We start from the raw sequence: 144,179 nt of genomic DNA, 5'->3' as shown, positions 1-144,179 counted from the left end.
CTGATGAGAGTCAGAAGATTGCTAAGCAGAGTCCCAGAGTTCTTTTTTTCACCTGGAGCAACCAATTGTAATCATCCTTTGTGAGCAGTCACTTACAGTTTCAAACCCCTCTCTCTAGGTCTCCCTTTAAAAATCTCTTGGCTTGTAAGCAAGGGAGGAGAGTTCAGGCTTTTTCAGCACTGGCTGCCTGATCTCTAATTACTTGGCCCTGTAATTAAATGTCTAATTTTCTCACTGCCACGCTGTGTCAGTGTTTTGGGGGGCTTGGCTACAAGGATGAGAGGACCTAAGGTTTGGTTCTGCAGCACTACCAACACCAGTGAGGAGGATGAATTGGAGGCAGGACAGAGAATCTATAGGCCAGAAGGAGAGTTACAAAGATGTTGCAGTAACTCAGGTATAAAACGGCAAGTGCCTGAAGCCTGAACTAAGCTAGTGATAATAGGAATGGAAAGCCACAAGCTTTAAAATTTTATAGATCAACTCAATAAGACTTAATTGGATGAAATAAAAGAGATAAGTCCCAAAGTTCTGACTTCAGCTAGTTCACATCATAGGGATTTTGTTGACAGAGAACACAGATGAAATTTGTAAGAGAAAATTGCTGCAATTTTTGAATACAGGAGTGTAGGGAAAATGAAAATAAGCTCCTTTGAGGGTTCAGAGTCTTGCCCAGCATTTGATGTAAATATGCATGTGCACCCAAAGTGTTCCTTGGTTATTGTCTAACATAATTGCTCATGTGCACCCAGGTGTCCTGGGTTGTCTGACTCACACTCAGGTGTCCTGGTTTATCAGACTTAAGTATAAAGGACTAACGGCTCTGACCCACAGTTTCCCCACCTGGGATGCAGGGTGGGGTGGGGTGGGGTGGGGCGGAGCACCCACAGGGAGGCCACTACTGCTGCTGGAGGCTGTTGCTGCCAGGGCCCCAGGACCCTCTGGGAGGCCACTGCCACTGTTGCTGGAGGCTGCTGTAAGCTGCTGAGGACCAAGCTCATGTCATCTGCCAGCAGCTCCCAGGATCTTTCCGAATTACTTAGCTTGTGGACCTGTGTGTGAGGGGTCTGGTGACCCAGCCAGGCATGTGACGGGTCTGTGATCCAGACTATACAATGGGTTTGAAAGGTATTTGGACCCTAACTTTAGCCCTAACCTGACGATACATTGAGTTAGAGGAAATAATGAAAATTAAAGAGGGACTATATACTACATAGTTGGATACACAGGTTTAGGAGAGATTCCAACACAAGAAATCTAGATTTCTTTATCATCTTTCTATTGAACCCTCACAACAACTTCATGAGATCAGTATTATCATCCAAACTCTACAAATGAGGAACCAATCAGTAAATTACAAAACAAAATGAAAATGCAGGGTCATAGAACTCTCTCACCACCCTGGTTCATGGATGATACGCTCAAGAAAAAAAAAACTACTTGTATTAGTCCATTTTCTCTTGCTTACAATAAAATACCTGAAACTGGATAATTTATAAAGAAATTAAATTTATCTCTTACAGTTTTGGAGGCTGAGAAGTCCAATGTCCAGGGAATGAGGGGCTTCTCAGTGGGGGCTCTCTACAGAGTCCTGTGGTGATACAGGGTATCACATAACAAGAGCAGGATGAGAGCATGTGTTAACGTGCTCACTTCCTTTCCTTATAAAGCCAACAGTCTACATCCATGATAACCCATTAAACCATTCACCCATTACTCTGTGAATGGAATAATTTACTCATGAAAGCATAATCCCCACACTCCAATCACCTCTCAAAGGCCCCACTTTTCAACACTGCCAAGTTGGGAATCAAGCTCCCAAATGAGCTTTGGAGGGGTCAGACATTCAGACCATAGCATTCCTAATGGAGGTGGTACCTAAGTGTATACAGAAGGAAACGACAAGAGAAAAGAACAGCAGCCAAAAAAAAAAAAAAAAAAAACACACACACACATGAACTCAAGGGCTTATATGTCAATAGCAGTAACACTAATGTATAGTTACATGTGTACATAAAATGTCTGCAAAGTACTTTTGCATGTATTATTTCATTTGATATTTACAAAAATCCCAGGTATTATCATTTCTACCTTACAGCATTAGGAAAGTTTGATGGTACACTAGTAAGTCATATTGCAATAAATCCTAGAGTCACAATGCCAGCAATTTATTTTTGATACCTATTTTGGTGTTCTTTCTACTGAAATATGCTTCCTCTCCTTAATACTGTACGGAATAAGCACCATTAAAATCTTTTAAATCAACTCAAAATTTTGACACAAGGAACTAGATGACTCCTATTAGTTAGATCATTGAGATATTACAGAATAAGACTCATGATGGGATACAATAATTATTTTCAAAACTCAGATAAGAGCTGAAATAGCTCTGCAGTGAGTCAGGCAAAATACATAACCCATATCGGATGTGGACTCATTTCTGCTGATTACTGTGAGAAACAACATAGTCAGAACGTAATGGAATTTAACTTGAGCGACCTTGAAGCCCTACTTAGGAAACTTGGAGGGTTTGGGGGCACAGGTGGTGCCTCTCCTTCTGCCTCTGTTGAAGATTATGATTTTGGAAACAAAAACTCAATAGTGGCTGCATAGATGTCACACAAGAATAGGACTTATTGATTCATAAGCCCTACTGTGCCAGATAAGACAAAAAGAAAGCAGAATGATGTCATTACAGATTCCCACAGAGAAGACAAAATGAAATTTCCCTAACACAGGTGACAAATTCAGCACAAAGGCAAGAGATAGTAGTGATGATGAGTTTCAATTATCTGAATATCTACAATGTCAAATGCTGCTTTAAAAAACGAAAAAGAAAACCAACTCTGCTTCAGATAAATTTTAGTCTCTCTCCCTTTTTTTTTTTTTTTTTTTTTTTTTTGGTCTTTCTTCCTTTTTTGATAATATCCTCATGCACAAAACTGAAGGAACATGTTTAACTGCTATTTTAACATACTATTTTGAATTAGTTTATAAGGTAAACATGGTAGAAATTTAGGTAGAAAATGACCTCTTCATTTTGGAACAAATAATAGCAGAGGAAATACTGAACATAGTAAAACATCAGACTTAAAATATACTGAGAATAAAAAGAAAAATATATAATGACTACAAATGTTTGAACATGAGCATTACAGAAATAACATAAAGCCTTAAAATAGTTGTAGAAAGGCTTAAGCCCAGAATGTGCTGAAATTGTGAGAAACCTAAAAACATGTGGGATGTTTTTATTTAATTCAAGGAAACAATAAACAAGGAAAGTCTATTTTCCTGCTAAAGGTAGATAATGGAATGTTAACGAATGATAAAGTAAAGGCAGAATGATTCATTAAGCAATTTCACTTTTATTTTTGCCAAGAAGTAGAATCTTTATGAATATGTTACCCCTAAGGCTTGCCGGAGCTGTTTGGATACCAATTGCAAATTCTAAACAATCCTGGAGGGCAATGGAGCAGCACTACTCTCCAATGGGGAGAAAATACCAGATATGCCATTTTGCCCATAAATATTTCAGTATATACATCTAAAAGATAAGGATTATTTTCTAATATTATCAAATGCCTAGTCAATATTCAAATGTCTTCAACTGTTTCATTAATGTTTTATTTAGAGTTGGTTTTCTCAATCAGGGACCAAGCTAGGTCTGTAAATTGTATTTGGTTAACAAGTTTCTTAAATCTCTTTTAATTTATACATTTCCTCTCCCTTTTCTTCCTTACAAATTTTCAATTGAAGAAACAAAATTGTTATTCCTGTGCAGTTTTCCACACATTCTGGACTTTGCTAATCATATCCCAATGGTGTTGTTAGCATATTATTCTGTCTCCTGAATTTCCTATAAAAAGCTTAATCAGATCCACGTTGATATTTTGGCATAAATACCTTACAGTCATTGTTGTGTACTTCTACTAAGAAGTTTAATGTCTGGTTGTCTCTCTTTTTGTGAGTTTGGGTGTTTCTTAGCCTAATATTTCCATTAAAATGTTTTTAGTAATTATTATTGATTTTTGCCTGCATCTATTCTCTGATTAATGATTAGAAAATGTTAATATTCTAATTATATGATTCCCTGTTTATTTAAAATATCTCCATATCATCTATATGGCTACCCTGAGGGCCTTCATACAGGAAAGACAGGATAAATTCTTGATACTTTCCCTCTACTTACTAGGATTCAGAATAATAAGTTAGTTTTATAACATTTTTCAAAGGTAATCAATGAGTTTTTTTACCTAAGCATCATTATGAAGTCATGAAGTTTAACACATTTGATGTGTTTTAATTTATTGCAGTTATTATTCTTTGTCTCAGGAAGACTCTTTAATTTGGTTCCTGTGTCCTTTTTGTCATAACCCATAGTAGTACTTGGTAATGTCCTTTTTTTTTTGGTAAGATAAGATCGTTCAGGCTCCTCTTGTACATTTTTTGCTCTAAACCTGGAAACATTCATTTCTGCAAGTAGCTCTGGTTCCTTTTCATAAGAAAAAAAATATTGAGAGACCACAGCTCAGGTAGTACACGGAATTCTCAGGACTTTATCGGCAGAAAGAACTAGGAAACACTTGTTGTAGGAGAAATATACCATGAGATCATGTTAATATTTCCAACCCAAATTTAGAATAAATTGTTTTCACTTAATTTTTTGTTGTATATGTCTCTTCTCTTATGCTGAAAATACTGGTTTCTAACAGTATTAACACAATTACTTATTTGCTTTAGTTTTTGAACAATAATATCAATACTATTACTAGCAACACTGATTACTGAAGGAAATTTAATATTTTTTGGCCATTCTTTTTCTCCTTAGGTTATATTCACTAGGTAGGTATAGTCGAATTATGTTTTAAAGTCATTTGAAATATCTACTCTCTGTGTCATTAACCCACCAACTCAATAAGTTTCATTTTGCTCTCATTTTTTAGGAACTGCTTTTTATTTTGGATTAATGTATTATATAACACACTTACTTGGTTCCAAGATCAAATCTACGAAAAAGATAAATTCCAAAAAGTCCAGCTTCCTTTTCTGCCTTTCCACTGTATGCCTACCACCTTCTATACAAGTTTTCAAATGGGGACAATACTACCCCCTAGAGGACACTTTGCAATGCCTGGTTGTCACAACAGATGCTACTGCATCTATATGTAGAGGTCACAGATGCTGCTAACCATGCTACAATACGTAAGACAGTCCTGTAACAAAGAATTATCCAGTCCAAAACATTAATGTGCAGTAGTTGAGAAACCCTACTCCTTAAGTAACATTTCCTTTTAGTTTTGGGTTACCCTTTCATTTTCTTAATACAAGCCCCCAAAATTACTCTCATATAAACATTAAGCATAATATACACAGTTTTTCTCCTTAACTTTTTTACCTAATGATCTGTCCTGGAGAACATTTCAAAGCTGTATATAGCGATATTATATATTCCATCTTACATGGGCACAGTACCTCATAATGTGGATGGATCATAGTTTATTCAGCTATACCTATTTATGGATATTTGGCCTTTTAGAGTCTTTTTCTATTGAAGATAGTTCTGCAATGAATAGCACTGTGTATACCTTCTTTTGTACTTTTGCAATGTACGTATATCTGAGATGAATTTTTGGAAGTGGAGTTGCTGGATCAAAGAGAAAATAAAAATGTAACTTTGCTAGATATTACCAATTTCTCTCCATAGAAGTTGTAACTTTCTGCATTCCCACCCACCAACAGTGTGCATTATCAAATTTTTGGATTATTGTGATTCTGATGGATGAGAAAATGGATGTCAGTGTATTTTTAATTTGCATTTCCTTTATACGTGAGATTGAACACCTTTTTATTTTATTCAGGGCAATTAGCATTTTATTACTACTTTTATTTGTTAACTTCCTCCCAATTTTCTGTAGTGCTATTGGTCTCTTTCTACTGTGTTTTCAGAAGTTCTTTGTATATTAGTGATCTTGACTTTTTGTGATGTAATTTGCAAATACTTTATGCAGTTTATATTTTTTATTTTAATTTTCTAACAGTTTTTTTTTCCATTAAAAATTTGTTTTTTACTTTTGTGCAAATTTATCTATTAGCTCACCACTACCAGACTCCATCCCCAGCCAGGCCAAGTGCGCACCAACCAGAGAGCTCCCCCCCCAGAAAGCCCCGAGACCCATGGCAACCATGGTGCCATCACGTGACCAAGCAGGCACTGAGGTAGCCATGCCAAATTGGCAGCCCCGGCAGGATCCTAGCCAGACAACACTGTCGAACCAGTGGGCCATGAAATCCCTTGCCACAATGACTAAGCATCAAAGAAAAGATACCAGAAATATGAAAAATCAAGAAAGTACACCACCAAAGGATAATAACTCTCAAGCTCCAGATCCGACAGAACAAGAAGCCCTTGAAATGTCTGACAAGGAATTTTGAGTGATAATTGTAAGGAAACTAAATGAGATACAAGAAACTCAAGTAGACAACATGATGAAACAAGGAGAAGTATACAGGACCTGAAAGAAGAAATGTACAAGGAAATCAATGCCTGAAAAAGAATGTAGCAGAGCTTGCCAAGCTGAAGAATTCATTCAATGAAATAAAAAACACAACAGAGAATTTAACCAGCATGCTTGCAGAAGCAGAAGAGAGAACTTCTGACCTTGAAGATGGGCTGTTTGAAATAACACAGACAGACAAAAAAAAAAAAGAAAAAAGAATCAAAAACATTGAAGAAAATCTAAGAGAGATATCAGACAACCTTAAGCCCTCAAATATCCAAGTCATGAGTATTCCAGAAGGGGAGGAAAAAGGAGATTGCATTGAAAACATATTCAACAAAATAGTGGCAGAAAACTTCCCAGGTATAGGAAAAGACACAGTTCTTCAGATTCAGCAAGCTCAAAGATTCCCAAATGTATTCAACCCAAAAAGATCTTCTCCAAGACTTGTTAGAGTCAAATTGGCAAAACTCAAAGACAAACAGAGAATCTTAACAGCCACAAGAGAGAAGCATCAAGTCACCTATAAGGAAGCCCCAATAAGACTAACATCAGACTTTTCATCACAAACCCTAAAAGCCAGAAAGGAATGGGATGATATATTCAAAATACTAAAAGACAGAGATTGCCAGCCAACAATACTTTACCCCGCAAGGCTATCCTTCCAAAACAAAGGGCAGATAGTATATTTCTCAGACAAACAAAAACTGCAGGAGTTCACTACCACACAACCACCCTTACAAGAAATTCTCAAGGGAGTACTGGGTTTGGTACCTGAAAAATAACTACCGCTGCCATAAAGACTCAAGAAAATCAAAACCGACTAGTAAAATAAAAATGGCAACAATGAAGAAAAAAAAAGTTTATCTACAACCCAAGAATCCAACAAATACAGAAGACAAACAGTAAATCAGAAAGAAAGGAACAAAAGACACTTAAGACATCCAAACAAAAATCAACGAGTAAATCAACACTTTTCAATAACAACTCTTAATGCAAAAGGATTAAATTCCCCAATTAAAAGACACAGACTGACTGGATTAAAAAAGAGGACCCAACTATATGCTGCCTTCAAGAGACCCACCTCACCTACAAAGACTCACATAGACTAAGAGTGAAATGATGGAAAAAGATTTACCATGCAAACAAAATGAAAAATGAGCTGCAGTAGCTATTCTTATATCTGATAAAATAGACTTTAAACTAAAAACCATAAAAAGAGATAATGAGGGCCACTACTTAATGATAAAAGGCTTGATCCATCAAGAAGACATAACAATCACAAATACATATGCACCCAATGTCAGAGTAGCCAAATTAATAAACCAAACTCTATTAGACCTAAAGAAGGAAATAGACACTAATACCATAATAGCAGGGGATATGAACATCCCACTATCAGTATTGGACAGATCATCTAGGCAAAGAATCAGCAGAGAAACACAAGATCTAAACAACACTCTAGACCAATTGGACTTGGCAGATATCTACAGAACATTCCATCTAAAAACCTCAGAATATTCATTCTTCTCATCAGCACATGGATCATTCTCCAGGACAGAACACATGTTAGGTCACAAATCAAGTCTCAACAAATTCAAAAAAATTGTAATTATCACATGTATTTTTTCAGATCACAATTATTTAAAATTAGAAATCAATAACAAGTGAAACTCTGGAAACTATACAAACACATAGAAATTAAATAGCATTCTACTTAATGACATCTGGGTCCAAGAAGAAATCAAACAGGAAATCAAAATACATCATACCAAAACCTGTGGGATACTGCAAAAGCAGTACTAAGGGGGAAATTTATTGCATTAAATGCTTACTTCAGAAGAATGGAAAGATGTCAACTGAACAACCTAATACTTCACCTTAAAGAACTAGAAAAACAAGAACGATCCAAACCCAAAGTTAGCAGACAGAAAGAAATCATTAAGATCAGAGCAGAACTTGATGAAATTGAAACCCAATAAATGATACAAAAGATCAATGAATCAAAAAGTTGGTTTTTTGAAAAGATAAATAAAACTGACAAACCAATGGCATGGCCAACTAAAAAAAGAAGAGAGAAGACCCAAATAACAAAAATTAGAAATGAAAAAGGTGATATTACAACTGATACCTCTGAAATACAAGAAATTATTAGTGACTACTATAAACAACTATATGCCAACAAATTTGAAAATCTGGAGGAAATGGGTAAATTTCTGTACACACACAAACTACCAAAACTGAGCCAAGATGATATAGAAAATCTGAACAGACCAATAAAAATATAGGAGATTGAAGCTGTTATCAGAAGGCTCCCAACAAAGAAAAGCCCAGGACCAGATGGGTTCACAGCAGAATTCTACCAAACATTCAAAGAGGAATTGACACCAATCTCTACAAACTATTCCAAAATATTGAAACAAGGCAATTCTCCCAAACTCATTCTATGAAGCAAACATCACCCTGATAACAAAACCAGGTAAAGATACAACAAAAAAAAGAAAACTGGGGGGGGGGATCCTTGATGAATATAGATGCAAAAATCCTCAATAAAATACTACCTAACAGAATACAGCAACACATGCAAAATTATACACCATGATCAAGTGGGATTCATCCCAGGGATGCAAGGTTGGTTCAACATATGCAAATCAATAAATGTGATACAAAAGATCAATAAAATATCAATAAAATCAAGCACAAAGACCATATGATCATCACAATAGATGCTGGAAAAGCATTTGATAAAATTCAACACTCGTTCACAATAAAAGCTCTATTCAAGTTAGGTATAGATGGAAAGTATCTGAACATAATTAAAGCCATATATGATAAACCCACTGCCAATATCATCCTGAATGGGGAAAAGCTGAAAGCTTTTCCTTTAAGAACAGGAACCAGACAAGGATGCCCACTCTCACCACTCCTATTCAACATAGTGTTGGAAGTACTAGCCAGAGCAATCAGAGAAGAGAAGGAAATAAAGGGCATCCAGATTGGAAAAGATGAAGTCAAACTGTCCCTGTTTGCAGATGACATGATCCTATATATTGAACAGCCTAAAGCCTCTACAAAAATCTCTTGGAGTTGATCAATGATTTCAGCAAAGTTGCAGGATACAAAAATCAACTCACAAAAATCGGTAGCATTTCTATTCTCCAATGCAGAAAGAGAAATCAAGAAAGCCTGCCCATTTACAATAGCCACCAAAAAAAAAAAATACTTAGGAATAAAGCTGACCAAGGATGTGAAAAATCTCTACAATGAGAACTACAAACCACTGTTGAGAGAAATTAAAGAGGACACAAGTAGATGGAAAGATATCCCATGCTCTTAGATTGGAACAATCAACATTGTGAAAATGTCCATACTACCTAAAGTGATATACAAATTCAATGCAATCCCCATCAAATTTCCAATGACAGTTTTCTCAGAAATGTAAAAAACTATCCAGACATTTATATGGAATAACAAAAGACCATGCATAGCCAAAACAATTCTGAGCAAAAAAAAATAAAGCTGAAGGCATAACACTTCCTGACTTTAAACTACAAAGCTATGATAACCAAAACATCATGGTACTGGCATAAAAACAGACACACTGATCAATGGAACAGAATAGAGAATGCAGAAATCAACCCACACACCTACAGCCATCTGATCTTTGACAAAGGCACCAAGCCTATACACTGGGGAACAGACTGCCTCTTCAGCAAATGGTGCTGGGATAACTGGATATCCATATGCAGGAGAATAAAACTAGACCCATACCTCTCACCATATACTAAAGTCAATTGAAAATGGATTAAAGAATTAAATATACGCCCTGATACAATAAAACTTCTTAAGGAAAACATAGGAGAAACACTTCAGGAAGTAGGACTGGGCACTGACTTCATGAATACGACCCCAAAAGTACAGGCAACCAAAGGAAAACTAAACAAATGGGATTATATCAAACTAAAAAGCTTATGCACAGCAAAAGAAACAATTAACAGAGTTAAAAGACCACCAACAGAGTGGGAGAAAATATTTGCAAAATATACATCTGACAAAGGACTAATATCCAGAATATACAAGAAACTGAAACAATTTTACAACAAAAAAACAAGTATCCCAATTTTAAAATGGGCAAAAGAGCTAAATAGGCATTTCTCAAAGGAAGATATATGAATGGCCAACAGACACATGAAAAAATGCTCAACATCACTCAACATTTGGGAAATGCAAATCAAAACCACACTGAGATACCATCTCACCCCAGTTAGGATGGCTAATATCCAAAAGACTATGAATGATAAATGTTGGCGAACTTGTGGAGAAAAAGGAACTCTCATACATTGTTGGTGGGACTGCAAAATGGTCCAGCCTCTATGGAAAATGGTATGGAGGTTCCTCAAACAATTGCAGATAGATCTACCATATGCAGCTATCCCACTGCTGGGAATATACCCAGAGGTATGGAAATCATCAAGTCAAAGGTATACCTGTTCTCCAATGTTCATTGCAGCACTATTTATAATAGGTAAGAGCTGGAACCAGCCCAAATGTCCATCATCAGATGAGTGGATACAGAAAATTTTGTATATCTACACAGTAGAATACTACTCTGCTATAAAAAAAGAATGAAATACTGCCATTTGCAACAACATGGATGGACCTAGAGAGAATTATATTAAGTGAAACGAGTCAGGCACAGAAAGAGAAATATCACATGTTCTTACTTATTTGTGGGAGCTAAAAATAATTAAATAAATACACAAATAAACTGCAGGGGAGGGAGGAAGACACAACAATCACAATTCCTTGAAGTTGATACGACAAGTAAACAGATATGAGGTTGTTGGGAGGGAGGGGGAGGTGGAGGAGGGAGGGAGGTTTCAGTAATGGGCCACAATAATCAACCACATTGTATATTGACAAAATAAAATAAAAATTTTTTTTAAAAAGAAAAAGAAAAAAAATTTATCTGTTATTTCTCTGTTTCTTCTAGATTTTTAATCTTCATCAGGAAAGTCTTCCTCATTCACAAATTATAAAGGAATTTCATATTTTTTTCAACTAGTAGCATGATTTCATTTATTAAACTCTAAATCTCTGATTCATTTGGAATAATATCTATGAAGACCAGCATCCCAATAATTTCTCTTCCTTTATAGGGTTTTCCTGGCTATTCTTGCTTAGTGTTTTTCCAAATAAAAATTTTATTCAACTGGTATATCTCAAGAAGAAAATCCATCCTATTTTGATTTGATAGCAGTAAATTTATGAATTAATTTATGAAGTGTTGTCATCTGTGTCATATTCAGTCTTTCTAGCCAAGAATATGGTGTGTCTTTCCATTTGTTTCAGCATAATTTTGTGCATTTTGGAGGAGTTTCATAGTTTTCCTCATACAGATTTTGAGCACTTCTGGTTAAATTCATCCTTAGATATTCTATTTCCATTTGTTCCATTTTTCTATCATAAACAGGGTCTTCTATTCCCTTTATGTCTTTTAATTGTTTGTGTGTGTAAATATGCATTCTATTGATTTTGTCTATGGATTATATAATCTACTATTTTACTAAATATCAGGTGAATTTGAAACAAACTAGCATTCCTTTATAATGGCTGGAAAAGGTCCAGAGAAACACTGCTTTATTAGGTTTGGGAGTTCCTATTTTTAGTTTAGGTTGATGTGGCCTAGGGAAAGATAATTATCATGAATCAAAAGAGTAAAACAAGTGTCATTAAGAAGAAATTGAAGCTCAGTCAGAGAAGGAGATAGTTAAAGAATACCTAGGGGAGGCAGTTTTCTGGGGTAATAGAAATACTCTGTCAATAGATTTATGTTTATTTTAGTGACATGCAGTCGTCAAAAATCATGGAATTGTGCACTTAAGATTTTTGTGTGTCTCTGCATATAAATTTTAACCCGTAACAAAACAGTGTGCCTGGGCACCTTATTTTTTATTTTAAATAAATATATATGCACTATTATTTATACCATTATTTATTCTAAATAAATAATTACCCACTGAAAAACATCAAATCAACAGATATAGTCAGTTAAAATTTTGCACCCCCTCCCCCACAAGCCTACTCTTCAGAGGTAATCATTATCAAATTCAATGCCAATCCTCTCAGACTTTCTATAATATATAAATTTATTCTCTCTCTCTCCAGAAGCCAAGAGCCCACACAATACAGACTCAGGGTAGATACTCTTAAAAGAACAAAATCCAGCAATCAAAAGCTAATATGAAGTTCTTTTGTTCCTGAAACACAGTGAATGGGATACACAGTTCACAGCAACACTTCATACAATTTCCCCTTTCTCTTCCATCAGTTTCTAATACAAATACAGGGGATCATCCAACTTCTGGGAAAGCTCCTTTGGAAGACCTCTTCTCCAATTCCTAGACTGCACTTTCTCTTTTACCTCATCCCCTCTCCCACTCACAACACTGACACAAGGAGCATCTATCTGACTCCTTACACCCCTGTTGGGGTATTAGGGAGAAGAAAAACTGTGACAAAAGCAGAAGCCATCAAGTTGTGAGGAAAAAGCTGAGAACAATATTTTCTGTAATAGAATTATATGTGCATATATATACATATATATATATATATACACATATACAAATTATAATCCTTATACAAATACCTGCAATATGACTTTCAACTTACTTAACCATAAATTTAAAGTATTTAACTGCATTATAGACAGAAACTTTAATTATTTCAAGTCACTAGACAGGTCAAAATTCTAAAATAGAATGGCAGACATTATCATGCAATGACTGTTGATGCTAGGCATAGGAGATAGACAAGTACCTCAATATTTTTAAAATGGCTTCTGAGGATTGTTAACAAAGTATAATATACATGGATGGTAAGTCTTTAGAATGTGTTAGTAAACAGCTAATTTTGGAGCATTTAGAAAAGAAAATACCAATAATGTAAAGTTAAATAATTATAATTCATATCTATTGCTTACTAGATAACTAAATCAGGAAAGTGGGAGTGCATATTGATTTTGAAAAGGGACTTGAGAAATTCTTAGTAGTCTGTATGTTATTCCGAGGTGTGAATTGGATAAAATAACAAGGTATGGTTATTGATTATTGAAAATAATAACTAGATTGCTGATTAATAAGTATCACTCTGCAGAGTATTCTCCAGCAATTTGCTACAGAACGCTATCCTTGACTCTACCCTGTTCAACTTCTGTTGATAGTTTAGATAAAGTCATAAAGGTCATGCTTCTCAAAATTGTGTTTGACACAAGTGTGAGATTACTAACATAATAGGTGACACAGGATTCAAACTATTCTTCGTAAGTTGAAATAAGCTAAAAATCAACAAGACAAAATTTAAACGTAAAATAATGAGTTTGAAACATAGAAACAAACTGAATAACAAAAGTACAAAACGAAAAAGATACAAACTAACAATGATTCCAATAAAAGCAACCAAATAAATTTTACACGACAAAAAGTGCAGCATTAAGTAATAATAACTCAAGATATCTAAAGTACCTAATACATTTCTTTATTTGCATTAAAAGAAGTTAACATCCAGATCAAAGAGGGCTATATAGTACCCAATACCCCCTACTGTGACCTGACAATGACCAACCATATTAATTGGTTTAGTTCTGGGTGCCAGACCTTAAGAAGGACATTGATGAGCAACGGTGTTTTGAGAAGAGGACAAGGCTAATAACGAAGTACGTGGAAACTATTTTACATGAGGTGTTCATGTAACTAAATAACTAAAGTGATTTACCTGTAGAAACCATAATTAAATATGTGAAGGGCTGACATGTGAAAGAGAGGGCAAATACAATATGTATCATCCAGAAAGGAGGAACAAGATCAACCTACTGAAGTTAGTTAAAAGGTGTGCTTATTAGAAATGGTCCTACACAACCTTTCACTATGCCACTCTTGTATATAAAAGAGAAAATATAGGACACTATACTTTAATTTTAGGGATAACACACATTTTATTTAATGTGTCTTTTTTCCTTGTTCACCTAAAGGTGAAAGAAACATTTCATATCTTTATGTGTTATTTCCAAGATGTCTATTGTTGCAAACTCTATTTGTGTACAAGCCGTCTATCCAACAAACAACCTGGCTAAAGGTCCAGTGTGAGTAAGGCTGGTGACATAGAAGAATCGTATTTTTTAAACAAGGGTTTCAGACCCTACCCTTAAGAGGCATTTGGAAAAGTGTAAAGACATTTGGGATGTCACAATAGCTGGGGGATACTGTTGTCATTTAATGAGTGGTTCCAGGGATGATAAACACCTGCAAAGCATGTGAGGCTACTCATACAAAAAGAAATTACCCGGTCCAATGTCGCAATAGTAACCACGTTGAGAAACACTGATGATTTAGACCATGATTGTGTTCATGGCATACTTTGCACAATGGAATTTTGGCTGCACATTCAAAAGAATGCAATTGTAGCCACATATTCCTACAGTATACCCTTGAATGACCTTCAGCAGTGTCTTACTGTTTGAGTAGAAGTGTTTACTGCCTTGACTTCAATCCCATAATCTCACCAGGCCGAATCCTCACTTGTTTCAGTAAACACAAGCCTCTCCTTGGTAGTATATGCTACCTCTCACATGCTCCTTGAAGCAAGTTGTGCCCCACTCTTAATCACATTTTTTTTGCCAGTGTTATTGAAGTAGGGTTGACTTCACCACATCTTATGACACTTGCGGCTATGGGTTCAGTCTGCCAGACATTGTTAAAATAGTTTTTCATTCTCAGTTGTAGCCAAAACTCAATGAGCAAAATCTGTTACCTTACTTGTGGGGGATAGATAGCACACATGCCCCAGGAAATGAACTGAGAATCAATGACATTATAGACCATCAGACTGGTTTTGCAAACTGACAGGTAACTTTCCCAGCTCTTTCTTTTCATATGCCATGCCTTCCTTTAATATTTTCACCAGAGTGAACATAAAAGTTCTTAAGAAGGATAATATATCAGGAATCTTTACATTACTACTAGTAGGAAGAGTAGTAGTAATAGTATAGCACTGCTAAAGCCTCCATGGTACAAGAGTTTTGTAGGATAAAAATAAGTTCTTAATTTTTTTAAATGGCAATATGTGTACCCACAAAATAAATACATTCTTTATTTGGGGGGACAAAGTTCTATAAGAAACCAAGCTTGTTAACTGTGTTAACTCCTGTGTAGGCTTACTGTTACCGTATTTTTTATTTGTGTGTGAACTTGTCAGTCTTTCCTCAAAATTTTATGAGTGTTTATTTTCTTTTATTCAAGCCTATATTGTCAGAACATATGAATCCATGATTTTTACATCATTTATCACTGTTTCTTTTAAGACCATAGAGGCCTATACATAGTTTTGCCTTAAACTCTATTTTGCTGGATATTAATATTGTCCCACTGTTCTCTATCAGCCATTATTAGCTTGATTATCTTTTCCCACCCTTTATTGTCAATCTTACTGTGTTGTTTTGTTTTAAATCACTTTTTTGTTTGTTTGGGTTTGTTTTGTTTTGTTTTGGGTGGGGGGAGGGTACAGGGATTGAAACCTGAACTTGCTGTTATCAGCATCATGGTCTAACAAACTGAGCTAAATACCAGCCCCTTAAATCAGTCTCTTATAAGCAATATTTAGCTGTCTTTTCTCTGTATCCAAAATGATAATCTCTTTTTATTAATAAATTTTATAGTAAATTTTTATATATCAGGACTTGTTTCCACTCTTATTTGGTATTTTCCCTCATACTTTTTCCTCTTTAGATTTGCTTTCTGTCAGATTGAGACAATTTTCTATACTCCTTCTCTCCCCCAAATACACACATACACACACACATGCACAATATTATTTTCTTTTTGGTTGGGATTAATAGAGTTCCTCTACTGGTTGGAAGCTATAGTCATTAGTAAGATCAGATTGGTAGAAATCCCAGACCATAGACACCACTTGGGTAAATCAGAGTTTACTAATATAAAGAATAGAAAAGGAAGTCAACAAAAATAGCATTCATGGAAAAAAGATCAGTAACATTGATAGCAGATCAAACTTTGAGATCCCAAGAGCTTCACCTGTGGGCACATTGGTATGCATGATAATGTCTGCCTAATTAAGGGGCATATCAGAAATTCGGTTAGCATAAATGTCTCCTTCCAGGTCCAGACACATGTATTCATACCGGTCCAGATATGTGCTAAGAACTACTTCACCTGGATCAGGTGCAGGTGAAGACAATCTGGAGTTATGTAACAAGCATCATGGCAGAGTATGGAACAACACAGTACACTCAGACATGACCACAGCCCTGATTTATTATCACCCTCAGCCTTACCAAAGAAAGCCTCACCCAAGCACATTTCTGAATTCAGGCAATGAAATTAAAACAAGGATATTTAGGAGATTCTAAGTTATCTGTAGAGCCTAACTTGCACATACTTAACTTTAAATTTTTCTATCTAAATCTAAAATTATTTCGGACCTTTAATCTCTTTCCAGGGGCCGGCCCGGTGGCGCACTGCTACAGTGCGCCGCTTGGGAGCGCGGTGGCGCTCCCACAGAAGGTTCGGATCCCACATACAGACCGGCCGCTCACTGGCTGAGCGAGGTGCGGGCACAACACCGAGGGTTGCGATCCCATTGCCGGTCCTGGTCCGGTATGGGCGCGAAACTGAGGGTTGCGATCCGTTGCCGGTCACAAAAAAAGACAAAAAGGAAAAAAAAATAATAATAATCTCTTTCCAAACCAAACAAAAACTTTAACATGATTCAACTATCCTTTAAATACTACGCCTTCCCATCTTCCCTGTTATTTTTTTGCTAGAGTTTTTTTAAATACAACCTAAAAGCCAAGTTATTTTATATTCTTCTTAAGTTAGTTAAATTTATCAATATATTTTGCCACTTCCTGCATTTATCATTTCTTACATTCCACTTCTTTCTCCACGAACAAATGCTTTAGTTAAGTTCTCTTATTATTTCTATGTCTGTGAATGTCTGTCTTTTACCCTCACTCTTTAAATAGGTTAGCTAGATATAAAATTCTATGTGGCAGTTATTTTACTCCAGCACTTTGAAGATAATTACAATATTATCTTCTGTTGTGTACTATTATTGGTGAGAAATCTACTCTCATCTTAATTGTCAAACTCTTATGCAATTTGCTTTTCCTTTCTGGAAAATTAAAATTTTCTCTTTATTCTTGATGTTCCCTAGTTTCACAAATTTGTGACTAGGTATGGAGTTACCTTTAATGACCCTAAATACTCTTTGGAGTATACTTTCAATCTAAAAAATCAAACCGTTCTCCATTTTAAAAATTTCTCAGCAATTTTTGAATACTGTTTGTTTATTCTATTTGCTTCTTCTGGAATTTCTGTTAGATATAAGTATAGCAGTCTCTCTAGATAGTCTCCATTTCTTTTAATTAATCTTTTATATATTTTTTAATTGTTCTGTCTACCCAGGCTGCATTCTGAACACATTTATCTAAAAACACTTTTTGGATTGTGCTTTTATTTTCATTCATCTAGAACAAATTCATCTTCTACTTATTGATTTTGTTGGATGTGTTTCCTAAATTTAATTTTCCACATGTTTTGGATTTTGGGTTTTCATCTCTAGTTGGAAGTTCTTGTTGCTCTCTCTTTTCTCTGTTCACCTCTCTTTTCCCCAGTAGTTTGAAAGCTGAAAACCAAATCTCATGTTGGTTGTACAGAGCTCCCACCTCCTAGTAATACTGGGCATACTGCAAACCAATTTGCCACACCAAAAGGAAGCTTGGCTCAAGACCTAGTCAAAATAAACCTCCACAGACTCAAGCTTTGCTTGAGCCACAGCCCCAGGCAATGATAGTAAACTTATCAGTCTCCTCTGCTAAATAGAGAAGTCCCATTGTAGTCCCTGAATTCAAACCCAAATCTGGCTAGGTTTTTGTTTGGGTGTTTTCGCCCCCATCCTTTACCTCACAGGAGGCGAACTCCCAGCGCAGATCCTTGGCTTCAGCCTTTTCACCACTTTATACTGCTGTATCATTTTTGGTTCATAGAAATTCCTACTTTATTTTAATTTCCTCTCATACTTTATCTATTATTGATAATAAGTTTAGATACAGGAAGTGGGGTGAGGTAAGAAAATGCCCAAAAGTGTTATTAAAGTTAATTTCACCTGTCTGTTTTTAATTTTTAAACATGGCTAACAAGTATCATGGTTCGCATTATATCTCCATTGAACATAGAGTGTTTCAGGAAAGAAGTAATCATGAGTGACTATTGAGAGATAATTCTCAAAGAGTCTCATGTTTCTGTAGGTCTTATAAGCAAAGTACTGAGTGCCCTTTGCTCAAAAATATCTTTTTAAGGATATTTGTATGAAGAACAAATAGCCTTGGATGATAAAGTTAATGTCTCATTGCAGGTCAAAGGGCAGGCATATTTACTGACCATTATAAAAGATTTAGATTTCCTAAACTCAGGTTTCCTCGCTTGTAAATTAATTCACTGGACATCACCTGGTCCTCTTTACACTGACCTGTGGGAATTGGAGTTTGGAAAAACAGCATAAAATGCTGAGTACTTTGGCTACTGCTATCGCTATGAGTAATGAACTTTTTTTCATCCCTAGCCCAGAAGGCTTGGGTCTTCCACCAGGATCCATGAAACTGGCAGGCTAACTTATTAGCTTACAAGAAAGGTAAAACCCCAGCGCATTCACAGTTATTGACAGTGACTGTGTCAGTTATATCTTACAGTATAACAAACAACTACAAAATTTAGTGGCTTAAAACAATAACAATTAAAGGTAGATATATACACCAATGGAATTGAATACTGAATCCAGAAATAGACCCATATAAATAAGATCAAATGATTTTTTTTTTTTACAAAAGTACAAAGACACAAAGGCAATTTAATGAAGTAAAGACAATCTTTTCAACAAATGGTGCTGGAACAAATGACTAACCGTATGCCAGAAAATGAGTGTCAACCCATATCTCACACCTTACTTAAAAATTAACTCAAAATGGACCATAGACTTACTTTAAAATGTAAGCTTATAAAACTTTTAAAAGTAAACATAGGTGAAAATTCTTGTGACCCTGGATTAGGTCAAGAGTTCTTAGATATGCTGCCAAAAGTACAATCCATAAAAGAAAAAAATGATAATATGGGCTTCATAAAAATTACAAATATTTGATGTGTGAAAGACACTGTTAAGACAATCATAAGTTGGAAGCATATATATGCTGGTAAAGGACTTGTTTCTTTGAATCCCAAGACTCAAAAGAAAGAAAACAACCAAATTTTTTAAAGTGAGCAAAATATTTGAACAGATCCTTCACCAAGAAGACATATAAATGACAAATAAGCACATGAAAATATGCTCAACATCATTAATCATTAAAGAAATGCAAATTAAAACCACAAAGAGATACCACTATTCACCTGCTAGAATGGCTAGTTGTGCTTTTTAAAATTGATAATTCCAAGTTTAGGTGAGGACGTGAAAGTAATTGGAACTCATCCTGATGGGAATATAAGGTACAAACCACTTTGTACAACAGTTTGGCAATTTCTTATAAAATTAAATTTTAAGTATTTTAGCCAAGACAAATAAAAATTAATGTTCACAAAAAATCTTGTACAAAAAAATGTTTGCAGTAGGTTTATTCAAAACTGCTAAATGCCTAAAACAAATGTCCCAAATGTCCTCCAACCGATGAATGAATAAGCAAATTGTGATACATCTAAAAACCAGAATCCTACTCAGCAATTAAAAGGTACAAAGTACTGATAGAACAACACAATGAATCTCAAATCCATTATTGTAAGTGAAAGAAATCAGGCTATAAAACTATAAACTGTATGATTCAACTTATGTCATTCTGGAAAAAGCAGAACTAAAGCACACAAGAACAAATCAATGGTTTCCAAACCTTAGGTGCAGGGAGAATTGACTACAAAGGAATTTGGGGGGATAATGAAACTGTTCTGTATCTTGCTTCTGTTGATAGTTACACAATTACATGAATTTGTCAGTCCTCATTAGAACTGTACAACAAAAAGACTGAATTTTATTATTTTTCGCAATTTGGAGGTCAACTGAAATTAGTTGGGTGGTTCTTTGGCGCTGTGCAGTATTAGCCAGGTTAACTTACTAGGCTGCAGCTACTGGCAACTAGGCTACACTGGAAGGTCCAAGAGGCTTCACTTATATGTCTGGCATGCTGGTGCTCCTTCATGTGGCCTCTACCTACGGCTGGTTTGGGCTTGTGACATTAGTCTAATAGAATGTGATTGGAATGATCATGCCAGCTCTAGGCCTAAACTTTAAGAGGCCTGGAAGCTTCCATTTTAATCTGGGAAGCTAGCCATCATGTAAGAAGTCTGACTGTCTGAGACTACTGTGTGGTGAGGAAAGAAGACCAGATTAAAGGGGAGGGGAAATAGAACACACAGTTTGATGATGGAATAGTGGATGTACAACTAGAAGGGAAGGAAATCAAGCAGCCATCTTTGACTACCTACACCCAAACAAAGGCAGTAGAAAATGCCTCAAAGCACTGAAAAATGTCTATTTTATCCAGCAATTTCCTCACTGTGATCTCCATAAGAGAAATTTTATTAACATGATAGGATGCTGAGCCAAATTTTAAATATCTGAAGATTAGAAAACAAGGAAGTGAAGACAGTGAAAATAGATCACTTTGTAGATAAGGAAATGGGAGAAACTTCCAGACATATAGAGGGTAACACATGAGCTAGGAAAGGTTTTCAAATTATGGAAAAGACCTAAAATATTTATAAACTGAGGTGATCAAATCAGCAAAGAAAATTAAAAACTATAAGGAAGAATTAAGTTTATAAATGTAAGAAACAAAATCACAAAGTAAAAAAAAAAAAAAAAAAAAAGTAATATAACATTTTTAGAACTTACAAGTGGGAAGGACTTCCCAAATGGACAAAAGTAAGGAAGACAAAAAGAAACTACGTGCATAAGTAACTTAAAAGAAAAATGAGTGACCAGAAAACAATATTTGCTAGATAAATAATCCATAACACTTAAGGAATTCCAACACATCAGAAAGTAAAGATAAATAATCCACATGAAAAAATGAGGAAAGGAGCAAAGGACTATTAAATCCAAACAGACAATTCAAAAAATAAGATATAAACATTACTAATAAGCAAGGAAGGGATGTTCAATCCTACTAGCAGTTAGGGAATTGCAAACTAGAGCAATAATAAAATATTTTTCCTGTAAAATTGACAAAAATTAGAAATATTGATAACATCCAGTGATGGTGAAGAAATGTGGAAATGGACACTCACATACTCTTGGCTGTAGTATAACTGGTACAAATTATTTGGGAAATAATTTAGTAGTACTTGTTATAATTCAAAACAAGCACAATATTTGAGTCAGTATTTCAATTTCTAGCAATCTAGTCTATGAAAATAAAAGCACAGGGTATAAAAATATATGCAGATGGATTTTTGTATTATAAGCAATATTGAAAAATTGGAAATAATTTTAATATCCATAAGGGAACAATTGAATAAGCTACCATGCCACCATAAAATTGAATATTATGCAACCAATAAAAAAGGCATTCTAAATATCAATTTGTTAGTGTAAAATGCAACTTTTAGATCAATAACTACACAAATGATTCCATTCTTGAAAATATAAAAGTATGCAGTTATTTACTGATACAGATTTCTTGCACACATTCAAAAAAAGGTCTGAAAGAAACTTAATTAACATAGGTCACCTTAGGGAAGATGAAATTTGATGAGTGGGTGATAGAAGGAATGTTCACTTGACAACTTTAGATAATTTTTTTAGAGCAGCAGAATTATGGGTGATTCTTTTTTGTTGTTGTTTTCTATCATTTTTCTGAAATAGAGAGTGAATAAGTTCTGGAGCAAAGTCCTAGAAGAGACTAAACAGGAAGGAACCAAAGATATACATGGAAGGCTTCACCTAAGACATGACAGACAGATCACTCTCTGGAAGTGCATGAAAAGTGGAAAGAATTGGTGGGGATATAGATCCTTTGGAGTGCAGGAGGTAGGTTGGGAGAGCTGGGAGTTGAGACATCTTGCCTGACGGCCCTGGTGTCACTATCCTCTCAGTGATGGAGATGCAAGGATTACTCAGAGCCCAACTTCATGAAAGAAATGAGAGACCCAGAGGGACTACTCCAGGCTAACTCCCACAAGAAAGGAGAGAGTAGGTGCAGCCCTGCGTTTGGGCTTGTCTCATCTTTTATTATAACGTCAAGACCTTGGCTATGTAACAAGCCAAGTATAGTATCAAAATAAGTACAGAAAGGAGTGTGTGAACAAGAAAAAAAATGATCTCAGTGTTCCCTAATATACAACCAAAACATTTTTGCTGTTTTCAGAATGTGCTGCTTTCAGCACATATAGTTCTGATCATGTGCACTTAAGGCTTTTGCCCTTTGTGCACTCCCTGTTCTAATCAGGCCCCTGTGTTCCCACACCCTGGTTTCACAATAAGGATGAGTATGAAAGCTGTGCTTGAGGAGAGTGGTTGAGGTGCAAATAGTCATTCAAAGAAAAAAAGAAGCTCACCAAGGACAAAGGAGGAAAAGTGCACCCATTTAGTTTTTATTATCTAGGCCTAGAAGTGGCACCCTAACTGCAAGACAGGCAAGGAATATAGTTTTGCTTTCTGACCAAAAAGGAGAGAATGGATTTCAGTAGACTGCCATTATCTCTGCCCCATTGTGACTACCTTAGATTTTCTCTGAAACAAAGATCACTTTCCCCACCCCTCACACACTCATATTCAATTTCTTTTTTCATTTTAACATTTACTTGTACATTTTTGTGGGCACAGTGTAGTGGATTGAATTGTGTCCCCCAAAACCCCTGATGCTTGAATTGTGTCCCCCAAGTTTTATGTATTAGAAACTTAGCCCCCACTGTGACTGTTAAGAGGGTGGGAGATCCTATTATGGTAAATGAAAGGTGGAGCCTTGAAGAGTTGATTGGGTTGTAGGACCCTGCAGTAGTGAATGGATTAAAAATGGTGGTCAGTGGTGTGGTTCTGAGGGCTTTAAAAGAAGAGAGTCTGTCTCTCTTGCTCTCTCTGCTTCCACCGTCTTGCAATTTGAGATCCTTGGGTCACTATCACCACCACCAGCTGGGCTTTGGACTTCCCAGTCTCAGAAACTGTAAGCAATAAATTTTGTTTTTCTTTATAAATCACCCAGTTTCAGGCATTTTGTTATAAGCAACATAAATGGACTAATACACACAGTGTGTTGTTTCAATACATGCATATACTGCACAATGAGTCATTTAGGAAAGATAGCATAGCATCCATACACTCATCCATAATCAATTTGGATAAGTTTCTTTTTCAAAATTTTTACTGTTATTTATTTTTTAATTGACAAAAATTGCATAGTTTATGGTATACAGCATGATGTTTTGAAATATGTGCACATCGTGAGTAGCTGAATCAAGCTAATTAACATGCATTTTTATGTGGTAAAGAATTTGGTATTAAAAATATACATCAATTCAAATAATTCACCTGTGCTCACTTACTTTTGTGTGATAAAAACACTTAAAATCTACTCTCTTAGCAATTTGGGTTATTGGGGTTTTTTTTAATGAAGACGTCATAGACTTATCAGAGCTGAAAAGGACATTAGAAATTCTCTCGTCCAATTCCCTCATTTTGCAGATAAGAAAATGGTGACTCACAGAGATAAATGATTTTCCAGTGTGGCAAAGGTTATAAATGTTAGAGTTGAACTGACTCAGATCAGAGCAGTTCCCATGATGCTACACAAATTTTCTGTAATCATGATTAAAAGGAAAGAGTTACTCTATGATCATTACAAGTAAATGGCTCCAAACTAAAGACAAAAATTATGCTTTGGAAATTAAGCATTGTATCCATTAAACAAAAATTACTCCTATCAGAGGTGATGGAATGATTTAAACACATATTGCAATTAATTTTACATATAATGCGTAAAATAAGTGAGCACAGGTGAGTAATTTGAATTGATGTATATTTTTAATACCAAATTCTAAAATTTGCATCATATTTAAATTCTTCAAAACTATCCAAGGCTGTGCTGTGCTTTTGGAAGGAGTACAGTGCCCTCTGCAGCTTCAGCATAAATAACACAGTTTGGGGGGGGAAACAATAATTGAAATATCAACATGGAAATGTGTGCAATAAAAATGCCTCAGAAATTCACGTTCCCTTCTTGAACTGAATGAAAATGTTTACTTAAAGATCACATTTGAAGCAAAGTACACTACAGCTTGTATAACAGGTACCTATTTATGTAAAAAGATATACAGTAAATAAAAATATACATATATGTGCATATCTGTAGATTATTTTGATGAGAACATTTTAGGAAATGGCACAATTGCCTACAGGGAAGCAAACTAGAACCTCAGAGGTCAAATGTGAGAAGAAGATTTATTTTTCACTGTGAATTTTCTTGTACTATTTGAATTTTTTGATCTTATGCACATGTTAAGCTTTTAGGTAAGAAAAAATTTAATCAATAAAAATTTTAGCTACCTATTAGAGAAATGGTATGCATCCAAATTTTAAGCATCTCTTTCCAGATGTTCCATAACTTCAGATAAGTCATTTAATCTTTATACCTTCCCTGACCACTCAATATAAATTAAAACATATTTTCCTTAACTCTGGATTATCTTATTAGATATAGTGTAGCAACTTTGTATTTTAGCCATGGGGAAAAAAAGGGTAGTCTATAATAGCTCACAGCTGGAAAACCAAAAAAATTTTCTGAATGAGTAGACTTTATTTTATATACTTTTTAAAATCTGTTAAATAATTTATTTAAGTTCAGAGAAACTAATTAATATTCACATGGTTAAAATATTAATAATTTTGAAATAGTATACATTGAAAGGTAAATCTGTTTTCCAATTCAGTCTTCCGCCTCCAAAGGAAGGTAGCTATATCCCATGTATCTTTTCAGAAATTATGCCATTAAGTATTTACAAGGTGACTGAATAAGCAGTTTTTTAATTGAATGTTTACTCTATGCCAAGCATCTTTCTAGGTATAGAGGATAAGAGTAAACAAAAACTATGTCACCAACCTCACAGAGTTGACACTCTAGTAGTAGAAATCAGATAATATATACATAAATTAATACATACATATTATGTCTGAAAGTTATAAGTAATATTCAAGAAGAAGAAGAAGAAGAAGAAGAAAAAGAAGGAAACATAAATAACAGATAAGGGAGTTGCTATTTTATACAGAGAGAGCTATGAGAAGGTAACATTTGAGCAGATTGAACGGATACCGGAATCTAAGGGAAGGAGGGAAATGTGGATATCTGGGGTAAGAGCCAACCAGCCAGAAAGAACAGCCAGTGCAAAGGCCTTAAGAGAGAAAAAACAGACCTATAGTTACTAGAGGTGGGAAAGGGGGAGGAGGGAGGAGGTAAGGGAGTAGGGACACAAAGAATAATTACAATTTGTAATGATGAACATGCTAATATTAAATTGATCATCATACACCGTACACAAATACTGATAGTCAACTCTGTACCCGATAACTATGTATAATCAATTATGTTTCAATAAAAATAAATGAATCACTTAATCTTTTTTTTTTAAGAAACAAAGAGGGAGTCTGTCTAGTATTCAAGAAACTTCCAAGAGGCCAGTGTGGCTGGAGTGGAAAGAGCAAAGGGGAGAGTGGCAGGAGGTAAAGCCAGAGGGGTAACAAGGGGCCAGATCATGTGAGGCTTGGGAAACATGTTGCTGCAAATAACAGATTTTCATTCTTTTTATGGCTAGATAGTATTCCATTGTGTATGTATACCATATTTTCAATTGTTGATGTATAGTTAGGTTGACTCCACATCTTGGCTATTGCAAAGTGCTACAATAAACATGAGAGTGCAGATATCTCTTTGACATACCTGATACATTTCTAAAGCGTCACTCAGATTGCTGGGTTGAGAATAGACTAGCAGTGGGGTGGGCAAGGTTAAAAACACAGAGGTGAGTTCCATGAAAGATGATGGTATCTTGGACTGGGTGGATAGAGAAGTTTGACAAATGATCGTGTTCTGGGATATTCTCAAGATAGCCCCAACAGAATTTTCAGGTACAATAAATGTGGACTTTGAGAGAAAAGTTGAGCAGCATGACTCCATAGTTTGTGGCCAGCATAACTAGGAGGATGGACTTGCCATCAACTGAGATGTGGAAAACTGCTCATCATGCAGATTTTGAGGGGAAGATCATGAATTTGGTATTAGACATTTTAAATGTGCAATATCTACTAGATATTCAATAGAGGAGAAATTAGGTCATATGTTTGCTGATGAGACTGGTTTGTCAGAGCAGGACAGAGAGACAGAAAGAGGGGACAGGATCTAGTGCACACATGGAGAGATTTTCAGAGAGGAGAACAGACAGTTCTTCATCTAGTTACAATCTTGGTATGTGAGCACAGGTGCAAGTAGGTGGGCAGAGAGATTGACAGGAGCTAGTGCAAAGTCTTTTCCAGAATCTTCTGCTTCCATAGTGAAATAGTAAAGAAAGCCTTGTTTAAAGGAATTAATGAATTTCTTTTAATTCCTTGCTTAAAATCCTCCATAGGCTTCCACTCACCATGAAAATAAAATCCAAACATTTTATCACAGCCCACAAGGCCCCATAGGACCTGGCCCCACCTACCTCTCTCCACTGGCCAAAATGCTCCAGCCACAGGAGCCTTTCTTCTGGATCTCAGACACATGACAAGCTCGACAAGCCTTGGATTCTTTAACTTACTTGTCCCTCTGTCCAGGCTCTCTCACTTACCCTCCCAAGTCTGGCTAATTCTTATCATACAGGTTTCACCTCAAAGGTCACTTCCCTAGGCCTTTCTTGAACATGCCAACTAAAGTGGCTCCTCTTCCAATCCTAAATTATTTTATTTATTTATTTATTCTGTATTGTCTGTTTCTTCTGACAAGTATTGTGCTTCATAAAAAACTAGCACCCCAACCCTCACCTTATCACTCTCTCTCTCTGTCTCTTCTGATCCAGCTTTATTTTTCTTCTCCGTACCCATCACCAAGTGAACAATACACACACATACACACACACACACACACACACACACACAGGCAGAGGGAAAGAGGGGGGGAATGGGGAGAGAGAGAGAGAGAGAAAGAGAGAGAGAGAGAGATGTGTGCATTATTCCTCTCCTCTAAGAGAGTACTAGCTCTATGAGAGCAGGTGCTTTGTCTATTCTATTCACTGTTGTGCCGCCCGAGCCTATAACCATATCCAGCACATAACATAAGAGGTGCTCAATATGTATTTCTTGATGAACAAATTTGCAATGCTAAATGAAAATAAATGTATATACAGAACATAATAGCCTGGCATATAGAAAATCTTCAGTAAGTGTTACCTGCTACGATGGTGACAACAAAGACAGCCATGGCAACAATAGTAAGCACAACTATAAAAGGCTATTGCCCCCTCTATGCACTGAACAAATCCTTTTTTGTCTCATCAGAGACTTTCAATAATTACATGTCACTTCTTCCTCTTCACAGGCTCCTTCTCTTCATCTAAATATGTGCAATATTTACTCACCATTACAAAAATAAAAATAAACAGTTAAAACACATTGAGTGCGTAAAAACACAAATAGCCAAAGTGCTTTTCCCTATATTCTTACTCAGCAACAACACAGAAGAAAGATTTTTGTGACCAAATGTGTGAGGATTTCTCCCCACCAGCAAGCAAGCAACCAGTTCCCCAGCAGACACCAGCTAAGTACCCTCCAATACAATTCGGACACTATCTTCCTGGAGATAGTGTCAGATCCCACAGGTTGAGGGCTTAGTCCCCAAGACTGTTTCCCCAATTCAGATTCAAGTCACAAGCCCAGGCTTTTTTTATCTGTGCTTCTGAACAACTGGCTATAAAGCAGGGTTCCCATACCCCCTCTTCTTTGAGTTCTATTGATTTGCTGAGCAGCTCACAGAACTCAGGGAAATACCCATTTATTATAAAGGATATGACAAAGGATACAGATGAAGAGATGCATAAGGTGAGGAATGGAGAACGGAGCACAGAGCTTCCATGCCCTCCCCAGGCACACCACCTTCCAGGAACCTCCACAAGTTCAGCTATCCAGAAGCTCTCTGAACCCTGTGCTATTGGGGTTTTACAAAAGCATCATTATGTAGGTATGACTGAAGCATGGACAAGCGTGTAGAAACGTGATTGGACAAAAAGGGTATAATCTAATGCTAATAGACTGAGTGAAGAAACCCACCAAGGCCTGTCTGTTCAGATTCTGTGCTGCATTCCTTTCTCCCAGGTATGGAGCAGGACCCATTTGTGAATGGGGGTCTTAGGACCTACAATCAGATAAGGTAGGTCAGAGAATTTCTTTATGGATAGCTCCAAGACAGAAAGGCAGGGGGAAATTAGAGTCCTGCCTTGGGAAGCTTGAAACCATAGACAAAAACATATATATTACATATATAATATTTATGATATTATATGGTCAAAGGATATGTAATTACAATTAGATAGGAGAAGGAATAATTGCAAGAGATCTATAGCACAGTATGGTGACTGTATAGATGAGGTGTGTGTGTGTGTGTATGTGTGTGTGCACAGTTCCAGGCTTCCCAAGGCAGGAATCTAATTTTCCCCCGTCTTTCTGTCTTGGAGCTGGCCATAAAGAAATTCTCTGACCTACCATATCTGATTGTAGGTCACGTATTTTCATACTAGCTCACAACTGGTTACCCAAAACAAATAGACTCATTTTTATTTACTGTTCTTATCTATTAACCAGTTTCTTTAAATTGAAAGAAAATACTTAACATTTGCACAGTTGTTCCAAATGACAGGATTTCATTTTTTTTTCAATGGCTGAATAGAATTCCATTGTGTACATATAACACATTTTCTTTATCCATTCATTCATTAATGGACATTTAGGTTGATTCCATAACTTGGCTATTGTGAATAGTGTCACAATAAACATGGAAGTTCAGATATCTCTTTAATATACAATTCCATTTCTTTTGAAAATCTACCCAGTAGTGGGATTGCTCCTGGGGGACATTATGTTAAGTGAAAGAAGCCAGGCCCAGAATGACAAATACTGCATGATCTCACTCATATGTGGAATCTGAAAAAGATGATCTCATAGAAGTAGAGAATTGAATGGTGGTTACCAGAGGCTGGGGTTGTTAGAGGGGAGAAGGGACAGGAAGATGTTGGTCATAGGACATATAATTACAATTAGAGAGGAGGAATAAGTGCAAGAGATCTATTGCACAGCATGGTGGTAGTTAAAGACAACCTATTGTATTCTTGAAAAATAGATATTACTGTTCTCATCACAAAAAAATAACTATGTGAGATAATGCATTTGTTAATTAGCTAGCTATAAATGTTCCACAATGTATACATACTTCGAATTATGTTTTATGTGATACATACGTACAGTTGTATCTGTAAAAAAGATAAAAATAAATATTACCATGGTTAAAATATTAATAATTATAAAACAGCATACAGTGTAAGACAGATCTATGATGTCAGTCTTCACTCTGCAAGGAAATTAGGCATATTCTGTGCATCTTTCCAGAAATTATGTATCATATCAAGACATAAATATATCTTTTGAAAATACCAAGCGGAACCATTCTGTGCACACAGTTCTGTACCTTGGGTTTCTTTCAGTTAATGAAACATCTTGGATAGTTTTCTAAAATACACCTAAAAAGCTACTGTATTCTTTTCACTGGCTACATAGTATTCCATTGGATATAGATATGTAATACTATTCATTTAACTAGTCCCCTATTTATTGGCATTTAATGTGGTTCCAGTCATTTGTTCTTGAAAACAATGCTGACATTAATAGCCTTGTACATAATATGTATACATATGCACACTTCTACAAATATATCTAAACTCTTAAAAGTAGAATTGCTGGCATAAAGAGCTTATGTGTCTTCAATTTGATATTGCCAAATTACCTCCCAAAATAATTTTATTAAATCAATAGAGTTTTTGTCTTCTGTAAATAATGAACAATTATTACTAACTGTAGGTCGTGTTTTGGTGATGGGAAATGAATAATTCTTGATGTGCCTTATATCAACGAATAACTGGAACCACTTCCACAGAAAATGTTAGTACATACTCTGATACATATTGAAGACCAAGGAAAAGCACTATTTTGGGGAAAGAATTACTTAGAATCTCTTTCCCTTTCAGCCAATAAAAGTATCAACATATGACTAAATGATTTTTTCCAGTCTTCAGTAATTTTTTTTCCCCTTAATTCAGCCTCTCGGGAACTCAGCCAATGGCAGGGAGCAGGAGTTAAAGAAAAACAAAAAAACCTAAACTCAGAGTTCCTAAGGAGCAAAATAGGCTTCTATCTGGACTGGGCAGTGAGTTTCAATTCTTGTCGTATGAGAGTTTTTTAAAACTGTCAGTGTTTTTTTTAAAGATCGTAATTCTTTTAGATACATCTCTAATAAAAAAAATACATCTCTCTGCCTTGGTTCTTCTACAGATTGCAAACTCTAAGGGTGGGGTGCAGCATGGCGTTCAGTGATTTTTAGGAGATAACAATATTCCGCTGTTACCGGGACAACCCCCTTCCCCCCACTCCCGCGACCGCTCTAGGAGCCGGCATCCCCGACTCTCCACCACAGCCTTGAAATCCCCCTCCAACCCGCTAGCGGTGGACGCGCCGCCTGTCTCGCACCCCCATGCTGTGCCGCAGGTGGAATGGCCCATGACGTCACAAAGCTGCAGCTCAATCAGATGCGACGTTTGGGAAATTTTAAACTTAACGCGGGGCGGCTCGTGCGCCCAGAAGCGCCGGTGGCGGTGGAGGGTCTTGGCGATTTTCTAGGGACCCAAACTGACAGGATGGCGGAAGAAGGAGCCGTGGCCGTCTGCGTGCGAGTCCGGCCTCTCAACAGCAGGTAGGTGGATCAGAGCGTGGCTGGGTCCCCACTGCGGCCTCCGACCGGAGCCTAAGCTGCAGGGCTGAGCCGTTTGGCGTTTCCCAAAGCTGCTGCTTCCCGGCTCCGCTGTTTAGTAACTCAGCCACTTACCCTCTTTGTGCCAAGGTTTCCTTGTCTGTGAAGTGACGGGGAGGGATCGGAGATCTAGAAGATACTTGCCAACTGCGAGATTCACTTCAGTTTACTAATTCAGGCTCGCTGACGATAAAGACTTTCAACCCTGCGGGGCACTGCCTTTCCCGCATCTGCGCCTCCCTACCCCACTCCACGCCCTGGACAAGTCGTATAGGAGAGTGTCTTCCTCGCACTCATCACAGTTAGTCATTTTACACTGAACTGGCTGTCTCTAAACTCCTTGAGGGCAAGGACGTCTTAGTCTTTCTTGTCGCACTGTATTCAGTAGGCACTCAAGATTTCATCCATTCATTCATTCAACAAATACCTATCAATATGGATTTTTTTTTTAGTACAGTGTACTGTGCTAAAGAGGCACTGCCATCGTTGCCCTGTGTGTATTCCATTCTAGTAGTTTAAAACGGAAAATAAAGTAAAATATATAGGATGTTAAGTGGTGATATGTAAATAATAAATGCTATAGAGAGAAAGCAGGAAGGGGAATAAAGTCTATTTCGCTAGCCTTTGTCCCTCACCCAAAATGCTAACACTTTCAGTGTTTGAGAAATTTTTATTGAACACGGTGTTTAATAAATAAGAATATAAAGATAGAGAATTTTCTGCTTTTAAGAAGCCTATTGTTTAATGCATTAGAAGACAGCTACATAAAGAAACCATTACAATACATTATGAGAAGTGTTATGATGGGCAGGTAGAGAATGTTTGCTAGATGAGTCACTAGCCCATCAGAGATGACAGTTTGGGTGGGGTGGGCTGGTGTCAGGAATGTTCTGACACTTTTCATGAGTGAATAAATAAATAACTTACTTAACGGAAAGAAAGATCAGAGCATTCCAGGCACAGAGAGGTTAAATCTGTCATTTGGAGGAGACTTTCAGGTTGGTTAATTTGTATGAAGCTGGGAGAATATATAGGAATTTAGAGGAAGATGAGGTTGAAGAAAGAAATGACAAATCTCATGTGCTATGCTAAGGATTTCATAAGTTTCTAAAAGGTTTTTAATGGTTGTAAGCAAAAGGAGCATAATCAGAGTTGCATTTTGAATCTATCCCTTCAGCTATCAGTACTGGGTGATAGGGTGGGAGTGAAGATCTTCATAAGGAAACTCCCATGAGAGAGCAGGAGGTCACTGAAGCCCAGTTTAAGAGAGTTAAACCCGCAAAGGTGGACTTTCCATGTCTCTTATATGTGACACGTTATTGCCATCTTTTAAAATAGCCTTCAAAAAGTGAAATCTTTAAATTATCTTTCCTATAATGTGACTTCTGTAGCCAGCTGTACTAAAATGCAGTGTTTTTATTCTTTTAGAGAAGAAGCACTTGGAGAAGCTACCCAAATTTCATGGAAAACTGACAATAATGCTATTTATCAAGTTGATGGGAGTAAATCCTTCAATTTTGGTAAGCTTATAATAGCATAAAAGTTAGCTTGTTATCTTTTTATCATTAAGAGTATAAAAGGCTTATCAATAATAATAGATTTGTCACTGAAAATGAGACTAAGCTTTCTGTAAACTGCTTCACTGGAAACAAAAAATTATCCAGCATATGTGATAAGGAAGATAATAAATTGATATTTAAAACACAGCTATAGGACCTTGTGACTGAAACTAACATATTCTCCTCTATTCATTAGTGTATTTGTGGCCTGAAACTTCATAAACCCCAAATCTGAGAGTATTTCAAAAAGTCTGTGGAAAGATAGAATTAAAAAATAATTTGGGGCCGGCCCAGTGGCGCACTGGAGAGTGCGCCACTTGGGAGCGCGGCGGCGCTCCCGCCGAGGGTTCGGATCCCATGTGGAGACCGGTTCCTGTTCACTGGCTGAGCGCGGTGCAGGCGCAACACCGAGGTTGCGATCCCGTTACCGGTCAGTAAAAAAGACAAAAAGGAAAAAAAGAAAAAAGAAAAAGTCTCCTGCTCATGTAATTTGAATCTTTCTGCGAACTTTCAGAGTACCCTTGTATGTTGCTTAATGTCGAGTCATCATTAAGATCTTTCAATTTAGTATACTCTTTACACAATTATTTCCAATAAAACTCTTTAAAGAAAAGGTGGTGAAGATATTCCTTCTTTGCTAGAATACTTCATGGTGGGAAGATAGGCATTAAACTTGTAATGACATAAGTTTTGTGGGAGTTTATAGTGGGGGATCTAACATAGTTTAGGTATCTACAAAGGTATTGCTTACACTGAGGCCTGAAGGATGAGTGAGAGCTAGGTAGGCCAAAAGGACCTGGAGGCCTTAAAGGGGACTAGATTAATTACTGTATTGATTTAACATGTACATAGTACTGACCATGTGCCAGATACTGTACTAAGCATTTCATTTATGTTATTAACTCATTTAATCCTCCTAACAAGTCTATGTGGTAGGTACTATTGCCTTCTTTTTAATAAGGAACTGAACAGAGAGGCCCAGAGTCACACAGCCAGCAAGCGGAAGAATCTGGCTCTGATCTATGTTCTAGCCACACTACCATACTGCTGCTGAAGCAGCACTGAGCAACAGTGAGTTTCTCTCAACAACCTTAGGAACAAAACTGATTAGGTTGTCATCTTAGTGTTAAACTAGAAAGCTAACATAAAAAGTTTTATAGTAGAGATGTGTAGAAGATAAAATGATTTCTGGTAAAGGACTGTTTGATGATATTAACATAATTTTTAAAAAGGCGAAACAATATATGCCAGAGATTATAAAACCAAGAGTAAGGGATGCCCATGCATTCAGATTCAGGCACTACAGGTTTTTGTATATGCCCATAGAGGATTTGGACTCATCCATCTACCTGAGGTGGATGGCACTAAGATTTGAACACTCTAGTCAACTCCCCTTGCTCTGAAATAATGACCCCTGAGCAGCCTTTTGATAATGCTTTGATTTTCCATATAGTTCTGCCAACAGGGCAGACGTGTGGTCATGATACAAGTGGTGTGATCACTGAATTTTTCATTGCAAGTCGGTACATTTTGTTCCTGATTTTTCAAATCCATTTCCTGTGAGCTTTTTAATGTGAGGCTACCCCTGAAAGAATGGTCACTTGTTAGTGTGCTAACAAAAGCAGAGAATCAGATCCTCAACTGTGCAAGTGCTACCTTCAATCCAGAATATAGCAGGAAAGCATTGATCATTCCCTATAACACTTTAATTTTGTTTGATGCTTTTCTTTCAGATGTCTGCATTCCTTGATTTAGTTTGAGCTAGGCCTTCTAGCTGGATATGTAAACATTAAATTTCTCAAAGAATAGTAATAGTTCACATTTCCTACATATTAACCATATGCTCACAATAATTCTATGAGAAAGTTAATATATACTCATTTACAGATTAGGTGCAGAGACAAGAACCACCTTGCTCAAGGTCTCGCAGCTTTTAAGTGACCAAACCAGGATTTGCATCCAGTCAAATTCCAAATCCCCATGTGTTCTACTGCCTCTTGAAATCATATAGGATAGTTGACTTGTGTATTTTTTTATGTGTGAAACCAACACATATTACCTTAGGGAAGGGTATTTTCAGAGGACCAAAAAGCTGAAGAAAATACTGTATCTTAAAAATTTTATTGTACTAGATCCTGACAGTTTTATTTCTTTAGGTAATTACTTCATTTATTCAGAATGAAAACACAGTTGATTTGTTTGGTTTAACTTCTGGGTTGTTGTTGTTTTTTAGATCGTGTCTTTTATAGTGATGAAACTACTAAAAATGTGTATGAAGAAATAGCAGCGCCAATCATCGATTCTGCCATACAAGGCTACAATGGTTTGTATTCACTTAGTACTGCAGAAGCATTTTAGTCTTGGTATCTGTTCAACAGTGTTGACAGTTTTACCCACTGTAGATTCATTTTTAATCTTTGCATGTATGTGTTTTGTTTTTGCAGGCACTATATTTGCCTACGGGCAGACTGCTTCAGGAAAAACTTACACTATGATGGGTTCAGAAGATTCTTTAGGGGTTATACCCAGGGCAATTCATGACATTTTCCAAAAAATTAAGAAGGTAAATAACTTAGCTGAATTTCTAGTGCATACAGGTAAAAGCAGTAATAATTGGATAGAAATCTTAGTGTTTTTCTCTTGTAATGATGAAAGGGAGTAGATTTATGGTTATCTCTTAATTATTCATGGGGAAATAAGAAAGCATAGCATAGATTCACTTGTATCCTCACAAACTTGCTTTATAGAGCTTAAAGTTCTTTTATTTTTTCCCTCAAATCCTACCAACAAAAAGTAGGCATTAAGAAACAGGAAAATCCTGTTAGAATGGTTAATTCCACATTGCCTTTGTTTAGCTACTGGTGATTATTAAGGAACAGTAAAAAGTAGATGTAGGAAAAAGAGAAAGAAAGCAGAAGGTCAGAATAGGCAACCTAGTTGGTTAAGAATTGGTTTTTAATTAGCATTTTAAAAATAAGGACATCTGTTGGTAGGGTTTTATTTTGAGCCTAAAGAGTTGGACTTGGTACTCTCCTCTTAAAGTATAATTTTATACTTTTCATTATTTCTGAAACAATGCTTTTTTATTTTTGAGTTTATTATTGTCGACATAGAACCATGGGTTTTGTTTATTTTGCAAAGATAATTTCCTTCTCTACCTCTTTAATATTAACACATAAGCATTTAATATTAGGTTTTCATAATTGGATGCTTTCTCATGTTTTTACATATTTTTTTTTCCTTTTAGTTTCCTGATAGAGAATTTCTCCTACGTGTGTCTTACATGGAGATATACAATGAAACCCTTACAGATTTACTCTGTGGCACTCAAAAAATGAAACCTTTAATAATTCGAGAAGATGTCAATGTGAGTAGCAGAGTTAAGGTGGCTTTAAAATTAGACTTACTGGAATTATTGTTCTTGAATATTTACCTTTAACTTTTGTATTTTTAAAAGTGTCTTCTGTTTCTATGGTTTTCTTTTTCTTTTTTTTTGTTTTAAGTGTTTATAGAGATCCATCACTTAAGTGATATGTATAGTTTTAAAATACAGCTCTAATATTTTGGTTTAAGTGTCTAAAAATAGGAAGATGGAACTATCAGGTTAGAATTTGGTATGCTTTGATATAGGAAATAAATTATGAGTATTTGTAGATTTGCTTGTTATTTTCCTACAGAATAATGGTTCCATAATCCACTTTTAATTTCCATGAATGAATTCTGTAATAGTTTGCACCTTTTTTTGAAAAGCAAACTTTTATGTGACTTCTGTTTCTCTAATATTTCCACAATTAAATTGGTTTCAGAGGAATGTGTATGTTGCAGATCTCACAGAAGAAGTGGTTTATACATCAGAAATGGCTTTGAAATGGATCACAAAGGGAGAAAGTAAGACTTTATGCTGTATTTCTTTAAAATACTTATAAAAACTGTCTTCAATCAAGTGTCTTTAGGCTTCGAAACAGACTAATTATTAAGCTTAAATATAAATTAATGAAATTAATGAGTTTTTTTGGATTTTAATATATATGCAACTGAACTATAACTCCTTTTTACAGAGAATAGACATTATGGGAAAACAAAAATGAATCAAAGAAGCAGTCGTTCCCATACCATTTTTAGGATGGTAGGTAATTCTCTCTCTGTCTCTCTCTCTTAGATCTTTCCAAGTCAGAATACACTAATTTTTCTACAAGTTGCCTTTTCTGCCTAGATTTTGGAAAGCAGAGAAAAGGGTGAACCTTCTAATTGTGAAGGATCTGTCAAGGTGTCCCATTTGGTAAGTATTGATGAACCATAACAATGTACTGTATGGGCCAAAATAAAATGTAATTCAGCTGCTGAATAAGAACTATTTAATGAGAGCCGTTAACCAAATAGGGGGAAAAATCTATATATTGACAGTTTAGTCTTGTCATTAGCATCAGATTACTAGCCGAGATATCATGGGAAGAATTCATAGGCTCTTTCTTCCTGTTATGTCATAGCTGCCATCTCCTAAAATTTAGATGTAAGGACTATCAGATTTGAGGCTTTTCCTAACCATTAATGAAATAGCATTTTTTTTTTCTATACACATTTGGGAGTTTAAGTAATCTTAGAATTTGGGTTGTTTTTTTTTTTTTTTTTTTTTTTTTAATCTCAGCCAATGTAATTTAGGCTTGTGTGATCAACAAAAATCTAGGTGGGATGGTTAAAAAATAAATCACATTATTTGAGTTTTTTTCTTAAGAAGAATAATAAAATATGTTCTGTATTATAAACACAGTGTTTTTAACTGTAAATACCTTGAAGAGAGAGTGATATTGCATTCATCATTGTAGCCTGAACACATGGTACATAGTGTATGTTCAATACGTATTTGCTGAATAAGTGACTATAAGCATTATGCAAACATTCCTTTTTTCCACATTAGTAAACCTCTCATTTCCTTCTTGCCACACAATATCATTGCTGTCTCTTTCTTGATCCTTTCCTATCCTTTACCATTATTGCTTTATTCTTCATATCCAAAGCCTAAATTCTATAGCTTAATGTGGGATATGATTTAAGATTACCCTGTTTGATTTTTCAGGGAAAAAAATAATCTATAATATGTTTATTCATTTCAGAATTTGTAAAATCAGATTCTTTTTTTTTTTTTTTTCCTTTTTGTCTTTTTTACTGACCGGTAACGGGATCGCAACCTCGGTGTTGCGCCTGCACCGCGCTCAGCCAGTGAGCGGGAACCGGTCTCCACATGGGATCCGAACCCTCGGCGGGAGCGTCGCAGCACTCCCAAGCGGCGCACTCTCCAGTGCGCCACCGGGCCGGCCCAAAATCAGATTCTTAATTACTTAATATGTAACCCTAATTTCACCTTAGTTGTTTTGCTGTAAAAGCGTATAACTTATTTTAACAGACTTTAATCTCGCTTTAATTTAACAACAAAACAAATCAAACCTAACCTCTATTTTGTTTTCCAACCCTGGCCTATGATATTTCACTATAATTTTAACTTAGCTTTAATACTCTTGACGTATTCAGCAATCTATTTAGTGATTTTTTTCATATTTCTTAATGCCCTGTCATCTGTGGTCCTCAGACACCATCTGGTTCAACTCTCCAGTGTACCCACTTACTGTAAGAATCTTCTTGGGAAGAAGTCTTCCCCAAAGAGTCATCTTCTTGTTCTTTAGAAGTGGCCCTTTTCTGATTGTCTCCTGGCCTTGGTAGGATGATAAATATCCATGTTCTCTTAGCACGCTCCTTCTCAGTTCCCTATTTTATCTACAGTTTCCAAGTCCTAATTCATATCTTTCTAAGGATTGTTTTAATTATGTGTCCCACTGTTATTTCCAACTTTAGTATACCTAAGACCAAATTAATTTCTTAGTGAATACTACTTTTTCCCAGCATTATACTGGTCACCAAGGATGGAAACGTAAGTCAGTTTTGACTCATCTTTTTCTGCCTTCCCTATTGTCCAGTTATCCCATTTCTTACTGATTCTATCTTTATACATTCCTGTGGGTGTTTTACTCATTTAGGGTCTCATCTGTCTTGAATTATTACAGCAGTCTCCTGGAACCTGGCCTCCATGACTCTGTCTTCCTTTCTTCCATCATACAGATTTCTAATATTATAAGCACTGCTTTTGTTATGTCACTGGCTTAGGTAAGTCCTGGCCACTCTTGGCCAATCTAACTTGATTTCCTTCTATTCCACATGAGCCTCTCTCTCATAGATTAGACCTCTTAGTGTCTCTGAATACAAATGCTTGTTCCCATTTTTATACTTTCACTCATGCTGCCTTCATCACCATTTTGCCCTTTTATTATGTATCTAAGTCATCTGTAGTGGATACTATGCAAGAAAAATTAGACTTCTTTGAGTATTTTAGATAAAAAGTGTCTGAGATAGAACTGTAAAACAAATACCTAATTACCTGCCTATCCCTGAAAATCTTTACAGAGAAAGAGAACTTAAAGCTCTGACTTTCTTTTAATGCATTCAGGATATTTACATGATTTATCATGGTCTCAGCATAGTGCTGAGCTTTGAGGTTAAAAGAATAAAGAAGACATCCCTTCACTACTTACAGGTAGTTTCCACCGCTACCTCCCTTTCCAAGACTGCCATCATATCTCACCCAGACTTCTGTACCAGCCTCCTAACTGGGCTGTCTGCTGCCACTCTTGCACCTTTCCAATCCATTCCCCTCCCAGGAGCCACAAAGGGTTTTTTGACCCTTTGGAAAAAAGTTGAAGCAGGTTGTATTACTCCCTTGCATAAAACCGCCTAATGGCTTCCCATTGCATCTAGAAAATCCAGAGTTCGTTCTCTTGCTTACAACGTCCTGCATGATCTGGTCCCTCCCTTCTTCTCTTACCCTGTCTTTTTCCATCTTTACTTCACCAACCATGCCACACTGCCTTTTATATTTTTTTGAGCACACTAAGCTCATTACTGCTTTCTGACCAGATGTGCTGGAAATCAGAGAAGTCCATGCTTTTAAAGATGCTACAGCATAGTCAGGGACACAAATGACTAGCCCAATAGATTAAGTGCTATAAAAATAAATCATATCTATAAATAGCTGTGAGTATACAGTTGAAGGAGCAGTTCAAGGAGTAGGAGAGGAAGGATAAAGTTGGCAAAGCTACATTGAGGAGGTGACATTTGCCTTGTTTCTTGAATGAAGAGTAAGCGCAGACTGGAACATTAGAAGTAACTAAGCAAGAAACAGCAAAAAGCTGCTGCTTGGAGGTGTAGAAGTTCATGGGGTGTTTTGGGAACAGTGAGTAGTTCGGCTAGAGGAAAGAGTAAGTGATGGATAGATCTGAAGCTGAGGAAACACAGGTGCCAGATTGTAAAGAATCACATTCACCATGGTAAAGCTTCGGACTTTGTGTAGGAAACAGAACCTATTCTGGCAGCATTATGGAGGCTATATTATAAAGAAAGAAGAAACAAGTTATAGAGAACATTTTGACTCAGAGCAAAAGGGGAATGCCTGAACAGTGTAATGGAAACAAGGATACAGTTGTGCCATGCATTAAAAACATTTCAGTAGCTTGAAGTTTATTATTTCAAATTACCTTTCCTAAACGTTGGTCTTCATCTCTCTTACAGAATTTGGTTGATCTTGCAGGCAGCGAAAGAGCTGCTCAAACAGGAGCTGAAGGTAATGAAAACTCATGAAACACATTAGCCTTAATGTCTTCCTGTTCTTTTATAGGATAAAAAGTGTTACCAGGCATTTTTAGAAACTGATTAGTAATAATAATAACTTTTTGATGAAAGTCTTTAACATAAAAATCAGCATCCATTCCTGGCTAATTATTTACTTTGGGCTACTATAGCATCAATTAAAAAACTAAAATTTTACAATCAATAGGATTGTATGGCTGGAAAACCCATGAGGGTACCACGAAAGCCATCTAAGCTTTCATAATTAGTAAAGAAATTAAGAAATGTAGTGAGATACAAAATTAATATACAGATATTAATAACTCACATAGTATAAACAAAAACCAGTTAGAATATTTAGTGGACAAAAAGACTCCATGTACAATAATAACTTAAACGATGAGATACCTAGGAAGAAACTCAACAAAGATTGCACAAGACTGATGTAAAGAAAACTTTAGACCTGAAGGATACAAACAAATACAGACTTGAAAAACTGGAAAAGCATACTTAGATGGGAAAATTTAAAATCACAAAGATGTTGGGGCCGGCCCGGTGGTGCACTGCTACAGTGCGCCACTTGCAAGCGCAGCGGCGCTCCTGCCGAGGGTTCGGATCCTACATACAGACCGGTTCCCGCTCACTGGCTGAGCGAGGGGCGGGCGCGGCGCCGAGGGTTGCGATCCCGTTGCCGGTCCCGGTCCGGTACGGGCGTGACACTGAGGGTTGCGGTCCATTGCCGGACACGAAAAAAGACAAAAAGGAAAAAATAAATAAATAAAAATAAATAAAATCACAAAGATGTTAAGCCTGTCTATGTTAAATTTCTAGATTTAACACAATCCTAATAAAAATTTCAAGAGTACATTTTTGGATTGTTTAAACTAGACAAGGTGATTTTAAAATTTGTATGGAAAAACAAAAACAGACAAGTTTAGCCAGAGAGATTCTGAAAAAGAACAGTGAGTGGGAATTTAGCCCTATAAGATTATAAAACATATTTTAATGCCATAGTAATTAAAACAGTGTGATACTGATGCGTAAATTGGCAGCCCAATGGAACAGAATAGAAAGTCCAGCAAGAGTGTCAAATACATACTTAGAATACAATAAAGATGGTCCCTCAAATTTGTTAGGAAAAGATAGATAATTCATAAGTTGATAGCCATTTGAAAAAAAATTATTAGACCCGCCCATGATATCATACAAGGAATGCATTATAAATGGCTCAAAGAATTCACTGTAGGGGCCGGCCCGGTGGCGCACTGGATAAGTGCGCCGCTTGGGAAGCACGGCGGCGCTCCCGCCCAAGGGTTCGGATCCCACATACAGACCAGTTCCCGCTCACTGGCTGAGCGAGGCGCGGGAGCAACACCGAGGGTTGCGATACCGTTGCCGGTCCCCGGTCCGGTACGGGGGCAACACTGAGGGTTGCGATCCGTTGCCGGACTTCACTGTAGGGGCCGGCCCGGTGGCGCACTGGATAAGTGCGCCGCTTGGGAAGCACGGCGGCGCTCCCGCCCAAGGGTTCGGATCCCACATACAGACCAGTTCCCGCTCACTGGCTGAGCGAGGCGCGGGAGCAACACCGAGGGTTGCAATCCCGTTGCCGGTCCCCGGTCCGGTACCGGGGCAACACTGAGGGTTGCGATACATTGCCGGACACGGAAAAAGACAAAAGACAAAAAAAAAAAAAAAGAATTCACTGTAAAAAAAGAACCATAAAAATTATTGGAAGTCAACATGCAGTGGGAAAGACCTTTTCTAACAGTGACACAAAGTCCAGAAACCTTAAATGAAAGGCTAATAACCAATAGAAAACTGGGCAAAGGGTATAAATGAATAGTTCATAACTCTTAAATGGTTTAATCATGCTTGCATTTTTGCAATGCCGTGAGAAGAGCTGTTGGTACAAGGAGGATGAAAGATTTGTGCAGGAGACCTGAGCTCATCCCGCAGCTTGACACAGAGCCACTTAGCTGAGCCTGGTCTACATCCACCAAACCAGTTTATCCTCAAACCTGTGAGCAAGAAATAAATGCTTGTTGTTTTAGCTGGTTTATTAAAAAGCCACATTACTGCAATAGCGAACTAATACACTTGTGAAATAAAATCTGTTCAAAATTATTTGTTCCAGTATTTTTTGTATAAGCAGTAGATTGAAAACCTACATGTCCCTCAGCAGGGGGCTGGGTTAACAAATTTAGATACATCCATACAGTGGAATTCTGTGCTATAAAAAAAGAATGGAAAAGATCAATATTTACCGATATGAAAAATTTTCGAAGATAAGCTGCCAAATGCAAAAGAGAAAAGTGCAAAATAGTGTATATAATCTGTTACTATTTGTATGAAAAAAGGAGAAAAACATATGAGAGTACTTCAAAAAGTTCGTGGAAAAATGGAATTAAATGAATCTTTCCATGAACCTTTTGAAGACCCCCTCATACATGTACTTGTATTTTTAAAAATCTCTGGAAGAATAAACAAACTAATGATAGTGGCTTCCTAGCAGAGGGACCGAAACTAGTTAAAGGGAGATAAAAGTGGAAGGGAGCTTTTTTGGAGTGTACTTTTTTTTCTTTTTTTGAACCCTATGAGCATATTAACAATTTAAAAAGTAAGAAATGAGGTGCTAATTTAGATTTAAGTCTATGGTTGCATATACTTGTATTTAGAGGTTGAAAAAATAGATGTGAACTGAGGGTTAGAGAAGCTTTTGGGAAACGGGCTTTTCCTCCCTCATTCTTAGTTATCTTTTTCTTTCTGCTGTTTCTCTCAGGTGATAAGCTTTCTGATTCACTTAATAGGTGGGAGGAATAGGGAGAGCGCTCCTACCACCGATATTAAAAGTGGGCTCAGATCCAATCAAAAGCATAGAATTTACCATCTGACCCTTTAATTTCTAATTTCTTTGCTAAGTTCATCATATAGAAGAGGGGTCAACTTTAGTTTTCATATTTGTTTAATAAATTCAGGTGTGAGGCTCAAGGAAGGCTGTAATATAAATCGAAGCTTATTTATTTTGGGACAAGTGATCAAGAAACTTAGTGATGGACAAGCTGGGTAAGTTTATCCCATTGTACACTTACTTTGATGTTTACATTTTTCATTAGGTTAAATTGTAAGATTTCAGTGACAGTCAAGTAAGTGTACTGATTTCTTTCTTATATTCAAAAGCTTCTGTGATTCTGTGAGCATGTATGGTTTCTTATACATATGACTATAACCTGAATTTGCTTTCAATTTTAGGTATTTTTTAGTTAGTAGTTTTAATCTGCTTCATATAACCTGTAAATTAATTTTAAAACTATGACTGATTTAAATGTTCTGCAGTAAAAACCAATTACTTTGTTATTTAAAATTCTTAATCTTTTTCCTTCTAAACTTATTTCTTGCTAAGTGGTTTCATAAATTATCGAGATAGCAAATTAACACGAATTCTCCAGAATTCCTTGGGAGGAAATGCAAAAACACGTATCATCTGCACAATTACTCCAGTGTCTTTTGATGAAACCCTTACTACTCTTCAGGTGAGTTTGATTTTGACGTCAGCTTAATATGGCAGAAGATCAACTTTAAAAAGAAAAAATTACGTACTGAAATTAGGTGTAGTTTTTTAAATTGATTAACATACCTATTATATTAAAATTCATGTGTTGTATACCAAATAGTATTCCTTAATTTAATTTTCCCAGACTTTAGTACATATGAAATTAGGTTAAAAAGAGAGACTATGTATAATTACTTAAAATTACCTTCTATATTTTCATGTTACCCTGAATTACTCTCCTAATCCTATAATAGCAATCTTATAACATAATCACTTGTTATCCTAGTTTGTTTGTTTTGACCATCATGTTCTCATATTTTATAAAAAATCTTACATGTTAGTTGTCTTTTAAAAAATGAACTAGTTTTTTAAATTGATTAACACACCTATTATAATAAAATTGATGTGTTGTATACCAAATAGTATTTAATTTAATTTTCCTAGACTTTAATCACTTATATCCCACCTCCACAATTTTTGCCAAGTCTAACACTATTTTATTGAAATTGACTAGATATTTTTCTTTAAATAACTAACTTTTTTACTTAATGTATTATAAAAGGAAACTTTATATCACTCTTATCAATGAAAAACTAGTATTACTTGCCACAAATAGAAAGTAACGAAAAAAAATTGTGTGTGTGTATAACAAAATAATTCTTAAATTTCTGCTGTCTAACTTGTCTTTCTTTGCTCTGAACCTAAGGCCTGCATTTTCTGTTTTTTTTTAAAAAGGAAAAGAAAGAAAAAATAAGAAATGTCAATAGACTAGCTTTCTCAATGAAGGATTCAATGTTATTTAATGGTCACCTTCATGTACACACTTAAGTTATTTATGGTACTTATATTCTGAAAAACATTGCTTTAAATAGCTATTGAGCACTGGATTGACATACTGTCATGTATAAAGATAGGAAATACAGTCCCGGGCTTCAGAGAATTTATGAATTCTGTGAGAAGGCAGATAAGACCTGTCTTCCAACATGATTGATTGCCTTGGATTAATAGTTAAGTGGTTAATAAGAGAGAGTTCAAAGGAAGGAGAGATACTTGTTGCTTGAAGCAAGACTTTGGAGTAGAGGAGGCATTCGCACTGAACCTTGAGAGGTAAATGGATTCCAGTAAGCCGGTGTTTGTAAGGTTCTCTATTAGCATATGTCTCCAAGATATTTTTCTTTTTGACTCTCCTGACAGCCAGGGTAAGTTACAGAGTATTGTTATAAGACATAGAATGCTCTCTGTGTCCAAAAGTGTTTAGCCAACTAGGAAGAGTATTAAGTTTCTTTTTAAGAAACTTGATTACAAGAAACCTAAATATTATTAAATTAGAACTTTTTTTAGTGTTTTAACACTTTTGTGTGTTTTTTCCCAGTTTGCCAGCACTGCTAAATATATGAAGAATACTCCTTATGTTAATGAGGTATCAAGCGATGAAGCTCTCCTGAAAAGATACAGAAAAGAAATAATGGATCTTAAAAAACAATTAGAGGAGGTATGTATGAACCATTTATTTCAATAATGATTAGGGACCAATTTAGAATGGAGATCTGCCCAAATACTCAGAGATTCTTAATTCATGAATATATGAGTTGCTATAATTTAAGTTTAAAACAGTGTTTAAAAAGTCTACTCATAGGGGCCGGCCCGGTGGCGCACTGCTACAGTGCGCTGCTTGGGAGCGCGGCAGCGCTCCCACCGAGGGTTCGGATCCCACATACAGACCGGTTCCCACTCACTGGCTGAGCGAGGTGTGGGAGCAACACCGAGGGTTGCGATCCCGTTGCCGGTCCCGGTCCGGTATGGGCGCGACACTGAGGGTTGCGATCCGTTGCCGGTCACGAAAAAAGACAAAAAGGAAAAAAAAAAAGTCTACTCATAAAAATTTTAGTTTAATTTACTATAACATAAGATTTGGCTTTTGAAATTATTTTAGATTTTGTTTTTCATTTACAAAGGGCAAAATTTGAGATATTCAAATGGGCCAAATAGAAGTACTTTAAAAATATTTTCACAAATACATATGGAATTAGGTTAAAAAGAGAGACTATGTATAGTTAATTAAAATTACCTTCTATATTTTCATGTTACCCTGAATTACTCTCCTAATCTTATGATAACAATCTTATAACATAATCACTTGTTATTCTAGTTTGTTTGTTTTGACCATCATGTTCTCATATTTTGTAAAAAATCTTACATGTTAGTTGTCTTTTAAAAAATGAACTAAAATATCAAATGGTAGTCTTTTGAGAACATCTCTGCTTTTATGACTTCTCTGCCTATTACTCATATATTCTTAGGCAGTTAATGGAATTGTTTTACCAGCACTATTATCTTATATATGAGATATAGAATAGTGACATGAGAAGAAATGTATATTTTACTTCATTATAAGTTTGATTATGGTAATTGCATTTTGATGTTCTTTTAGGCTACTTTCAAGGTTTTAAAATGTAGCTACATTTATTATTATTATTAATATTACCAAATATTACATTACATTCTATAGGTTTCTTTAGAGACTCGGGCCCAGGCAATGGAAAAAGACCAATTGGCCCAACTTTTGGAAGAAAAAGATTTGCTTCAAAAAGTACAGAATGAAAAAATTGAAAACTTAACACGGATGCTGGTGACCTCTTCTTCCCTCACATCACAACAGGAATTAAAGGTAAAATTTAAAAGATGACAGCTTAGATAGTATTGATCTGATTATCACATCTTGGGCACGGGTGCTGACGGTAGCTTTATACCCTGTGAATATGCATAGTCAATAAAATAAATAAATAAAATAAAAGATAACAGGGGCCGGCCCGGTGGCGCACTGCAATAGTGCACCGCTTGGGAAGCGCGGCGGCGCTTCCGCCGAGGGTTCGGATCCCACATACAGACCAGTTCCCGTTCACTGGCTGAGCGAGGCGCGGGAGCAACACCGAGGGTTGCGATCCCGTTGCCGGTCCCGGTCCGGTACTGGGGCGACACTGAGGGTTGCGATCCGTTGCCGGACACGGAAAAAGACAAAAAAAAAGAAAAAAGATGACAGGTTAAAATTGGCATATAGAGAATTGGTATTTCTATATGTTTACTATACAGTTATGTACTTCTTATCCTTTGATACAGTATATTCAAGAAACCCAGAATGTTTTGTGTGTTTACCTACCTATCAAGTACACCTAAGAGGTCCATTAAAAATACCTTTAACTGTTACAGTTGGTACACACTTAAAAAAAAATACCAATCCCTGATTCACACATGTAGAGATTCTAATTCAAGAAGTCTGTAATATAATTAATTATCTATTTGCAATATGTTCTTAATAAGTTATAATGAAACTGATTGTGTGATTGGGAACCACAGGTCTCTAGGGTAAGTGGGAATATTGTCTACTTAAAAATATTAATTTCAGGGGGCCGGCCCGGTGGCGCACTGCGCTAGTGCGCCGCTTGGGAAGCGCGGAGGAACTCCCGCCGAGGGTTCGGATCCCACATACAGACCGGTTCCCGCTCACTGGCTGAGCGAGGCGCGGGGGCAACACCGAGGGTTGCGATCCCGTTGCCGGTCCCGGTCTGGTACGGGGGCAACACTGAGGGTTGCGATCCGTTGCCGGACATGGAAAAAGACAAAAATAAAATAAAATAAAATAAAATAAAATAAATATATTAATTTCAGGAAAATTGATCTAGAATATAAATCAATTTAGTGATCAAAATTCGGGCTTCCAGTTTGTGTGCTTTTTGTTTTTACGAGGGTGGGGGTTTATTTATTCAACAGAAATTTTGGGGGTATGATGGTGTCATGGTTAAGAGGATGGCCTCTGAAGCTCGACTGCTTGGATTTGAGTCCTGGTTCTATCAATTTCTAACTCTTAACTTTGGACAACACTTTTCACATAGCAAATTCTCAATAAATGTATGCTATTAATATTATTATGAATAGTCATTATGTACAAGTTACCATGCTAGGTATATAGAAGACACTCAAAACTATTGGTCAACTGAATGATGAGTAGGAGATAGTCCAGTGGATGGCATAGGGAGGAGTGTTTCAGGAAAAGACCTACATGTATAAAAGCTTGAAGCTGTGAAAAACCATGATACATCCCTTGGACTTAAAATGTTTCCTTTTTAAGAGCTGGGAGCTAAAAGGAAGAAAGTAGTGCAACAAGGGAATAGAGGTCCTTGTTAAGCTAAATATTAGCTATAATGGGATTAACTAAATAATGACTTTGAAGGATAGCAACTATGATAGGAGCAGGAGGTCTAGATTTATGAGTTTCAGATAATGACAAGGTCCGGGTGTGGCTTTGGGAGCCCATGGAGTTGAGCTGAAGGTTATTGGAATAAAAGGATTTACATATGACTGGGCTTTTGCAGAGCAGACTATAGAAAGGGCTGGCCATTTCAAGCAAAAGGGGAGCATGCAGAGAGGCATGAGAGCATGCAGTATATTCTGGGTACAATGGATAATCTTGAGAGGCAATATGGTAAAATGGTTGCATGGCTAGGCTCTGAAGTTATAGACGTGGGCTCAGCCACCACTGGCTGTATGACCTTACACAACTTCTACAAATGTGTTCGATACCCAGCTCATCTATATAAAGAATATAGTAATAGACTCTAACTAATAGTGTTAAGAGGATCAAATAAGATGAGACGATACTTGTTCCTGGTAAAGGGACAGGAGAAGGATGGTGGCTGTGAAACCTGAAGCAACATGAACACTTAAGAGGCAGAAGAAGAAAAACTGGCAAAACAGAGTGAGTGGTAAGGATAACTAGCTGGGTAGGATAAGAACCAGGAAACAGTGGGGTCCCTGAATGGAAAGAGTAGATAGATGATGAGGAAGAGGACAAAATAGGAACAAAAAGAATAAGGTAGCTAGAGGGAAGTAAGGAGTCAGGAATTTGATTTAAAAAAAAAAAACGCAAACAGGCTTGAGCATTTGTAAAGCTGAGAGGAGGAATCCAGTGGAGATGACAGATGAACAGATAACTGAAGGAGCAAAGTCCCAACGAAGAAAAGAAGGAATGAGACCAGGAGCGCTAGTAGAGACATTTGCTTTACCAAGCAAACTGGAACAGAGTTGGTATTGTGAAGGACCATGTGAAAGATGTTTTTGCTGAAGAAAATTCAAATGGGCTACTTCTGATATTATTACCTCCTGTCTGTTTCTTCCTTGTTAGAGTGTTGGGACCCAAAGTTATATCTGTGGGTAGCTATGGTGATGTCAGCAGCAGGCATTGCTTCTGTGTAATAACAGATTACTTGAAGGGTTGTAAGTTAACAAATTCCTTTCAGATAAGTCCCAGAGAAGCTTGTAAGTAATGCTTCAAATAAAATAATGAAATTTAAACAGTAACTTTATCAAATTTGTTATGGAGTTAAGCACTGATTTGAAAAGTTTGAGCATGTTTTCTTATCTCAGGATGTCCTTAGACTAGTAAGATATTAAACTAGGCTTAGTGAGAATTCTACCAAGTCGATGGTTTTTAAAAACAGAAACTAGTTCCCTTTTTATTATGTTTGAGCCCAGATCTGTGTAAGGTAATTCTGATTTCTTCTTTTTTAGGTTAAAAAAAAACGAAGGGTTACTTGGTGCCTTGGCAAAATTAACAAAATGAAGGACTCAAACTATGCAAGTGAATTTAATGTGCCAAAGATTATAACAACAAAAACACACAAGGGTGCTGTAACTTTATTAGGAGAAATTGATGAATGTGAGTACTTTTTCAAGTGGAACTACTTTTAATTATAAAAGCATCCCTATAAAGAGAGACTATATCTAAAACTCAGTTAATGTGATAAACATGCTTAAATAAAATGTGTGTATTTTAGATATGATTACAATGGGTGTTATGATAAAAAGCCATTTTAAGAATGTAAACATTCATGAAGTTCTCTATTAATACCAAATCTCTTAAGAATGATGCACTGTAGTTGAAATACATGAGAACAGGTGCTTTTGTTTATTTTTGTGCTAAGCATTATCCAATTACATTAGTATTCATATAACATCTGCCTTAAACTTTACTAATCTTAAAAGAGGGTATTTACATAGGAATCTATTTCAAAATTATGTCTCCAACATTATAATCTATTTTTAGGAGCATTTTAAAATATACTTAGCATGATAAAATCTTAAATTCAAAATTCGTCCTCTTTGCCTATATTGTATTAAGGATCCTATATTTTATCACTAGTTCCAATCAGTGATCTTAGTTCACAGAGTAATATAAATGACCACATCTGTTGTCAATGTATTCTTGGCATTCATACTCTAAGTACATATAAGCTAACTTTAGCTTATTATTACCTCAGATCAGAATTGGGTTTTACTAATCTTTAATTTGACTTCTTGGAAATTTTATAAACATGTTTATGGATAAATTTCTTTTTCCCCTAATTATAGCTCTCTGTTCAGAGTCTGATATTTTCAGTCATACTCTTGATGCATTAACTGAGATAGAGTGGAATCCAGCAACAAAGCTGCTAAGTCAGGTAACAATGTATTTTACAAAATATGATCTTTTTACTCTTTTTTTAAATTCATTTTTTATTGGATTTTGTTGCTGTTGTAGCAAATTACTAGCTCTGATAATTTCTCTAACAGTTTTGGCTCCAGAGGAGGCTTCCCTCACTCTTCATAGTTCTAATTGGTCACTGTGAGACATCTAGAAGAAGGCTAAAAATTTTATCAGGCAGATGTGCTAATAGGCAAATCTTTTCTTACAGTTCTTTACCACCGGCAGATACTGAAGTGTCTGTTTGACTTGGGATGTCCCATGAGGGTACAAAGACTGATTTTTAAAAGTATCAACGTTCTCAGTCATGTAGTAGAAGAATGATATAGGGGTAATTTTGCTAGATGATATTGAATAATAAAAATAAATGTATTACATATAGTCTTATAAAAACTTTAAGAAATAAGGAATACTGTGGTGAATACTTCAGTAAGTTTAGATTCCATGTTTACCTTCTAGATTGCTTATGTGCCAATATATATATAGTGTAGTTGTATAAATTTATTTATTAAAATTTAATTTTAATTTTGGAATACAGTTGCAGTGCTTCTTACTATCATTAGTTAATGCCTATAAAATATCATAGGCAAAGTGCCTTTGTGTCCCTAAGACATACTCTAGAAATTTATTATTTTTTTTAAATCCCTGATGTAATTTTTTTTTTTTCAGCTCATAGTTTATCTCTTTCTCATAATAGTATAGAAAGTAGAAATGGGCCTCTTTGAGTATGGTAAAACATAGCCACCATTAGAATTTTAGAGGCCAATAAATAATGTCTCTGTTTCTCTTCCTGAATTTAGAGCCATCTGAGAAATAAAATAAGAGTCAGACATATAGGGAATTAAATTATCAGCTTTAGTACTGAGGAACTTAAGGATTTGTGGCCGTATGGGCTTTCCAATATTCACACTACCTCCCCAGTTGAACTTTCCCTTTCAGACATAGGCAGATTTATAATTTATTTACATGAATTTTTTTTCTTCTACTCCTTTTAAGTTAGCTAGTTTACCAAAGTATAGGCCATTAGATATTGAGGAAGAGAATGGCCTAAACCGTCAAATGATTCAAAGTTAAATTAATTATTCAACCAATCCAAATTTTTATTAAGAAAGCAAAGAATATATGAATTCCAACTGATTGGAAAATCTTTTTTTTTTTTTTAATAATAGGAAAACATAGAAAGTGAGTTGAACTCACTTCGTGCTAACTATGATAATCTGATATTAGACTATGAACAACTGAAAAGAGAAAATGAAGAAATGGCATTGAAATTAAAAGAAAAGAATGAATTAGATGAATTTGAGACTCTAGAAAGAAAAACTAAAAATGATCAAGAGGTAAGAGAGATAGAAATAAACTAAACTAAAACCACACTTTTATAAGAGGTATTCTCTTTTTTTAATAATGTAAACATATGTCTATGTATTCATTATACTTTATTTTAATTTTTAGGTTGACAGATAATATTATATGTTTTTATTGTGTACCACATGATGGTTTGAAGTATATATACATTGTGGAATATTTAGATCTAGCTAGTTAACAAAATGCATTACCTTACATAGTTATCATTTTTGTGGTAATAGCACATAGATTCAGTCTATTTACGTTTCAAGAATACAATATGTCATCATTAATTATAGTCACCTTGCTCTGCAATAGATTTCTTAAAACTTATTCTTCCTAACTGTAATTATGTATCCTCTGATAAAGATCTCCCTATCACCTCTCCCCCCTGAGCATCCCAGCCTCTGATAACCATAATTATACTCTGCTTCCATGATGTCAACTCTTTTAGATTCCACATATGGATGAGATTGTGAGTATTTGTCTGCCTGTGCCTGGCTTATTTCACTTAACATGGATGAACCTGGAGGACATTATGTTTTCACAAATGGCAGGATTTTGTTCTTTTTTTAAGGCAAATAGTATTTAATGGTGCATATGTACCACATTTTCTCTGTGCATTTATCCATTGATGGACACTTAGGTTGTTGCCATATCTTGGCTGCAGTGGTGCTGCAGTAAACATGGGAGTGTAGATATCTCTTCAGCATAACTGATTTTATTTCCTTTGGATATATACCCAGTAGTGGGATTGCTGGATCATGTGGTAGGTCTTCTTTTGGGAGATATCTATTCAGGTCTTTTGCCCATTTTTTAATCAGGTTATTTGTTTTCTTGCTATTGAGTTGTTTGAGTTCCTTACGTATTTTGGATATTAACCCTTTGTCAGATGAATAGTTTGCAAATATTTTCTCCCATTCTGTAGGTTGTCTCTTCATTCTCTTATTTATTTCCTTTGCTGTGCAGAAGCCTTTTAGTTTAACGTAATCTCATATGTCTATTTTTGCTTTTGTCACCTGTGCTTTTGAGGTCTTCTCCACAAAGTCTTTGCCCAGACCAGTGTCCCGAAGCATTTCCCCTTTTTTTTCTAGTAGTTTCACAGTTTGTGATCTTACGTTTAAGTCTTTAATCCACTTTGAGTTGATTTTTGTATACAGTTAAGATTCCTTTTCATTATCCATTGTAGGTTTTTGCTTTGTAATTACACTGAGGCTTACAAAAAAAATCTTACAGTTATAACAGGCTATTTTAAACTGATAACAACTTAACTTTGATTGCTAAAAAAAAAATTTTTTAACTCCATTCCCCTCCCACATTTTGAATTTTTGATGTCATTGCATTTTTTTATATTACATATCTCTTAACAAATTATGGTCGCTGTTATTATTTTTAACAGCTTAATTTTTATACTAAAGGTATATATGGTTTATCTACCACAGTTGCAGTATTACAGTATTCTGAATTTGACTGTAAACTTACTTTTACCAATGAGTTTTATATCTTCAGGTGTTTTTGTGTTACTCATTAATGTTTTTTTACTTTGTCTTGAATAACTCCATTTAGCATTTCTTATAAGGCAGGTCTGTTGGTGATGAGCTTACTCAGCTTTTGTTTGTCTGGGAAAGTCTTTATCTCTCTTTAATATCATTATTTCCCTCCTGGCCTGTAAGGTTTCCACTGCTGCTAGATGTACTGGCACTATCTTATGTGTTATTTGCTTTTTTTCTCTTGCTACTTTCACAATCCACTCTTTGTCTTTGACCTTTCCCAGTTTATATGATTGATTATAATGTGTCTTGAGAGTAGTCTTATTTGGATTGAATCTGATTGGTAACTTTTGACCTTCCTGTACCTGGATATTATTTCTTTCTCCAGGTTTGGTTTCATTCAAGCAACAAATCAACAAAGAAACACAGGATTTAAACTACACTTTAGACCAATTGGATCTTCAAATAAGCTTTCTACCCCTTTGTCTTACTCTACTCCCTTTTGAACACCAATGACCTGAATCTTTGCTCTTTTGATGCTGTTTGATAAGTCCTGTAAGCTTTCTTCATTCCTTTTCATTCTTTTTTTTCTCCTCTGACTATATTTTCAAATAGCCTGTTTTCAAGCTCAGATATTTTTTTCTTCTGCTTAATGAATTCTACTGTTCATGCTCCCTATTGTATTTTTTATTTTGTCTGTTATATTTCTCAGTTGCAGGATTTCTGTTTGTTTGTTTTTTCAGTGTCTCTTAAATTGTGTCTCTTAAATTTCTCTGATAAATTTCTGAATTGTTTCTTTGTATTTTATTGAGTTCACTGAGCTTTCTTAAGACAGCTATTTTAAATTCTTTGTCAGGAAGATCAGACAACTTTGTCTCTTTAGGGTCAGTCACTGACACCTCATTTCATCTCTTTGGTGACATCACGTTTTCCTGATTGTTCTTTATGCTTGTGGTTATGCACCAGTGTCCACACTTTGAACACTCCAGGAATACTTGAAGAATTAAGTATTCTGCCAGTCTTCACAGTCATTATAGGGCCTTTTCAAAATCCACAATGTGGCATTGTGGCATCAGCCAACAGAGGCATTACTGGATGTGTCTTCCTCCTGATCCCCAGGCAGGCAGAACTGCTCTCATTCTACAGAAGAGAGGAGTCAAGAACGAAGATCCAGGGTCATTTGAGGATCCACTGAGAAACAGTGGTTGGGAAGCTGCCACAGGGTCTTAAATGGCTATGTCTCCCAGCAGGACTCTGGCTGGGTAGAACTGCTCTCAAACTATAGCTGGTTGGTGCTGAAACTGTGTTCTGGGGTTAATTCAGAATCTGTTGTTGTTCTGATGTTGGCAATCCCAAACCAGTGGCACCAGCAGACACAACTCCCATCAGTTCCCTATGCAAGGCGGATTCTTTGCATACTGCAGCTGAGAGGGGCTGGGTTCTGAGGAACTTCTGGAAAGTTCTTTGTGGTTCTTTCAAGATTCAAGGTTCTTTCTGGAACTGTTGTGGGATGAAGACCAGCAAACTGTGTAATTGTGTCTCCCAGGAGTTCCCTGCACAGGTTGGGTAACTTCAGGGCTATGGTAGAGAGGGACTGGAGCCCCTTTAGGATCTGCTGTGGAACACAGGCAGATAAGCCTGTCCCAGTGGTTTAGACGGGTGCATCTCCCAGCAGTTCCTTGCACGGGCAGGATAGTTCCCTGGGTATGGCAGAGATGGACTGAAGCTGAGATAGGACCTCATTAGGATCTGCTGTGGGATGGAGGCTGGCAAGCCTGTCCCAGTGGCTCAGATGGGTGTGTTTCCCAGCAGTTTTCTGCATAGATATAATTACCCCTTGGCTTCGGCAGAGAAGGGCTAGAGCCAAGACAGGGCCCTTTCATAATCTGCTTTGGGACAGAGGCCAGCAAGCCTGCTCCAGCAGTGCATGTAGGCGAGTTTTCCTCTGGGTCCTTGTATAAGCAGTGCTAAGCTGGGACCACAGCTGAGAGAGGCCAGAGCTGAGATTCAGGGTAATTTCAGGTCTGCTACTGAGACTGATGTCGTCAGGCAAAAGAGCCTGTCTGCCAAGGCACTAGTGTGCATGATTCCTCCTAGACCCCTTGACAGATGGTTTTGGTTGCAGGTTCACGGCCATGCAGGGCTGTAGCCAAAGTCTTCAGGGAACAGAGCTATTTCCAGTTTTGAACCTGGTCTGCCATCTGGGTGTGAGTCTGCACTCTCAAAATGGCCCTCCTAGGTCTTGGGCTCCACCAGGGATTCACAACCTCCTACCTAAATCTGAAGGCTCCTACAAAGAGACTTATCTATGGCTGGCATCAGAATTCTTGTTGTGGGAGATATGAGCAAGTGACCTCCTATTTGGCCATCTTGCTAATGTCACTCTTAAGTTTCATTCTCTTAAAGATATTTATTTCTAAGTTTGAGATACTGAGGATCTAACCATTTTTCATATGTACATACAAAAACCCTGTTCAAAAACAGTTTTGTAGTACCCATTCCATATTAAACTAAAAATACGTCTATGTGTATGCAATAAAATATGTTCCAAAACCTACATTTTGGGAAAGTTTAACCAAAACGGAGTAAGAGTCAAATTATAGTCTTAGGATATGTGATCATTTTCCTGGTTTTCCTAAGGATTTTCTCAAACACCACCAAAGCTGCAGATAATTTTAAACTGGGAATATAGTAATATAGGATGATAAAATAGTAAGTTTTAAAGGGAAGAATAAAAAAGGTCAAGAGAACAAAAGAAATCTTAGGAGGAACAAGAGAAATCCTAACGCTCTACCTATTTGAACTTTATTTTTATAGTTGCCATAATTGGCAATTTTTTTCTTAAGTTAAATATTTCATTTCACCTGCTAAAAATTACAGTTAAAATCTGCAATATTTTCTTATGTAGGAGCAAATTAACTGCTGACCAGATTGTGTGTTTAAATTATTTTTGCTTTTTGCACACTTTCTCTTTATGTTCAGCATCTTAAACAACACACAATTCTATTTATGATAAGCAGTATTTAAAATGAAGTGCTATTTCAAATGAGAAGTAGGAGAATTTTTCTTCCTAAATGGTTATTTTCTAAATGTTTTCAAAAGTTAAGATTGATTTTTTGGTTCTTCCTTATTGGTAAATGTAATTTTCTTACACAAAAGTTAGACATAGACAGGGAAGAAAAGGTAAAAGATGGAGCCAATTTAAATTATAACTAATACAAATGCCTAAGACTATGCTGTACAATAGGGTAGTCACTCACCATATGTGGCAATTGAGTGTGTGAAATGGTGTCAGTCTGAATTGACTTAGAAAAAAGAATAAAATATTTCATTTTTTCTTAATATTGATTACATGAAGAAATGATAATATTTTAGATATATTAGATTAAATAAAATATATTATTAAAGTTAATTGTACCTGTTTCTTTTTATATTTTTTAATGCACCTACTAGAAAATTTTAATTATTTGTATTGCTCACATTATGTTTTTGTTGGTGAAAACTGATTTAAAATAGGAATATCAACACTAGCACTAGTCTGAAGTCCCTTGCATTCTATTAGAATTTGCTCTTAAAGTGCTTATCTGAGTATGAAGATCAAATAATTCTAAGGGAAAATATGTTTATATTTGGTAACTTGTGGTTGTTTATTTTCAACACAAAATTTTCTGGTACTGAAATATTTAATGCTACACATATTTTGTTAGAAAGGAAATTTTAATAGAAATACTGTACCTTTATACTTTTAGACAGTTGAACAATATAAAGCAATAGCATCATCTTTCCAGTGTTTCTTGTAGAATAAGTCAACAAGATAATAGTTGATAATCCCATACCTCTGTAGCTCTGGTGAACAGTGATAACATTGTAAAGGCAGTACATTAGATGACCTTAATCCAAACCTAAATTACAAATCACAACTCATTATAAGGTACATCAGTTTAGAGACAGATGGATAATTTATGGGAAGAAAAAAAAAGTCTTACAGGATGAATACACTAATATACTTAACTTACTCAAAACAAAAATGTATGTAAGTGATTTGATCACCACTCACTATCTCCTCCAGGTGTTGTATACTAATTTCCTATGACATTGTTGTAGCTTTATTAACAGATGATATAACTGTTATTGGGATTATGCTGAGATTTTATTTTTGTTTGCTTGTTTTGTGGGTTTTTGGTTTTCTTTGCTTGGTATTTCTTGTATTTTTAAATAATGAGGTGTTCTCTTGGGATAGCTTGAACAATTGATCTTTCAGTTCCTTCTAACTAAGTTGGATGATTCTAAAGCAGTGAATAAATGCTTTTTTTGCTTTTTTTTTTTTTTTTTTGCTTTATTAACTATTGGTTTGCTATGTTGCCTGTTCATATGCTCTTACAGATGCAACTAATTCATGAAATTTCCAACTTAAAGAATTTAGTTAAGCATGCAGAAGTGTATAATCAGGATCTTGAGGTGAGCATTCATGTTGGTATTTATGTTGATAAGTAACTAGAACTATAAAATGTGAAACATATGTAAATTGAACATGATTTCAAAAAATAGAGAAATCATATTTTTAAAATATTAATAATTTTGAATTTTACTATCAATTTAAACTATTATACATAAGTTTTTTTAATCCTTTACAATTCAAATTAAATTATGTTTCACTCTTTTTTGATTATTTTAGAATGAACTAAGTTCAAAAGTAGAGCTTCTTAGAGAAAGGGAAGACCAGATTAAGAAGCTACAGGAATACATAGACTCTCAGAAGTCAGAAAATATAAAAATGGACTTGTCATACTCATCGGTAAAAATCAGGTTTATTTTGTTGTGTAATAGTGTTGGAATTTATAGTATATCATCATCATCATAGCAGATGCTTATATTGGGCCTACCACATGCTGGACATTATTATAACAATTTACATATATTTTATCTGTCAATAACCCAATGACAAAGACTATTAGTATCATTGCCATTTTACAGATAAAGAAACACTCATAGAGAGTTGAGCATGTCATTGTTTGACTAAATGTAAGGAAATTAGAGACCAGCTTCCATTAAAAATCAGTAATTCAAAAAAATTTCAATTTTTTAATTTATTTTATACAAATGCATGCAGATGTGTAGTCAAGATTTTAAGGTGGGCACTTATGCAATTCTGCTTGTCACTCTGAATGAACACTCCAGGAATGTATCAAAGTGCCTTCCTTCCCAGGGCCTCAGAATATTGTGACAAGAAATGAACCCTTTTATAAAGAACTATTTGTCTAGAACAGAAGGCAACAAAACAGTACTAATAGAAGGTAACAAAAACAACTCTGAAACACTCTAATGAAAACAAAAGAACAGAAACTAATTAAAAAATTCTGGCTAGAAACTGTTGCTTTAAAAAAAAAGGTGTTAAAAACTAGAACTAAACTAATACTTTTTAGGAAGAGATTAATGATTTCACCTTGAGATTCAATGTTATTTAATGCCAAGGTCTTATATCAACTAAAATTAGCTAGACCTATACATTTCTGAAAAAATACCAAACTGTTAAAATAATTACTTAAATTATGAGAATGCATTAAAATATAAATGAAATTAAGTGAATGAAATTTATGAAGTCATGCTCAATTACTTATGATATATATTTGTTTTTCCTTATTCATTCAATTCATTTATTCATTCATTCATATATTAATTTTTTGCCAAGGACATATCGTTGAATTCATGTAAGCTAAAGTCATGTTAAAATGCCACTTCTCTAAAAATGAGGTTGCGGATCTCTTCCTGTATTTGTCATTTGCATTCTTTCTTCTATGAGTTGCCTAATTCATATTTTTTTCTGTTTGTCTCTTGGATTGTTTGTCTTTTTCTTTTCAATTTGTGGCTTAATTTTAACTATTAATTACTCATCTGTCATGTGTTAGAGAGTAACTAAAAACTATGTAGGCGACTTCAATAGCCTACCTGAACAACAATTGTGTTAACCTTTTATTAAACAGTAACAAATTTCTTAAAATATGATACTTCCATATATTGCTTGAATAATTTTAGAAAATACAGCCAGAATTTTTTTTTTAATATTTTTATTATGGAAAACATGATTTTTTTCATTTATTTGGAAATTAGCATATTTTTCCCTTCTTCATTAGTTAGGAATAACATCTATATATGTTCTCTATTTTCCAACTCTATGAAAATTAGATGTCACTGAATCCCTTTTGTTATTTGTTTAGGAAAACACTGAAGACCTAAAACAAATGAGACAGACTCTGTTTGATGCTGAAACGGTAGCCCTCGATGCCAAGAGAGAATCAGCCTTTCTTAGAAGTGAAAATCTGGAGCTGAAAGAGAAAATGGTAGGGAATTTTTGTAATATTTATAATAAAGCATTTGTAATGATCAATACGTTTTTGTGAACTTGGAATGTTTCCCTTAATAGAAAGAACTTGCACGTACATACAAGCAAATGGAAAATGATATACAGTTACATCAAAGCCAATTAGAGGCAAAAAAGAAAATGCAAGTTGATCTGGAGAAAGAATTACAGTCTGCTTTTAATGAAATAATGAAACTCACCTCCCTTATAGATGGCAAAGTTCCAAAAGGTATTTTATAATTTTAGACGTCTCTCTGAAAATCTTACTTCCTCTAGAAATGTACCTAAAGTATTTGACAACTATATTTTAATGATTAAAAATCTATTCTCTGATTTTTTAAAATAACTTAATATTGTTTTAATATCATTTGGTATCAGTATTTATAAAGATTGCCATGGGCTTCAAATCAGTAGTGTTAATTATTTTTTAAATAAACTGGACTTGATCATGAAAAAGATGATTCAAAGACTATCAAAAATTAGATTACCTGTTTGCCAACATTGGCTCTTTATTTAATTTACCAAAATTTCCTAGATTTGCTCTGTAATTTGGAATTGGAAAGAAAGGTTACTGATCTCCAGAAAGAACTGAATAAAGAAGTTGAAGAAAACAAAGCTTTGCAGAAAGAAGTTAATTTGCTCTCAAAATTGAAATCTTTACCACCTGAAGTAGAAATGATGAGGAAAGAGGTAAACACATTTTTAAGCAATTAACCCTTATTTTGAAATAAAAACCTTTGCAGTAGTGCCTTAAGTATTTTGATATAGCATATTTTAAAGTAGCAGGCAAGAGACACTGTAAGTCTTTGACTCAACTTGTTAGCAGTAGAAATATGTTTTATCTTCTAATTTGTTCTTATGCTACTGGGTGAAAAAAATATATTTTCAAAGTATATTTAAGGGCCGGCCCATGGCTCACTCGGGAGAGTGTGGTGCTGATAACACCAAAGCCATGGGTTCGGATCACTATATAGGGATGGCCAGTTCGCTCACTGGGTGAGCGTGGTCCTGACAACACCAAGCCAAGGGTTAACATCCCCTTACCGGTCATCTTTAAAAAAAAAAAAGTATATTTAATAGTATACTTAGTAACATACTCTATGTAGCAGTCCTTTCTAGTCCTCAGATGTTGCATTTAAACAGTTCTGTGGCTCACCCTTAGTCTTTACCTTTTTTTTTTTTTTTTTTTTTTTGTACTAGAAAAAAAAAAAGTATATTTAATAGTATACTTAGTAACATACTCTATGTAGCAGTCCTTTCTAGTCCTCAGATGTTGCATTTAAACAGTTCTGTGGCTCACCCTTAGTCTTTACCTTTTTTTTTTTTTTTTTTTTGGTACTAGTTCTATCACTATGTTGAACAAAAGAAAGTAATGAGGTGAAGGAGGAGGTATTGATAAAGTTTTAGAGTCCAGGATAAATCTTGTAGGTTGAGTAATTCTGTAAATCTATGGCCTGCCAGCCTTTCCTTTCTCTTTACCTTTCTAAAAGAAATAAAAATGGCAAGAATTTGAGTACTTTACATATGGCAAACATCATGCTAAAGAACTTTAGAAACATTTTATTTAGTCATCCTATAAACTCTTTAAAAGTAGGTTTCTTTAGCCCAAACAACTAGTTATCAAACCAGTAGCTGAGCCACACAGATCTGCCTCATAGACCCGTGAGTGTAACCACTATTTTTTATTACTTCTCTTTGCTCTGTCTCTCATATAGCACTCCTCTCTTTTTCTCATCTCTCTCTACCCTCTTCTTTCATAGTGATTAGACTATTTATCAAATGGATATGGATTATTTAAATTACTTAGTTATTTACATAATTTAAAGGATGCTTTTTTAATAAAAGTTTAAAGCAATTAAGCATTATTTAACTTATTCATGGATTAAGCATTTGGAAATCTAGCTGCATTTGACGGCTTTAGGAAAAAAAGTAAGTCAAATTCTGAGAAAAACCATAAAATGCCTGCCACATGATAAAATTAGAAAACACTTTAGAATTATAGATAAGGAAATAAAGACATCCTGATAGTGTTTCTACTGACTGTCCTTTTCCATGAAATCCTTGCTAGAAACCAGAGATTAGAAAACAGAACATTGAACGTAAGGTTAAACCTGCTAAGTTAAAGAAATGTGACGATAAGAATATTGCCTTTCCTCAGTCAAATCTCTGCTTAATTTTAAATGACGTTTTTTTTCAGGGAAAGATTTTTTCCCCGAAAATTGCTTCCGTGGATTATACATTGCACATCCCTAAATCTTATTTTTTTCCACAGATACATGATAAATCTGAAGAGCTCTATATAATAACATCAGAAAAAGACAAATTGTCTTCTGAAGTAGTTCACAAAGAGAGTAGAATTCAAGGTTTACTTGAAGAAATTAGGAAAACTAAAGATGACCTAGCAACTGCCCAATCGAGTTTTAAAAGCACTGATCAAGAATTCCAAGATTTCAAAACTCTTCATATGGAATGTGAGCAAAAGTATAAAATGGTCCTTGAAGATAATGAGAGAATGAATCAGGAAATAGGAAATCTCTCTATGGAAGCAGAAAAATTTGGTTTAAGCATGGATGCTTTGAAGACTGAGGTTGGTGCAACATGCTATCTAGAGAAATGATATTTAGTCTTCTGGGGTTTGTTTTATATATATATATAAACACACACACACACACACATATATGTATGCCATAGAATGCTCTGCTTTTACATAGTCACATTTAATTTTTCTTATTTTGAAGCTTTCTCAGAAGACCCAGGAACTTCAGCAGAAAACAACTGAGGGCCAAGAAATGTTAAATGAAATGGAACAACTGAAGGAACAATTAGAAAATAGAGATGCTAGGCTGCAAACTGTAGAAAGGGAGAAAACACTGATTACTGAGAGACTTCAGCAAGCCACAGAAGAAGTAAAAATCCTAACCCACGAAAAAGAAGACCTAAAACAACTCCAAGAGAGCCTGCAAAGTGAAAGGGATCAACTCAAAAATGATATTCAAGATACTGTAAACATGGTAAGGTTTTGATTGATTAACCTTTGAAAAATTGGAGCCTCTTTAAAAGCATTACAGGAGCCATCATTTATTATTTATGATCAAGTAGTAACTATAAAGTTATTTTAATTGTTTCACATTTTTTTTTAATTTTTATTTTATTTTATTTTGTCAGTATACAATGTGGTTGATTATTGTGGCTAATGGAAAGTGTTTTATATTTCTCTGACAAAGAACGTAGACACTCAAGAGCAATTACGAAACGCTCTTGAGTCTTTGAAACAACACCAAGAAATGGTTAATATGCTAAAAATGAGAATTTCTGAGGAAACTTCCAGGAATTTGCATGTAGAGGAACACATAGAAGAAACTGAAGGTGAATTTCAGCAAAAGGTAAAGGATGTTTATTTTCATATACTTTTACATAAGATTTTTCTTTAACCTCAAACACTTAAGTACTATCACCAAGAATAATTTTACAAGCTTAATCCTAATGTCTTTGAAAGAGCTTTGAATATAACTGTAAAAAGGAAAGGACAAAAAAAGTATCAGTTTGCATTTTGAAGAGCTGATATTTTCTGAAACCTGGTGCATTTTAAATATCTTCAAAAACCCCTCTGAATTCTAACAAAGTAAGAAAATTGACTTATTAAATATGGCTAAAATATTTTATGTCAACTCTTCTATACTAAAATTTCTTAGAGTTCACAATTCAATCCACTACAGAGGGGATTACCTATAATTTTATACAAGGGTTTATTTCTTAATCCAGAGTATTTACTACTAGAATTTTAAAACGTTCTTCGATAGGAGACTGGTGAAATCATCTTTCCTACATCCATACCTTGGAATAGTATACAGTCATATATACATATATATATGTATATATATTAAATTTTTGGTAGTCTATATGTACTGTAAAATTTAACATCTTAGCCATTTTTAAGTGTATAGTTCAGTAGTGTTAAGTTTATTCACATTGTTGTACCACCAATCTACAGAACTCTTAACTTTGCATTTCCCCCTCCCCCAGGTCCTAGAAACCACCATTCTTTCTGTCTGTATAAATTTGACTACTCTAGATACTTCATATAAGTGGAATCATGCAATATTTGTCTTTTTGTGATTGGCTTATTTCAGTTAGCATAATGTTTTCATGGTTTGTCCATGTTGTAGCATTGGTATATCTTTCCTTTTTGTGGTTGAATAATATTTCATCATATGTATATACCACATTTTGCTTATCAAAAATTCTTTTGTCGTGGACACCTGTGTTGCTTCTACATTTTGGCTATTGTGAATAATGCTGCTATGAACATTAGAGTTTATATCTCTTTGAGACCCTGCTTTCAATTCTTTTAGATACATATCCAGAAGTGAAATTGCTGGATCATACAGTAACTCTATTTTTAATTTTTTGAGGAAATATCATAATGTTTTTTATAGCAGCTGCACCATTTTACATTCCCACCAACAGTATACAGGAATTCTGATTTCTTCACATCCTTGCCAACACATTATTTTCTGGGATTTTTGTTTGTTTGTTTTGTTTTTTTGATAATAACTATCCTAATGGGTGTGAGGCAGTATCTCATTGTGGTTTTGATTTGCATTTTCCTGATGATTAGTGCTATTGAGCAACTTTTCATATGCTTGCTAGCCATTTGTGTATCTTTGCAGAAATGTCTGTTCAAGTCTTTTGCCCATTTTTAAATTAGGGTGTATGATTTTTGTTGTTGAGTTGTAGGAGTTCTTTATATATTCTGGATATTAACCCTTTATAATTTGCAAGTATTTTCTCCCACTTTCATAGGTTGTCTTTTTATTCTGTTGATTGTGTTTTTTTATACACAGAAGTTTTTAATTTTGATGTAGTCTGTGCTTTGGTGTCATATCCAAGAAATCATTGCCAAGACCCCTGTCATGAAGCTTTTCCACTATGTTTTTTTCTAAGAGTTTTATAGTTTTAGCTCTTACATTTGGTTTTTATTTAGTTTTTAGTTAATTTTTGTACATAGTATAAAGTAAGGTTCCAGCTTCAGTTTTTTGCATGTGGATATCCAGTTTTCCCATCACCATTTGTTGAAAAGACTGTCTTGGCATCCTTATTGAAGATCATTTGACTATGTATGCAAAGGTTTATTTCCAGGCCTTCTATTCTGTTCTAGTACCACACTGTTCTGATGACTATAGCTTTATAATAAATTTGAATCAGGAAGTTGATACCTCCAACTTTGTCTTTTCAAGATTTTTTTTTTTTTTTGGCTATTTGGGGTCCCTTCAGATTCCATATGAATTTTAGGATAGATTTTTCAGTTTCTGCAAAAAATATTGCTGGAAATTTGAAAAGGAGAGCATTAAATCTGTAGATTGCTTTGGGTAGTATTGACATTTATCAAAATTAAGTCTTCCAATCCATGAATATGGGATGTCTTTCCATTTGTGTCTTTAATTTCTTTCAGCAACATTTAAAATTTTCAGTGTACAATTTTTTGTTTGGATTATTCATTGTTAGTATGTAGAAATGCAACTGATTTTTGTAGTTATACATTTTCTAAAAAGTAGACATTATGTACAAACAGAAAAGTCTACAGGATACATTATTAAATAAAAACAAATATATGTTTTAAAATAATTCAAAAAGATTCAATTGATGTAAATAAATCTCTGTGTATATTTGTATACTACTACTCTATGAAATATGTTGCTTTTTTCCCAATTACCCTGGGGCACAGTCCTGCCTTGGAAAAGGAGTTTTCTTTATTTCTTCCTCCCTATGCTTCAGTTCTTCTCTCCTAGAAAAACATTTTCACTTGTTCTATATCTTGCATTCTCACCTTTTCTATAATTTGGATCAGCCATGGGCCAAAGGCACTTGACCTTGATTTGAAATTTATAACTTCCACTTTTATGATGGAAAGTTTTTTTGAGTAGATTTTTGAAAGTAAGATAAAACAATCAATAGCTGCCTCTAAACAAATCCAAAATGCAATTAGAGGACCCCTGAGAAAGGAGTAATAGAGGAGGAGGGAAGTAAAAGGAGTTATACTCATTAGAATCAGATAGATCTTGTGGTGTCAAGTTATGCTGGAATCATTCATTCATACTGATAAAAGGATCTAGCTGGGGATCTCTGAGGCCATACTGTTTATCTCAGGGGTCCTGAAATCTGGGATGGAAGGCTGAGATCAACTTGGTCTTATGGTATGTTCATGCTGGAATTGGCCATGTGAATAAAAGAGTGGGTCTAGGGATTCCCAGGGGTCCACTCTGTTCACCTGGGCACCAGAGGACTGTATTGGGAGGTCTATCATGAATCCCCTTGGAGTGCTTGTTTTCAGTTCTGCTTGTTGTGTCTCTTTCTGGAAATTCAGTTTCTTTAGTTTATCTCAATAGAAATTTTAAACTTTGTGATTAGTAAGCTTATTCCCATATAAAGGACAAAGTTTTTCCTTTTTAAAATAACTAGATCTATTAGATTTTACTTATAACTATGGTAGCTGAAATACTTTCTAGACAGAATTTAGATTTGAAATGTACCTTGGATATCATTACAGAAGACTTTGTCTCAATCTGCTTCGTATTTGCATATACTACTTTTTGGAGTAAAGGTAAGAGATTCTGAATTATAATGTCTAACAGACTACTCCCAAAAGACTGTATTCTCCACCTTAATTTCTCACGTAGTTAGATCTGCACTCATCATTGTCAGAAGTTCATACATATTGCCAACAATAAAAGGGTAGCTAAATAAACTATGGTTTATCCATATCTACTCTAGCGAATCAAGCAGCTACTAAAAGTTATGATTTGAAAATTACATAACAGCATAGGAAAATATATATGATCTAAGTGGAAAAGACAAGCTAAAAAAATCATACATATGTAACAATTATAATAGCTATGTTTAAAAAATCTTTTAATGGAAAAAACTGGAGGGAAATGTACTAAAATTCTAATACTGATTGTATAAAGTTGATGCATTGGGTGACTTTTTTTAATTTTCAATTTTTTTCCTAATGTGATTATAGATTATTATGAAAACTTTTTAAAACATGTGGCCAATATGGAGCTAAATGTGCTTACTGTGTTCTTGTAAGGTTATATAATAATACACTAGTTTTATACCAACAATTGTGATGTCAGTCTTTGTCTCCCTTTACCAATAGGTTCATATATTAGGTTAACTTTGGTTATGGCTTACTTATGGAAAAAAGAATTTATATAACATGCTTCTTAAATAGTATATAATATATATATATTAAGAAAAGATAAGCTATGCTATTATAAGTCTCTACCAAAATTACTTTGCCCTCTACATAAAAATAAAACTCCAGCCCTTTGTGAATAGGCCTGCCTCTGAAAATTATAAAGATTTGCTTGGTGTGGGGAATATGGAATGATTCCCAGCCTTTGAGGGAAAATAGGTAAAGTAATAGTTTTCAATGTTACTTGCTCCTTCTTTAGTAGTAAGAAAACAAAATACTACTAGTGTGAAACTTAGTAAATATTTATGGAAGATGTAGGAAGGAAAGGCAAATATCTTGCATTTATTACGTAATTGGTATGAAGTAAATGAACATACATAAAGTCAGCTCAACCTATCACACATGAAGGTAATTATAAATATTTATAGCTGTCCAGGTAATTCTTACAGTGAACAGGCGTAAGTGCACAAACTCTAAAGCCAGACCACTTGAGTTCAAAACCTGTCTATACTTCTCTCTGAGTGACCTTGGGCAGGTGACTTAACCTCTCTTGAGTTGTTTCTTCATCTGTCAAATGGGGATAATACCCACCTCACAAGGTTATAGTGAAGATTAAATGTGTTAAGATATGAAAGTAGTACCTGGTACATAATATAAGTGTTGGCTATTTTTATTATTGTTAAAGTTATTAACTACTTAAGAAATTCTTCTTTAATGTATTTATATTTTAGATGTCTGGCATAGATAAAAATCAGAATTTGGAAGCCATAAAAACCCAAAACCTGATTGCAGATGTTATGGAGGATGAGGTAATTGAGCAACAGAGGAAGATAATTTCTTTAACACAAGAGAAAAATGAACTCCAACAAATGTTAGAGAGTATTATAGCAGAAAAGGAACAATTGAAGACTGACCTGAAGGAAAATATTGAAATGGTAGGATTTAGCACTGCCAATACGTGGCATTACATTTTTGTCTTTGTTTTAGATTTTTATCAACTTTGTTGAGGTACAATTTACATGCAATAAAAGTATCTGATGGAAGTGTACACTCTGATAACTGTTGACATATCTCGACCTGTGTACTCTCTACCAGAGTCATGATGGAATACATTTCCATCACCCCCAAAATTCCCTTATGTCCTTATAAGCTGATCCTCATCTTCCTCTCTGCCCCAAATTATCTCTTTCCTGATGTGTGCTTTTTACCTTAGATCGTTCTGTCTCTTCTAGAACTACATACAAGTAGAATCACAGAGTACATAGTTTTGTGTATCTGACTTCTTTCTATATTCCTTTTTATTGCCAAGTAGTATTCCATTATACGAATATGCCACAGTTTTTTTTAATCCCTTCTCCTGTAAATGAAAATTTGGGATATTTCCAGTACACTCACGCGTCACTTGGCAATGGGGATACATTTTGGAGAAATCATTAGGCAATTTTGTCATTGTGCAAAAATGTATTATGAAAGGGATCAGCAATGTATTGTTCTATTATCTATACTAGCCAGTAGGTGCATGAGTGTGGGCCCTCTAATTATGTTACTAAATCTCTCTGTGCACCACTTTCTTCATGTGTTAAATGGAGATTAAACTAATACCACCCCCCACAAAGTTATGAAAATTAAATTACAGGTACGGATTGTGCTTGGCACTCAGCAGGCACTCAGTGAGTATTAGTTAACTGTTATTAGCCATGATTTTGCTATGGTGCTGGTTGGAAGCTATTTGAAAATGCAAGAATTCTAAAGCTGACAACAACCCATTCACCAGGGTAAGACCTGATGTATCAAATGCTTGGCTTTCTATCTTACCTTTGGGAGGGTCACCCCAGGGGTAACCTCTCCTCAACATATTTTGCAGTAGGTTTGTTTACACCAACATCACCACAAACTCATGAGTAATGTAATACACTGTAACCTTAAGATGGCTATGTCACTAGGTGATAGCAGTTTTTCAGTTCTGTTAAAATCTTATGGGACCACCATTGTGCATGCAGTTTGTTATTGACTGAAACGTTGTTATGCGGTGCATGACTGTATCTGGCTATTTTGAGTAAAACTGCTGTAAATGTTCTTGTACAATTCTTTATTTACATACGTTGTTTATTTCTCTAAGGAGAATACCTAAATAAAATTGCTAGGTCATAGGGAGGTTTATGTTTAACTTTGCAAGGCTGATTTCCAAAGTAGTTGTATCATTTTACATTCCCATCAGCAAATTCAGAGACTTCTGGCAGCTCCACATCCTCCCTCACCAACACTTTCTATTTAATAGTGATTTTAATTTTACTCATTCTAGTGGATGTGTACCTTGTTGTTTTAATTTGCCTATCTTTTTCTGTAATTTATATCTTTTTCTGTAATTTATCTGTTCTCTCAGTGATGTGTTGTTGATTTTCAGTGTACAGGTCATTTTATGTATTTTGTTAAATTTGTTTCTAAATGTTTCTCTTTTGTTTATGCTGTTGGATTTTTTAATTTCATTTTTAATTGTTATTGGTGTTTGCCAATATTTTCATACCTACTTTAGTTTTCATATCTATGGTTAAGGGCAATATAATGAAATTAATATTTTGAGAAGTTCACTATGAATCACAGTAGAACCTGGCCTTTTGTGGTGTTTTAATTTTCCTTGTTTCTTTGGATTGTCTGCTTAGTCAAAACTGAATATAAGTAAACATACAAATAAAAATTATATTCTCTTCTCATTCTTGGCTTATTATATTTTCGTGGTCTTTAAATATGAGAATGTCACTGTGTGAACTTAATAACCAGTCATGCTAGCAAAGTGTGGCTGCGATTTTGAGCTCGCTGGTGATCAGTGCTCAAAACCAAAGCCATTCCAGCATATGAGAAATCCATAATTTTAGTCTCATTATCAGTGAATGAAATCTTAGAAACAGTCTTTTCTGGCTTAGGGGCAGAAATGTGCTAAGCTTTCATGATAGAATGCTAAATCCAATTCTGATTCTCATTGATAGGAATGTAAATTGAGCAATTAAGGAAAACCAGCATTAAAAACAGATTTCTGGCATCCATATGATTAAATTAAGGACTCTCTTTTTAAATTAGTCTTTTTCTATATAGTTTGCCGTAGTTTTTTAATTTGCAAGCTGAGGTAAACGCTGACCTTTAGTTTATTTTATAAATGTGAGCTAATATTATTTATTTTAACTCAACTCAATTTTTATTTTTTTTTACATTCTAGACCATTGAAAACCAGGAAGAATTAAGAATTCTTCGAGATGAACTTAAAAAGCAGCAAGAGATAGTCATACAAGAAAAGAACCATATAGTAAAGAAAGATGAAGAGCTTTCTAGGACCTGTGAGAAACTGGCAGAAGTTGAAGAAAAGCTGAAGGAAAAGGTTAAGCTTATCTATTTGGCCATTTTTCCTGACCAACCTTTTTTTTAGTAAAAAATTTGGCTTCATGTAGACCTAAATTCAGAAATAGCGCATACCTCCCAAATGAACAGATCTTAATGGTAATATTTTAGACAGTTCAACTCATACTAAGATCTTAACTAACATTCCTTGTAAGGATTGTATTATTCTAAAGTCTTTAGGTAAGAAATGGCCTTGTATCACCTAAACTAATCATATGACAGATTCATTCATCAAATATTTATTGAGTATTACCATGGACCAGGCACTGTTCTGGCCGCATGAGATACCTTAGTCAACAAAACAAAAGAGATATATTAGTCATTCTCTAAAATGTAAGGTTTATCACTATCACCATCTCTCAGATGTTTGCAGTTTCCTGAATCATTTCTTTTATAGAAATAAGATACTGCTGTAATATTTTTGTAAGTGTTAAGACTTCTGTGACAACTGTACTACCCAAATGATTCTAAAGTGCACCCACAGAGATCTCTCTGTATAAGCTAAAGGCAGGGTGTCTCATGCTTTATAGATAATATATTGTGGTTTCTATTGTTCACCTTTGGAGTGTTTTTTTCCTAATATGTGTTTTCATTTTATTCTGATCCCTTTCACTATCCTACCTAATAGAATTTACTAAAACCTTATATCTATTTCATACTCCTTCTAAAGAAGTGAAATCAACCTGTGAAAGTTAATGTCTTAGTGTTTGTTTCAGCCACCCCTTAAGTATCTTATTGGAAATGAAAATAAATTATCCAAAAAGTTTTTAAGAGGATAAGGAATTACAGTTCTTTCGTAGCTGTGTTTGTATATTTAATTAGTCCGATTATTTTTTGTGCTTTTTCTGATTTTCACCTTACCTCCTGACCAACCTATATCAGTTACCTAGAGCTGCCATATCAAATTACCAGAAACTTGGTGGCTTACAACAAAAAAAATTTACTTTGTCACAATTCTAGATCCTAGAAGTCCAAAATCGAAGTGTCATCAGTACCATGTTCTAGGGAAGGTATCCTTTCTAGGGCTTTAGGGAAGAATCCTTCCCTCCTCCTTCCTAGCTTCTGGTATCTTCCAGCTGCCCTTGGCCTTCCTTGGCTTAACTGCATCACTCAGGTCTCTGCTTCTGTCTTCATATGACCTTCTCCTCTGTGTCACTCTTTATCTTTTTCTTATGAATACACTCTTATTGGATTGAGGGCCCACCTTAATCCAGTAGGCTCTCTTCTCAATCCTTACCTAATTACTCTGCAAAGACCCTATTTCCAAATAAATTCACATTTTAAGGTTCTGGATAGACATGAATTTTAGGTGGATTACTATTTAACATGCTACAGATGCTATGCCTGTAAGGTTAGTTTACTCTTACTGCTTCTTGTTTATTTATATTGGGATAGTAGGCAAGGCTGTGTTAATGATTTTACATAAGAATTTTGAGAGAATATATGCAAAATGGTAATTATAAAAATTGTACATCTTAGAGCCAGCAAATCCAAGAAAAACAGCAACAATTTTTTAGTGTACAAGAAGAGATGAATGAAATGCAGGAAAAGATGAATGAAATGGAGAATTTAACAAATGAATTAAAGAACCACCAATTAACATTGGAATGTATGGAAACAGAGAGGCTTGAGTTGGCTCAGAAACTTCATGAAAATTATGAGGAAATGAAATCTATAACAAAAGAAAGAAATGATCTAAAGGAATTACAGGAATCATTTGAAATAGAGAGAGACCAACTTAAAGGATATATAAGAGAAATTGAAGCTACAGTAAGTTATACTCTTTTCCTTCACATGTTAAATGTTTCTTTAAAAACTGGAAAGGGGGAGGCAATGTTGGGATAATGTTATAACTTTTAAATTTCACATGTTAATTAAGGGCCTACAAACAAAAGAAGAACTGAAAATTGCTAGTATGCATTTAAAAGAACACCAAAAAACAATTGATGAACTAAGAAAAAGTGTTTCTGAAAAGACAGCTCAAATAATAAATATTCAAAAGCACTTAGAAAAATCCAGTACCAAATTACAAGAAGAGGTATGTCTTTTCTTCCATCCATCCGTTGTCATCTCATCCTTCCTTTCTCCTTTGAAGGAAAGATTAAGCAATACGTATAGCTAAGTTATGGTTCATTCATTTATTGGGTAAGTATTTCTTTAACATCTAATGTGGCAGGCACAGTCCTGGATTATAGAAATACAGTGAGAACAAGGTAGACAAATTTCCTAAAATCCCTATAACCCATTTATAATGGAAGGAAGGAGGTAGCTGATAAATTAGTAACCAAATGAACAAGATAATGTCAGATAGTGGTAGATACTGTGGAGAAAATGAAACATTGAGATAATTGGACCGGTCTGTGTTAAAAACCTACAGTGTACCAGGAATTAAGGCTGCGGATATGAAGAAAACATTGTTCTTTCCCCACGATATAGGCATATGAAAAAAATCCCTCATTTCTAGCATGATAAATATAGAAATATGATATGCAAAATTACATGATACCACCAGCAGTTATAGAAAGAGGAATTAATCTGTACACAAAAAAATTGAAAAGTAGCATTGTTGCCCATCTGAAAATGGGAACTGTGTATTTATTGGGATATAGTCTATTTGACTATGATTTTTTTTCTTGGTATTTAGAGACTAATAGAGAAATAAGTAGTGTTCAACTGACTGAATTAATAGTTCATTGGTTAAGTGTAAGGATTGGTTCACTTTGGATCTAAGCTGGAAAGCAAAACTATGACAGAATATTTTTACTGGCAGAAAAGTCATGAATAGCTTTAGTGGAAATCAAGGGAAAGTGGTATAAATAGGAGTTGCAGTCCAAGGTAGGCTCTAAGGTTCAAGATCACTTTCATTGATGTGGAAAGTATCCTGATCCTTTCCCTTTTAAAAATTATGGTAATAATCTCCAGATAATAACCTTGGCATTTTATGAATATCATAAGATCCCAGTACTTCATGAGGAACAGGAGCTACCTCCTAATATGAAAGAAGTCAGTGAGACCCAAGAAACAGTGAATGAACCAGAATTATTGAAAGAACAGTCCAAAACCAAGGATTCAGCAATGTCAGCAAGGATGGACATAGAAAGACTCCAGCTGACTGAGAAACTTCAAGAATGTCATGAAGAAATAAAATCTCTAACTAAGGAAAGAGACCACCTTAAAATGATAAAAGAAGCACTTCAAGTTGAATATGACCAGCTGAAAGAAGACATTATAGAAACTTTGGCTAAAGTAAGTTTCATCTTTTCTTCCCATTTAATAAGTATTTTATAAGAATCAAGTTTTTGGAAAGGGGGCATTTGTGTTATAGTTATTATGTTTCTATCGATTTTCTTTAAATGTCTCTTAATCACGAAGAGATTGGAAACAGAGCAATTAAAAATTGCTCATGAATACTAAGGAACTATTGAAACCAAAAGAAAATGTTTCAGAAAAGACAACCATTTTCTTAAATGTTAAAAAATGATTTAGTAACAGCAGCACTAAATTACAGGAAAGGATAAAGCCAAAAGTGAATTCGTTTCTTCTTTAAACCTGTTCCTCCAGTGTCCCGTAAGGCACTGTCGTCTTCCTCGTTGCTTCAGTTGGAAATCTGGCAATCATCCCAGCTAGAGATCTGCTCATTTTATAATCCAATCACTGAATCTTGTTAATTTTTGTGTGTGTATGTATTAAAATCTTCCCACTTTTCTCTCCACACTCTCACCCACCAAATCGTAGCCGCCATCATTTCTTTCCCTGACATTCTGCAATAGCCTCCTAACTGGGTTTCCCATGTTGTTCTTACACTTCTCTACTTCATTCCCCATTCTGAGCCTAAGTAATCTTTTCTTCTTAAATTCCTTTAATATTTTATTGTTACTTTTGAGATAAAAACCAGAATCCTCCACATGGCCTGTGAGGCTCTGGATCCCAGAACTTGCTGGTCTCTAGCCTTATTTCAGCTCACTCTTCCTTCTGCTCATTGTGCTGTAGCAACACTCATCTATTGCTCTTCCTCATCTCATGGCTTTCAGGTGCTCTGGTCTCTCTAACTACAGTACTTCCATATTCCTTTTCGCCTAACTAACGCTCTCATCCTTTAGATCCGAACCAAAGCTTTCTATCCCCTAGGAAACACTTCCTAATTACTCACAACAGATTAGGTTTGATACTCATGCCTTGGGAGAACCCAGCAGCTCTATTTGGTAACACTTGACATAATATCTGTCTTTCCCCCTAAAGTGTAAGTCTCAAAAAGGCAGAAATCACGTAAGTCTCATTTACCATTTTATTGCCAACCTCTAACAGGATGCTGACAACACAATCAGCCCTCAGTAAAAAAGTATTAAATGTCTGAATAATGGAAGAGTGGAAGAGTGGAAAGATTGTTCTGTGAATGAGCTATTAAATCCTGCCTTAATTGTTTTAGAAAGTATTCTGATATTTTTTCCCCTAAAATAAAATATCTCTGGATATCAACTGTATTGTTTTATGACTCTGTGAAGATCCAAGAGGCTCAAGACAAACAAGAACCGTCCTTCAATATGAAAGAAAATGACAAGATTACTAAAATGACGAGTGAGATGGAGCAATTGAAGGAAAAATCCAAAGCTAAAGATTCAGCACTGCTAAGAATAGAACTGGAAAAGCTCGAGTTGACTGAGAGACTTCAAGAAAGTCATAATGAAAAGAAATCTATAGCTACAGGGAGAGAGGACCTACAGAGGCTGCAAGTTCTTCAATCTGAAAGTGACCAACTCAAAGAAAACATAAGAGAAATCATAGCTAAAGTAGGTTTCATCTTTTCACCATATATATTTTTCAAATATTTTGTAAGCAAATATTTTCATAAGAACTAAACCTTTGGAAAAAGGAATTAGCTATAGTGTAATGTTTATAATGTTTCTATAAATTTCTTCTAATTTCCTCTAATAATAAAGCACCTGGAAACCAAAGAGGAACTTAAAGTTGCTTGTTGTTGCCTGAAAGAACAAGAGAAAACTATTGATGAGCTGAGAGTGAATCTTTCAGAGAGGGAAACTGAAATATCAAGCATTCAAAAGGAATTAGAAACAACCAGTGATAAGTTACAGAAAAAGGTAAATTGGGGGGTGAAGGAAGAGTATGGGAGGAAACCTGGCAGAGGAAGCTAACTGGATTATAGACTACTGTTTATGCACTAAATTGTCTTGGAAAACAACCTGGGGTTTTTTTCCCCCTTAAAATAAATAAATCATATATTTGTGTACATATATTTTTGGCTGTAAACTTATTTTATTATATTTTTAAGATCCAAGAGCTTTATGAGAAACAAGAACAACTTGTTGGTATAAAAGAAATTAGTGAAACTCAGGAAAAAATGAGCGAACTGGAACAACTCAAGATGTATCTCAAAGCCAAAGATTCAACACTACAAAATTTAGAAAGTGAAAGTTTCAAGTTGAGTAAGAGACTTCAAGAAAGTCAAGAAGAAGTAAAAATTATAACTAAAGAAAGAGATGAACTGAAAAGGGTGCAGGAGGCCCTTCAAATGGAGAGAGACCAATTGAAAGAAAACATTGAGGAAATTGTAGCTAAAGTAAGTTTCCCTCTTCTAATGTTTCTTGGATACAGATATAGTGTTAAGGTGTTAGTGATGATATTCATTATTAAGTTTTATTAATTTGCCTCTAATCATGAAGAGACTTGAAACAGAAGAGGAACTCAAAACTGCTTATAATCATCTGAGTGAGTACGAAGAAGCTATTAGTAGAAGGAATATTTCAGAGAAGACAGATCAAGTAGCAAATAGTTACTGGGATTTAGGAAATTCGGATGTTGAATTACAGGAAAAATAGGTCTTGCTTTGATAAGATGGAAATCAACATCTGATTATTGTGTTTCTCATATTTCTTATGAAAGAAAACAGTTCATACATTAGACTAAAATGTAGAGATGACTGCCTTAATTTAAGAAAGAGTATTACTTTTGCTAAAAATCTCTGCCTATGCTTTAACTTATTTTATGATTTTCTTAGCTCCAAGAACTTCAGGAAAAAGAATATCCACTTCTTAAGATGAAAGCTGTCAGTGAGACTCAGGAAAAAATGTGTGAAATGGAACACTTGAAGGAGCAATTTGAGGCCCAGAAGTCAACTCTGAAAAATATAGAAATGGACAATGTAAGGTTGACTCAGAGACTCCATGAAAACCTTGAAGAAATGAAATCTGTAACAAAAGAAAGAGATGACCTTAGGAGCATGGAGGAGACTCTCAAAGAAGAGAGAGACCAGCTCAAGGAAAACTTGAGAGAAACTGTAATTATGGTGAATTACCATCTTTCACCCCACTAGTAACTAAGACCTTGTGTCCTAAAACATCATGGGCCATAGGGTTGGTGGGAGTATAAAATCGGTCCAAAATTGGTCCTGGGAGAAGATTGAAGGGGAAGATTTGGTGATAACTTTCAAATCTTTCAATAGTTTTATTCATTGGCCCAAAACATCCAGTTGTAGCTATGTATCCTGCACACGTTTGCACAACTTTGCAAAGATATTTATAGGATATTTGAGCAAGTTGCAATAATGAAATAAAGCAAACAAAAAAGGGGGGGGAGATTCTAACCATCCATCGATAGGGACTGGTTAAATAAATGCAGCACATTTCGATCATGGAATATTGTGCCACAGATAAAGAATATGGTAGAGATATAGTGCTGATATAGAAGTGCTAGGGAAAAGGGAAAGTTGCAGAGTAGTATATCTTACCCTAAACCTTTCAATACTGTTTGAATTGTATTGCTCTCTTTATTATTTTTTTAAGGTATTATTTTTCTTTCTCTAATAATAAAGGAACTGGAAAAACAAAAGGAACTAAAAATTGCTCACATGCATCTGAAAGAGCACCAAGAAACTATTGATAAACTCAGAGAGATGGTTTCAGAGAAAACAAATGAAATGTCAGATATGCAAGTGGACTTAGAAAACTCAAATGCTGCCTTAAAAGCAAAGGTATTTTTTTCTTAAGTTATCATCTGAGTAACTGAGAGTTTGAATTAGGTCTTTTTTGTAATCAAACAGGATATGAATTAACCTCAAATTGAAGAAAAGTAAAGATTTGCCTATGCAATTTTGAAACTATTATTTAGCTTTTAATCTATATCTATCAACATCCTAACTTACTATATAATTATCTCAAGATCCAAGAACTTCAGGAGAAAGAACATCAACTTCTTAAAGTAAAAAATGATCTCAGGGAAGCTATGCATCAAACAGAACAATTGAAGAAGCAATTAGAGTCCCAGAATTCAACTCTGGAAAGTAAAGAAATGGAGAAATTAAGGTTGACTCAGAAACTTCATGAAAACCTTGAAGAAATAAGATTTGTTACTAAGGAAAATGATGGCCTAAGAAGAATAGAGGAAACTCTCAAAACGGAGCGAGACCAACTTAGGGAAAGTCTTAGAGAAACAGAAGCTAAAGTAAGTTACACTCATTCCTCTCCCTAGCAAGTAAATGTGTTGCTTTCTCACAGCAGTGAACCCTTCTTTAAAAGGAATCGTATTGTTGGCAAAAGGGAAATGATAAAACCTTTTGAGTGAATAATTTGGCAGTGTTCTTTAAAAATTTTTAATTCTATAACTAGCATTTTCTTTATGGACTTTATCCTACATATATACTGACTCAGTTGTTAAAATAAATACACATGCATACCCCACAAGGTTGTTCGTTGCTGTAGTTTGTAATGAAAAATAGGAAACACTCCAAATGTTCCTTAGAAGGAAACTGGGTAAATATGAGCAGTATGTCAAAATACTGTGCAACACTTAAAAAAGAAAGAGATTTGAATGTCCTATTTGGAAGCTCAAGATAACTCTCAGGGAAAAACAAGCTGTAGAATGGTATGTGTATACAAGTTCGTTTGCCTCCGGAAAGTGCGTTTGCCTCTGGAGCAGAGTGTGGGGAGATGAGAAAAGGGGAAAGCCTATAACTTTCTAACAACAAAGATACAGAGTAAGAAGTAAAAGTGTTATTATTTTTAATAAGAAAATATATCACTCTATTAAAAAATACTAATTAACATTAAGATATGTTGCTGTTCTTAAAATTTTTCTAATCATAAAGGATCTGAAAAAACAAGAGGAACTAAGTATTGCTCACATGCATCTGAAAGAGCACCAGGAAACTATTGATAAACTCAAAGAGATTGTTTCTGAGAAGACAAATAAAATATCAAATATGCAAATAGATTTAGAAAATTCAAATGCTAAATTACAAGAAAAGGTATTTTTTTGGGGGGGGGGGCTTATTTGATTGGATATCTGATTTATTGTGTCTAAAATTGGGGGGATCTAAAATGTTTCAGCCACATTGGAAAACAGCTTGGCAGTATTTACTAATGCCAAACATAGCCTGCCTTAAGGCCCAGCATTTCCACTACTTGGGGTTATATCTAATAGAAAAGATTGCATACTTCCACAAAAAGACATGTACTAGAATGTTCATAACTGCTTTTATTCAGAACAGTGAAAAACTAAAAACAATTCAAATACCCATCAGCAGGAGTATGGATAAATACATTGTGATATATAAGTTCAAAAGCAGGCAAAACTGTTCTAGGATAATAAAGGTCAGAATACTGGTTTACCTCTAGGAAGGGGCACATAGGAACCTTATGGAGTGCTAGAAATGTTCTCTGTTTTAATCTGGGTTGTAGTTAGGTAGATGTACACGTATGTCAAGAATAATTAAGCCGTACACTATGATCAGTGCCCTTTATGTACATTATCACTCAAAAAAAATAAAATTCTTTGTGGAATTATGCAGGATATTTATAAGGGTAACATGGGAAGACTGTTGTCTTAATCAATTTAGAAACTATTGTTTATCCATTCCTAAAAAACCATCTGTATTCTAACATTTTATGATTATCTTATTTTATGATTATCTTAAGATTCAAGAACTTAAGGCAAATGAGCTTCAACTTTTTAAGTTAAAAGAAGATGTCAGTGAGACACAGAAAAAAATGTCTGAAATTGAGCGACTGAAGAAACAATTGAAGGACCAAAGTTTAACTCTGGATGACAGAGAAATGGAGAACTTAAATTTGGCTCAGAAACTTCATGAGAGCATTGAAGAAATGAAATCTGTAATGAAAGAAAGAGATAATCTCAGGAAAATAGAGGAGACTCTCAAACTGGAGAGAGACCAACTCAAGGAAAACCTGCAGGAAACCATAGCTAGAGTGAGTTGTGCTCTCTCTTCCTATCCAGTAAACATGCTATTTTTAATACATAAAGCTCCCTTCTTTGAAAATCTATACTTGTGGTGAGAAGGTAAATGTTATAACCTTTTAGCAATACTATTTAACAGGATCTTTTAAAAAATGCATTAGCATATATATTTGGTACAGCAATTCCACTTCTAGGAATTTCGCTTCCTAGCATATTCACACATGGAAAAAAATACAATTTTCACTGCAGCATTGTTTGTGGTGACCAAAGTCTAGAAGCAATCCAAGTGTTCACCAATGAGGCACTGGCTAAGTGGGGTTCTTCTGTATAATGGAATACTAAGCGTAAGAATGGGGCACTCTTTATGTGAAATTAATTTAGAAATGTCCAACTGGTATCAAAGGAAAAAAGCTAGTGGCAGAATTCATTGGGGATCAGGACTAAGATGGGAGAGTCTAGGGATAGGAGCTTTTCCTCCATATCCATCTGTACTATTCTACTTTGGGGAATAGTGTAGTGGTTATTTTTCACAGTGAACATGCATTTTTTAAAAATATTTTGTTTAATTATTTGTTAAAAGTAAAGTACCTTTATATCATTTTATTTCTCTATTTCTTCTAATAACAAAGGATCTGAAAACACAACAGGAACTAGAAATTGCTTGTATGCATTTGAAAGAGCACAAAGAAACTATTAATAAATTCAGAGAAAAAGTTTCAGAAAAGGCAACTCAAATTTCAAATATTCAAAAGGATTTAGATAAATCAAAAGATGAATTACAGAAAAAGGTATGTGTTGTCTTATTCTTCTTTTGGAAGTAACTATGTACAAAATTATTTTTTGACTGAGAAAAGATATAGATTTAGATATGTAGATATAGATATATAGATATATACACATAACAAGTAAGCACAATTTTCCTTCCTTGAAGGAATTCTGTGTGCATTCTAACCTGTTTTATAATTATCTCAAGATGCGAGAGCTTCAGAAAAAAGAGCTTCAACTTCTTAAAGTGAAAGAAGATATCAATAAAACTCGTAAAAACTTGAATGAAATGCAACAGTTGAAGAAGGAATTTGAGGCCCAAAATTTATCTGTACAAAGTTTGGAAATGGATAACTTGCACTTGACTAAGAAACTTTATGGAAGCCTTGAAGAAATAAGAATTGTAGCTAAGGAAAGAGATGAGCTAAGAAGGATTAAAGAGTCTCTCAAAATGGAAAGAGACCAATTCAGAGAAACCTTAAGAGAAATGATAGCTAGAGTGAGTTCAGAATCTTCCCCTGTCTAGTAACTATTAATAAGAATTAAGCTTTTTTGAAAAGGTAATAATGTGGGGGGTTTTTTGGAAATTTCTATGAATAGTGAAGGGTAGTGGGGGAAATGTTACTATTATCACACAAATAAGAAACGCAATTTTATTTTTGTTTTGTTTTGTTTTTTAAGTGATTTTTATTTTCTCTATTTTTTTTTATTTTACTTCTCAATATACATTGTAGTTGAATTTCATGCCCCTTTACCCGTTCCTCTCCACCACCTCCCCTTTGTCCCCCCACCCCCCCACACACATCATGTCTGTTCACTTAAATAGTTCAAGGAATTTTTGTGGTTATTCTGTCTTCTTCTCCCCCACCCACCCTTTATTTGTTTGTGTGTTTATTTATTTTTAGCTCCCACAAATAAGTGAGAACATGTGATATTTCTCTTTCTGTGCCTGACTTGTTTCACTTAATAGAATTTTCTCAAAGTCCATCCATGTTGTTGCGATTGGTAGTATTTTGTTCTTTTTTATACCAGAGAAATATTCCATTGTGTAGATATACCAGTTTCCTTATCCACTCATCTGATGATGGATATGTGGGCTGGTTCCAGCTCTTGGCTATTGTAAATAGAGCTGCAATAAACACTGGAGAACAGGTATCCCTTTGGCATGATGATTTCCATTCCTCTGGGTATATTCCCAACAGTGGAATCGCTGGGTTATATGGTAGATCTGTCTGTAATTGTTTGAGTAACCTCCATACCATTTTCCATAAAGGCTGCGCCATTTTGCAGCCCCACCAACAGTGAATGAAAGTTCCTTTTTCTCTGCAACCTCTCCAGCACTTATCATTTTCAGTCTTTGGGATGTTAACCATCCTAACTGGAATGAAGTGGTATCTCAAAGTGGTCTTGATTTGCATTTCCTGGATGCTGAGTGATATTGAGCATTTTCTCATGTGTCTGTTGGCCATTCATATATCTTCCTTTGAGAAATGCCTATTCAGCTCCTTTGCCCATTTTTTAATTGGGTTTTTTTTTGCTGTAAAGTTGTTTGAGTTCCTTATATATTCTGGATATTAATCCTTTGTCAGATGTATATTTTGCAAATATTTTCTCCCACTCTGTTGGTTTTGTTTTTACTCTGTTGATTGTTTCTTTTGCTGTGCATAAGCTTTTTAGTTTGATATAATTCCATTTGTTTATTTTTCCTTTAGTTGCCTGTGCTTTTGGGGTCCTATTCATGAAGTCTGTATTCAGTCCTACTTCCTGGAGTGTTTCCCCTATGTTTTCTTTAAGGAGTTTTGTTGTTTCAGGATGTATATTTAATTCTTTAATCCATTTTGAGTTGCTTTTGGTATATGGTGAAAGGTACAGGTCTAGTTTCATTCTCCTACATGCGAGTATCCAGTTTTCCCAGCACCATTTGTTGAAAAGGCAGTCTCTTCCCCAGTATGTAGATTTGCTGCCTTTGTCAAAGATCAGATGGCTGTAGACATATGGATTGATTTCTGGGTTCTCTATTCTATTTCATGGATCCATGTGTCTGTTTTTATGCCAGTACCATGCTGTTTTGGTTATTATAGCTTTGTAATATAGTTTAAAGTCAAGTAGTCTTATGCCTCAAGCTTTATTTTTTTTTTTTGCTCAGGATTGCTTTGGCTATGCGTGGTCTTTTGTTGTTCCATATAAATGTCTGGATAGCTTTTTCCGTCTCAGAAAAATGTCATTGGAATTTTGATGGGGATTGCATTGAATCTGTAGATCACTTTGGATAATATGGATATTTTCACAATGTTAATTCTTCCAATTCAAGAGCATGGGATATCTTTCCATCTTCTTGTGTCCTCTTTAATTTCTCTCAACAGTAGTTTGTAGTTTTCTTCACAGAGATTTTTCACATCCTTGGTCAGCTTTATTCCTAAGTATTTTATTTTTTTGGTGGCTATTGTAAATGGGCTAGCTTTCTTGATTTCTTTTTCTGCATGTTCACCATTGGAGTATAGAAATGCTACTGATTTTTGTGTTTTGATTTTGTGTCCTACAACTTTGCTGAAATCATTTATCAACTCTAGGAGTTTTTTTTATAGAGGCTTTAGGCTGTTCAAGTTATCTGCAAAAAGGGACAACTTGACTTCATCCTTTCCAATCTGGATGTCCTTTATTTCCTTCTCTCTCTGATTGCTCTGGCTAGTACTTCCAACAATATGTTGAATACGAGTGGTGAGAGAGGGCATCCCTGTCTAATTCCTGTTTTAGGATGATATTGGCAGTGGGCTTATCATATATGGCTTTAATTATGTTGAGATACTTTCCATCTATGCCTAACTTGTAGAGAGTCTTTATCACGAAAGCATGTTGAATTTTGTCAAATGCTTTTTCAGCATCTATAGAGATGATCATATGGTTTATGTCTTTGCTTTTATTGATGGGGTGTATCACATTTATTGATTTACATATGTTGGACCAACCTTGCATCCCTGGGATGAATCCCACTCGATCATGGTGTATAATTTTGTGTATGTGTTGCTGTATTCTGTTAGCTAGTATTTTATTGAGGATTTTTGCATCTATAGTCATCAAGGATATTGGCCTGTGGTTTCCTTTTTTTGATGCATCTTTATCTGGTTTTGGTATCAGGGTGTTTTTTGCCTCATAGAATGAGTTTGGGAGAATAGGCTCTGAGAAACACGGTTTTAAAAGAAGCCAAAGTGTTTTTAAGAAAATAACATTTACTTTTTTATTTTTAAAAAAAGATTTATTAAGTAAAGCAGACTATTTTCCTTAATATGATTTAAAAAAAAATTTTTAAACAAAAAATAACATTCTAAATGGAGGAATATTTGAAGGTTTAGATCTGTAAAAGATTAAATACCCCATTTCTCTACCTCTGTAAGATAAAGTTTTAGAGATGAGCTCTTATTAATGAATTTAGAAGGAAAAAAGACAAGATGGATATAAAAAGAAGTTCTTCTAGTATGACTGTTTATAGGTATTCCAAATCACATTTCTTACAAAACCTAATTGAATCCTCTAAAAAGTAAACAGCAAGTTCAGACAAATGAGTTGTATGAAATAAATCTGTAAAAATCTTTTTTATTCTCATATTTCAGTAATAAAGAATAAAGTAGAAAATATCATTTGCAATCTCAGCAGAAACACTAGACACTTGGAAATCATCTTTATATAGGCCCTAACTAAATTTATAAAGAAATTCGATTCATTTAACAAATATGTATTGAACATTAGTCATTCTTCTAGGTATTATAATGAACAAAATAAACAAGTGGGAGAAATTATTTTGTTTTGTACTTTTATATAAGAAATGCAAAATGTAAGCAGAATACAAATTTTCTGTTCCAAGGTGCTGGGAAGAATATATACGAATAGAGCTTGGAACACCACAGTACAGGTGTTTTTGCTAGTGTATGTAGTTGGCATCAATAATTCTAATGTAGAGATTTGGAAGGGTAGAGCCAGAAATAAATCTAAAACCTAACTTGTAATTATGAAGAACAAATCCTATCTCCAAAATATACGTAGTACTCCAATTGTTTTTTCCCCAGGAGTTGAGGTCACTCACTATAAGACTTACTGGTACAATTATTCATTTTCTGACCATGTTAACATTGTTTTTTGTGTTACAAGTGTAATGTTTCATTCCATCATTGAAACTTGATGTAAAAAATGTCATTTAAAAAAATGTGCTATTAGACATTATATGTGAATGCAGTTATAGCTGAAGCCCTGTTTAATTCTTTGTGCCAAAGCAGGACCGACAGAATTATGAAGAGGTAATAAAATATGAAAAAAAGTTACTAAGTGATGGGCAACAGCACCTTACAGAAAGCCTGAGAGAAAAGTGCTTTAGGATAAAAGTAAGTACCTACTGTTAAAACTACACATGAATATTGGTACCCTTCCAAAGGCTTCCTGAAGCCTAAAATGTAATCATAGGAACCTCTGTGGAGTAGATAGGTAGTGCTCAGTATTTTTATAAACGTTATCATCTAATACAGGTATGTATTTGTGTGTATATGTGCATACATAATACAAACAAAACAGTGGGGGGTTGTAATTTTATGGTCTCACTACAAAGGTGATATTCAAGACAATACCTGAAAGAGGTAAAAGGTTGAGCTGTATAGGTAGGTATCTGGGAGAAGAGCATTGTAGGCAGAGGGAACAGCCAGTACAAAGCTCTTGAGGCAGAAGCCTACCTGGTGGGATCAAGAAACATCAGGAAAGGCTAAAGCTACTAAGAAATGCAGTCAGAGAGAGAATGGGAAAGAGGCAGGCTGTGGGGCCTCAAAAGGACTTGGGGTTTTATTTAGAGTGAAATGGAATCCACTGGAGAGTTTTGGCTGCAACAGAGACATGATCTGACTTACATTGTAAATGGATAACTGATTGTTGTATTGAAAATAGAGCAGAAGTAGAAAGACCATTGGAAAGATGAATTTCAGTAATCCAGGCAGAGATGATAGTGACATGACCCATAGAGGGAGCAGTGAGAAGTGTTTAGATTCTGAATATATATTTAAGGTAAAGCCAACAGGATTTACTGTCACCCCCGTTAGATTGCAAGATCCCTCAGGACTTCTTGTTGTTTATGGATGTATCATTTGGCACATTCCTGGCAGAAGTCAGTATTCAAAATGCTACTCCATGCTGTAATGTGATTCATCCTAAAACAAAAGGCAGGAATATCCCCTCCAACATCCCAGATTAATGAACATGTAGCTTTTCTTCAATTATTAAAAGCAGAGGGATCATTATTGTGAGAATCCCCTTGTTCTATTGTTTAGTACCCTGTGCTTTAGAATAAAAGTAAGTGCACCCCGTTAAAACTACAAATGAATATTGGTACACTTCCAAAGTCTTCCTGAAGTGCTTATTACATGATTGTAGCAAACAACTTGAACATTAACAGGTTTTGCTACCTGTTCTCTGACCAGTGTGTCACCTGCCTGGCCTCTAGTCATTTGAGTTTATGGGCCCAGGTTTATTGCTTGTCTACCATATGCCAGGTACTGTACTAGGAGTTTTGCTTCGTGAGGTAGATTTTATTGCTTCATTTATAAACAAAGAAACTGAAGCTCAGTGACGAAGTTTATCAGTTGCCCAATGTTACACAGCTAATAAATTGGTAGAATCAGAATTTGAACTCAGGTCTGACTATGTTTAAAACTTGGGTATAGAAACATTTTTACAAATATGATTTTATTTCCTTCAAGCTTAATGTATGTATCTGTTTTATAGGTTTTATATGTATACATACACACACATATATGCATACACACATATAAATTTTTTTTTCACTCTATCCCCTTGAAAACTTTGTGTGGCAATTAATCTTCATGTTGTAGTTGATAAAATGGTTCAGTGACTTCCCCAGTCAAGAGGTGGCAGTGCTAGAGTTCTAGCTCTGATAAAGGGTTAGAAAACAGATTCTAGGCAGGTAATAGAAATGTGTGAGTGGCTATACCAAGCTGACTAATAGGCAGTTTTATTCTTAGTCACTTGTTTTACCTGCTGACTCATACTGCCCAGTATACACATAAGCCACCACTCAGCCTTGAGTTACAATACATACTAGAATGAATTCACTCAAATTTCTTGTCAGACTTTATCAATGCTTGTTCAAATTATGGATGTTCAAAAGTCTAAAAGAAAATACATCAAAATGATGGTTGTTTTTGGTTTTCATTGCTGTACAATTGACCCTTGAACAATGCTGGGGCTAGGGGTGCTGACACCCCCCCTCCCCGCCAGTCAAAAATCACATACAACTTTTGACTCCCCAGAAACTTAACTACTTAACTATTATTTAAGTATGTAGAGTCCCAGGAGGAGCCGTGTCATTACTTAAGTAGTGATTAAGTATTTAACTAGTTAACTGCTAACAGCCTACTGTTAGGTAGACTACTTAACTGTCATGCAATTATGACATACCTAACAAAAAATTTTCCAATATATTGAAAAAAATCTGTGTATAAGTGGACCCACATGGTTCAAACCCATGTTGTTCAATGGTTTTCTGTGCAAGGGTACTTCTGAAAGTTCGTGGAAAAACAGAATTAAAAGATAATATGAATCTTTCAATTGACTTTTGGAAGTACCCTCATATTTGCCTAAATTTTTTAAATTTCCACAATAATTATGTATTTTGATAATCCAAAATTGGTAATAATAGTTTCCTTTTGTTTTTTAAACACAAAGGTTTTAATTTATTTGTCTTCTACAGAAAGTTTTAAAACATAAGTTTTGTTACAATTCTAGGGTTGGCATTACTTGTTGTTAAATTAGAATGAATTATTAAATTGAATGAATTCTAATTTCCTTTAGGAGCTTCTGAAGAGATACTCAGAAATGGATAATCATTATGAGGATTTGAATATACTGTCTCTTGACTTGGAGAAGGAAATTGGAGCACAAAAAGAGCTTACAATTAGAATAAAAGCAAACCTCTCACTTCCGTATCAGCAAACCAAACAGATTCAGAAACTTCTTACTGCAAATCAGAGATGTTCTATGGAATTCCATAGAGTCATGAAGAAACTTAAGGTACCACCTTTTTTAGTAATATCCTTTTAAATATTGTTGTAAATTTCAGTTACAGACTTCAGTGTCCTTAAGTTATTTAAGTCCTGCTTTGAGAGTTGGCATATTTGTGTTTTTCTTTTTTTGTGAAATTATTTATAAATCAAAAGTGGAAACAAGCTAAATTCCAAAAAGTGTCAAAATTTGGTGGCACATTTGCTATTTGGTATACTTACTACCAAATTAAAGATTATGTGGTTCTGAGAATAGTTATGTTCGGAATCGTCAATACACCTAGCACCTGTTCATTCAACAAAACCCTAGCTCTGCCTATGGGTCTAGACACTATCAGTGTGCTCAAGATATGAGTAACATTTCAAAGATCTCATAGTCTAGTGTGTAAGACAGACATTTAAACAGGTAATAAGTGCAGTGATAGAAGTATGTAGAGGTTATATGACATACTGGATGAAAAGTCACAGATGAGACTATAGTGGAAGCCACATTCAAGTAACAAAACTTGGACTTCATTCTGTAGATAATGAGGAACCCTCGGACAGTTATTTTAAGTGGTGGCAGTAACAGATTACCATTTAAGTACTTCACTACAGAATAAAGAAGAAATGAGTTTGAGGGAGATAAGCCTGGTAGCAGAGAGAAAAGACAAGAGGCAGTTACAGTGGTCCAGATAAGATATGGTGTGACTGTATTACTAGGGAAGGTTTCATATGGCTGAAGAGGACAAAAGGGATTAAGGAAATATTTAGTAGCTTAAAATGGTAGGTCCACATGATTGGTAGTGGAGGTAAGCAAGAGAAATTTAGATGGAGTTCCAGGATTCAGGCTTAGCCAGGTTTGTGGATGGTGGTACTACTAACTGAGATAAAAAAAGGAAGAACCAAGATGGATGAGGCAGAAGAGATTAGGTGTTTAGTCTGAGATATTTTGAGGTTGATATACCTATGATAGAATATCCAAGAAGGAAAACCAAGTAGTCATTTAGTTGTGAGTCTGAGGTTTGGCATGAGAGAAATTGGGACTAAGATTTGCAATTCATCAGCATGTAGGTAATAGATAATAACATGTGTGAGTAAGATCCAGAAAGCATAATGAAGAATAAGAGCCTTTGGATAAAAAGAGAACTCTGGATAACATAAATGTCCGGGAACTAATGACAGAAAAGGGAGTAACACGTTGCTTCGTGGATAGAAAAATCAGAGACAAGAGAAAACCAAGCAAAAGTGCTATTGTTCAAGTCAGTGGAGAAAAAGGTGTCAAAGATGGAGTAGTCAAGAGTGGCAAATATTTCTGAGAGCCAGAATGTAGACTAAAGATATCCTCTCAATTTGGTGATATAGAGCTCATTCAATGACCATTATCAGAGCAGTTTTAATTGGGTGATGAGAGAAAAGGCCAGATTATAAATGGTGGAAGTTGAGGAATTGGGGAGTGGGTATCTTCCCCATGTAGGTAGATTGCCCCTCAGGTTCTGATAGTTCTTCCACAAATCCTGGCAATCAGAAATCCAGAACTTATAGCATTCAAATTTTTGTCACCTTGAAGTCAAACATCTAAACGTGCTTTACAAGGAAGTCTTGAGGTATGTAATACCGTCTTATTGATTACACGATCAAGGTGGGCAAGAGAGGATGTTAAAAATGAATCTCGGGTATCTAACTAGGAATTCTGGGTAATTGGCAGAATAATTAACCAAAAAGGGAGCAATAGAACAAAGGGTTTATAGGGAAAGGGATCATATTACATTTTAAATATATTGAATTTGAGTTACTTGTAGGACATCCATGAAGTATATCACTAGGAAACCAGAAATATGGAAGTAAAGGTCTGGAGGTTGTTCTCCCAAGATTCTGAAAGGAAAAAATTGAATAGAAAGAAGCTCCTTCCTTCTTCTTTACTTTCTTTACTTTTCAAAGGATATAGATAAACAAGAGATGCCATCTCATCTCATAGTCTCAAGTGATTAAAACTTCCTCTATATGTGATAAAAGTTTCATTTTCCAATTTGTTTAATTTTTTTCTACAAGTATGTGTTAAGCTATATTACAAAGATAAAAGAAGAACAACATGAATCCATCAATAAGTTTGAAATGGCTTTTATTGATGAAGTGGAAAAGCAAAATGAATTACTAATTAAAATACAGTATCTTCAACAAGATGATGGTGTACCATCCAAAGAATTAAGGGACCTCAAATTGAACCAGAAAATGGATCTACATATTGAGGTATAACTTATTTTAAATGTTAGAAAGGTACCTTTTCATGTACTTACGACCATTTTCATTTACCAGGTATTAAATTGATCTGAAAAGTGAAAACTGACCAGACATAAACTGCCAAATAATGGACTAGTCTCCCTTCAGACCTCCACGGATACAGGAAAACAGACTTAACATTAGCGAGTAGAAATTCGTAGAACCCCAGACTTAAGTTTCCAAATGCCTTCCAAAACTTCTTACGTTTGTGAGTAGGAGTCAGAAACCTTTTCATTACGGTAGCTCCACATGGAATGTCTTGCTTTCACCCAGCAATATGAGGCTGGTATACAATTCATAACATGCATGGAAGGCCTGCTGTATATTTACAAAAGTCACATCCAGCAGCGCTTCATGTACTGTAATAATTACTGACCGATTTATCATTTTGACAGTTTTTAATTCTAACAAGTGGAATTTCTAGACATACCTCTCTGTTACATAGCATATATTGCCAAAATGTTATTATGCAAATAACTAGAATAAAGGTTTAAATTAGAATTATATTTCTTAGTTTACTTTAAAATATTAAGAAGAATGAAAGTCTAGTAGGTATTTTCCTCTTTTTATGATATACATATAATATTGGGATAAAAACTTTCCTAATATTGAGGTGAATCAATGCTTATTTTTCACATAGGAAATTATTAAAGATTTCTCAGAAAGTGACTTCCCCAGCATAAAGACTGAATTTCAACAAATCCTAAATAATAGAAAAGAAATGACACAGTTTTTGGAAGAGTGGTTGAATTCTCATTTTGATATAGAAAAGTTTAAAAATGGCATCCAGAAAGAAAACGATAGGATTTGTCAAGTAAATAACTTCTATAATAACAAAATAATTGTAAGTATTAATTTTTATTGTACTACTTTATTCTTCTTGTTTGCTTTAATTTTTCTACCTCATTCTTAAAAGGACTCAGAGCAACTTAATTTTAATTATGTTTTCTTTAATTTATTTGTATATGCTTTATGCAAAAATTGATTTCGTAAAACATGTTCTTCCTCTAAAGTATTATGCTTCCTTAAGATAATAAAATATATTGATTTATACTTACAAAGGTAACAAAATCTTGTGTAATATTCAGTTTCTGTGTGTGAAATCTTTTTTATTTTTTATTAAATTGACACATAATAGTTGTACATATTTATGGGGTATTATGTGACATTCTGATAAATGTATAAAATGTGTAATGGTCAAATCATGTTAATTAACATATCCATCATCTCTTACATTTATTATTTCTTTGTGTTGGAAGCATTCAAAATCTTCTCTTCTAGCTAATTGGAAGTATACAATAAATTGTTAATTATAGTCACCCTACAGTGCTATAAAACACTGGATCTTATTTCTACTATCTAGCTGTACTTTTGAATCTGTTACCAATCTTTCATTATCCCTCTCTCCCCCACCTTTCCCAGCCCCTGGGAATGACTATTCTCTCTACCTCTATGCAGTCAACTTTCTTAGCTTGCACATATGAGTGACAACAATTGTTGTCCCTGGTTTATTTCACCTAACATAATGTTCTCCAAGCTCATGTTGCTGCAAATGACAGGATTTCATTCTTTCTTATGGCTGAGTGGTATTTCATTGTGTTTATATACACGTTTTCTTTATCCATTCATCCATTGATGGATACTTGGGTTGATTCCATATCTTGGATATTGTGAATAGTGCTGCAGTTAACATGGGAGTGGCAGGTATCCCTTTGACATGCTGATTTCCTTTTCTTTGGATATATACTCAGCAGTTGGATTGCTAGATTTAAGTTTTTGTTTTGTTTTTGTTTTTGTTTTTTTTGATCAGTAAGGGGATCGCAACCCTTGGCTTGGTGTCGTCCACACCACGGTCAGCCAATGAGCACACCGGCCATCCCTATATAGGATCCAAACCCGCGGCCTCAGGGCTACCAGCACTGCACTCTCCTGAGTGAGCCACGGGGCCGGCCCTAGATTTAAGTTTTTTGAGAAACCTCCATGCCATTTTCCATAATGGCTGCACTAATTTGCATTCCTACCAACTATGTGTAAGAGTTCCCCTTTCTCCCCATCCTCAGCAGCAATTGTTATTTTTTGTCTTTTTGATAATAGCCATTCTAACTGGGGTGAGACGATAGCTCATTGTGGCTTTGATTTGCATTTCCCTGATGATTAGTTATGATTAGTGAGCATTTTTTTTCATTTACCTGTTGGCCATTTTTAGGTCTCCTAAGAAATGTCTGTTCGGCTCATGTGCCCATTTTTTAATCAGATTATTTCTTTTTTTGATGTTGAGTTGTTTGAGTTCCTCGTATATTCTTGTCAGATGAATAGTCTGCACATACTTTCTCCCATTCTGCAGGTTGTCTCTTCCCTCTGTTGAGTATTTTCTCTGCTTGCAGAAGCTTTTTAGTTTGATATAAACCCATTTGTCTGTTTTTGCTTTTGTTGCCTGTGCTTTTGAGGTCTTCTCCATAAAGTCTTTGCCTAGACCAATGTCCTGAAGCATTTCCGCTATGTTTTCTTCCAATACTTTCATAGTTTCAGATCTTACATTTAAGTCTTTAATTCATTTTGAGTTGATTTTTGAATGTGAGAGATGGTATCTAGTTTTATTCTGCATATAGATTTCCAAATTTCCCAGCACCATTTACTGAAGACACTGTCCTTTCTCCAATGAATATTCTTGGTGCCTTTGTCAAAAATCAGTTGGCTGTAAATACATGGCTTTGTTTCTGGATTCTATATTCTTTCTATTGGTCTGTGTGTCTGTTTTTATGCCAGTACCATGCTGTTCTAATTACTGTATCTTTGTAGTATATTTTGAAGTAAGGTATTATGATGCTTCCAGCTTTGTTCTTTTTGCTCAGAATTGCTTTGGCTATTCAAGGTCTTTTGTGGTTCCATAAGAATTTGGGGATTGTTTTTCTATTTTTGTGAAGAATGTCATTGGTATATTGATAGGGATTGCATTGAATCTGTAGATAACTTTTGGTAGTATGGTCATTTTTGCAGTATTAAATCTTCCAATCCGTAAACATGGGATGTCTTTCCATTTAATCGTGTCCTTTTTAATTTCTTTTATCAGTGTTTTATAGTTTTCTCTGTAGGGATCTTTCACCTCCTTGGTTAAATTTATTCCTAGGTATTTTTGTTGCTATTGTAAATGGGATTGCTTTCTTGATTCCTTTTATAGCTAGCTCATTATTGGTGTACAGAAACACTACTGATTTTTGTATGTGGATTTTATATCCTGCATTGTTACCAAATTCACTTATCATTCATTTATCAGTTCTAAGAGTTTTTGGGTAGAGCTTTTAGGGTCCTCTAAATATATAAGATCATGCCATCTACAAACAGGGACAATTTAATTTCTCCTTTCCAGTTTGGATACCCTTTATTTCTTTCTCTTGCCTAATTGCTCTACCTAAAACTTCATTACTGTGTTGAATAAGAGAGACAAGAGTGGGCATTCTTGTCTTGTTCCAGCTCTTAGAGGAAAAGCTTTCAACTTTTCCCCATTCAGTATGATGCATATTAATTGTGGGTTTGTCATATTTGGCCTTTATTGTGTTAAGGTACATTCCTTCTATCCCTAATTTGTGCGAGTTTTTATCATGAAGAGTGTTGAATTTTATTAAATGCTTTTACACCTATTGAGATCATAATATGGTTTTTGTCCTTCACTCTGTTGATAAGACGTATCATATTTATTGATTTGCATTGAACCAACCTTGCATCTCTGTGATATATCCCACTTGTTCATGGTCAATGACTTTTTCAATGTGCTGCTGGATTCAGTTTGCTCGTATATTGTTGAGGATTTTCGCATCTGTTTTCATCAGGGATATTGGCCTGAAGGGTTTTTTTGTTTTTGTTTTTTTATGTCTTGTCTGGTTTTGGTATCAAGGTAGTGATGGCCTCATAAAATGAGTTTGGAAGAATTCCCTCCTCTTCAATTTTGTGGAAGAGTTTGAGAAGAATTGATGTTAATTCTTCTTGAAATGTTTTATAGAATTCAGTGAAGCCATCAGGTTCTAGACTTTTCTTTGATGGGAAACTTTTTATTACTGACTCAATCTCATTACTCGTAATTGTCCTATTCAGGTTTTCTATTTCTTCTTGGTTCAATCTTGGTAGGTTGTGTGTGTCCAGGAATTTATCCATTTCTTCTAGGTTTTTCAATTTGTTGGAGTAGATTTGTTTATAATAGTCTCAATGATTCGTTGTATTTCTGTGGTAATAAGTTGTAATGTCTCCTTTTTCATTTCTGATTTTATTTGAGTCTTTTTTTTTTTTCTTGGTTAATCTAGCTAATGGTTTGTCAATTTTGTTTATTTTTTCAAATAAAACAGCATTTTGTTTTGTTGATCATATGTGTATGGGGTTTTTTTCAGTCTTAACAGTATTTATTTCTCCTCTGAACTTTTATTATTTCTTTTCTTCTGCTAATTTTGGGTTTGGTCTACTTTTGCTTTTCTAGTTCCTTGAGATGCATCATTGTTTATTTGAAATCTTTTTATTCTTTTGATGTAGACATTTATTGGTTTTTTTAAAAATATATAGATAGAAGTTTCTGACCCATATCATTTTTCTTTCCTCTGAAAAACTTCTTTTTAACATTTCTTGCAAGGCAGGTCTACTGGCAACAAATTTCCTTAATTTTTGTTTGTCTGAGAAAGTTTTTGTCTCCCTCAATTTTGAAGGATAATTTCACAAGGTCTAGAATTCTAGGTTAGTGGGTTGGTTTTTTTGTTTGTTTGTTTGTTTTTCTCTTAACACTTTAATTATTCCACTCCACTCTCTTCTTGCTTGCATGGTTTCTGAGAAGTCAGATGTAATTTTTATCTTTGCTCCTGTATAGGAAAGGTGTTTTTCTCCTCTGGCTTCTTTCAAGATTATTTTTCTTTATCTTTGATTTTTCTGAAGTTTGATTATGATATGCCTAGATGTAGTTTTTTTGGCATTTGTCCTGTTTGGCATTCTCTGAGCTTCCTGGATCTGTGGTTTGGTGTCTAACATTAGTGTAGGGAAATTCTTTGTCATTATTTTTCTGTTTCTTTTTCCTTTCTCCTTGTGATATTCTTATTATATGTATATTATACCTTTTATTGTTGACCCACAGTTCTTGGATATTCCATTCTCTTTTTTTCAATCTTTCTTCTCTTCGCTTTTCAGTTTTGGAAATTTCCATTGACCTATCCTCAAGCTCGGAGTTTCTTTCCTCAGCCAGTCTATTAATGAGCTCATCAAAGGCATTCTTTATTTCTATTAACAGTGTTTTTGATCCTTAGCATTTCTTTTTTATTTTTTCTCAGAATTTTCATTTTTCTGCTTACATTATCCATCTCTTCATGCATAGTGACCATTCTTTCCATTAAAGGACCTAGCATATTAATTATAGTTTCTTTAAAATTCCCGGTCTGATAATTCTAACATCCCTCCCCTTTCCAACTCTGGTTCTGATGCTTGTTCAGTCTCTTTAAACTGTATTTTTTACCTTTTAGAATGCCTTGTAATTTTTTGTTTTGAAAGGTAGGAATGATTCATTGAGTAAGAACAATTTGGGTAAATAGGCCTTTAGTAATGTAGTGGCAAGATATGCAGGGAGGAGAAGCTTTCTACCACCCAATGACTAGGTCTAAGTCTTTTGGTAAACCTGTGTTCCCTGGGTTGTGAATTTTACCAGTGCTTCCCAGTCTTCCCTCCTTAGGTGGAACAAGATAGCTGGAGGGGGCTGAAGTTGTATATTTGTCTACCCCCATGTGGAAGGTTAGATGGAGCTAGAATTGGATATTTCCCTTCCTCTACATGGAAGGTGAGTGCTTGCTAAAATTGGGTATTTCCCTTCTCCCATTTATATTAGGCTCTGATAAAACCCCAGCATATTAGGCTGTGGTAAAATAGTTTCTCCTGAGCGCAGGCCTTAAGAAAAACAGAATACTTTTGTTTTATTTCACAATGGTTCCTTTTCGCTTTCCCTGCTGGAATCAGGAAGGGATTTCTCCACTATTTACTGTGAGGACTGGTAGAGCTCTTGGGGGTAAAACACACAAAAGTGTGGGGGCTCACAAATAATTTGGTTCCCCTATAGTTTTTAACTCTCAGAGTTGTCCATACTGAGCCTCCAGTAGTTCATCAATTACAGTTCAGGTTTTCCTACCCCATGACTGGTTTCTGCAAATATTTCTGCTCAAGAATTTCTGCTCTTTTGCCCTTTGCCCTGTGACCTCATTTTCCTGATGGTCTAAGCAAAGTTGTTGATTTTTTAGTTTGTTCCACTTTATACTTCTTATTAGGATGGACTAGCAACTTCTAAGCTCCTGACATGCTGGACCAAAAACTACAAAATTGTGATTTTTTTTATCATTGTCACCAAGGTGATCAGCCCTAATGTACTGATTCATAGGAACCAACATTGCTTAACATCAGTTTGTTAACTTGTTTGACTTTTCAGTGATTGGTATTTTCATTCTGCATTCTGAAATAATCCCTTCCCCATATAATTGGTAAAAAATGTAGTAATCAAGAGGTTGCTTAGTTATATGAAATTGGAACAAAAGGAGCTAGACTAGTATTGTAGTTTCTAAGATTCATTTTATATTTTATTTGTTTGGGTAGTTCTTTTCTAATACATGAACTTCATCAGGGAACTATATCTAAATCACATTGAAATAAAAGGTAATATATAAGAAAAAAAAAGTTTTCCCATGGGTAGTTCATCCCATTTGTAGAATAGCCAGAGTTAGCAAGTAGTGATTGACAATTTAAAAAAAAAAAAAAATAGTTTTTTCCACAATCAATAGAGAAAGGCACAAAACAATGTTTGGATAAGTTAATCTTTATATAATTTATTGTTTTTCTTTGAGTAATATTGAGTGTTCGGTTGTGATTAGAAAGTAGGGATTTCTACTGTATGAACCAGCATAGATACGTGGCTTTTCTGAATCCCTGAAAGTAGGAATTGATAATATTGTATGGTGTGAAGTCAATAGTCCAGAGCCAAGAAGAGTCTAAGGTGCCAGCAGAAACACAGCTAACTTAAAATCCAAGCCTGGTAGAATGACCAGAAAGCCACAAAGAAGCTATAGATAAGACCAATAAGGCATTTGTGATAAGAGCAAAAGGTACATTCCATAGGAATTAGGAAGTAAAAAAGATGATATGAGTAATTTCAGAGTTCTTTAGCTTTCCATGTAAAAGAGAACATAGATTGACTTACTCCTTGCATAGAAATACAAGATTTCCAGGTTAATTACCAAAAATCAGTGAGTTTTTTTTCCCTATAAACACTGGGATTAATAATGAAGCAGGAAAATGGATATGTACACTTAGGTGTCACTTAAAGATGGGGATACATTCTGAAAAATGTGTCCTTAGGTGATTTCATCATTATTCGAACATCATAGAGTTCATCTAGGTTACATAAACTTAGTACAGGCTACTACACACCTCCAGCTCTATTATAATCTTATGGGACTTCCATTGTATATGAGGTCCATCATTGACCAAAAAGTCATTATGCAGTGCACGACTGTAATTATTACATTTACTAGGTGTGCTCTGCTATTAGATATTAGTTAATGTTTCATTTTCAGCCATAACATTTATACTGATTTTAACCTGTACAATTCTTCAGTTCCTCTTCATATGTTAGTACAAATCTAATAAAGTGAGATTATCATCTTGCAGATCAATATGAATCTCTCCAGTCCTTATTCTTTTTATTCCCATTTTTAACATTCAACATCTGAAATTTCAGAAACTGGTGCAAATCACAAAGAATGTTTACATTTTTTCTTTCTTTCTTTTTTTTTTTTTGGCAGCTGGCTGGTATGGGGATCCAAACACTTGACCTTGGTGTTATAACACCGCACTCTAACCAACTGAGCTAACCTGTTTACGTTCTTTTAAAGCACTGTCCTATGATGTTCTAAAGAATGAATTTCAGCATATACATTGTCCTAATATTTTTCTTTGGTTTTTTTATATGTAAATCATTTTAGAGCTATAATAGTGTTTTAACTGCTCAATAGGCCATAATGAATGAATCAACAGAGTTTGAGGAAAGAAGTGCTACTATATCCAAAGAATGGGAACATGACCTAAAATCATTGAAAGAGAAAAATGGAAAACTACTTAAAAACTACCAAACTTTGAAGATCTCCCTAGCATCTGATACCCAGGTTGATCCTTCTATACAAGACAATAAGAATCCCCATGCTACATTAAGAACTACAGAATTAACCACAAAGGTATGTAATTTTTTATAAGGTATTCTTAAATTTGCAGCTTCATCATAGAGTTCAGAGCAAAATTATAGTATGGAATGTGAACACATTTATTTTGTGTATGATGAGCTTATTTTTTATATATAGTTTTACTGAGGCTCTCACTCAACAAAACTACTTATAAAGATCATATAAGATCTTTCCTTTGGATTATAAAATAAGTAAATCATACCTTCATTCTATTACTAAATTCATACAATATAGCTTGTTATTACCACTTAAGGTTATATTACCATATACTATAAATTTCCTAAGTCCTGTGACTTTCTATTAAACTATAATCTGTGTCCATATGCAGAAGAAACATTAGCTTGGAGAGAAATAGCAATTTAGATTTTCTCTAATTATCATCAGTGTCTTTAATATTGCTTAATATTATAATCACAATAAAAATGTAAGATGCTAAATAATATAACAAAATTGTTATTCAGGTTAACTTGTGTCTAAGAATCAGTACATTATTTGAATAATCCAACTACTTTATTAACTACCCTTACTTGGGAGTCTGTAAACATGAGCAAACCTGCTACTTTATTTTGTTAGCACACAAAATGATTTAGTAGGGAACCCAAAAATAAGTTATAATTTATCATTTTTACCAAAACAAATACTTGTAATAAAACATCAACCACTGGTTTAATAATTAGTTACCAGTGAAATATAGACTATCACTAATATAGTTTTTTGATTTGCTGATCATTATAGAACTCAGTCAGCTAGTAGAAGGTAAAATAGAGGAAAGATAAAACTCATCTACCAAAGCAGTCATTTAAAGAAACAAGAAGAAATTCCATCTTCAGTGACCCAGGAAAATACCCTAACAGAAACAAAATATATGCTACTGTAATTAGACTAGTTTGGTAGTGATGCAAGAATAGACAAGTGGAACAGTAGAACAGAATAGAGTTTAGAAGTCCATTCAATTAATTATGAGAATTTAGTATATGATAATGGTAACATTTAACTCAACGGGAAAAAGATGATTTACTTAATGCATGATTTGAATCAACAGGCTAAGCATATGGAAAAAAATAAGGCTGGATTCCTATCTCATTAAACAAAAATAGAAATGTATGCATGTGAATAATCTTATAAACATGATAAAATTCAGATATTTAGGTTTGTCCTAAGTTAATTTATACTAGAAACTAAAAACTAGAAACAACATCAACATTCATTAGTAGGCTATAGGTTAAATACTTTACTATACCTCCATAAAATGAGATGCTGTGTATCCATAAAAACAAAAAAGCTGAGAGATCTGTGTGTTGATAATGGAAAGATCTGGAAAATAAATACATTGTCAATTTTTTAAAAAGCAGAATATTTAGTATATTATGTGTATGACTGTTTTTATAAACTGTACATTTGCATATACCTAAGTATACAAACAATATTTCTGAAAAGGTACACTTGAGAAAGTTTAGTCATTGCTTCAGGTTCAACCAGGGCTCTGAGGATGGAGAGACTTACTCTTCATTATATGCCTTTGAACTTTTTCCACATATTTGTATTTTTCAATTTAAAAACTAATTAATGAAAATAAAGGGAAAGATACGTTATGTGCATTACCTTAGAGAGTCAGGTAACAAATGTACTTTCTTTCAGTAGTGTTCATTTAAAATGAATGCCTATTTAATATGCTTAGCACTGTGCTAACCAGTAAATAACATAACCTCTGTGCTGTTTTCATCTGCATGGTTTAGGAATTTGCTGACAGATTATACTGTAAAATTTTGGTATTTTTTAAATCCAAAAATCATCATCTTCTAAATGAAAGGAATAATGTGTCTATAGATCATGTGATGTTTGAAATCTCTTCTATCCTTTGTTAATGCAATCTATGATCATCTAAATATGATTGTCTTTGTCTCAGATCTAATACTGTGATTCTTTCTTCTTGATAGACCTTATTAATGTGTGCTTTTTCTAATAGAAAATTCAAGAGCTGGAAACGTCATTACGGGAAGCTAAAGAAAGTGCTATACATAAGGAAGTCAAGATTATACAGATGCAGAAAGAACTTGAGATGACTAATGACATAATAGCAAAACTTGAGGCCAAAGCTAATGAAACAAATAAAGGCCTTGAAGACGCAAAAGAAACTATCCAAGAACTTCAGGTAACTTAAGCTCATTTTATAAATAAAAGTTGTTTTTTTCTTAACCTGTTGAATTGGGAAATAATTTGGTACTCTTCCATTATACCACAACTACCTATTACCTATTTACATCTGAAGTTCAGTACTCAAGCTTAAAAAGAAGGAGCAGTTTAACTTAGAAATGAAATTCAGGAATATATTTTCATGCAAAATATTGATTATTTTTATTATGCAAGAAAAATAATTTTTAGAATACATAAATGGTCTTTATAGTTTAAAATGTATTTTTTTTAGTATTCAAAAAATTGCTTCTCATCTAAATATATAACACTATTAGATAAGTACATTTTTTTAATTTGCTTTTCTCCTATTGGCCCTATTACTGAGTCCCACCTGATGTCCTGCAGGCTGAATCTGACCATTTTTTTAATATAAAAACAGTAGTTTAAATGATTTTGAACTTGAATATCAACAAGATATACAGATGGCAAATAAGCATGTGAAAAAATGGATGTTCCACATCATATGTCATTGGGGAATTGCAAATTAAAACAGTGAGAGACCATTACACACCTACTAAAATAGCCAAAATCCAAAACACTGACAGTACGGGACGCTGGAGAGGATGTGGAGCAACAGAAACTCTCGTTCGTTGCTTATGGTAATGCAGGACGGTACAGCCATTTTGGAACAAAGTTTGGCAGTTTTTTACAAAACTGAACATACTCTTACTATATGATCAAGCAATTGTGCTTCTTGGTATTTACTCAAATGAGTTGAAAGTGTATGTCCAAACAAAAAACCATCACGTGTATGCTTATAGCAGCTGTATTCATAATTGCCAAAACTTAGAAACAACCAAGATGCCTTTTAATAGGTGAATGGATAAACTGTAATATATCCATACAATGGAATAGTTATTCAGCAATTAAAAGAAATGAACTACGGAGCCAGGAAAAGACATGGGAGAAACTTAAATGCATATTGCTAAGTGAAAGAAGCCAATCTGAAAAAGGCTAAATACTGTATGGTTCCAAGTTCATGACATTTTGGGAAAGGCAAAACTGGAGACAGTAAAAAGATTAACAGTTGTTAGGGATTGGGGGAGGAGGGGTGGGGCAAATAGGTAGAGCATAGGGGATTTTTAGGTCAGTGACACTATTCTGTATGATACTGTAATGATGGACACATGTCATTATACATTTGTCAAAACCCACAGAATGTGCAATATGAATAAGAAATCCTAATGTAAACTGTGGACTTTAATTAATAATAATGTACCAATATTAGTTTATAAGTTGTAACAAATGCACCATACATACCAATGCATGATATAAATGACAGGGAGAAGCGGGTAGGGACAGGAGGTATGTAGAAGCTCTACCTTCTTCCAGTCGTTTTTTCTGTAAAGCTAAAACTGCTGTAAAATATAAAGTCTGTTAATTTTTTAAAAATTTATATACACACACAAACACACACATATTTATTCTGTGAGTGGAAAGTACATATATGACTGGATTGAAACCTCAGAACAAAATATTCTCAGTAATGCTTTGTAGCTTGAATTAGTTCTAATTTGACATCTTTTTGTTTCATTTTCTTGATTTACCCACCCATTTCATTATTTTCAACCCTTCTGTTTCATTTTGTAGTTATATCACTTTTTAACTGGAAAAAAATTTTTATTTTAGGAAATCATGTCTCTAATTACATATTCGCTTCATATAACTTCAAATATACTTCACATCAAATATCTTATTATTTAGTTAAAACTATTGCTTTTCCTGTTTTTATATATTTAGAGTTGTTTGCTGTTTTAAAATGTTCTTACTAAAGCAAAGGCAGCTAACCACTCTTTAAAACTGGAGAAATTGAAACTGCTCTAATAATTATTTTATTTTTATTTTCTCTAAAAAATATAGGACAAAGTTGCTTTAGGAGCTAAGCCCTATAAAGAAGAAATTGAAGATCTGAAAACAAAGCTGGTGGTGATAGAACTAGAGAAAATGAAAAATGCCAAAGAATTTGAAAAGGAGTATGTCTTTGCCTTAATTGAACATGGCTTTAATAGCTTAAATTTCTTTCTAAACTACATAAGTTTCTTTGCACTGGTTAACTTTTTAAAGTATAATTTATGAAAATATTGTTATTACTTTTTTTAAGAAAATACAAGCATCCATAAATTTTAAATTTATTAAATTCTCATTACATATGCAAAACTTTTAAAAAAACACAAGTCTGATCAGTTAACACACTATGTCTTTGAGTACTTCTTCCGCAATCATATTTAAACGACTTAAAAATGGCTTTTTTATGCTCCAGAGTGAACATTAAGAATCTTTGGGGGGGGGGGGTATTTAGAAGTTTGATGAAGGTTTCTGTTGTTTCTCTTAAATTCATTTGTTCTTCCTATTGTGATTTTGTGTAAAGATTATATTTCCTTTATAGGTACCTAGGGCCCAAGAACATATCCTCTTTTTATTGATTTATTTATATGTAGTATTATACTTAATAGCATGCCTAAAGTTCTTTGTGGTATACCATAATGAAAAGAATGTTACATTAAACAGAGTCAAAGGAACTAAGTTAGAGATATGTACCCACGTATTAGTGCATCACCTTAAGCAAGCTGTTTAATCTCTCTGATCTTCACATTCTTAATCAACAAAAAGAGAGGTTTATATTAGAGCATTTCTTAAGATGCCATATGGCTCCTAACGTTTTTCATTCTTTCTGTAAATCTTGAATAAATCTTTAATGATGATGTCTAATTCTGCCCAGCAAGTAGCACTCTATGAGTCTTCATGCTATCTAAGCAGGCTTTGATGGATAAGACCTATTGGTTTTACTGAAATGTATACCTATTAGGTTCTTAATTATAAAAAGCAATTTTTCTTATAATATAGTTAACAGATACTTTCATAGTCTTTAAGAAAGGCATAAAGTCCTACAATTTATCATTGCTGATTAATGCCTAAACCAATAATTCATTAAATGTCTCTTTTTACTGAGTAATAATGATCAGAATTTGACCTTTGACTGTATTTCCTTAGACCAGGATCAGCAGTCAGGGTTTGTTTTCCTAACAATATAGAAATGAAGCTGCTTTTCCTCTTTCATGAGAACACCATTAATAGCCCCCCCCCCTTTTTTTATGGTACCTCTAAAGATAATTTTGTTCAATATCCAATTAATAGATATTGTGCCTTCAGAAATTTTAAAAGAACTAATTTCTCAATATTAAGAATATTGGGCTGTTCCTGCAACCAAACAATACTTCCAATTTGATGTTGTTATAGCCATAATGGACATGATACCACAGAGGTATTATGAGGGCTTATCTGCTGCTACTTATAGATATTATGTCAGTGTGCTGTGTTAAAGAATTCTTAACAGCAGTTCTAACTATTCTTTCATAAAAAATTAGTTGCTGGGCTTTTACATAATTTTATTCTTGTTAGAATTACTTCTACAAAAGCCACTGTGGAATATCAAAAAGAAGCTATAAGGCTTTTGAGAGAAAATCTTAGAAGAAATCAACAGGCCCAAGATACCTCAAGTAAGTAGAAAATGCAGATATTTTCAGATCTTTTTCATTTTGCTTCTCAATACAGTTACAGACTTTGATGATCAAGAGTAAACCTAAGTTAACCATTAATCTATTTTAAAATGAATTCATTGGATCATATTTATCCTCTGACATCTCCTTAGTTTACTGTGATCTCAAATGTTTATCCATTGTAGATTTTTTAAAAATATGAATTTTATGCATTATCAGATCTTTACATATAAGTGAAGATACCTTCAGGGCTATAAAATAATGCCTTAACTATCGAAGAAGAAGTACCCTTCCCAATAAAAATCAAACATGTCTTAATAGATTTTAGTTGTATGCAACTGATAAATTTAACTGGTGCACGGTAAAAATAAGCAAATAATATTTTATTTGCTCTTAAAACAGAAGATACTGAGTTAATGTTTACTTGCGAAAAAGAGAATGCTGAACAGTACTTGGGGTAGCTTTGCATAGTAAAACAAGCACTGAACTAAAAGTTAGGAACAGGTTAACGGCTAATGTGAAATCATGGGGACAGCACCTGACCTTCTAGCTTATAAACGTGTGTATGGGTGTGTGAAATCACAAGTTGAATCAAACCAAAAGTCATGTGTAAAAAGGCATTGAAAATTCTAAATAGCAAGCCAAATATGAGATGTACCCACATGTAGTTTTGCTCACTCCTTTTCTTAAAAAAAATTAGAGGTAGTGTTAGAGATGTTGCCTAGTACCTATTATAGCTTGAACTTCCCTAGTGTCTATTGCATGATAATCACTGTTCCTACCAGGAAAACTTCAAGGGATAAAAACAGAAGTGAGGGTTCTTTGTTACAGAGGTATTTGTATAATAACTTTTGATTTGTGGGTGGCTTTCAGGTATATATTGTACCTGAATTCAAAATAAAATGGACATCAAGAATCACACACACACTACCCCTCTTTTTTGAATTGCTGGTGACCCAACAGATTATGTCACTTTATGAGCACCTCACCATTTTATGCAACTGTGCCTACAATTGATAAAACACGGTCTCTTTCACTACTTCTGCACACATAATATAGAATACTTAATATATGCTTCAATATGATTCTAACATATATATAGTTGATAAGTATGTGTTTCATACTCATAATGCCTGGATGACTGGGAGTGGACCACACACATACACACCATGTTGTAACAAGCCCTCCAGTTGAGCACTGTTGTAGAAAATAGACCAATGAAGGACAACTCTAACTGGGGCAGGATTGCTATTGCTGCAGTCAAGGTGAAAGATCTTAATGAGCCAGATATGGTAGTGGAATTGGTTGAGATGGAGTCTAGAGAGACGTTTAGATTGATGATCCAATGGGCAGGGGAGGTGAGGCAGAAAGAGAAAGTCAAGGATGACTTCCCAGGAAATAATGGTTGAGGTGTTTTGGTTTTTCTAGTGGCTTATTGCACTTGGTAATATTTCCTTTATGAGCATTTTGAACTTTGGAAATAATTAAAATTACCACCTATTTGTATATTTGCCTTCCACAGTGATATCAGGATGTATTGATTCTCAGCCTTCAAATAAACCCTTAACCTGTGGGGGTGGCAGCGGCATTGTACAAAGCACAAAAGCTCTTATTATGAAAAGTGAATATATAAGGCTGGAAAAGGAAATGTTTAAGCTAAAGCAGCAAAATGAACAGCTAATAAAGCAAAATAATGAACTGTTAAGGTAAGATCTGCTTACATGGTACAGATATTATGCTTATGTGTGTAGGGGAGTGGTAGGTACATGCACATTTTTTTTGCAGTTGGCAACCCTTTTCATATTATGGGGAAAGTAATTTTTAGAGCTCATGTAGTAAGTGTCTTTTTTAAAAGAAATAGGAACGTGGTAGCACTATTCCCAATGTTTGCTATCCATCACCTGACCTATTTTTAAGCCAAGAACCAGGAAGTAAATAAACAAAGACTTGAGGGAGCAGCTGAAATACACCACACAAGTTCATAAGTCCATTTACCCAAGTCAGTGAGACTTTACTCAGAGGAGAACCCGTTAAGTCCATTATCTTAGCTTATTTACCTTTACTTTATAAACTGATTTTAAAAATTTAATTATTGGCTTCTACATCCGTGGAAGATTAGAATCTTTGTGCTAAGCACTCTTCTGATGATACAGTAGAAGATAAATAAACATTAAGTAATTTTACAGATAGCTAATTCTTTGTAATGAGTACCGTTAAACAAGAAAGAAAAGCCCAAAAGGACATCATGAAAGGATTCAATTAGAAAAGAGGGATCTAACCTTATCTGGGTTTTGGGGTGAGGAATAGTGATCAAGAAACTAATATGTAAGATCAGTTCGGAAAAAGGAGTAGGAATTAAGCTAGATGAAAGGAGAAGAGGGGTAAACCTTCTAGGCCAAGGGAACAGCATGTACACAGGCTTTGAGTCAGGAAGAATAACTAATCGATGGGACTGAAAGACATCTAGTGTGGCCAGGATATAGAGAATGAGACAGAGTAGGGTGGAAGATGAACTGCCAGAGGTAACTGGATCCAGATTACACAGGCCTTTATAGATCGTTCTGAGGAATTTGGGGTGGTATCTTAAATGTGATGAGAGAATTACCTGCAACTGGAGGATTTTAAGCCAGGGGCCTGATGAGGTCATATAGCATCTTTGGCTGCTAGAGCATCATAGGGGAACCCAGTTGCAGAATCTGTTGATGGTAGTCCAGGCAAAAAATAATTTTGGCATGGACTAGAATGGCACCAATAGGGATAAAAATAAGGAGATGAATTTGAGAGATAGGTATGAGATAGTATCAGCACACTTGGCTGACTGATAAACTAAAGGAGAACGGCCCTCTAGGATTACTTTCCAGGTTTCTCTCTGCCCAAACTGGATAAGTGCTGGTGGCATTTCCTATAAGAAGCAAAACTGTAACTATGAAATCTAGAAAAGCATAGTGTAATATTTCTTTTAAAAATACCAAGTTGCATCAAAGATTCATCTAACCAGAAGACTAGTTTATCAAATCATTGTGGCAAAGTATTAATAGTTAAACCACTCTGGATGACATCATTGATTCATGTGAAAACCTAATGTCTTACTTTGAGCTTTATTTTCAAGACTCCAAGTATCATGGAAATTTACTACCATTATTCACTTTATATAGATTCATTTCATTTTCTGAACTGTGGAAATAGTCCAAACAGAAAGCATTAAGTTGAAGTTAAAATGTGATAAAATGGTAAATTTTATGTTATATATATTTCATCACAATTTTTTTAAAAAATTTTAATATAAATGTGAATACATTTCAAGAATTGGGAAATCTTACAGTCTCCATTTTTTCCCCCCACATTTAAGCAATAATCATCACCTTTCCAAAGAGGTCAAAACTTGGAAAGAAAGAACCCTTAAAAGAGAGGCCCACAAAGAAGCAACTTGTGAGAATTCTCCAAAGTCTCCTAAAGTGACTGGAACAGCTTCTAAAAAGAGACAGAATACACCTTCTCAGTGCAAAGAACGGAATTTACAAGATCCTGTGCCAAAGGAATCACCAAAACCTTGGTTTTTTGATAGCCGATCAAAGTCTTTACCAGCACCCCATCCAGTTCGTTATTTTGATAACTCAGGTTTAGGCCTTTGCCCAGGTAGGTAAATGTACTGGTTACTTGGAAATCAGGGGTAATGGTTGGAAACTATTTTTAATATTTGTCCCCAAAGGGCAAGTTTAGACAAGAAGATTTAGTTGAAAAAGCTAAAGTACACAGGCTTCATTTGCTAAGCCTGTGTAAGAAAGTTTGTTTCTCCAAGGCACAGCACTTAAGTGCAATAACTTTTTACCCCAAATGAAATCTTTATTTTGTCTCTTAAACCCTCAGGTCTCTCCAAAAATAGACAAGCAACTCTCTCGAGGACATGAAAACACTACCCTAAAAACAAAACTTTGAAGAAGTCTTTCTTACCAATTCAATGGGCCAGTATATACAATAGCATTATATTCATTTTACACAAGCCAGATCATAGACTTAAATCACTTACTTATTCATTCATTCAATCAACAAAATTTTTTGAGCCCCTACTATGTGTCATGTATTATATTAGACCCTGATGATACATTGATAAGCAAAACCAGATGTGGTTCCTGCCCTCATAGAGCTTACAGTCTAATGGGAGATACAGATAGTAATCAAGTAGTCAAAAAAAAGTGAAATTCTAGCGGTGCAAAAGGCTATAAGGCATATAACAGGTATTTGATTGAGGAATATTATGTCTTTCTTGAGGAAGAAAACAGATCTAAAAGGTTAATGTGAGTCAGCTTAACAAAGAAGGGAGGGAAAAACATCTCAGGCAAATGGAACAGAGACAGCCCCAGGGTAGGAAAAGCTTTGAAAGAAATAAGGTGCAGCCAGAGCACAGTTAGTACAGGCTTCTGTAGGTGAAGTCAGTGAGGCTAAAGAAAGAGACAAGAACATGTAGAGGAAGCCTTCAAAACATGTTAAGCAGTGGCAGCAGAATATAATCAGTTAAAATTTTGAAAATATCACCTCATCTGTAATAAGCAAGAGTTTATGACAGTTGTCTAAACAAAACATGATAGTAGTGTGGACTTGGAGGAGAGATGGAGAGAAGTGTACAGATTGTAGAGATTTGGGAGTAAAAGCAGTAATTTGAGGCACCTGATTGAACAAAGGAGTGGGAGATATTAAGGATCTCCCCCAGATTTTCAGGGGTCCTGTCCACAGCATTGCAGGAGAAGCGCTTTAAGATTGCATTTCTTGTAGTCTCTTACCAGATAGCATCTATTATTTGCCCACATATGCACAGCCAGAGCCATTAGTGACAGTGTATCTACCTGTCAGAAGTACCCTGTTACGCGACTGCACAAATCTAAAGCAACAAAATCATACACTAAGAAGAGCAACTGCCAAATCACTTAAAGCCTTCAGCAAAGGTTGTTGGGGTTTATGAGACTTGTACTTAGTGGCTAAAAAGAAATCCATCCGTTCTCATCAGCTACACATAGAAATTAGATCAAGTTGGCAGTCCGAAAAGTACTCTTAAGCATACAGTTAGGCACAAAACCATTTGGAAAAAATGTTTGGACTATTGTCTCCATTGAATTATATTTAAGAAACATTTAAGGATCTTTCACTGTCTAGAACTTACATGGAACTTTTGCTGTACATGCTATTTTAGAAGAGTCTTTTGAAAAACTGAGAACTTTTACGATCACCTTTTGATTTTATCCAGTAGAGCCAGAGGCACACGTATAATATGAATTCATCCAACTAGAAACAAAAACATTTGTGTCTTTTTATCAATATATGGATCTCTCTGGTACTATTTGTAGGTGAAGTAAATAATACTAGATTAGAGGAATGCATAACTCAACCAAAAACCTACCAATTCAGAATTAAAGGAGATAGTCCCAGCTTGAATTAGTAATATCAGTCTGAGAAAAGTTAATGTCAGTTTTTACTTTTAATTATAAAAGGTAATCTAAATTACCTCAACAAATTAAGATAACTGTCATGATCAGTTATGATAGATTTACTTTTATGAATACAGTAATTTTTAAATGAATATTGTTTATAAACAAATAGGTGCAGTTAAAGTGCTTTTTTATAGACTCAAACTTTTCCAAAGATGACTAAGTATTCTCTAAAATACATACTATCTGTTTAGCACACTATTATTTTTCTAAAAATAAGACAAAGTCAAATTCAATTAGTTCATGTTTGATTCCCTTTGTATCTCAGATTAACTAATTCCAAATAAAATGTTATTAATTCTTAGTTGTATGTACAATATGGTTTTTCTAACAGTTCGTTTTATGACAAAATAGGGAATAAACTTCTCCAATTCTTATGAGGTGAAATACATCTTTTTAATGTCCAAAAACCATCAACCACATTACCGTTTTTTCATTCTTCATGTTTTTCCTGTCTTAACATCCTTCCCACTTCCAGTTATGCTTGGTTTTCGTATTTTTTAATAGAATTTCATTTTCTTTCCCAGAGGAACAAACTATGGGAGCAGAGAGTGTGGATCCTCGGCCAGGTCCTTGGCACACCTCTTCAGGAAAAGATGTGCCTGAGTGCAAAACGCAGTAGACTCCTCTTCTGTCATTTTTCTGGGGCCCAGTGTTCCTATTTGGAAATGACTTTGTTTTTTTATGTATTTATCCCTGGCAATGATGTCACACTTCAACTTAATTTCAATTCAGTTTTTACTTTGCCGCTAGAATTGGAAGAAGAAGGAACAGGAAATTAATGTATTCTAGTAATTTAGAATGGTTATAGCAATACCTTCTTTGTGCCTGTGGTAATACTTTTAAAAGTTTAATTATTTTTATTTATATATTTTGTAAAGAATAAAGTGATTGAAAGAAATTTCCAGTCTTTCAATGTATATATAAAATATTTACTTTTTTATTGATATAAAGTCATCCATATGTGACTTAGAAAATTCAAAAACATAATACATAAATAATTTTAAAACATCATTTATTAATAAAGTTATAAATTTTTTTAGTATGTTGAACATTTAATAAATGTTTAGAAATTCTGAATCACAACTCCATGTAATATTAATGGTTCCTTGGTGGCATACTCTCCTCTCTTCTTGTTGCCTTTCAGGATTTTGCTGTGAAAATATACACGTTTTCTGGATTTAAATTCTTAATGGCTTTGTCCTCTTAACTTTCTAGTCCTTCTCTTCCTTTTGCTATAAGTTATTATACAAAAGTTCTTTCTCACTTTTCTGTTAACCCATCCACCCCATTTCCTATACCAACACTCTAAATTGATTTGTTCATTATTAGACTTTGTTTTCCATTGCGCCTCACTCCCAACTGGAACAACCTCACAGATTGCTTATTCTGCCTCTTCATTTTAAACATGAGGAAACAGTCTCAGTTTCTATCAAAGCAAAGTTTTCTAAACTTGAGGTCCCCACAAATACATAAAACATGTATGGATGGACATCATGCGATCTGTAAAACTTCTGAAATTTTATGTGGACTTTTGTATGTGGATTTATTTTCCAAATAGGCCCACTAGGCATTGTGCCTGTTTCTTGGTTGTAGGAGGGGCCAGATGCAACAACTTATCCTTCACCTTAGAAGGGATGTCTCAACAGAAATGCCACTGAGGTAGAAGGCCTCTGAATTTTAGTTGGATTTATTTCCCAGCCTCTGACATGCAAATGTCTTACTAACAAGTCTGAAGTAGTTGCCGCTGCTTGCTCACTAGGTCCAATCAGCATAATGTCATCAGTGCAATGGACCAGTGTGACACCTTGTGGAAGAGAAAGGCCATCAAGCTCCCTGCAAACTAAATTATGACAGGGCTGAAGAATTAATATTTCCTGAAGTAAGACAGTGAAGGTGTACTGCTGGCCTTCCAGCTGAAAACAAACTGCTCTAGGGGGCCTATGAACAGGTGTGAAGAAAAAGGCCTTTGCAGACCAATAGCCGCCTATCAGTTACCAGGAAATGTGTTAATTTTTTCAAGCCATAAAACCACATGGGACACAGCAGCTGCCATTGAAATCAGCACTTTGTTAAGTTTATGATAACGCACTGTCATTCTTCCATACAGGCAAAATAGAAGAGTTGAATGGGTGTGTTGTGGGAATTACGACCCGACCCCTGCATCTTTTTAAGTCCTTGATGGTGGGACTATTCTCTGAAATCCCCCCAGGGTTGCAGTATTGCTTCTGATTTACTATTTTCCTAGGTAGAGGCAGCTCTAATGGCTTTTATTTGGCCTTTCCCACTATAATAGCCCTCACCCCACAGGTTAGGGAACTAATGTGGGGATTCTGCCAGCTGCTAAGTATGCCTATTCCAATTATGCATTCCGGAACTGGGAAAATAAACACAGGGTGGGTTCAGAGACCCACCGTAAGCCTGACCTGAGCTAAAACACCATTGACAACCTGACCTCCTTAAGCCCCTGTTCTGACTGCAGAGACACAGTAATGTTTTGGGTCTCCTAAAATTAGTGTCCGTTCAGAACCAGTGCCAGTAGTCCCTGAAGTTCTGATTATTTACTTTTCTCCAGTGCACAGTTACCCTGGTAAAAGGCCATAGGCCTCTTTGGGGAATGCTGGGGGAAAGATTAACGGTATAAATTTTTAGCAGCATACTGGGATCCTTCCTGGAGAGGATCCAGCCTTTCCTTTATTCTAGGGTTTCTGAATCTATAAACTGGCTCAAGTGAGGGACCATGATTTTATTTTTATGATTCAGAAGATGGGGATGCTAGAGTGTATTTGTCACTTAAAACTTACTAATTCATAATAAGATAGTCCCAAAAAAACATCATTAAGAGAGATTTGTAAGGAAAGCCCCCTAGAGTCCTTAAAGAGCTCCATGATTGCTCTTCTCTGTAGGCCAAACCTTACAGTGGAAACCACAGCACTCAACTGAAAAACTGCAATAAAATGGAAATAATTGGATCCTGGGGTGTCATGGGCTAAATGGCAGCACTCAATCAATCACCAAAGGTAAGGTAGGCATTACTGTAATGGACAGTAGGGTCAAAGCAACAATCAGAATAGTCTGGTTCATTCACAAACAGACCTGTAGCATTTTGCTACTTAATCATGGTGTGTATAGGTATCACTTAATCTAGTCAAGTTGACACCTAAAATATACCGTCACAAAGATTTATATATCTGCATTCCAGGCAAAAAGAAAGTCAGTCAGAGCATCCTCACTTTTCCATTCAAGAAGGAAACCCTTTTACAGAAAATTCAGTCTGCATTTCACTGATTAGGTCTGTCCTACTTGGCCACTCCTGGCAGCAAAGGACACTAGGAACTTGAGAATTTTGCTTTCTGGTCCTTATAATGTAAAAGGCAGGGTTTAGATGGGTATTGAATAAACCAATTTATATGAGTATAGTACAGTAATACACTGCATAACAATGTTTTGGTCAACGATGGACCCAATTTACAATGTGCATTTATAATCCATAAGATTATAAAATAGCTAAAAAGTTCCCACTGCCTAGTCACATCATAACATCATAGTGCAATTTATTTTTTTTATAAATGTAGTTCAGGCTGGGTGTACAATGTTTATAAAGTCTACAGTAGTACACAATAATCTCCTAGGCCTTCACATGCATTCACCACTCACTGACTCACCCCGAGCAAATTGCAGTCCTGCAAGCTTTATTCATGGTAAGTGCCCTCTGCAGGTTGCATTAGTCCGTTTTCTGTCACTTATAACAGGATACCTGAAATTGGGAAATTTATAAAGCAATGAAATTTAATTTTTACAGTTTTTGAGGCTGGGAAATCCAAGGCCCTGGGTACATCTGGTGAGAGCCTTTTTCTTAGTGGGCTCTGTATAGGGTCCCACAGTGATGCAGGCAATCACATGGTGAGAATAGCAAGAGACACTCAATGTGCTCACTTGCTCCCCTCATAAAGCCACCAATGCCCCTCCTGTAACAACCCACTAAACCATTAACCCATTACTCCACAAATGGATTAATACAGTCATGAGAGCATGGTCATGAGACCCCACCTTTCAAATATCATAATCAGATTTCCCACCCTCTTGACACTGTTAAAACGGAGATCAAGGGCCGGCCCGGTGGCGCACTGGAGAGTGCGCTGCTTGGGAGCACGGCGGCGCTCCCGCCGAGGGTTCGGATCCCATGTGGAGACCGGTTCCCGCTCACTGGCTGAGCGTGGTGCGGGCGCGACACCGAGGGTTGCGATCCCGTTACCGGTCAGTAAAAAAAAAAAAAAAAAAAAAAAAAAAAAAAAAAAAAAAAAAAAACAGAGATCGAGTTTCCAACACATGAACATTCAACCCATAGCATGGATGTACCTTTTTATCTTTTATGTTGTATTTTTACTGTACTTTTCCTATGTTCAGATATGTTTAAATACACAAATACCGTCATGCTGTAATTGCCTACAGTGTTCAATACAGTAACATGTTGTACAGGTTTGTAACCTAGGAGCAATAGGCTATGTCATATAGCCTAGGTGTGTAGTAAGCTACAGCATCTAGGCTTGTGAAAGTACATTCTGTGATGTTTGCACAATGATGAAATTGCCTCACATGCATTTCTCAGAACCTATCCCCATTGTTATGTGACACATGACTACATATACAAATAACCTATACAACCACTCTGCTCAATTGCACTAAGTAGATAAAGTACAGGGTGCTAGCCTAGCCAAGAGGGCTCACAAGATCTAGTCCTTTCTTTTTGGCTTTATATCTCTGTTCTCTTCAACTAAACTTGGTTTTTTCCTCTTACCCAGCATATTCTTCTCTTTTAAGCCACCACACTTTCATTCAAGCTCCACATACTGCCCAACACCAGCCCCAGTGTAGGCAGGCTACCGGCATTCGGCCACTAAATGTGTATTAGTGTTAGAATATACTGAGCATGACAAAATGACCGTCAAAACTACAGCTTAAAACCAAGGGAATTTTTATTTCCCTCCCTCAAAATAATATAGGTCAAAGGCCAGGAAGGCTCCAGAATCTTCAGTGACCTGGGTTTCTTCTATTTTGTTGCTCTGCTATCTTCCACAAGCAGTCTCCAGCCCATTCAATCTTGACTTCCCAAGAACAACACATAATTCTTGACAAGGCAGAGAACTAGAGAGTCCAAAGTAAAAGAAATGATTTCCACATCCTAAGTAAGCTCCAAGGTGCTTTTTCACTTTTCACCTTCACTTGGAGTTAACAGTTCTACCTGTGCTCCACTAGATGGCAGCACGTACACATATAGAGTGTGTGGACGGTGAGACTTCTTTTTAAAAACTGAAGGAAGCTGAATTAGCAAGCGTTGAAGGGAAGCTGAACTACATATCCCAGCATGCCTTAAAAAGCACTTGACTTGCTCCTGCACAAAGGTCTCAAGTTTGTTACTCCTGCAAAGATCGGGAGGAGGCCATCCACTCGCCGCTTTAAAGTAAGATTTCCTAATAGTTTTTAAATGAACTTTTGGACTGGGGAGAGGGGAGGTTCTTCACATCGCCTATTTCAAGATTAGTCTTAGCAATTAGATCAGGATAAGGGTGGGTTTTTGACGAATCCCTGGCATATTTATAAGTTTTTCAAAGTAGCCAAAGAAAAGGATTTTTACCATGTCTGTCTTAAGTGAACATTTTCCTTCCTGTATCCTAAAAACATTTAGAATGCCTGAAAATGGCTCTGTTTGTGTCTCTGCTAATAAAAAAAAAAAAAATTAACATTTTGATTCCTGTGTTTAGAGAAAGAAAACCAACATGCCCAGTTTTCACGTAAGATTCATTGAGAGTTGCTTTGTTTTACCATTTCTGGCTACGTTTGTATTCATTTTTCCAAAGAAATCCATTTTAGTTTGAGAATGCAGTTTATCTGTATTAAGGCTTTGGCGTCGAAATCTGGCCCCAGAAAGGCAGGGTGGCCAGCGAGGGGAAGGTTTTCAGAGTAAGCAAAAAGGCTGCTCTGTGGTTCACTAAGTGCTTCTGGGGCATCAGACATTACTAAAGAAACCTCTGACCTGTGCCTTCACAGTACCATGCACTGACGTCACTAATAACAGTGCTGTGAAATAATTGTTTTTTATTTAATACACCGTGCTCAGGATTGGAGGAGGTGACTATGATTGCAGTCTCTAAAGTATGTATTGAATTTCTCTTAACTCTTTCCATGTTTAAAATGCAGTTTTAGGGGCCAGCCTGGTGGCGCACTGCTACAGTGCGCCGCTTGGGGGCGCGGCGGCGCTCCCGCCGAGGGTTCGGATCCCACATACAGACCGGTTCCCGCTCACTGGCTGAGCGAGGTGCGGGCGCAGCACCGAGGGTTGCGATCCCGTTGCCGGTCCCGGTCTGGTACGGGTGCGACACTGAGGGTTGCAATCTGTTGCCGGTCACGAAAAAAGACAAAAAGGAAAAAAAAAATGCAGTTTTATCTCTCATGTAAGAAGGAAAAAAACAGTAAAAATTCCTTGCATCAGAGTAGGTTAGGCACTGTGAGAGCCTAGCTTCTCCATCGCCTAACATGCGGACATAATCAGAGAACATCAGCGAGTTATGAGCTGGTCCCTGGGGCCTGTTCTTACAACATGGTTGTGTTAGTCTGGTCCTTCGAGAAGCAGACTCCAAGAGAGAGTTAAATATGCACAGATTTTATTTGGGTTAATGCTGGTATGAGTGAAAATGAGGAGGGAACTAGGGAAGGCTGAGAGAGACAGCAGACCACAATGAAAGTCCACCCACAAGGGAAGAAGAGAGGGAAGCCAGGTGGGGGAAGCTCCTAGGCTTCAGTGCAGGTGCAGGCAAGCTGCAGCAAGGCCTTTCAGGGGCATCTCCAGTCAAAGTTGGCTGTGGGGGAGGAGCTCTGTGTCTCCCAGAAATGGGCCTGCTTTAGTCACTGTGCCCACCCAGGCACTGGCTTGGAATGGCCCTGGGAAGGTGACCTCAGCACAAATTCAGAGACGCAGCAGTTGCTGTGCCTCCAGGTCAATTACTTCAGTAGCCCAGGGGCTGCAAGGCCCAGGGGATTTAGAGAAGTCTACTAGGCATTAGAGAACCGTGATAACGAGATAATGCTGTGAGCCAAGAAATCTTCTCTTGGACCTGCAATCAGAAGGCCTAAGCTTGAATTCGTAGCTGTGAAACACTGAGCAAACCACTCATCTATGAAATTAGCCCACTGGTGACGAGGCCCTGCCTGTTCTTTTGTAAACACTTCTCTAATCCTCCCAGTCTCCCTGACCCTGCTAGTTCACCAACACCTCTCCTAGATGAGCTCCCGTGCCTGCCCAGGTCTGCTGTCTACACACAGTGATCTTTCTAAAATATGCGTCTGGTCATGTCACTCCCTGTACATAAATCCGTCAATGCCCATTGCTATAGGAGTAACTAGCCCTTCAGTATGTGGAGTTTGGCCCAAGGTGTCGAGGCTTGACAGGGAAGAGCACACTGGGTACAGGAAAAAAAAAAAAGTTTGGCTGACAAGAATGCAGATAATTTCACAAAGAAAGGACACGATAATGTGAGCCCTCTAGGCAAAGTTAGTAACCTGTACTTTATCAGGCAGGTAACTGACCAGAGTGATTGTGCCAGTTAGTTGTGCATGTCCTAGAAGTTGGTTCGCTAATACTCAACCAGCTCACACACACCCCTCTCCCGCTTTTCACTTTATAAAGGCTGGACAATAAAGTTCTCACATCCCTAGCCTCCTTTGATACTAGGGGCAGCCAAGTAGCAGAGATCTGGCCAGTGCAATGTAGGGAATTTCTGAGGAGGGCTCCCTTCTTCAATGGAAAGGTGAGGCTTCTTTGAAAGGCTTTTGGTGTTTGCTCCTCCTTTCTTTTTGCCTAGAATGGGAACATGAAGACTTGGGACATAGCAGCTACTTTGTGATATGGTATTAGGCCAGAGTCACACATCAAGGACAGAGCAGAGTAAGAGAGGGAAGCTGGTTCCTTGGAGACAGCCTCATTTGATGTCATGTGACTCCACCACCCCCAGCCTCATGGCCAGCCAGTTCTCTCACCCTGCAAACCACAATCCAAGCATTGGCCAAATATCTCATGCCATCTTATTTCCCTGTATCAGAGTTTCTCAATCCACCCTTTTAGAAATACTGATTATATCTGTTAAAGTGTTACCACTGCATGCTTAAACTTTAAAAGACGATCAGCAGTATTGTGAGTTGAAATGTTTACATAGCAAAAGAGTCCGGAAGCCTAAGTTTAGTTTTGGCTCTGCCATTGACTGGCTCTGTGACCTTGGACAGGTCTGATCAGTTTCTTTATCTGTAAAATAGGGATATTGGACATAATTTAATTTTCCAGTCCTTTTTTCAATGTCTCTCTGAGGGCAACTATGAAATCTTTTCAAGGGAAAAGGAAAAACAGTAAGTAGTGGACAGTGCAACGCACAACAGAAGTTTATGGAAGAGAAATCAGGAAGCAGCCCCAAGTAGTGAGGACACAATGCCATAGTGCTGTGTGCAGGGACAGTGGGGAGGATGGTGGCAAGGACTCCACACTTGCTGTCTCTGCCACAGAGGCTGTCCTCTCCAGGTACTGAAGGAAGAGAATGGTAGGTTGAAGTTCAGTGTCTGTCTCCAGTCACCGGTTCAGTGGGTTGTATTAAATGTTTTTGATCCACAAAGCTACGTGTCTAGAGTAAGCATTCTTAGAGAATTCAGATGGTGGAACTATTTGTACAGAGGTGCTGTCTTCAGGTCTCAAAGGAGCACACTGAACCACTCATTCTAAATATTCCTGTCTGCACAAGACTGTGTGCTACAGTGTAAGTTATTAAATATACCTGTCTTTAGGTTACACTGCAGGTTCCATGATGGGTCGACTTGATGGGAAAGTCATCGTCCTGACGGCCGCTGCTCAGGGGATTGGCCAGGCAGCTGCCTTGGCAAGTTATTATCTTTTGTTGTTTACTTACTAACTTTTGAGGTATTAAATTATGTAGGCTGATTCCATGATTATTTAATTCTGCTCTACTTTTTTTTTTAAAAATTGACTTTTGTGCTTCTGTTTTCTTAAGTTACCAAAAAAAAAAAAAAAGTCACTACTACTGACGCCAAGCAGATGAAGGAATGAATACCTCCTATGTTTATCATTTGACATCACTGGTAACCTTTGACTCTGAGAAACTTATTTCTCTGCCTGTTTCTCTATACCATAGTAAATCTACTGCAGGGGCCCTACAGGAGTATATAGGTTTTTGAAATTATGTCAATTCAGATTTAGGACTCTGGAGGTATGACTGTCAGGTTAACTTTGTCTTCTGATTTATATCAGCTTCTCCCACATTATACCCCCCACCTCAGCTAATAATGCACCTTAAGTATAATGGTAGGGTAAAGTTTGGCATTTATGAAAGCACTAGTATATTTTTTTCTCTTATCGTTTGGAGTTTAGTCACCTGCTACATTTAGTCACCTGTTTTGCAGTACTTTGAGAAATGTTAAAAACAATTATAGGTTTTTAAAAGCACTATTTTGTTTATTATTACTTAAAGGGCAAAGTCAAATGATAAGCACAATGTATGTCACATTGTTCTAATTAATGATAAAAAATAAATAAAATAATAACAATGGGGACGGTGAGGTGAGACTAGATAATTTGAAATTCCACCTATTTAAAAGGAAAGACAACAATAAAAATAAAATAAAGGGAAAAAAGGCCAAATGACTTTCCATTGATGAGAGCAGTTTAATCAAGTAAACAAAGGATTTACTTGTACTTTGTGTCTACCAGGCTTTTGCAAGAGAAGGTGCTAAAGTCATAGCCACAGATATTAATGAGTCCAAACTTCAGGAACTGGAAAAGTACCCAGGTAAGCAACTCAGCAGCTTGAATCCGGGCTTCAGAGTCTGCAAGGTATTATAAAGCAATGATACTCATATGTTGAAAGAATATTCCTTGCTGCTCAGCTCCACTGGCCTTCTTTGTAGATTCAGATTCTCTGATATATATATATTCTGTGAACCTACATACAAAACTCTGTATACTTAAATGTATAAAGAAATTTGAAGGTGTATACTTAGAATTTCTTATTTACCTACCATATTGAGAGATTGAGTTCCTAGTCACCAAGTTACGTGTGAATTTTTTTTTTTTTGATCCACAGGTACCTGGCAGGTAAGGGGATCCAAATCCTTCATGTTATAAGGCTGTGCTCTAACCAACTGAGCTAACCGGCCAGCCCCACTATATGTGAAATTTTAACATTATTATGTTAACTTTTGATGACAACTTTTCACTTCTGTGCCCCCCCTCCTTTAGGCTAGCACTGTCCAATAGTAACATGAAGTGAGCCACATGTGTAATTTAAAATTTTCCAGTAGACACATTAAAAAAGTAAAGAGAAACAGTGGAAAATTAATTTTAAAATATATTTTATTTAGCCCAATTTATCTAAAATATTATCATTGCAACATGTACTCTAAAACATTATTAATGGAATATTTTACATTCTTTTTCATACTAAATTTTTTTACTTAAACTATTAAACCTTATTACAAACTTCAATCATTTTCTTTTTTCAGCTTTATTGAGGTATAATAGACAAATAAAAATCGTATATAATCAAAATGTTCAACATTATGTTTTGAAATACATTGTGAAATGATCACCATAGTTGAGCTAATGAACATGTCCATTACCTCATATAATTACCTCCACATGTGTGTGTGTGTGTGTGTGCGTGTGTGTGTGTGTGTGTGTGTGTGTGGTAAGAATACTTAAGGTCTTAGCAAATTACAAGTATACAACACATTATTATTAACTGTATTATTAACTGTGCTGTGTACATCAGTTCTTCAGAACTTAATCGTCTTATAACAGCAAGATTGGACCCTTTGACCAACATCTCAACATTTTCATACTAAATCTTTGAAATCCACATGTATGTACACTTACAGCTCATTTTAGCCCAGACTAACTGTATTTCAAGTGCTCAATAGCCACATCTGGCTAGTGGAGACATCTCAGCCCTAAAATTATATATCCTGATGGGAAACCCTAAGAGATTACTGTATTTGTCTGTTTCTGTTGCTTATAACAAAATACATAGAACTGGGTAAATGAAATTTATTGCTTACAGTTTCAGAGGCTAGAAGTCCAAAGTCCAGGGATCACATCTGGTGAAGGCTTTCTTTGGTGGTGTCTTCAGTAACAGCAGGGTATCACATTGTGAAATGGCGGAACAGAGAGAGCAGAGACTAACCTCCTCATTCACTTTCTTTTTAATGCCCTCCAAATCATACACATGACCACCATTTTTAATCCATTCATTATGGCATGGTCCTATAATCTAATCACCTCTTCTAGGCCCCACCTTTCCGTTACCGTAATAGGATTTTCCACCCTCAACAATTACAGTGGGAATTAAGTTTTGGGGAGACATTTGACCCAAAGCAATTACCCAGACTATTTAGGTGTGCACCACCACTTTCTGCACCACACTGAACCTAACTCCAGCATCAAAGGACTTCAATTACAGTTCCCCTCAAAGAGGTCAAAACAGAGAATTCATGTGAAAGTTAATTCCTCTGGGGCTGTCCAGTTAGCTCAGTTGGTTAGAGCACAGCCTTATAACAACAAGGTCGTGGGTTTGGATCCCCATACCGCCCTGCCGCCAAAAAAACACCAAAGCTTTTTCAGCAAAATAGAACAGATTATATAATCAGACATGCATTACAGTAGTTCCCTGAATTGGTTAACTGGAAGAAAATTATAGTTCCAAGTCAAAGTAAACATGCTGTAATAGAAAAAGCACAAAGGAAGAAAGTCTTTCTGAAACAAAATTTCACTCTTTCCTTTCTTTGTTTATTAATGTTTTCTTTCTATACCCAAAAAATAATAATAAAATAAACCATATTTTTAAAAAAAAAACATAAATGCTGCTTTTATTAGAGGATGTTCAGGGTTTTTTTAGTAACTTAGTACAGTGTGTCTGTCTCAGACCCCATGCTAGATTTCTCACATCTAGCCTTCAAGTGTTTCATCCCTTTCTGTGACCCCCTCATTCTTTCTCTTTGCAATTTAGTATAGAAATAAGTGATGATACCCTTGACTAACAGTTATTTCTAATAAAAAAATGGAAATGACATAAAGGTGAGGCTCACAAATACAGTCTCTTGTCCTATAACTCCTGCCCTTCCCCACCCCTCACTCAGACAGGATACAGCATTTCTGTACAAGCAGCTCAATCTCTGGGTCAAAGAATGGGCTAAAAAGAGCCCAGTTGTAGTTATTACCACTGACTTACTGAGACACACTTAATGTAGATCAGTCTTACTTCACTGTAAAGTCATTATTCTGAAAGAACCCTGATTATTCAATTTAGAAAACAGAAAGAAGGACTGGCTGGTTAGCTCACTTGGTAATGCCAAGGTCATGGGTTCAGATCCCCATACAGGCCGGCCGCCGAAAAACAAACAAAAAGAAAATGGAGAAAGAGGGAGGGAGTGGGATGTGGGATCAAGATGGGACTTTAAATGTTTGCTAATGAGATTCTTAAGGCCCTAGTAATGGTCAGTGATCCTCTGAAGACTAACTAGATAGATGTCGCGGTCCTCACACTTCACACTTCCATACAGCTAAGTCTTCCAGGCTAAACATTTTGTACGATTATAGGTAAATTGTGTCTTTTGTTTTATTTTTCAGGTATTCAAACTCGTGTCCTTGATGTGACAAAGAAGAAACAAATTGATCAGTTTGCCGATGAAGTTGAGAGACTTGATGTTCTCTTTAATGTTGCTGGGTAATTCATAATTTTTTCATTTCACTTTCCTTAAAGAAAGTTTTCTATGACTTTACTAAAAGAATTTTGATAATATGGAAAAATTGTTCATTGTGAATCATGATATATTCCTTGGGAAGTATGGCTAGATTTCAGACACCATTGTTGTCACACGTAAGATTCAGCAAGTAAGACAGCCATAGAGGTTGACATGGATTTAACCTAAAGGCAGTTAAAGTCTACTCAAGATAACTGGTAATGATACAAAGCTGTATCGTGTGTGCAGTATATGAAAATTAAGGCAATAATTTCTGATGATCTATTTTATATATAATCTCATCCTCACATAAGAATATGCCCAGAGACCTCAAAAAAAGTTAGGAAAGTTAGTTTTTGATCATCTGTTAAATTTTCAGCAATACACGAAATGTAGAGATATAGTATGTGGTCCTGTCAGGAAACTGATATTCCTTTCGAGCTGGAAGTACTGTGGTAAATGGGAATCACAACCAACCATATTTTATAATTAGTTACATAATTTTGCTCCAGAGGATCAAATCAGTAAGGACTCCGGGAAGTGTGACTTGAAAAAGAATGAAGGTTATTTTAAGGGCTTTGTTTTCTTCTGCCTTATTTACTTAGTATGTTGGAACTGTACAGTAGCAATACAACCTTAGTACCCTGAGATGTTGAGACACTTGTTTTCCTTGCAATTTTGATTTCCCTTGAGAATGCTCAATCTGTGCCACCTGTGGGCACTGTCGCTCTTGAAACAGGAGTCAAGTAGGACAGATGTCCTGTTCTCATTTATTTGTTTGTTGTGAATGGCATTGATGTTTCCAGTGCAGTTGGTATAGAGCTTCTTATGTTTAGTGTTCCAAATTCTTGCTTTCTTCCTTTAGAAGAAGGGTGTTGTTTTCAGATGAATATTCTAGCTTAAGTTGCTGGCATTCTTACTGATCTAATGTACTAAATGATACTATGTTTGAATAGTCTGAAGTCTTGAAGAGAGAAAGAAACATGGTCTAAGTAAATAAGTGACAATAGAAATGACCAGCAAACAGAATAAAAATTTTTTAATGGCAGTTTTTTTCTCCACTGTTTAATCACTCCTCCAGTTTTGTTCATCATGGAACTGTCCTGGACTGTGAGGAGAAAGACTGGGACTTCTCAATGAATCTCAATGTCCGCAGCATGTACCTGATGATCAAGGCCTTCCTTCCTAAAGTAAGATGACCACCACTGCCAGGATAAGCACCACATTAGGCCTCCGTCCTGGGCACCCAGAAAGAATCCTCACATGTGCTGAAGAGTGATGGTAGCTAACACAAAATGATGAACATGCACTGAACATTTATATCAAGGCATTTAATATAAATTAATTCATCCAACCTTCCAGTTTATCCATTCAAGGAGTGCTTATTGAGCACTTTCTACATGCCAGGTTCCATTCTTGACACACAAAACACATCAGTGAACTAAACTAAGTCCCTTCTGTAAGGTAGATCCTATTATTGAGGGGCGAGACAGGATAATCAGCAATCAAATAGACATATAATATGCAGGGCGGTTATAAGTACTGAAGAAAAAGAAACTAGGATATCAGTGAAGCCCTGCTGCACCTCACTGATGAGATGAACTTTTCATAGAGGTTCAAGTGAAGTGAGGAGCTAGCCATTTGGATACCTGGGGTGAGGGTTCCAGGCAGAGGGACCAGCAAGGAAGCAAGCAGGACTGGAACAGTCCTGAGGTAGCTACTATTTTATCACATCCACTGTACACAGGATGAAACTGAGAAGTTAGATAACTTGCCCAAGTTCACACAACTAGCAAGTGGTTAGAACCAAGATTCGAAACCTGGAAGTTTATTTAGCCCCTTCTCGAATCTCTCAAAATCCATGTTCCCCATTGCTTTTCTCTACCTTGGATATTCTCCTTTCACTCCTGTTTTTTTACACAGAGGTACTGGACAGATGAGAGACCATGTGTGCTAAAGAGAGCTTTCCTCCTAGGTCTAAGCCTTCACACAACTCATTGATGTTTTTAATCGTATTATACAAATAAGCATTCAGCGCCTTTTGGTATGAAGCACTATCCAAAGTGCTCTAGGGGGTATAAATATGTGAAACATATAGCCCTGACTTGGAATTAGCTTACAAGCCAGTACAGCAGACAGCACAGGCTCAAACAATAGAAAGGGTTGACTGAGTACAGGACCACCTCAGCTCGAGGCTGTAAATTGAACTGTAGTGAAATGCAAAGAGCCCTTTTCCCTTCCATTAAACCTGGATCGAGTGGCCCACGGTACTGAATGCTGTACAGCCCAGGGCAGGGAGAGGGCTTTGTTCATGGCACAGAAGGGCTGATACTTTGCTCTGAATATTCAACCTGATGTCAAGACGTATCCAGAGGAAATTTTAAAGGAAAAATTAGAGACATTGACTTAGTAATAAGGGAAGGTTTTCAAATCTGCTTGTCTAGTGCCTAGAAAGCATCTTTGGGTGGGCTCATGGAATGTTGAACTAGCAAATGTTCTTAAAATGTAAGTTGCCTTTTTTACCTATTTGAAGTTTATGAGAATCTGTGTCACTTGAAACCTGAATGTATTTTTTGAAAACAAATCCTTAGCATAGGATGTGGGAGTGGAACAGAGGCTGCAGTAAAAGGGAAAGCTTAGGTCACAATGGGTAAGACTGCTGCATTTGTATGAGACTCATTTGCAAAAGCAGCCTAATTCATGTCTTTACAGATATTAGTTAAGGAAGTAGATGTGGGGTACAGTGGAGCTGAAATTTAAGCTTGTAAATAATGCTAACTTTTAAAATATGCAAATGCTAATTTGCAAATTAGTGATCTGCCAGTAGTTTAAAACCTCTTAACAATGGTCCATATGAGCCAATAGCACATATGTAAAAAATCCCGAGAGATATTAATGACTGAGATGTGGGATCAGAAAGATTCAGTGTCACTTGTTTAGTGAACTACACTGACCAACTTGACTTCTGGTGTTGGACACTGACATCAGAAGTCTTTAGGCACAGTCTGAGCTCTGCTCCTAACTAGCCATGTGCCTGGGGAGATGGCAGTTGCACCCTCTCAGTGTCTGTTTCTGCTATCTGCAGAGCAAATAAGGGTGACAGATTGCACAATCGCTTCCAGCCCTAATTGTCTAGGATCCTCTGTATCATTAACTGTGACACACATTTACCAAGTTAGAACTTTCCAGGGGAAGCTAGGATATGTAGTCTAGTCGGATCTGGAAGGTCAGATGGTCAAAACACAGGAACACTTGTAGGAAATTTTTGTTCATGGATAGAAACAAAGAAAACCATTCTAAGAGAAAGATCAGCCAAAAGGCAGAAAGCAAGTTAAAAATATCTAAGAAGAAGTCAATGCAGGATCCAAGTTCTACTAGAAGAGAAGATTCATTAGGGCAAAGATTTGGGGATAGTTTTGTTATTTGGGATTGTTTGTTTGTTTGCTTTTTCCCCTTGCTGTATCTTGGAAGAATCCCTAGCACATAGTAGTGCTCAGCAAATATTTGTTGAATGAATAAAGAAATCAAGGTTATCAATCCAGGCAGAAGCTAGGCATTGAACCACCAGAGACCCAAGTGGCCAAGGTCTGCCAAGGTTAGGAGCTAAGCTCTGGCCAGTCAGGACAGAAGGGCTGGGTCTGAGTAAAATTAACTAGAAACAGCTAGAGGGACTCTTCAGGGATCTTTCTAACCTCCACTTGAGTTTCTGGGAGATCAATCCTATATAGCATTCCTATTTACCAGGCACTTCACTTGATAGTCATACTTGCCAGAGAGGACTTGTTGCATGGGGAGCCAAGAAGAGCATAGGGCATGACATGTCATTATACGATGACAGCAGGCACTGAGCTGGTGTTGGGAAGGCAGTGGGAAGAAGGTAAGGACTATGGGTGCTAGAATCAGCAGAAGGACCTGGGTTGAATGGATAGTATGAGTGTTAGGGGACAGCGTCTCCTAGGTGACTATATTCTAAGGTTTTGCTTGAGGAATTATTGAATTTCAGAGGACTGCAGACTAAACCTACTGAACAGTCCATCTTTATATATTAAATTGGGTGATATGTATTCTATATGTATTAAAAGTGGGTTATGTTATTTCCTAAGCTGAATGATAAAGAAAAACATCAAGCCTTAGTTTTTTTTTGTTTTTTTTTGTTTTTTTTAAAGATGACCGGTAAGGGGATCTTAACCCTTGACTTGGTGTTGTCAGCACCACGCCCAACTTGGTGTTGTCAGCACCACGCCCAACTTGGTGTTGTCAGCACCACGCCCAACTTGGTGTTGTCAGCACCACGCCCAACTTGGTGTTGTCAGCACCACGCCCAACTTGGTGTTGTCAGCACTACGCCCAGCCAGTGAGCAAACCGGCCATCCCTATATGGGATCCGACCCCGGGGCCTTGGTGTTATCAGCACCACACTCTCCCGAGTGAGCCACCGGGCCGGCCCCAAGCCTTAGTTTTCAACACTGTTTTACTTTACTAACATTCTGGTATCTTTTATGAGAACCCCGTTTCATTTATGTCCTTTATTATGTAGAAAAAGACAGTTGAGTTAAATATTATTTTTCCCCTGCTGTCTTCCTTGGCTTGGTTGTGTCTCAGCCTCTCCTTATATCCTTTCAGTCCATTCAACACAATGCTTTGGGGTTATTTTAGACTCTGCTCTTAGCTATAATTAGTGGCTAAGTATCAAAATAAAAAGTAAGTAGAAAACCATAAAGAAACATGTCGTCTCTGCCACCCCAGCTCTGGACCCATCTGATCATTCACCTTCCCCTGTCCTATACCTCTTTTTCTGGAAGCTGCTGAAGACACTCATCCCAACAGCAGTGATTTTTTTCTCTAGACACTTTACACTGCCTGTTGAGACTCCTTCCTTTTAGAAACCCTTTCTTTACTTCATGTTCATGACGTGACATATCTTGGGCTTCCTTCTTCTGTTCTCTAGTTTGTGTTCTTCCATTCCCTCCAGCAGTTATTGTAACTCTTCACTGGGCTCTTGTACTCCCCGTCCCCCACCCTGTTCTTTATGGTCATCTGCCAATGAGCGCACTGAGAATTTAGTGCCCCGTAGCCAGGAGTTCTCTCAACTTCCTGCTTCTTTCCCCAAAACATTCGGAGTGCCCATGCCCTTGCACATACTTATATTATCTTACAAACATATATACATGTTATAATTAATAAAATATCAGTTCATTTGAAAATGTTTTTTAATTCGTAGCTGCTTTTTTCATTACATATTCACGTAGGTCTGGGGCAGGACCCAGCAATCTGCATTTTGAAGTAGCATTTCAGGAGATTCTGATTCATCAGAATTTATGACTGCCTACTGTCTACACTGTTTAGGAGGATAAAGAAAAGCTGAAGACCCCCCTATTAATAAATTCACAGTTTAGTGGGGGAATGCTGAGGGAGGTGTCCTTAGGAAACATGATCTTAAAATGGATGAGACTCTTCCTTCCTGCAAGTAACCAGTTACCAAGTCTTGCCCATCCTGCCTCAGCAGTCTCCACACTGTTACCCACAGACATTTCTGTGGCTCCTAAATCACTGCATCAGCTCCTTGCTGGTCTCCTTTGTATAGCATCAGAGTAATCCTTGTAATCTCCAAATCGGACCATGCCACTCCTCTTCTGCATTAAACCCTTCGGTGTCACCACATTGCCTTCAGGGTAAAACCCAAGTTCCTTAATTGAGCCCCTGTTGATCTCTGTAGCCTCATTCCTGCCATGCCCTTCATTCCAGACAGACTCATCCCCTCCTCCTAGCCCCCCATGGAGCCTTTATACATGTGGCATTCTCTCCTGGAAACACCCTTTTCTTTTATTTTTCTGACTAACTGTAGTTTTCAAAATTCAGCCCGCATGCTTTCTCCTCAAGAGCTCCCTCTGAGTGTCTTGAAGTCTGGATTGCTCTCTTCTTGCCCCTGCCCTCCCATTACATCTCTGTGGAACTTTCTGCTGTCACTTGATGCTGGTTATGTCAGCTACTCCAATCAGACCGACTGCTCCCCTCAGGCAGGGATTGTGACCTTTAACGTTGAATCTCCTGGACCTAGCACAATACCTGACCACAGCAGGTATTCAACAAATATGTGTGGAGTGGAGTAATATTTTCCCAAGGGCAGAAACACACAGTAATGAGTAACATTCATTCTCATTCCATTTAGCTCAGAATTCATTTTCGTGGTCTTGCTGATGTTCTTGTCCCATGGGAGGGTGGCAATCCCCCTGGGAAATGCCAGTAGCTCTGTATACATGCCGTCAATTCCCAGCAACACTGGGTGAGATCTTGTGGGTTCACTGTTAAGACTGCTTGGCAGTGCTTAACGTTAATAGCTAATAAGATGATCAAATTAGTTCTGCAAACCATAAGTAAATGCAAATCTTCTAAAGAGATAGTATTTCTAGCCTACAGAGTGGAAATGTTTTTGAATTTGGATTTGTTTTGGCAGATGCTTGCTCAGAAATCTGGCAACATTATCAACATGTCCTCTGTGGCTTCCAGCATCAAAGGTAGGTTTAGCTCCCTCTGGGGATCGTAATACTCATAGGCACACTCCCTCAAGAGCTATGGGTTTGGGGAACAAGCATAGCAGAGCTCATAAAACCTACACATAATTTCAAAACTGTATTTTTCTAAAACAATTGGTAGTGAGTTTCTTAGCCATCAGACCTTTTGCCGTCAATGTGAGCCAGTAGTAAAATTAAATAAAAAATTGTTTTCTTTGCCTTCCTTTTCATTCTTTCTAATGGGTATGGAAATGAATATTGAGCTGGAGAAGAAAAGATTTGTCGTTTAGTCAAGAATGATGTGCTGTGCCCCTGTGCACAAAAGAATTCACAGTCCCAAGGGAGAGTGAGGCAGACACACATGCATCTTCTACAGTGTGAGTGTATTATGACAGAGGCATGTACAAAGTGCTGTCACAGCACGGGCAGTAACTGCTTGTGGGTTTGGGGGATGTGTCGGGTGTGTCGCTGGCCGACCCGTACAGCCCTAGCCTCGTTCCTTCTGGTGGGCGAGCAAACGGCCCGGGATTCCTCTTTCCCTCCTGTCCCCTTTGGAAGGAGACGGGGAAAGAGAGCCGTGAAGAGAGGTGAGCACACCGCCGGTCCCCCAAACAGCCCCATTAAAGGACACTCAGACGCGGGGGTTCTGTCAAGCAGTTCCATTTATTATCACACAAGCACTTGCTTTTATAGGCAGATAGGGAGGGGAGGTTTTAACATAATCCAATCAGCTTCAAGGGCATGCATCCTGTCTCAATGCCTAGCTATTGTGTTCAGGAGCACAGAAGCACGTATTTGGCCAATAAGGGCTTAGGCAAGGTTCCCGCAGACACCCCCACCCTACTTCCTCCCGTTGCAGTCTTAGGCTGCCACATTAATACGCCCTTGTGGGCCCATAATGGCGCCGCTTGTAATGTCACTTAAGGTGGCGTTAGTTTTTAAGGCCCAACAGGAATGCTTCACAAATATAATTGACCTGGGCCATGAATGAGAAGTCAAGATGAAGGGCTAGGATAGCAGTGCAACATGTAGATAAGGTCATGATCTGGCACAGATGGATCTGTGAGTTTAAAATGAAATAGCTACTGCTGAGATAACATTCCTTCTCTTTGCAAGGATACACACAGTAAGCACACACAAGAGAGGAATATGAAGTGCCTAGGCCTCTTGTTTTATTGTTTGTTTTTTTGTTTTGTTTTGTTTTGTTTCTTTACCCTTATTTTCTTTCGGAAGCTGCCTAAAGGTTATACCTACTAATGATGAGCAACTTAAGACTACTGCTGCTAGGGCCGGCCTGGTGGCGCACTGCTACAGTGCGCCGCTTGGGAAGCGTGGTGGTGCTCCCGCCGAGGGTTCGGATCCCACATACAGACCAGCCGCTCACTGGCTGAGCGAGGTGCAGGAGCAACACCGAGGGTTGCGATCCCGTTGCCGGTCCCGGTCCGGTACGGGCGCGACACTGAGGGTTGCGATCCATTGCCAGTCACGTAAAAAGACAAAAAGGAAAAAAAAAAAAAAAGACTACTGCTGCTAAATAAGTGCAGCATCTCAACACCTAAGTCTCAACTAAATTGTGCCTATATTGATATTATTTTTCTAGATTCAGACACTTGCCCTATTAAAGGAGAAAACCTGATATTAATTTTTTCTAAAAGGGGAGGAAGCATGAAAGTGGCTACTGGGGAAACACATTTGTGGTCCCTTTCTAAGGAAACTATGTTTCTGAGTCCTTTGATTTTTAAACCTTGCCTTTACCCTCAGGAGTTGTGAACAGATGTGTGTACAGCACAACCAAAGCAGCTGTGATTGGCCTCACGAAGTCTGTGGCTGCAGACTTCATCCAGCAGGGGATCAGGTGCAACTGTGTGTGTCCGGGTGAGTTAGGCACTATAAGGCCGTAAATTTGTCCTTCAGAGATCACGTTTGTCACTGTGATAGATTTCTTTATATAAGCTTTTTTTTTTTTTTTTTTTTACCACACATAATATTGCATTCTGTCATTGGGAGAAGTTCAAAGGAAAAAGGGTCTGGGCTTATTAAGATAGCAGTCCAGTTGTTAGTTGGGAAAAATCCTAAGGCATTAGGAATGAGCCACAGATACAACAGGTTTAAATGCTACTCGTGTGTGTGGGACAATTTAGAATCAAGTGGCTAAGAGACATAACTGGCCAGGGCTTAGTGTTTTAGAAGCAGATCAGGGATGACCTTGTTAGGGGAAATACATCAGGGGAAAGATGAAAGTAGACCATACTCACAGGACAGCAGGCAGAAAGTAAGGAGAGTCTCCCAGAACACAAGGATCTACTAGAGTCATGTAAATCACCAGGGGTGGCCCATAAATAAAAAGTAGGCATTATCCTTTCTTTATTCTATTAAAAGGGAGCCAGCAAACTATGGCCTGCAGCCAAATGTGACTCACTTCCTGTTTTGTAAGTAAAGTTTTATTGAAACACAGCCAAACCCAATTTGCCTATGTATTGGCTATGGGCTGTTTTCTTGCTGAATAGAGTTGAGTAGTTGCAACACAGCAAATGGCTCTCAAAGCCAAAAATATTTACAATCTGACTCTTTATCAAAAAAGTATGCTGACCCTTCACATAAAGGAAAGAAGAAAAACAGAACTTTCCTTTTCTTAATAACTGTGGGTATGTCTCATTTTTTCATAACTGTGGGTATATCTATTAAATAGGTATGCCCTTTCACCTGGTTCCACCAGCCCAAAATGAATACAAGGTGCCTAATAAAGATTATTATTATTATTATGAAAAGAAATTAAATATTACATATCCAGGATCAAGGTTTCTCTTAGTAGTTCACAGCTGATGTCATGGATTGTGGAGGGGAAGAATTTCACAATTACCTGTGGGGCCTTCCTAAACATGAAGGGCATGCCAGAATTGGGGGAAGAGGTTGACAGGAAGAACTGTGTGTCGTTTGGAAAATCCCACAGGAGATGCTTATTGAATTTCAGGTGGGAAGCAACTGGCTTAAAGAGGGAAAACTACTGAATACCCTTCAAGCTACAGAATTTCAGTGATGAAGATGTTTTGTTTTATTTTTCTTGGAATAGAAATGTAAACATAGGTAACACTAAGAAAACAGAATACAGGAAAGATAGTTTCTCTTGGTTTTGATGCACACACTGGCGATACTTCAGTCTAGCTATTCTTCGTGCCATTTATGCAGTGGAATAAATGGCAAAATGATTTTGGAAAATATGGTTGTTTTAGCAGCTGGACTTTTCAGAAGATTGGAAAATATGTTATCAAACTCTCTGGAACAAGGAACTAGCCGTGACTCACTGAGCCAGTCACAGAAGAAAACCTGAGGAGGACTGAGTGTGTCTGGGATGGTGCTGATGGTTGTATAGTCACAAAGCTCCAGCTGGACTTGTGTAGACTGTGGCACGGTGTGTGAGTCTGTGCCATGGACACAGTAGAGTCCAATGACAATGGAATTAATCTGAAGGCAAGGGCTTGCTCTACGATCTCATTTAGTAGCCGTTTGTACCAGCCATATGTACAATATATTGCTTATTGAGTTCAGTGGGAGAAGCTGTTAAAGCTGTTAGGATTTTGAGGAGAGTTTTAGTGGAAGCTTAAAGAACACATGGTTGGTAAAATTTTGGACTTTGAGGAGGCTATTGATAAGGGAAGGAAAATATTATTAGAAACTGGTTGAAAGGGAATCTTTGTTATGTAGTTTCAGAAAGTTTAACAACATTGTTGCCTGCAGTAATGTGAAGATACAAAGTGCTTCAAACAGGTAAAGGGACACAAAAATCAACTATAATGTATACTGAGAAGTTAAAACAAAAAAAAAATGATAAAAATAAAATTAAAAAAAAAGAAAGTGCTTCAAATTAGCTGGGTGATGTAGCTTAGGTGATTTTCACCCAGAGTGTTGAAAGTTCTGCCTGCTTATAGTAAAATGTCAGAAGAGAGATAAAGAAAAAGCTTCAAAAAGAAGCCATGATTTCTGATTGTGAAGATTGCCAACCTCCCCCCCAAAATGGCAAATGATGCTAAAATTAAGAAATGGTTTCTAAGCAGAGATGAAATCTATGACACTCTCAGGAGCCCAGTCTAAAGATGAACCTCAGGGTTTGACTATACAATTATTTGTAACATCCTCAGAAAGATCACGTAGTTTCCCCAGAGTGCTGTTCAGATTGAAAAAGAAAAGTCCCGTTAAAGAGAATTTACAGATTATATGAAATAACAAAAAAGTGTGGGGAACTTGCTCTACAGGAAAGTGAACTAAATGGGATTTAAGATTTTTTTAGTGTTCTATTTTTCTTGTTTAAAGTAAAATATTCAATAATATTTTTTATTAAAAACTTGAAACAGTGGTTAAAAATAGAAATTTGAAGCCAATAAAAATGCACAAGGTGATAAAGAAAATTTAGAGCCACTTAAATTGCTGAGGATTATGGCAACCGTGGAGTTGTCCCTGAGGATCCCCACAGTGAACTTGACAGCAAAGAATGTTTTTTTGATCACTGAGGCAAACTGGATCCTGGTACTAACAAAGTGCTTGCATGATTTTATCTACATCTCAGGGCTGTTGTGAGGATTAGCTGCCATAATACATGTAAAAGTGCTTAAAATCCATAAAGCATCATATAAATGCAATGTGACTAAATATTGATGAGAATACTGAGTGATTCACCCACAGTCCCTGCCTAGTGTCATGAAGAATCATAGCCTGTGTTTGTAAAAATCATAGAAATGTTACTAAAGAAGTTAGAAGCATACTAAATAAGAGGTCAGGCAGGCAGAGATGAAATTGTTTTAAGTTAAGGAGAAGGATTTCACTGATTGTTGTATCACATGGAAAGGAAATTTAAAATTTAATTATCAATTTCTTTTTCAGTTTAAGTAAGTAACCAAGTTGAATGTCCCCCTTTGATTTAGGCACAGTTGATACTCCATCTCTGCAAGAAAGAATACAAGCCAGACAAAATCCTGATGAGGTATATCCAGCATTTTAAATGTGTTTAAACTTTTTGGTTAAAAAAACGTCTTGTTTTTTACCAAGAGTAGACACTTCCACAGAGACAGAAAGTAAATGGTGGTTGCTAGAGGCTGGGGGGCAGGTGAGGAGGTGGGAAGTTGTTGCTTAACATATAGAGAGTTTTCCTCTTGCAAGATGAAATAGCTCTGGAGATGGATGACGCTGATGGTGGCACGCACAACAATGCGAATGCCCTTAACGCTACTGAACTGTACACTTGAAATGTTGAGGATAAATTTTTATACTATGTGTTTTACCACAATTTTAAAAATGAAAAAAATGAAATGCTCTCATCTTTAATATCAGCTTTCTAACCTGTCACAGTGTCTGTGGGTTTGTGCGTAGCCTAGGTGAGAGAGCCACCATAACCCTGGTTGATGATTCATCAGGACAGCAAGCCAGTACTTCCTCCATAGATTCCTCCTGCCTCTGACCCCTTGCAGGATTACAGGTGAGCACATACGTCAGCTCACATCACTGATGTCTAGTGTGGTCTGTGGTCACAGGCACTGAAAGAGTTCCTGAAGAGACAGAAGACAGGAAGATTTGCAACTGCAGAAGAAATAGCCCTTCTCTGCGTGTATTTGGCTTCTGATGAAGTAAGTACTGTTCTCCAAGAAAGTTCATTATCCTCAGTCCCATTTGATCATGACTTGCTCATCAAAATAATGTCATTTTAAAGAGTTATGGCATATATATGCTAAGATTCTGCATTTACGAGATAGAGATAAGTTCTGATTTAATTTGCTTGTAGAAAGGCCCGTTTGATCTCAGCCACTGACTCTTCCTCATTCAGCTTTACATGTCACAAAATCTTGTAGCAAATGAAATGGATTGAAAACAATTAAAGCCCTCAATTTTCTGGGAGACAATTGCTTTTAAAAATTACCATGGGGGCCGAGCCCGTGGCGCACTCAGGAGAGTGCGGCACTGGGAGTTCAGCAGCGCTCCCGCCGCGGGTTTGGATCCTATATAGGGATGACCGGTGCGCTCACAGCGCTTACTGGCTGAGCGCAGTGCTGACGGTCTCACACACACACACACAAAAATTACCATGGGGTGTGTTGGCCGGTTACCTCAGTTGGTTACAGCATGGTGCTGACAACACCAAGCTCCAGGGTTTGACCCCTGTACTGGTCAGCTGACAAAAAAAAAATTACAATTTGGGAAACTCCGATTAAATGTAAGCCAAATAAATGAACCTTCAGGATTATGAGAGATTCAGGTGAAATAGGGAGAGGGTTAACCAGATTTAATTGTGTTTAGGGGATGAAGAATTGGCACATGGTGTTTTTAAGTTTTACTAGTGACTTGTTTGGGAGGATTCCACTGGCTCTTTTTTCCTATTAATTCTTACTTGTTTGTCATCACGTATGAAAATTCCTAATTCTGTCTCCTCCACTTTGCATCTGTTTAGTACCCAGTTTCTTCCTTAAATAGCTTTTGTATATTTTTATATGGCATACCGCTGAAAAAGCAAAAACTATGTTTATATGGGGTAGAGCACAAGATCCTCCTCCGTTCTGAATACTACATAAACAGGGCACTGCAATGCATGAGAAGAGGGAAGGAAAGGGGAGTAGGTAGGAGTGAGAATGTATGTTACTAATCAGCTAGCTCCTAACTTGGTGCATACCAGGTGGTTGGTGATATGACACATACAGGGGTTGAAATGTTTTAGTGACAGAGCAGTTACCACTTCTCAGAACTATTAACAACAGTTGTTCATAGTTGGGGAAAATGCTAGACAAATTATTAATGGAGCAAGCACATTAGCCCTTGTGATTTCTTTGAATCCGTATCTTCAGAAGAGCTCATTTAATTTAAGAATGCTGCTGATAAGCTACATTATCCTTGTTTAGCCAGAGCTTTGGTTACCAAATTTGAAAATGTTCTGGCTTGAAATGTGAAACAAAAGGACATTTGGCCCAGAGGAGTCCGTATGTAATATCTTTCCTTCCTGCCTCCTCCATTGTTCCCAACTTTAGAAGAATTTAAAACTGAGAACACAAGGGCCTGTCCGTGGCTCACTCGGGAGAGTGTGGTGCTGATAACACCAAGGCCCCGGGTTCGGATCCCATATAGGGATGGCCAGTTCACTCACTTGGAGAGCTTGGTGCTGACAACACCAAGTCAAGGGTTAAGATCCCTTTACTGGTCATCTTTAAATAAATAAATTAAATTAATAAATAAATAAATAAAATAAAATAAAATAAAACCGAGAACACAAATTTGAATCCTTATTATCCATTGTCAGTTAAAAGGTTTTTAAATCTCAAAAAAAAAAAAAAAAAAAAAGGGTTTTAAATTTCTACCAAAAGGATCACTTCAGCTTTAATTCTTTGGAAAATGAGAAATTTGTGGGAATAAACCAGTATTTCTTGTTTTAAAATCCTTTAGTTTTACACAGATTTGGATATCTAAAACTAGTAGAGAATATTTTTTCATAGCTTAATTGATTATAATAATTATTATTATTTATGTAAATTTAAAAAACATTTTAGTACACTTAAGTTTCTGGAATTACCTTTGTATATTGATCAACTAAATATAGGATACCTTTTTTAAAAAATTCTATTTCGTCATTAACATGACCACTTTATTTCTGACACACTTGTGTTCAAAAATTTATTAGTGGTATATAAAATTCAGCTAGTTTTAAATAGTTCTGAGTTTCAAAATGAAAATGTGTTGCCTGCACTTTACCCTAATCTGGGGAATGGCTATACATCACCACTCCTTAATTTTGTGATCTGGGGACCAAACACCTAACAGACTCTGCTTAGAATGTTGCAAGTGCTCAGATGCCAACCAGAGGCCATTTAGCCCTAGATCACAAAAATACTCAGTAGTTCTAAATCATTCAAACTTTAATTTGGATTTTCCTAAATTAAGTTTTTAAGTGAGGTTTTCTGTAGGCACAAGAGTAAATTGTTTAGTTACCAAAGTCATAGAAAAATTTTAAAAGCAGCCTGTGTCAAACCTGGCTAATTTTTCTGTCTCCTGTGTTTATCATGCAGTCTGCCTATGTAACAGGTAACCCTGTCATCATTGATGGAGGCTGGAGCCTGTGATTTCGGGATCTCCTTGGTGGGAAGGAAGGCAGGCTCTTCCTCTCCACAGTGAACCTAGCTGTGAAGAAAACTCACTGATCATCTCTTTCCTATTAATGACTGCTTAATGAAAACAACCCCTTTTTAATAATCACACTGTTCATGAGAGTCTGATTCTTTAAATATATTAATCTCTTTCTGATCTCTTCTGAAATCATTATAAGTAAATGAAATAAAAAATATTAAACTCATTGCAAGAGAATAGTTTTAAAAATAAACTTCAATTTGTAAGCATCGAAGTCAGTTTGGGTTGCTATAGTAAATTACTATAGACTGGGTGGCTTAAACAACAAACATTTTTTTCTCACACTCTGGACACTGGGAGGTGCAAGATCAAGGTGCTAACAGATCAGTGCCTGGTGAGGGCCCACTTCCTGGTTTGCAGATAGTCATCTTCTTACTGTGTCCTCACATAGTAAGAGCAGAGAGAGAAAGCAAGCTCTCCTGTGTCTTTTTATAAGGGCACTAATCCATTCATGAGGGCTTCATCATTATGACCTAATTATCTCCTAAAGGCCTCACATCCTAATATTACCACACTGGGGGTTAGGGTTTCAAAATATGAGTTTTGGGGGGATTAAAACATTCAATCCATAGCAGCATATGAAATTAAATTTCTTCCAATTAATATTTTTTCCAATATTCAAATATTATTGTACAATTCTGCCTTATTTCATATGCAGGTCCTAATTTTAAAATTTTATACCATCATAAATTAACACTAAAAGTAGGAAGGAATTTGGCTTCAATAATTTACAGTAAAAGGAGTTTAGGTTCAGAACTATATTGTTGATCTGTTAGGTTAAAGAAAAGATAATCCAGTGTTTATACTTAATGGATATCATCACTTGTTAATTAAGTACTATTAACTAATTAATAATATTGTCAGTTTGAGGGATTTTTTTTTTTTAGGTTAAGTGCAGATTTCTTCACCAAATTCCAGGATAACAGACAAGAGAACATGAAATTTGGAAATAGTCTATGGATAAATAAATGTAAATGAATTATATAACAGAAAACAAAGTTTAAGAATTTTTTTTTGAGAAAAAGTTCAAGTAAATTTATGGATAGTAATTCCATAACATTGTTAGGGAGAAGTTTTTTCTTTTTATTTTAATTTTAGGGTTTTGTGTTGGTTTTTTATTTGTTGCTACCTCAGAAGACCAAATGGTATGATGCACATAGAGATACTCAATAAATGAGCAGTTATTCTTAGTCTTTTTTCCTAGAAACTTAATATTAACGAAGGAAATTTTGAAATGGACAATGAAAGGATAACATTTTATGTATGACTAAGAATACTATGCAGTTGATGGAGGTGAATTAAAATTTATAGCAAAGGAGATTTTGATTCACATTCCAAAAAAGTCCATTGATTTTAAGATTTGCTCTAGGGTTCTGGACCAGATATTCCATTACCAGATCATGGGTGGCTTGGCTTGTGACCCAGACCATATCACCTAACTTATCTTGGATTTTAGCTTTCTGCTTTATGAAATTAGGGAGTTGGGCTAAATGACTTGGGCTTCTTTTGGTGTATCATAATCAAAATTCTGAAGTTCTTATCTAGTGCATTAATGAAACACTGAAACATAAGTATGTCATGAAATACTTAATGCCGTAAGCAGGTATACATGTTTATGTATAGCCATGAACAAATGAACTCTAAATAAACACATCATAAAGAATTGTACAAAATGGATTCTAACATTAACAAATGCTAAGTTAGTTCTCTTGGAGCTAACCATAAACTATAAAACATTATAAACATTGTAAGCAATAAAAACAGTAAAATCTCACCAAAAATATAATGTTCTCCAAAGTCATGTTAGTCAAATTGGGTGACATATCAATAAAGATCATATGACTGAAAGAAAAGGAAAAATATATTTCATTCTTGTGGTAAGAGGAAGCTGGATGTCACTAGAAATTTTTGCAAGCTTTGGAAGAGGAAGCATTCGTTTTAAAGGATATCGGATGAAACTTAGGTTCTTCAGAAGGGAGGACCTGAGAGACAAGAATGAGTGTTTTCTGTGGTGGAGAAATTTATCTTAGGATAGTCCCTCTTGTCTGAAAAGCAGAGATTAAAATTGGCACTTAAAGGAGAAACAGGTAAGGAACGCACGCGGGCACACACACACACACACACACACACACAGTTGGAGGGGGTAAATATAAAGGGAAGGAAGACACGAAAATAGAAGTGAGAAATGAAAAAGAAGTAAACTTGACGAAAGGGTTAAAATCTAAATACAGCAAGGAGGGCACTTGTTAAAGAAGCGATAAACGGGGGAATGACTTCATCCTGCCATTTAATCGGTCATCTGAAGAAAGAATCCTGTCTTCCCATTGCTCCTGAGAAGACACTTCTTAAAAGTACAACTACAAGGTGGAGTAAAAATAACAGAATGTAGAGGCTGCTTTAGAGAATGATAAAGCAAGCAACTGGCTGCTCGGCCTGCACTCCCGGCTCTCCAAGGGCCGGCGCCGCCTCCTCGCGCGGGGTCTGGCCATCGCCGGGAAGACTGGGTCCCCTCTCCAGGGAGCTTCGCCCGGGGAACGCGCTCGTCCTGTCACCAGGGGCCGGCAGCCGCCCAGCGAGAGCAAGCGACTGGAGGGCCGCGGGAGTCATGCTCTGAGTTCCCGGGAAGTGGGCCCGTGGTCAGCCTGGCGCCACCCGCCCCGGGGGAGCCACGCGGCCCGATGCCAACAGCGCCTCCGGACGCGAAACCCAGCGGTGGCCGCGCAGGGCAGCCGCTGCGGGGCCCAGACCCACCCAGACTTGCTCCCGAGGCCACCCCGGGGCGCCGCGGGCTCAGACCTGCCACGGCGGCGCCGCCCAGCGGGGGTGTGGAGAAGGCGGGGTGTCTCAGCGTGCACCCAGTTATCTGCAATAATTGTAGCCTCGGGCTCCTCCTGGCACGATGCGCCGACCGGGAAACCCAGCGCGCCGCGGCTAGAACAGGCTCCAGCGCCTCCCCGGCAGGCCTTTTAGCCCATTTCCTAATAGATCGGGCGGAGACGAGTCGCCTGCGCGGGAGACCGCCAGGTGAGTAGCCCCGGGAGAACGCTGGGGCGCCCGCGGCGGGAACCTTGCAGGCCTTGTGGGCGCCAGAGACCGGGAGCGAGGGCCCCGCCCTTTCTGGTGGCACACCCAGTGGCGTGCGTGTGTTTACTGTTGTCAGGTGGTGTTGGAGTGCGTTTTTCTTGTTTGCTTTTGTTGTAGTTCTCAAATCAACCGAAGGGTGTTGATTTGTGGACTGGGTTAGGACCCAGTCAGACCCCACTGACTGGAGAATATAACCGCCTGCTGAAAGCGCACGTTGAGGCTGTAGCTTTTTTACTTACCAGGCATTGGCTTATCTCACCCTTGTTATTTCTCCCTAAACTCTGATGTCATTTGGTGGCCCAAAAGATTAATAGCAGGAAGCCACCCTTTCAGTAAATCTCTCAGCAAGAAATTGATACCACCACTGGATAGAGACGGAGCAGATATCTTAGTCAGGTCACCCTCTGTTTTAACCAACTAAAACCCCTTTCCCCACCCCCTCTGTAACGGGGCCTCCACTTGACAGTTATTGCTGCTACACAGCACTCTCACGAAGTTCTGGTTTACTGTTTCTCTCAAAGTCGAGAACGAAACCTTTCAATTCTGCAAATACCTGTGTGTCTTCTTTGTGCCAAGCAGGCATGGGGACAGAAGATACAAATATTAATGAAATACATTTTCTACCATACAGGGTTTTAAATTAGGTGGTTCAGAATGTAACCTAAACGAGTAATTAGGAAATGTGATTCACGCTATACTAACGATGTGAGCAAAGTGACTGATTCACATGGTGTATTTTCTAGCATACAAGTGTCTTTAGAATTATAACGCTGTTGACTACATTTTTGCTATTTTTTAGGACTTCCATAGAAAGCATTATAAAAATAAGTGCACAAGAGTTGGTGACCTAGGTCTAAGTCCTGGGCATATACACAAAGTACATGTGCTGGATGTGGAAGTTGGCACTCACGTCCCTTCCTACCTGCATTCCCACCGGGCTTCTTACCTATACCTTCTTGTACAGCAGAAACTGGAAAGCTAAAAACATTTCCTAGACTCCCTTCTAGCTAGAGCTCTGGATGTAAAATTAGGGTCCAGCAAGTAGATGACTTGCCTGAGATTTTGAAAGCACGGGGAGGCAGAGGCCATCTTCTTGCTATTTTTGGCTGTTTTCTGCTGGCCAGGAAGGTCCAGGAAATGCCAGTGTCCAATCTCCAGGAGCATGGGTGTTGAGAGGCACTTATAACAGCAGGGACAGCCAGACTCAGCATTACCATGTTCAATCACCAGCTCTGTGGCTGTCAAGAGACAGCTAAGGGAGGTGGTGAATATATTCTGTGTTCCCTGTCCAGATAACTTCTAGATTCCAGCTTCTCAGGGTCATAGCTATAGTGGTGTTCTTCAACTCTATAGGCCCTGTAGAGCCTCCTGATTGTGACAAAAATAGTACATTCCTTGATGGTTCAAGTTACTAAGTGTTCTAGAAGTCATCTGTGGGGGCTCAGCCTAGACCATGCAGTTCTAGCCCTTCAACAATCTCGTGAACATTTAATTTTCTATATAAAGTCTCTCTGCTGAAAATACCTGGAGTGGTTTCTGTTTTCAGCATTGACTCCGATTGATATGCTTGCTATGTAGCATCTAAGAGTCATCGAAACCTAATCTCTCAGTTTCTTTAGATAGGAAGTGCAACCACGAGATTGGACCCAGGGGCCTGTGGTGATTTGAGAGCCTTCAGTTGGGTTAGGCTCTCTCCAGTTGCTATAGACATTACCACATTACCATATTACCTATTACCTGCCTGACCCCAAAGGCATTTATTTATTACCCATAGACTAGATTTCTTTCTTTTTGTTGTTGTTGTTGTTGTTTAAAAAGATGACCGGTAAGGGGATCTTAACACTTGGTGTTGTCAGCACCACGCTCACCCAGTGAGCTAACCAGCCATCCCTATATGGGATCCGAACCCGGGGCCTTGGTGTTATCAGCACCACACTCTCCCGAGTGAGCCACGGGCTGGCCCTAGACTAGATTTCTGAAGTCTCTTGCTCTACAAATATAATGGGAGATGTTTTTTCATTTAAAAACATTTACAAAATATTTTCTGTAACAAGAGATTATTGAATATCTAGTTCATGACCAATGGTGTATTAGTCTCATTGATAATTTGTATTCTGCTGACTGTTGGTCGGTATACAAACCCCAGTGATAGAACAGATTTTCCTCTTGGGAAAAAGAATTTACGGGCCGGCCCTGTGGCTCACTTGGGAGAGTGTGGCACTGGTAGCGCCGAGGCCACGGGTTCGGATCCTATATAGGGATGGCCGGTGCACTCACTGTCTGAGCGTGGGTGCGGACAACACCATGCCGAGGGTTGCGATCCCCTTACCGGTTGGAAAAAAAAAAAAAAAGGAATTTGCATCTTCACACAAACCCTGGAAACATAGCATGTAGGAAAATGGAGCTGTCTGTATATGCACTTGTGTAATGAGGAAGTATTCTCAAGAGTTTATAGTCATATGTCATACATGTTAAGGAAACTGCAATTATGATAAGTTCAGAGAATTTTTAACAATTTTATAAAGTTATTAAATATGTCCTGTCAACATAATAAAAGCTGTTTGTCTTTTTAAAAATTAATTATTTTATTTTTTATGTGTCTATATGGAGGACTAAAAGATTTGAATTTACCAGTGTCCTTTATCTGCACTCTTTGGTGTAGCATAAGCATGGCTTCTTTCTCAAAGAATATCTCATAAAAGGAAGATAAAGGAGGGGGGGTGCTATGTTGGGACCCCGTGATGTACCCCCATGTAAGCACTATTTTAGGATTCTGAGAACACAGGCATTGTCACCTTCTACAGATGAAACAAAAATGTCCAGACTGGTTAAGTAACTTGCCCAAAATGTCCCAACTACGAGGCAACAGCTCGAGGATTTACACTCAGGGTTTTCATCTCCATTTTCCTCCAACTTCTCCACACATTGTACATTATACTCTAGTTAATACAGATGTGCATAGAATCTCCTGTATGGGCCTTCCTTTTATACCTCACCCTTTGCTCCTATGGTTTCTCTGCCTGGAATGATCTTCTCTAGTTTCTTTACAAGACTAAGTCATCTTTCAAGAATTGATTCCAACATCACCAGACGCCAGCCAAGCAGGGAAATACCTCCTTTCCCCTGCTTAACTATGTCTGCACTTCTTATATCTTAATTAAACTACTTTAAGGCAATGCTAGCTTCAATAACAAAGAAAACTCCAAAATTCAGTAACTAAGCACAGTACAAGCTTATTTCTCACTCATGTAAAGTCCAATCAGGTGTTCAGCTGGTGGCTTTCTACTCAATGATTCAGGAATCCAAATTCCATCCTCTAAGACCTTAAAGTCCTTAGTTTCCAGCAATGGACAGAAAAAGAGAGGCGTATGTGGAGGATTGCACGAGGGGTTTCTTATGGGTGAGTACTAGAAATAGCATACGTTACTTACGCCCACATTCTATATTGGCCAGACCTCAGTCATATGCCACAAGGACCTGCAAGGAAGACTGGGAAATGTCAACTATCTGTGTGCCCAGCCAGTAATTTGGTGAACACAAAAAAGTCACTGTCTTTCCCTTAAAGGATAGAGACTGAATCTTAATCATGTTATCTCTTTTGCCACACATACCACAGAAACCCATAAAAGTCCTATAAACTTCACTGGTTGTTAAGAGACGAGGTTGCTATCTCACATGCTTAAAATTAAAACTTACCATACTTTATAATGCTTGTTTAAGAATTCTCTATCATTCTCTGACTAGATAGCAAGCTCTGAGTATGGGAAATATGTAAGACCGTTCACTTTGAATTCCCAGAACAAGGACTAGAACACAGCAAGAGCTTCATAGATGTTTGTTAAATGAGTGAATGATTTCTCAGAGAGAAAAAAAAGGGAGTTAGTCTACATAGAGTTATGAAATACTAATTGAGAAGGTGACATTTGAGTTAAATTTTGAATGACTTCTAGAATCTTACCAAGTAGAAAAAGCAAGAAATGAAACTCCAGGCTGCAGTGGTAGTGGTGTTTTGTTGCTGCTGTTGTATTATTTGATTCATGAGTAGAATTTTTTAAAAGAATCATATATTTATAAGTCCAACTTTTTTTCATTCAATTTTTAAATATTACAGTTAAACTTCAGGGGTTGAAGAAAGAAATATATAACCTGGCAATCTATATAATTTCTATTGAATGGTAGTGAAAGAATGGTAGTGAAAACCTTGGCACTAATTTTTAACTTCTAAAATGTTATTTTCTGGACATTTTTGAGGAATACCAATACCAAGGCAA

General features: G+C 36.2%; 3 protein-coding genes across 4 annotated transcripts in view; all 3 read left to right on the top strand.

Annotated features, from left to right (window-relative positions):
* The first annotated feature begins 31,477 nt into the window (after window positions 1–31,477).
* On the top strand, window positions 31,478–110,315 carry CENPE (centromere protein E, 312kDa). Of its 2 annotated transcripts, XM_008580925.1 has the most exons (49): window positions 31,478–31,533; window positions 33,019–33,110; window positions 35,383–35,472; window positions 35,594–35,712; window positions 36,397–36,516; window positions 36,956–37,037; window positions 37,208–37,275; window positions 37,363–37,428; window positions 40,764–40,815; window positions 43,799–43,886; window positions 44,224–44,353; window positions 45,746–45,865; window positions 46,883–47,041; window positions 49,939–50,086; window positions 50,779–50,867; window positions 52,060–52,227; window positions 58,108–58,182; window positions 58,400–58,519; window positions 59,940–60,062; window positions 60,146–60,311; window positions 60,618–60,772; window positions 62,355–62,669; window positions 62,821–63,093; window positions 63,307–63,465; window positions 68,012–68,215; window positions 70,492–70,650; window positions 72,150–72,440; window positions 72,550–72,708; window positions 73,626–73,916; window positions 75,173–75,457; window positions 75,608–75,766; window positions 75,958–76,245; window positions 76,684–76,971; window positions 77,497–77,655; window positions 78,769–78,927; window positions 79,598–79,888; window positions 80,507–80,665; window positions 80,851–81,141; window positions 84,911–85,015; window positions 87,486–87,704; window positions 89,726–89,923; window positions 90,594–90,797; window positions 97,972–98,190; window positions 100,163–100,348; window positions 102,250–102,362; window positions 103,789–103,886; window positions 105,409–105,592; window positions 107,236–107,522; window positions 109,894–110,315. In XM_008580925.1, the coding sequence occupies exons 1-49, from the start codon at window positions 31,478–31,480 to the stop codon at window positions 109,986–109,988; spliced, it is 8,124 nt and encodes a 2,707-aa protein (XP_008579147.1). In that variant the 3' UTR covers window positions 109,989–110,315. The 2 variants fall into 2 exon arrangements, with proteins under 2 accessions (XP_008579147.1, XP_008579154.1); XM_008580932.1 differs by lacking the exons at window positions 58,108–58,182; window positions 80,851–81,141 and having other exon boundaries at window positions 84,908–85,015.
* Window positions 110,316–114,770: 4,455 nt separating this feature from the next.
* BDH2 (3-hydroxybutyrate dehydrogenase, type 2) lies at window positions 114,771–136,990 on the top strand. The gene is made up of 10 exons (XM_008580918.1): window positions 114,771–114,827; window positions 118,193–118,284; window positions 119,133–119,211; window positions 122,046–122,142; window positions 123,240–123,348; window positions 128,613–128,673; window positions 130,432–130,545; window positions 133,587–133,645; window positions 134,193–134,285; window positions 136,707–136,990. Exons 2-10 carry the CDS (start codon window positions 118,210–118,212, stop codon window positions 136,758–136,760), a joined length of 741 nt encoding a protein of 246 aa, XP_008579140.1. The 5' UTR covers window positions 114,771–114,827; window positions 118,193–118,209; the 3' UTR covers window positions 136,761–136,990.
* Window positions 136,991–139,639: 2,649 nt separating this feature from the next.
* Window positions 139,640–144,179, top strand: part of SLC9B2 (solute carrier family 9, subfamily B (NHA2, cation proton antiporter 2), member 2) — a 61,046-nt gene continuing 56,506 nt past the window's right edge. The window contains exon 1 of the mRNA XM_008580907.1: window positions 139,640–139,848. The gene's annotated coding sequence lies outside the window, so the exon portion shown is untranslated. The remainder of the gene's footprint in view (window positions 139,849–144,179) is intronic.

Source organism: Galeopterus variegatus, unplaced genomic scaffold, assembly GCF_000696425.1.
Source record: "Galeopterus variegatus unplaced genomic scaffold, G_variegatus-3.0.2 Scaffold88, whole genome shotgun sequence".
NCBI classification, from domain to species: domain Eukaryota; kingdom Metazoa; phylum Chordata; class Mammalia; order Dermoptera; family Cynocephalidae; genus Galeopterus; species Galeopterus variegatus.
This window is presented reverse-complemented; position numbering and strand designations above follow the sequence as displayed.

Coding starts and splice junctions, on each gene's coding strand:
- CENPE (XM_008580925.1), top strand. CDS start 31,478: ATGGCGGAAGAAGGAGCCGTGGCCGTCTGCGTGCGAGTCCGGCCTCTC. Junction 35,473..35,593: donor TGCCATACAAGGCTACAATG/GTTTGTATTCAC, acceptor TTGTTTTTGCAG/GCACTATATTTGCCTACGGG. Junction 37,276..37,362: donor CCCATACCATTTTTAGGATG/GTAGGTAATTCT, acceptor TTTTCTGCCTAG/ATTTTGGAAAGCAGAGAAAA.
- BDH2 (XM_008580918.1), top strand. CDS start 118,210: ATGATGGGTCGACTTGATGGGAAAGTCATCGTCCTGACGGCCGCTGCT. Junction 130,546..133,586: donor GTGCAACTGTGTGTGTCCGG/GTGAGTTAGGCA, acceptor CCTTTGATTTAG/GCACAGTTGATACTCCATCT. Junction 133,646..134,192: donor CCAGACAAAATCCTGATGAG/GTATATCCAGCA, acceptor CTGTGGTCACAG/GCACTGAAAGAGTTCCTGAA.